Raw genomic sequence first — 144,179 nt, 5'->3', positions numbered from 1 at the left:
CAAAATACACTGTAACAATATAGTTTCTTTAATACTTAATTATTAAATTGTATTTTGCTCCTTGATTGATGGAGCTTTGGTCAATAAAACATTTTATATTTTCCCCTGCAATGTATCCAGAGGCACACTGACCAAAGCTCTGCAACACTAAAACACTAATCTGGGTTCCATCAATTACCAAATATGCTAGATAGTGGCAGAATGGGATGTTTCCAATTTGTGAATGAATCCAGTGCTTAAGAAAGTGAATGAGCCCAGAGTAGCAGGAATGCAAGCAGAATGAGCAGGAGTGCAAGTTTCACACCCAGCTCTTCCAGTTAACCTCAAGGCAATTCCTTCCTCTGCCATCACTGCAGGTGCTGAGAGTTGGACAATGGGCCTGAGAAAGAGGTAGTTCTCTCCACATCAGCACATTAATAGGGAAAACATGATTTGACAAAGGAGTGTCAATCTCCCCGTTTAATTTGCTTTATCCAAACGTATTTGTTACCAAAATACCTATGGTCAAAGCTCTTGACTGTGCCTTGTGCATAGGGTTCATCATTAGTAGATTTGGTTTTGCCTGCCTGCTTTGCAACACAGAACTATATATGAGATCTCTCCACCCACTGGTTCACGTTATGACTACTCTCCCCTACTTCACATAGCTCACCCAGCTTTGCACACCTTCCTTGCTTCTGTCACTCTTCAGGCCATCCTTTTCTTCTACTCCCACCTCCGTGCAGGCCTCTCCCTTGTTTCATCCCACAGTCTTTCCTCCTCTCTCAACTCCTCACCCTCCTGCTTCTTATCTATACAAATAAATACAGCTGAGTGAAAAATTGAACAGATTTTTTTCTAAAAATCCAAAATAATGTTTGTTCTTCAAGTTTTGCATTTTTTTGGTGGAATATTTTGGTGAACATTTTAATCACAAATTTTGACTACAATTTTTTCAGGTTTTCCTTTCTCTTTTCTCCCCCTGTTGTCTTCCTTTTTTCTGGGTTTCCTTTTGTCTTCTCTTTTTCTTTTTTCTGTTTCACCTCCAAAGCAAGGGACGGGGGGAAAGAGGAGAATGAGGAAGAAGAAAAGGGAAAACCGAAAAACATTTTTTCCCTCTTTTGGGGTTTCATTAAAGAACAGAAAGTTTAAAACAAATGAGGTGGAAATTTTCATTTTTGAAAAAAGGCCACATCTTAGCAGAAAAATCTGGTATCTTTTACAAATAATACATTTAGAAACTCTGCGCATTTACCTATATTTACCTGTCTTCCCACAACAGAATTTGTCCAAGTTCACTTGATAAAAGCAGGTGACTAGATCTGAGGCTTTAGTTTCTCTCACTCCTAAAAGTCCTAAGGGCCAGATCCTCAGCTGGTATAATCTGGCACTATACTGATTTACACGAGCTGAGGATATGGCCTGATGATTTTACACTAGGTTTCCTCAGTCATGTTTCATTATATTCTCAAATGGGCATATCATGACGAGAAAGTTGGACAACAAATTGCTTATTAGCACAGATAAGAAAAAAAAAATTTATAATGTGATTTGGCCACAGACATCTTTCAGAGCCATGCTTGACCATCAGATCACTCTAACTGTAATGAAAATGAGATCTATGACCTGAATTAGTGATGCATAGAGTTTTAGGGGCTCTGTTTCTTGAACTGTGAACAAACTGTGCCTAATTCCCTAGGCAAGAATGTAGACTTGTGTCTTTACATTTCATTCCGCCCCCACACACACACACATTGTAAACCATAAGTAAACACTTTGTGACATGAACAGAGTGTTGGAATGAACTGGAATGCATTGGAGACAACTTTTTATTACACAAGGTAGAGAAAGAAAGTAGGGGAGAGGCTATTCTAGATTTGATTCTGACAAACAGGGAGGAACTAGTAAAGAATTTGAAGGCGGAAGGCACCTTGGGTGAAAGTGCTCATGAAATTATACAAAAAGAAAAGGAGTACTTGTGGCACCTTAGAGACTAACCAATTTATTTGAGCATGAGCTTTTGTGAGCTACAGCTCACTTCATCGGATGTAGCATCCGATGAAGTGAGCTGTAGCTCACGAAAGCTCACGCTCAAATAAATTGGTTAGTCTCTAAGGTGCCACAAGTACTCCTTTTCTTTTTGCGAATACAGACTAACACGGCTGTTACTCTGAAACATGACATTATACAGTTCATGATTCAAAGGAATGGTAGAAGGGAAAGCAGCAGATAAATAAAATGGACTTTAAGAAGGCAGACTTTAGCAATCTCAGAGAATTGGTCGGTAAGATGCTTTGGGAAGCAAGTCAAAGGGAAAAAAGAGTTCAGGAGAGTTAGCAGTTTTGTAAAGAGACATTATTAAGGGCTCAAGAGCAAACTGTCCCAGTTGGGGTGCAGGAAGGTGAAGGGGGAGCGGCACTTACCTCGGGCTGCTCCCAAAAGCAACCAGCACATACCTCTAGCAGTGGCTCCTATGTGGGGGGGCCAGGAGGTCTCCATGTGCTGCTCCTGCCCACAGGCACCGTCCCCACAGCTCCCATTGGCCGCAGTTCCTGGCCAATGGGAGCTGCGGAGTTGGCACTTAGGGCGGGAGCAGCGCGTGGAGAACCCCCTATTCCCCTCCTCCCCCCGCCCCGGGGCTGCAGGGACGTGCTGGCCGCTTCCGGAGTGAAGGAGGTGTTGGGAGGGAGGGGGAGGAGTTGATCAGCAGGGCTGGGGGACTCTCTGGAGTACCCTCGGGGACTCCCAGGGGTCTGCGGACCCCAGTTTGAGAAATGCTGACCTAGGGAGTTTGTGGAATCTCTCTCATAGGTGTTTGTCTAATCTATTCATAAAAAACCCCAATCAGGGATGGTCTAGATAATACTTATTCCTGCCTCAGTGCAAGAGACTGGACTAAATGACCTATCAAGGTTTCTTCCAGTCCTACATTTCTATGGTTCTATGATTTCATAACCCCATATATATTTACAAACATGGGTGGGTAGGACTGTGGTTATAAAATCTCTTTTTATGTATTAAAGAACGAAAATCAGAAAACCACGCTAGGAAGTTCATGCCCTGTATGGATGTGTGATGAGAGGCTTTTAGGAGAAGAGGGGTGCAGCTATACTTGCATGTAACAATCACAAAAATGATTCCGGTAATATACTAATATCTTTTAAACATTTAATTTTAGAATTGTAGTATTGTTCCATTCACTTTAAACATTTCCAGGAAGAGATTGTCAGTGTTCTCATCACCTCAATCTCCCAACCCCATCCTGGGGTGTCAAACTACTGCATTCAAATCCTACCTAATCACTTGCTTCCTTTCTGATGTCTTCCAGGAGAGAATGAAACCATATATTAACCATGTGTTGATTTCAATGGAGCTACATTGATTTGCACTAGCTGAGCCATGTATTCTTTCCTCTTGTCTTCCTGATGGATCTTATCTTCTCCGTTTCTGTCTTTCAGATACAAATCTTCAACTCAAATGTTATTTCCATCATAACATACAGATGTGAAAGCTGAAAATCCACCAAAAGTAAAGACAGTCACCTGAATGACTGTGTAAGTAAACACCTTAGAGAATACTAAGTATTAAATGGAATTAATGTATAACAAATGCCAAGATTCATAGATAGTTCATCAAAGTGATCCAGAAAAGAAGATGAAAATTTCTGGGACGTGTATTAAGAATGAAGCCAGAGTGTATTCCATGGCAGGGTGCCACTGGTCAGCTGGAAGAACACGCAAAAGGAACCAATTGAAAGAATCTGTCAAATGCCACTTGGAGAGGGAAAAGGTATTGAACTTAACATAGAGAACATGCAAAGAGTGGCCCAGGATAGACAAGGTTGGAGGCGCCTTGTTGGTGCCCCAAGCAATTTCTGATGGCACAGAAAGGGTTCAGATAATAAGACCACTGGAGCAGGGAATATCTTCATTTGCTTCATCCTATATAGTGCTGAGCATATTGCTGGCACTCAATAAATAATAAATAGCCAATAATAGCAGGTCCGTAGCTATAAAAAGCATGTTTGTAATATTTAAACTCTCAAATGACTTGTATTTAAATGGAATTAATAAAGATCTAGTATTGTCTAAAGTAATTTCACACATTTCACTTCTAAGAAGTCATTTAAACCCTTGCTTCTATGGTGGTTTCTATATATCTGTATGGAGCAGCAGACTGGTTTGAATGAATTACTATCAGTGGTATCATTGATAGCAGAGAGACACTTATACAGGGTAACTGGCATTTATTGTCATGAAAGAATTCAAAGTTAGGTTTTAGCGTAAACCAAACCTGCCATATTTTAAGAAGCGTTATTGTGGAATCGTGATTATATGATGTGAGCTACTACTAGAATTCTTTAGAAGCTATATTTAAAAGATAAAACTCTATATCTGGCCTCAGTATATGGTTTTTATTTGAAAGGCTACAGTTGGCAGTTTGGCATGTATGTCTAATTAGAGCCTACAGAAAATAAATTATAAGGCCTCCTCTTCTGGATTTGCATTTCTCTTCATGTGTGTTTGTGCCATATTTAATCATTCCAGGGATATGAATAGAACAACATCATGGAAGCTGTTTGTAACTTATTTTTCCAATAGAGACAAAAAAAGGAATTGATTCTCTATCCCTTTAAATGAGACATCATAAAACAAGGAAAATCTAGAAAAAATTTTGCTTGAAGCAATAAAATAAATGATCTGACAAATGTAATTGCCTGCAGAATGGAGTAGAATGTCTGGCTCTTTTGAGTAATAGCAAGCAGAAATCTATTCCTCATGACCTCGTACTTTTGTATGAAGCCAGCAGTAATTAAAACAAAGCCTGTATCTTTTAAGTGGTCCAGATTCAATAACAGATGAGAGATGTTGGCCATTTATGTGGATACAGAACTGCTGTTAAATTTTGGTCCTTGACAATAGCATAATTTAATTCAATGTAGGCAATATCATCACACAGAATCACAGCTTTTTGTCAGTCTTGGTGGCTCTAACGAAGCACCTGTTGAAACAGTGGCAAAGCTCCTGTTGACTTTAATGGGTATAGGATCAGGCTTTATATGTGTTAAAAGTCTAATTGACTCTCTTCTCACATGTGCCATACACTCATAATCACACATACCTGGCTGACAGTTACTGACCGCCAGTGACATCTTCTTGAGCAAAATTCAACTCTGGTGAAAACATGATTCCACTGAAGTTAATAGAACTGCACTTGTGATTAAGGAGTATCTGAGAGAGTAAAAATATGCCAGATTGGCTCCAAAGGCAACAAAACCCTCTAACGCTTGAAAAGTCTCTACTCATAAATATAATTCAGCCTCATTTTAAAGGTGCTAAAATGTGCTCTGTGGAGAACAGAAGCAAGGAATGATGCAATGTACCGGAAAACAAAAACAATTGATGCACATTAACTTGGCTGGGGATGAAGTTATGAGCTTGGGAATGACATTATCATTTTTATTGTGTTGCTCGTTGGGAAATACCTCAGGGGTGGTTGGGTCCCAAGATCTCCATTCCCCGAAGGCACAGGGTGGATGTAATGTTTCTGAAATGATGGAACTCCGTTTCTTCATCTTCATGTGACATAGCAAGCCCAAATTCGAGGTGTGCTTTTGCCTTTTTCCCCAGAAAGGTTTTAGACATATCACTTCATAGCGGGACAACAATAGATGTTACCATGAGGAGATATTTAACTAAATACACCAATAGCAATGGTTTATGAACATATACATTGGTGCGGGCATGCTGAATTGTTTACAGGGGCTGCAACAGGTAAAGATGATGCCTGCCCTGTGTGCCCTGGAAAAGATGAGCTGTTGTGCTGCCCGTGAGTGGTGCCTTTTGGACAGCAATGCACATTAGCAACACACACCACCTACAGTGCATGGCTTTGTGTGGGGGCACAGCCAGAAGAAGCTGACCTACCCCTGTTATGCTCCTTCAGGAAAAGCACATTGTGAACAGTCCGGAGGCATATAATGTCATGTGGTTCGAGGCAGTTTTATCTTGAGCGTGCCCCAAGAAACAGCTGGGACTGAGTCCTTAAGGACAGAGCAGCTGTAGTATCTTCCACATTGCATAGGCTGCTGATATGCTGTGTCATCTGCCCTGCACTCTTAGGTGCTAGGTTCAGAGGATGTAGCAGGACTAGGAAAGCCTGGTGGCATGTTCGTGTCTTTAATGACACAGCTGAACGCATTTCACACGTTTTGGATTTTTGAAGGAAACTTGATTTTTTTTGCTGAAAACAAATCTCTTCACAAAGTTCTCCATTTAATCAAAAAGCCATTTTATGTGAAAAAAAAAATGGCTTAGTGGAAATCATCTAGCTCTGCTCCTTACAAAACACTGTGCCTAACAGCCATTAGATCTTATGCCTGTGGTCAGTTTCATACTGTGCCACACACATTCTGTATGACCGCATTGGCAAGTCACTTAGTCTCTTGCTGTGCCTGAGTTCCTCGCCTGTAAAGTGGAATAACAGTACTTTCCCACTGCACAATGGTATTATGAAGATAAATTCTTTAAAAACTGAGAGTCTCTCAGCTACTCCAGCAATAGGGGCTATATAAGTACCTTAGAAAGATAGATAACAGCAACTACAATAATAAAACACAGCAAAATCTGGGGCAACAGAAGAAAAATTCATACCAGGACTAACACAGAACTTCCTTTCTTTTACTCACTTAAAAATTTGCTAATTGTCAGTGACTGGGACAAATTATGCCTCGTGGATGAACCAGGCATCAGGCCTGGTGGTGGGAACAGGTGTCACTAGTCCCAGCCCAGGGTCAGAACTGGAGTCTGAGGCTGGAGCTAAAATCAGAAATCAGAGCTGAGGGTCAGAACTAGGTTACCCAGAGAAACAAAAAGAAAGGGCAGGCCTGGGTCCAAGGCAGGCGCTATTGCAGCCATGGGTGAACGCTTTGAGCAGTCGTTGAAGTGTTGCTGGGCTTAAGAGCTGGTCTGCTGATTTTTCCACCCAATCAGGCAATATACCAATTAAGCAGCCTACTACAGGCCAGCTGTGCTGGTAAATTTGCCTGGAGACTGGCTCTGCAGCAGGCCGTGCTTCCTGACAGTATTTCCCTCCCCAGCCTTGCCCAAAGACACCTAGATTTCTCAGCATGCTTCCTGTGGAATTCTCGCAATAGGTCTGGTGCATGAATGTTTTCTACTGGTTTCCAAGGCCACTTGTCCAGACAGTAGCCTTCCAGTTCACCAGGTACCGGAGCCTTCCCCTAACTTTCTGAGAGTTGAGAATTCAGTGGACCAAGCACTCCTCCTGTCCATGGATTGTTATGGGCAGTGGTGGTGGGTTGGAGCAGTTTGGGTATGGGTTCTCAGGGTAGGTCTTTAAAAGTGAGATGTGAAAATGGATGGATCTTCTAGGAATCAGGCAGCTGTAGCCTGAAGGCCACTGGCTTCACCTGTTATCTTGAAGGGGGCCAGTTATTGGTAGTCTAGTTTGGCAGATGGGTAGCTTGATCTAAGGTTCTGGGCAGTGTGTCACACCTTGTCCTCTATGGCCAGATTGCAGGCAGCCTGACTGTCTTGATCCATGTGGTACTTATAGGCTTCTTTGGAAGGCTGCAAGTGTTCCTTGAGCTTCTGGTGCACCTGGTAGGTGGGAGATTGAATCTGCAGCAACCAATACTAGGGAAATCACAGGTTAGTCTGGGTGGAAGAGGAGGGTGAAAGCCATAGTTTGCAAAGAATGGGCTATCTTGGGTCAAGGCATAGATTGCATTGTTATATGTGAATTCAGCATAACACAGCAGGGGGAACCAGACAGCCTGGTGGTAACTCAGAAAGCAGCGAAGATACGTCTCCAAGATTTGATTGACTTTCTCTGTTTGCCCATTAATCTGCAGATGATAGATGGAGAAAGTAAGGGACTCAATGCCAAGGAGTTTGAGATATTCCCTCTGGAATTAGGAGATGAACTGGGGCCCCCAGTCCAATACAATGCCTGTCAGTAACCCATGGTAGCAGAAGACATTTTCCAGGAAGATCTATGTGGCAGGCACAATACAGCATGCGATGAAGTGTGCCATCTTTGTTAAGAGGTGGACAGCAACCAGGATTACTGAGTGTCCCTGAGTGTGTGGCAGTTCTACAACAAAGTCCACTGAGATAGCAGATCATGGAAGAGGAGGTGTGGTAAGAGGCTGGAGGACACCAAGGGGCTTTGATCATGTATTCTTGATACGGGCACACAGGTTGCAGGACCTTGTGTAATCTTTGATGTAAGCTTATAGGCTGGCCAGCAGAAGCTCCTTAAGACCAGATTCCAGCTCTTAAATTAGCCAGAATGGTCCACAAGCAGTGAATTGTGACATAGTTCAATACCAAAAATGATTAGGGGACTGGAACACATGAATTATGAGGAGAGGCTGAGGGAACTGGGATTGTTTAGTCTGCGAAAGAGAAGAATGAGGGGGGATTTGATAGCTGCTTTCAACTACCTGAAAGGGGGTTCCAAAGAGGATGGATCTAGACTGTTCTCAGTGGTAGCTGATGACAAAACAAGGAGTAATGGTCTCAGGTTGCAGTGGGGGAGGTTTAGGTTGGATATTAGGAAAAACTTTTTCACTAGGAGGGTGCTGAAGCACTGAAATGCATTATCTAGGGAGGTGGTGGAATTTCCTTCCTTAGATATTTTTAAGTTCAGGTTTAACAAAGCCCTGCCTGGGATGATTTACTTGGGGATTGGTCCTGCTTTGAGCAGGGGGTTGGACTAGATGACCTCCTGAGGTCCCTTCCAATCCTGATATTCTATGATTCTATGATTCTATGACCTGGGGCCAGAGTTGACCTTCAAGAAAACGGTGCTCTGGGTGAACTTGTATTTTGGTGACCCCGGCCCCCACTGCTTCCCTGAACTCCCCCCATTATCCTTGGACCCTGCTGTCTGCCCCACCCCATTGGCCATAGCCCTCTGCTGTCTCACTGGGCCCCTGCTGACTCCCCACCCATCCCCCCAGCCCCTGCTGCCTACCTACCCACCCATCCCTCCCTTTGCCCCTGGCCCCTGGTGTCTCCCCCCACCACCATTAGCCATAGTCCCCTGCTGCCTCACTGGGCCCCTGCTGCTCCCCACCCATCCCCACTGCCTCCCCCACATTGCTGCAGAAAGTTGGGGTTGTGGATGGATTGTCTTCATCCTACTCCAGCGTCCGGCCTTCCTTAACTCCCTTCCCACCTCAGATGGTGTCTCTTGTTCTCCTGTGACAGCCCTGCACCCTCACCCTTTGGGAATGCTAGGGAAGGAGCAGGGAGGCAAGTTGAGGAAGGGTGGAAAAGAGTGGGAAAGTGTAGGAGGAAGTGGGAGTTGAGGAAGGTGAGGGGAGAGGTGTTTGGATGGGGGAAGAGGTGGGAGGGAAGAGGAAGATAGTGCTCTGCTACAAGTGCCTGGCCTTTTACGGCCCTCTCTCTTGTGAACGGGGCTCTGGCAAGAGCGTAAAGGCATCAACCCCATGCACCACCCATGCGTGCCATGTGGTTAGCTATTGGAGGGTCTGGGTCTGGGAAAAGCCAGGCCATCCCCCTTCCCGGGACACCCTCAGCTCTGCCCCGGCCATGGCGGTCCTGCTTGGTGTCCTGGCCCTGCCTGTGCTGTGCAGCCTCCAGTGTCATCCAGCTGAAGCACAGCGAGGGACAAGGCTGGGGCAGTGTGGGGGTCAGGCCTATGTCTGGCTTTTGCCTCCTGACCCTGGTGCCCCCCTAATGATGGCACCATGGGAAGTCTACCACATCGCCCTCCCCTAAGGCTGGCCCAGCCTGAAGCCTAAGTTGTCCCTCTGGAATGTAAAGACAACTCTTGCAACAGAGGAGGTGATTCTGTAGTTGGAACTTGGAGTTGAGTCAGTTCCCCGTATTGTTCAGGGTCCAGCAGATCTGGGTCTCAGATGGATCACTGAGGAGCAGGGAGTAGTCGGAGGACAACAGACTACTGACAATCATTCCATTGAGAAAGTTGGATGCCTTGCGCACATTGGCACATTATTCATCTTTGTGGGATAGGGTTACAACAAAATCAAAGTGAGCGAAGAAAAGGGACTAGTCGATCTGACATTAGTAAAGGAGTCTAGCAGTCCATAAGTATTCCAGGGTTTCATGGTCTGTCCGGACTTGGACTGGCAATTGGGCTCCTTCTAGGAGATTGTGCCATTCCTTGAAAGCCATCTTGAGAGCCACTAGCTTCTTTTCCCAAATACTGCAATTTTTCTCTGCTGGGATAGTTTCTGAGAATAAAAAGCACAGAGGTGGAGCGCTTACATGGGCCCACATGTTCAGCTAGTACTACACCCAAAGAGAACCTGTGCTCCCTACGGGAGGTCGATGGGGCAGTCATAGCTGCAGTGAGGCATTAGGGTGTTGGCTTTCTTTTTGTCAAACACATCAGCATAGTGTTGATATTTAACAGGAATTCCAGCAGCCGTTGGGAAATTCATGGAGAATTGAGTAATCCGTAACAGGTTTCTGTTCCCAGGTTGGCTCTAAGGAAACAGGACTGTTGGCAAGGCAGGAAGTCAGAGTGTATCATACCTGACCACCAGTCAGGTCATTGCAATGAGTCAGGGAGTGTCAAGAACAACTGGTAAATGCAGTGCATGAATTAACCCAAACTGAAGAGGTTCCTTGGTGGTCCCAAAGGGTATTTATTTCTAAGGAGCTGTCTGGTGAATGACTAGTCCTGATGGAAGGAATGACTTTATCTATGGACTACACTAATTCAGGGGAGTCCTTGTGCTAGGTAGGGATATTGTGTGCCTGGGAAAACTCCAGATCTATGAAATTGCCTGAGGAAGCTGAGTCCACCAGCCTGTAGGTTGGTATTGGGCAACACAGGGTTCCAGACCTGGACAGGAAGTTGGAGAGGTTTTGAGCACTGATTGGCCATCGCTAAGCTACTGATGGATAAATGTTGGCCTGGGCTTCTGGGGTGGGGGAAGGGTACGAACCCATCTAGAACTTCACTATCAGGGCTGGGGCTTGGCATTTCTCAACCCGGGCACAGATCAGACCTAAGCAAGGCAGCTTGATGCAATGTCCTGGTTACCCGAAGTATAGCCATAGGCACAATGCCAAGCATAGATTCTTCTCCACATTGGACAGATGGAGCCAGACCTGATCGACTTACATCGGTTTGAGTGATGGAGAAGGGACTGGTGAGTGATGTGAGAACACCAGAGCTGGTAGGGCTGGCAGGAGCTGGCAGGACCATCTTTTTTCTTGACAGAATTCAGTCTGGTGGTCATCAGTCTTGATGCATAGGTCAACTACGGCATCCAGGCCAGATGAGGTTTCCACCCATGCTAGTTTATCTTTAGTATCATCATTTAGGCAAAGTCAGAAACTACAACACTGGCAGCCTCATTCCACTTGGTGTCTGTTACAAAGCATTGGAACGCTGTTGCATATTTAGCAACTGGCTGGCATCCCTGCCACAACACCTAAAATTCAGCTTTGCTCTCTATCTGGGTCATTGAAGATCACCCCATAGCTCAAATGAAGTCATCAAATTGTCCCAGAAGTGGACTTGTTTTTTCCAGGAGCACAGATGCTCAAGCCATGGCTTCCCTGGTAAGCAGGCTGATAATCAATCCCCCTTGGGCTTGGTCAGTGGTGTACAACTGTGGGTATAGCAGAAATAGAGAAGACTCTAATTTTGGAACTCATGCAATTGTCACACTGGCTATTAAACTTGTCAAGCAGGGGGAGTTTGAGCTTTCTGGGAGCGGGGGTCAGAGGTGAAAGAGGCACCTCGCAACTTGAGCTTGCAGGACTGCTTTCTATGCCTACAGGGCAACTTGGGCCTGCAAGGTCTGTGGGGCTTCCACTATCCCTGTCAAAGAGGTGTTGGTCTTTGTAGAACATCTCACGGTATCAGTTCTAGCTCTCTTATTGTTTGTGTTGGGGCTGCTCAAACTGTCAGGGACCAGGACACGGGCAGTCATGCCTCGTGCTTATTTATGAAGTTTGAACATCAGTAAGAAGCAGCTGAAACTACATAAAGTCACCATAAAACTGTGACTTAGCATGTAATCTAATCATTTTATTTTTGTCAGGAGGGCTTATTAAGAATGGTCCCCAAGAGCTGAAAAAAGAAAGCTGCCATAATGGTAAATGTTAATTACATGCTGATCACAACTAAGTTTGAGTTAATAATAACTTAGGGTTTTGATTATCAATAAAATATCATTCGTATTAAGGACAAAGAAAACAAAGACTTAAAGCCACAAGGCTTAGGGATCCCCAAATACTCTGGCTTCACTTGTCAATAGTTAACACCAGCTATTGCTGTCTACGGATCAAGATTCTAGGGCGTAGTTCCTGTCTTGCTTCCTGTATTAAGAACTTGAGAAAGCATTCCACTACAGTTAATGAGCTGCTCAGCTTTTAGAGGTAATAGAGTTAATCTCAGACATGTCTTGATCAAAACCTTCTGTTTATGTAGGCAGTCCATGTACAATGCAAGCACTCTCCAAGTCAGATCCACATCAATGCAAATACCCATGTTTCATAACTTGGAGAACATACATGTGTGGTTGGCTCTGTGCTTTACGATAGTGAAGTTACTGTGTAGTCTTGGAGAAAACAGAAGGGATGCCAGTTCTAAGGGAAAAATTAGAAAACTCATAAATATTTCAGTTTTCATTGAAAACTGTAAGTTCAGCATCAGATCGAGGTCAGGACTCCGTTGGCTTTGGTTTTGGAAGAAACAGTAAGTTATTCCTAATTACACATGGCATTTTTGGGTAAGTGATTAGTTGAACTGAAAAAAAAAGAAGAGTTTCTATTTCTCTGTATTAAAAGGGGGGCGGAGAATCTTCTGAAATGAAAAACAAATAAATCAGAGTTTCTTCATATAGAGTCAAACCAAAGACTACAAAGGCAGAGTCTTTCTATTGATTTCACTGGGCCATGGATCAGTCCCATAGGAACTGATCTTGCAACATGCTGAGCACATGCAATTATCAAGCCACCAGTCTTTGTAAAAACTAGCGAAACAAAAACACAGTAATAGTAATGACAAAAACCCCTTCCTGGTGGAAATCTTGTCAGCCTTACATAACGTGATACAGCATGGCCAGAGGTCAGCAGGAGAGTGTAAGAAGGGAGTCTTATTCCCTGTAGAGGGAAGAAAGTTTACTATAAATTAATTAAAGCACCTGAAGCCAATTAGAGCACCTGAAGCCAGTCACATGATAAAACCCCCTGCCTCAATCAGACAAGAGGAGGAGTTGAAGCAGAGAGCAGTTTGGAGAAGTATTGTGGTGGGCTAAGAAGACCAAGACCCTAGGTAAAGGGACACCTGGTTTGTGCAGAGGGAAGGCAGGAAGCCCCACAAGCTGAAGGGCAGGAGAGGGAAATAGCCCAGGGGAAGGAACCACTAGTTCTGGTGGCTTACTGCTCTCCCTAAAGCCCCTGGGCTGGGACCTGGAGTAGAGCGTGGGCCTGGGTCCCTCCCTCTCCACTCCCCTCCTCTAGGACATTAGTGGGGCAGTTAATACCCCAGTTCAGGGGCAAGAAATGGTGCCCTGAACTCCACCCCCAAGAAGAGAAAGTGTGAGACCCATCATAGTAGTGCTGGTAATTTGCCACAATACACAGATGAAGTAATTATGTTTTAATGTGGCCTTAATACTTTATTAATATTCTATGAATCTACTAAAACATTGGCAAGAAAATGATCTAGATGTTCTAACTGGTCTTTTCCATCTCTAACTTCTCTAATTGTATGAAACTGTTCTACTGGGAGTTAAAATAACAGAGAAATAGCAACTGCAGACAGACAAACCTGAAGCAAGCTCTCTTCTCTTCCTCAAGTTGCTGACATATAGGGTCAGATTCAATACCAGCCAGAAGTCAGTGGAAAGCTTGCCCTCGACCTGAATAGACTTTGGATAAAGCAAGGAGAGTACCCTTTTCTCTGGTGGAATTTCAATCCTGGTTGACAAAGTCCTTAGCTCCTATCCTGTAAATGTGTAGGCTGGATTTTCAAATGATCCTGAGGGAGTTAGGCAAATGAGTGCCATTGGAATTCAGCTGGAGTTGAGCACCTAATTTTGTTAGGCTCCTCTGAAAATCTGAGCCATACATAATTTTATGCATAATTTTTATGACTCTGGAGGTGGGACTGGGCCAGCTGGTAGACTTCCTAAAGAGAATTAGGGAAAAGTTTATCAGATGGGCCCCTACTACATATCTGAATAGATGAGATTGGATCTAGAAAGGAATAGCAGGCTGTGAGGCCCCTCACAACACACCTGGCACCAGGCAGGGAAGTTAGTTTAGACAAGTACCTGAATGTTAAGATGCTTATTTAAACTGGATAGGGGCTCTTCATCTTTTGAGATTCACCCATTAATTCTTTCTCTCTCTCTGTATCTATCTCTCTGCCTCTCTCTCTTTTTGACTTCTGTCCACTGAGCAGAGGTGTTTACTGAGCTGACCACAAAGCTGCCAAAAGGCAGATCTTTTTCCTAAGAGGTTACAACTAATTCAGAATCTATCAGTGGGTGTGTCAGTAGTTTAAATTATTGCTTTGCACATGTCTATGCTGATTTTCCTCTATATCCTGCAATAGTCTTTTGCGGTGAAGAAATAATATTTAATTGATTATGCAATATTTCTACATAAAGAATCCAGACTCAATTTGATACAGTTTAAATTGTGTCTTATGTACTACAGAAGTTCTGGCTGTTTCAGATTATTTAATTTTCTGCATTAAGCACCAGATTCCAATGCCCTTACTCACAATACCTTGTTCCACAAGTAATCCCATTGAAATCAAGGATGTAACTGCTACTCAGCAAGAGTATAGGTATCAGAACCTGGCCCTAAATTATAATGCTGTTGTCACTGTAACTTTTTTATTTACAACATATTTAATTCTCTCTCTCACTCACACACACTCACAAAACTTAACTGTGAAACACTTTGGATTGCTACTCATAACGTATCTAACACAAACCCACAAAAGCAAGGAAATCAAAAGTTAAGCCTAACCGCACACAACCTCTACTTCTCTACTCGCAGGCTCACACTTTACCAATACCACAACTGTCATCCAAAATTAATCTTAGAACCCTAATTCCGGAGCCACCACCTAGTGGTATTATTAATATTATGCTTTTATCTTTTTCAGATAGAAAACAAAGGATTTATATAGTATATTACCATGTCTGATTGATGGCTCTGGTAACGTACGAACAGTGCCAGGCACAGTGCACATTACTGTGATGAATCCCACTGAGTTAAAAGGGTAGTGAGTACTACACATGGTAGCCAGGCTTAGCAGGAATGGCTCCATGTGAGTAAAAAGAAAAGGAGTACTTGTGGCACCTTAGAGACTAACCAATTTATTTGAGCATAAGCTTTCATGAGCTACAGCTCACTTCATCGGATGCATACTGTTGAAAGTACAGAAGATCTTTTTATACACACAAAGCATGAAAAAATGAGTGTTTACCACTACAAAAGGTTTTCTCTCCCCCCACCCCACTCTCCTGCTGGTAATAGCTTATCTAAAGTGATCACTCTCCTTACAATGTGTATGATAATCAAGGTGGGCCATTTCCAGCACAAATCCAGGGTTTAACAAGAACGTCTGGGGGGGGGGGGTGTAGGAAAAAACAAGGGGAAATAGGTTACCTTGCATAATGACTTAGCCACTCCCAGTCTTTATTCAAGCCTAAGTTAATTGTATCTAATTTGCAAATGAATTCCAATTCAACAGTCTCTCGCTGGAGTCTGGTTTTGAAGTTTTTTTGTTGTAATATTGCAACTTTCATGTCTGTAATCACGTGACCAGAGAGATTGAAGTGTTCTCCGACTGGTTCATGAATGTTATAATTCTTGACATCTGATTTGTGTCCATTTATTCTTTTACGTAGAGACTGTCCAGTTTGACCAATGTATATGGCAGAGAGGCATTGCTGGCACATGATGGCATATATCACAATGGTGGATGTGCAGGTGAACGAGCCTCTGATAGTGTGGCTGATGTTATTAGGCCCTGTGATGGTGTCCCCTGAATAGATATGTGGGCACAGTTGGCAACAGGCTTTGTTGCAAGGATAGGTTCCTGGGTTAGTGGTTCTGTTGTGTGGTATGTGGTTGCTGGTGAGTATTTGCTTCAGATTGGGGGGCTGTCTGTAGGCAAGGACTGGCCTGTCTCCCAAGATTTGTGAGTGTTTGGTCATCCTTCAGGATAGGTTGTAGATCCTTAATAATGCGTTGGAGTGGTTTTAGTTGGGGGCTGAAGGTGACGGCTTGTGGCGTTCTGTTACTTTCTTTGTTAGGCCTGTCCTGTAGTAAGTGACTTCTGGGAACTCTTCTGGCTCCGTCAATCTGTTTCTTCACTTCCGCAGGTGGGTATTGTAGTTGTAAGAATGCTTGATAGAGATCTTGTAGGTGTTTGTCTCTGTCTGAGGGGTTGGAACAAATGCGGTTGTATCGCAGAGCTTGACTGTAGACGATGGATCGTGTGGTGTGGTCAGGGTGAAAGCTGGAGGCATGTAGGTAGGAATAGCGGTCAGTAGGTTTCCGTTATAGGGTGGTGTTTATGTGACCATCGTTTATTAGCACTGTAGTGTCCAGGAAGTGGATCTCTTGTGTGGACTGGACCAGGCTGAGGTTGATGGTGGGATGGAAATTGTTGAAATCATGGTGGAATTCCTCAAGGGCTTCTTTTCCATGGGTCCAGATGATGAAGATGTCATCAATATAGCGCAAGTAGAGTAGGGGCGTTAGAGGATGAGAGCTGAGGAAGCGTTGTTCTAAGTCAGCCATAAAAATGTTGGCATACTGTGGGGCCATGCGGGTACCCATAGCAGTGCTGCTGATCTGAAGGTATACATTGTCCCCAAATGTAAAATAGTTATGGGTAAGGACAAAGTCACAAAGTTCAGCCACCAGGTTAGCCGTGACATTATCGGGGATAGTGTTCTTGACGGCTTGTAGTCCATCTTTGTGTGGAATATTGGTGTAGAGGGCTTCTACATCCATAGTGGCCAGGATGGTGTTATCAGGAAGATCACCGATGGATTGTAGTTTCCTCAGGAAGTCAGTGGTGTCTCGAAGGTAGCTGAGAGTGCTGGTAGCGTAGGGCCTGAGGAGGGAGTCTACATAGCCAGACAATCCTGCTGTCAGGGTGCCAATGCCCAGGATTTCCAAGTTTATGGATCTTGGGTAGTAGATAGAATATCCCAGGTCGGGGTTCCAGGGGTGTGTCTGTGCGGTTTTGATCTTGTGCTTTTTCAGGGAGTTTCTTGAGCAAATGTAGTTTCTTTTGGTAACCCTCAGTGGGATCAGAGGGTAATGGCTTGTAGAAAGTGGTGCTGGAGAGCTGCCGAGCAGCCTCTTGTTCGTATTCCGACCTATTCATGATGACAACAGCACCTCCTTTGTTAGCCTTTTTGATTATGATGTCAGAGTTGTTTCTGAGGCTGTGGATGGCATTGTGTTCTGCACGGCTGAGGTTGTGGGGCAAGTGATGCTGCTTTTCCACAATTTCAGCCCGTGCACGTCAGCGGAAGCACTTTATGTAGAAGTCCAGTCTGCTGTCTCGACCTTCAGGAGGAGTCCACCTAGAATCCTTCTTTTTGTAGGCTACGGCTACACTAGAGAGCTTACAGAAGGACAGCTGTACCGATGCAACTGTGCTGCTGTAAGATCTCTCGTGCAGCTGCTCTATGCTGACAGAAGAGAGCTCTCCAGTCAACATAATTAAACCATTCCCAATGAGCGATGGTAGCTATGTTGCCGAGAGAAGCTCTCCCACCAACATAGCACTGTGCACGCTACCACTTACGCTGACAAAACTTCTGTGTCTCATGGGTGTTTTTTTCACACCCCTGAGCGATATAAGTTTTGTCCACATGCGTGGTAGTGTAGACATGGTCTTAGATTCATATGGATTCTAAGTGCTACAGCATTTCTTATGATTTTTTGCTGAACTGAATTGAAAATACAACAAGGCTTCTGACACTGAGTAACATGAATTCAGTTCACCATTAAATTTAGTCACAAGATATCTGAAGCTGGCATAAGTACTTCACTCCCATTGATAACATAAAATGGTAATTAATTAGCCGCACTGAGGCTGTCTAATGACACAGCCACTAAAAGCTGAAAATCCCAATTCCCGATTGTTTGATTAGAAAACACTGGGACATTCTCTGTTATCAAAACACATATGTGTATGTAATGGACAATGAGGCTAATCAGTGATTTCCCTACATACCCTCTGTCAAGGTTCCTCCCCCACTCTGAATTCTACGGTACAGATGTGGGGACCTGCATGAAAACCTCCTAAGCTTACTTTTACCAGCTTAGGCTAAAACTTCCGCAAGGTACAAATTAATTTTATCCTTTGTCCTTGGAATAACCACTGCCACCACCAAACTCTAACTGGGTTTACTGGGAAACGTAGTTTGGACATGTCTTTCCCCCCAAAATCCTCCCAACCCTTGCACCCCACTTTCTCACCAATTTGCATAGGTGACCACAGATCCAAACCCTTGGATCTGAGAACAATGAAAAAAGCATTCAGTTTTTTTACAAGAAGACTTTTAATAGAAATAGAAGTAAATAGGAGTAAAGGAATCACCCCTGTAAAATCAGGATGGTAGGTACCTTACAGGGTAATTAGATTCAAAACACAGAGAATCCCTCTAGGCAAAACCTTAAGTTACAAAAAAGACACACAGACAGAAATAGTCATTCTATTCAGCACAATTCTTTTCTCAGCCATTTAAAGAAATCATAATCTAACGCATACCCAGCTAGATTACTTACTAAAAGTTCTAAGACTCCATTCCTGTTCTATCCCCGGCAAAGCAGCATACCAACAGACACAGACACTTTGTTTCTCTCCCTCATCCCAGCTTTTGAAAGTATCTTGTCTCCTCATTGGTCATTTTGGTCAGGTGCCAGTAAGGTTACCTTTAGCTTCTTAACCCTTTACAGGTGAGAGGATTTTTCCGCTGGCCAGGAGGGATTTTAAAGGGGTTTACCCTTCCCTTTACATTTATGACACCCCCTAAGGGGTGTACACCCCCCTTGAATTTCCCAAATCCCGCCCCCCAATTTTATGAACTAGTTACATGCAGTGTTGCCAATTTAGTGATTGTTTGGACATTTGAATTGAAATTGAAACATTAATACACACTTTAAAAGCATATAAAGTGTATAATAAAATGCATGTATCTGAAAAAGTATAATAGATTTGAAAAGTATGAACATAAACTAACTTCCTTATACAGCTGTTTTTTATGACAGTATCAGTGCATTCACTTTGGTAATGTTGGCCAGCCTAATAATTTTAAATTATTATTTGTAAGCAAACTCTAAATGAGCTCTCTCTGACAGCTAGTGATGAGCTTGGGGGAAAGGCTTCAGGACCAGATTGTATTTACATTCACACCTAATCTACCTAGGTATCCAGCAAACAGAGCTGTGTTGCCCCAGTGATAGATTTTGGCTGGATATATTTAACAAATCACTTAAATGTGGGTGTGGTTGGGGGGGTGATAATGAAATGTTGTTGTTCTTACTGTAGGAGTAAAGGGTAGTAGAACTGTACTTAGTCTGTGCTGATTGAGGGGATCAAGAGAGAGGGTGGAGACAGGTATTTTCCTTGATGGTCTTCCTGAGTCACAAGTACTATTTGACCTGCCCCTCTCCACGGTTTAAAGACAGAGCTGATTAGGCTCCATAGATAGTCTTTTGTTCTGTTAAGTGACTGCTGCAGCTGAAATCACTGATAATCAGGTCTAAGTGCTTAGACCTGCTGTGGGACAGTGTGTCTGTGGAAGAAACAGCCCAGTTTGCACTAGCAGCGAGGTTCCCCCATTGAGAGCTCAGCTGAAATCACTGTGAACTGGGTGGAACCTCAAGAGACCAACTTGCAGAGGTCACAGTGGCAGCAGAAGGTGACGGTGCAGGACCACTGGCAACAGAGTGATGGAGTGAACGGTGGCACAACGAACAGTGGCCAGAGCGAACAGTGAGCAGCTGGAGGAATGAGCAAGGTGCCTTCTTGCCCCCCACCTGTGAGGTGAACTTGTGTGAAAGCACCTCTGAACTCTGAGTCTCCACTGACCAAGGACAACACCACTGAGTGCTAATGAGGCTGTTAAGAATGCTGAAGACACAACACAGTTCATGCGAACACACATGGCTGTGGCATCATACTTTCTATTTAAGCAAGAGATACCACACACTACAAACTGGAGGCCAATGTTAAGTGCATTGTCACTTGTTCATCCTGAAGTTGAACAGTGGTTCCAAACAAGACCAGCAAATGCTCACTGTCTTTCTGGAAGAAACTCGACTGACTGGCTAGAAGCATGTGATGCAACAGTGAAAGACTCAACAGTTGAAAAAGTGAAGAACTCTTATAACATTCAAAAAATGTGCACACATGGCTGATGAATGCACCGAGTAAATGGGCATCAAGTATTAAGTCATTGTGTACATTATCTTGATGTCAGTGGTAAGCCAGCAGATGCATTTCTAGATCTTCAAGTTATAGAGGACACGTCGGTTGCATCTGTTGCAACCCACATCTTAGAAGAGTTAAATGCTTGTCAATTGGACCCCAAACAGATGGCTGCTTGTGCATTTGATGGAGCTGCAAACTTCTCTGGAAGACATGGTGGAGTACAAGCTTTGCTCAGAGAAAAGTGTCCTTTATCGTCTGTAGAGAAGCAAAGTGTGTGTTGTAAATCATAGAATATCAGGGTTGGAAGGGACCTCAGGAGGTCATCTAGTCCAACCCCCTGCTCAAAGCAGGACCAATCCCCAATTTTTGCCCCAGATCCCAAATGGCCCCCTCAAGGACTGAACTCACAACCCTGGGTTTAGCAGGCCAATGCTCAAACCACTGAGCTATCCCTCCCCCCAAATGGCTTGTCTAGTTTTAGTAAAGTCCAGCCATGAGGAAGTTTGTGTGGAAGATTGTTTTTTTTATGAGAGTATCCAGTTTTGAGAGCTCATTCTTAATCTTTCCCTGTTTGCTGTAGAGGATGTTGATCAGGTGATTCCGCAGTTTCTTTGAGAGCATGTGGCACAAGCTGTCAGCATAGTCTGTGTAGTATGTAGATTGTAATGGATTTTTTACCTTCAGTCCTTTTAGTATGATGTCCATCTGTTTGCATTTGGAAAGAAAGATGTCTATCTGTATCTGTACGAGTTTTTTCATGAAGTTGATTTCCACTCCATATGGCTAAATGCAGTGCCTTGCATAATGCATCCAATGAAGTGAGCTGTAGCTCACGAAAGCTTATGCTCAAATAAATTGGTTAGTCTCTAAGGTGCCACAAGTACTCCTTTTCTTTTTGCAAATACAGACTAACACGGCTGCTACTCTGAAACCTGTCAGAGAAAAGTGTAACACTAATCTCTCCTATATACACTGTAGAGGCCATCTACTCCAACTAGCTCTAGTACAAGCTGCAGACTCTTCAAAAGACATTAAAAAAGCTATACATTTAGTATCTTCATTATGTTCTTTTTTTCAGCAAGAGTCCAAAAAGACTGAAAGGCTGGGACTGAAGTTCAAAATTAGTCCAATCTGGGAAAACCCTCTGGCTTTCTCATGAGTGATCCTTGACTGTTTTAAAATTACTCCAGCCATTATTACTGGCTTTGGAAAGTACCTACCAAGATGGGATGGATCTAAGTAGTGAGGCTGGTGAATTACTTTTGCTACTACGTTCAGAGAAGACTATTGTCATTTGCTTTCTTGTAAGTCTACTGTTGAAACCACTTGGGTCATTAAACAATGTCATCCAGGCATCTGCTACAATAGTCGTAGATCTTTGTCCAGCAATAGAAGCTATATTTAAATCAGAGCAATCCATTGAAAAAGTGCTGGAAGAAGCAAAGACTTCAGTCCAGAAGTTGACTAATGAAGGCATTTATATTGAATCCTTAAGTGAAGAGGACAAGAAGTGTTTTAAGATAACTAAAAAAGTACACAGACTTGATTCATAAAAATCTACAACAGTGACTTCTAGATTCTACTCAACCGCTACTTAGCTTTTACAGATCCCTGTCCTATAAAACACCGACAGTTGAGCGGAGTGAGGCACTACCAGCAACGGGGCTGCCATGTGCTCAGGACAGAATAGAGAATTTGAACATAGAGTGGAATATCATACGACAAATGAAAGAAGATTTGACTTCAACTTCTTTTTTTATCATCACTGGTGGCTCGACCTGATCTTTGTGCTGTTTCCTGGGATGAAAAGTAGGAATTATTAATCTCTTGCTACTCCCAGTCACAACAGCTACAGTTGAGTATTCTTTTTCATCACTGAATTTTGTGTTCTGAAAGAATTTGCCTCCTGCCTGATCATGTGAATGAACTAATGAGCATATCAATTGAGGGAATGGAAGTATCGGACAACAAGAAGCCACCAAAGATGAACTCATTGCATTCAAGAAGTTCATTAACAGAGTTGTGAAAAATTATAACAAGAAACCAAGAAGGATGTAGATGTAATGCTTCATAGAAGGCTTGAGTAGCCAACTTTAATTTGTGTGATTTTAAAACATGAGTTAAATCTAATAAAATAGTCATGAAACATTTTTTCAGTTTTTACTATGGTGCCATACACCCCATTTTCACCCTCAGTCTCACCCCTCATCGGCCCTGACCCCCCCCCCTGTAAATTTGAAGACTCCCCTCCCCCCTCCCCCACATTTCAATTCCTGGGGAAAACACTGAGGCTAATTATACAAGTATCTTCTCATATCCTGACTAAAACTCATTTAAATGCTAAAATAGGGAAGGAATAGCATTAAGATTCTTAGTACTAGAAATGCTTCAATGTTGCCTTTTAATTAAACGTTCAAATTTGTGAGAGTAGCTGGAAAAGAATGTACCGTAATCTTACACAAGAGCTAGGCTTACAAAACACAGCAGTCACATGAGCTTGTTTCCTGTCACACACTGTTAGCATCAATGACATTGCTTCTGCCAAGTTCACTCGATCTATGCATGAAAGAGATGCTTGCTTTTCAAGAGTAATTTGCCCAGCAATACTGAAAACATCCAGAATTCCTTCAGAGTTAACAAGCTTCCCCAAACAGCCATTATTGATATGTGACCACACAGCTCAAGGAAAAACAAAATATTGAATTGCTGAGCTTGTAGCACTTAGTTTGCTTACAGATTTTGTGTGTATATGTGTGTACACACTTTTTACTGGTTTATCTTCAGTGTAATCCATTAATTCTTCTTTAAGTAATGGTACTTCTGTGTATTCCATACCTGGGTACACATGCACACCAGGCCCCCAAGCCCGGAAATGTTTCACAGCAGTGTCTGTTGACACATGCTCAGTAGCTTCCCTCATGCTCCCAGCTGAGGGTATAAGAGACAGTACGGGTTGATGCCTCTCCAGTTCTTTATCACTGCATGTCCTGAGTCAGAATTGTGTTCTCCTTCACTCCATGCATAACCTGTTAAGTAAAATCTTTGTAAATAGTTTCATATGTTCGCTCAGTAGTTATAGTTAGTATAGTATGTAGTTGGCATAGGATAGTTCCCCCTGTTTCCCTTCCCCTATTCGGTGGAAATCCTCCCCAGTCCTGGGACTATGTCCAGAGTCCCAGGATTCAAGAATTGCTTCTCCTGCCCTCTCCTTTATCAGCGATGAGCATCAACTGTGCCTGAACTGCATGGGTGAGGCACATTTATCTGTGAAGTGCAGTATCTGATACTTCACACTCAAAACTGGAAAGGCTTGAGAGCTTTGACTAAAGTTCCCGATGGAGGAGCCTATGAGGCCCCACTGTGACCTATGAGGCCTGGAGACCCCCCTCTACGTTGGCCTGAACTAACCGGCAGTGCCTTTCCAAGCAAGAGCATTGGAGAGGAACCTTTACTATTGAAGCTCAAGGATTCCTCCTACACGGTTCCCCATAAGAGTAAGGGGCATTATCATAGGCATAAGGATAGATCCCATCAGAGGACTGTCCATAAGAAACATGTTTCCTCCCCAAGTGTGTTCATGTTGGGTGAAATGTCATATATGAGCCCATGGAACCAGCTCCACCAAAGACCCCCAGGCTGGAGAACAAGACAAGCAAAAAAAGGATCTTCTGGTTCCAGCAGTGATTGTGGGACCAAAGAGGAAAGACAGACATTCGCCAGTTATGAGTGCTGGTCTGGACTCACTGTTGGTACCACCTCGTTTATTCAAAGAGCAATTGGCTGCGACAGATGAGCTGGGTCCTTCAGGCATTTCTGGAACTCCCTGGACTCCAGGCTGTATGGTGACATTTGTAACACCAGACGATATGTTCCTCCCCTACCTTCAATCTCCACTCCTTTCAGGCATTGCCTTCTTGAGAGACATCCTTACTCCAGAGGAGAAATTGTTACCGATGTCTCAGGAGCAGTTCCATCTGAACCCATCTGACAGGAGCCCAATTCCATTCCTTTCTGGATGAGCGGTGGGTAGTAAGAAAGATGCATCTCCAGGCTATGGTAGATGCCGTAGGTACAGCATCCAGAAGTTTGGCCATAGGACTGATCATGCAAAGGGACTCATGGCTCCAGTTGTTGGGCTTTCCTAGAGAGGTCCAAAACACAAGACCTCCCCTTCAATTAGTCCAACCTTTGTAATGAAAAGATGGACAAATCCCTGCACTCGTTAAATGACTCGAGATCCACTCTACGATCCTTGGGGATTTATAATCCAGCCCCCAGGAGGAGACACCCGAGACAGCCCTTTCGATCATGACCACCCCCTTTGCAGCATCCACCTGAGCTCCCATATAAATGACAGAGGATTCAAAATCGCATTTCTTAGTTCTCTTTATTGCCACAGCCTCCACTTACTCCCAACCACAGGTCAATGGACATTTTTGACATACAGGTGAAGACCCAGGTACTAATACTGATCGCCTTCTGTCATCTGTAGAGGCTGTCTTACTTTTTCACTCACAGCTGGAACAAGATCACTACCTTCCCAACCCTCCTTTGGGGACCACTCGTACCAATTGATTCTTGAACAGGAGGCAGAATCCGTTTTGCACCAGGAGGCAATAGAATGTGTCCTGCCTCAGTACTAAGGGAGAGGGTTCTACTCCCCATATTTCCTAATTCACAAAGAAGATGGAGGGTGGAGACCCATCCAGGACCTCTGGAAACTCAACATCTTTATTCAAAAGATTAAATTCAGAATGATTATGCTGGCATCTATAATCCACTTCCTTCAGGAGGGAATGTGGTTCATGGCTATGAATATGAAGGATGCATCTTTCTATATAGGTATTCACCCATCTCACAGGAAGTTCCTGTATTTCATGGTTGGCCAAGAGCTCTACCAGTTTTGTACCCTCCCTTTTGGGCTCAACCTGGCACCTGGCAGGATATTCTTGAAAGTTTTCACTGTGGTAGCAGCCCAGATGTGATGCCAGGGATATACAGTGTTTCCATAACTGGACGAATGACTCCTAATAGGCCAATCTCATGAGGAAGTCAGGTCAGCGACAGGCTCCTTTTGGTACCTTACTATGTTCATTGTTTGCATACATGAAGAAAAGTTCTTTGTCACCACAAGGACTAACTTTTATAGGAGCATGGATGGACTCAGTCTCTGTGAGAGCATTTCTGCCCATAGACATGTTTTACATGATGAGCAACCTGATCTTTTGCATCACCCACAAACTGTGAACTACGGTGAGCCGGTGTCTTTCTCTATTAGGCCACATGGCTACATGCACCTACATGATGCCATTCACTAGACTCCTCTCCAGCCTGCAAGCTTGGCTCCACTTGACCTACTGACCACACAGGGAACTCATCAACTCAACACCACTTTTCTCATCAGAGTTCTCACCTCCCTCACTTGGTGGTCCAACTCATACAAAGTTATGGTAGGGGCTCCCTTCAGCATTCCCATACAGCCACCATCCTGACACCTCTTTCAGGGTGGGATGCTCAGCTGGACTACCACCCTGCTCAGGGTACCTCACCTCTTTTGGGTTCTAGGCTACACATAAACTTACTGGAACTGAGAGCAGTCTGCCTTGCATACAAGGCCTTTCTACCTCTCATACACAGACTCCACTTACAGATAATATCAGACAATATCACCACAGTGGTCTTTATAAACAAACAGCAAGAGTAAAATCTCATCCCTTCTTCCTGGAAGCAGTCAGACTTTGGAACTGCTGTATCAGAAACCACATTAGGATACAGGCTGCATACCTCCTGGGAGTTCACAACTTCCTGATGGATAGGTTAAACAGAAGCTTCTCTGCAGACAATGAATGGGAAATTCATGACACAGTTCTAACCGACATATTCACACAAGGGGGCATTCTGCTATGGGACCTCTTTGCATCCCAGATGAACAAAAAACTTCCCATGTATTGCTTCAGTGGAGCCCTAGGCTATGATTCCCAAGGTGATGCTGTCATGCTCTCCTGGATGGATGACCTCAGCCATGCCTTTCCTCCCAACCCCCTACTACCGAAAGTTGTACACAAGGTCCAGAGCAACAAAGCCACCATCATCCTTTTAGCATTCTACTGGCCTAGACAATTCTAGTTGATGGAATTCCTAACAATGTCTGTGTACCCACCTATCAGGATCCACTCATTTCAGGAACTACTAACCCAAGATAGAGGGAAAATCAGTCACTAAGACCCAGGCTCACTCCACCTCATGGCCTGGTATTTGGATGGGCATCAGAAATAGAATGATCATGCTTGTCTCTGTCCAGGAAATCCTTAATCAAAGTAGAAAAGATTCTACTACAACCTGCTACCTGGGTAAATGGTGCAGCTTTTCAGCCTGGGAACATTTCCACCAGCATTTGTTAGTCTAGGATAACTGGGATGCCCACGGTAACAGTCTCCTCTCCTTAAAGACTTCAGATCTGGCCTTTAGTTTGTTGCAGGTTCACCTAGCAGTGATTAGTGCCTTCCTCTCTCTATTGGAGGGACGTTCTGTCTTTACATACCCAGCTACTGTGTGATTTATGAAGGGCTTGATCAGGACCTTCCCACCACTCATTAAACCTATGCCTCAATGGGACCTTACAACACTCAGAGGTCCACCCTTCAAACCTATCACAACATATGCTATAACTCACCTGTGCATGAAGGTGGCATTCTTAGTGGCCCTCACTTTGGCCAGAAGCATCAGTGAGTTAGGAGCCATGATGGCAGACCCTCCTTGTACAGTATTTCACAAAGAGAAGGTCTCCCTTAGTTTACAACTCAAATTCCTCCCTACAATTGTTTCTGAGTTCCACATCAATCAATACACTTACCTGTATTGTTCCCCAAACCCTATGCTTCTTCCAAAGGCAGGAGTCTTCACTCTCTTGACATCAGACATGCCCTGGTGTTCTACCTGAAAAGAACCAACCCATTAGAAAATCTCAGACTCTTTCATGCCATAGCAGCAAGATTGGATTGACAAGCCATATCCTCACAGAGGATTTCAAAGTGGGTTTTGGGATGCATCTTGAAATGTTACAAAATAGCAAAACTTCCCTCTTCTGGAGGTATTACAGCTCTCTGCACACATGCATGAGTGATCTCCACAGCATCCTTATCATACATTCTGCTGCAGGACGTTTGTGTTCTATGTTTATGACACACTTGTCTAAGTCCAGCTGCATCTGCGGATGCAGCCATAGGTATGGTAGTACTATAAGCATCTCTGCTACCAGCTTCCTCACACCCTCCCCTCGTCTGAACACTGCTTGCCAGTCACCCACGTGTGGAATACACATAGTGACTAGCACTCAAATAAGAAGTGGAGGTTACTTACTGTAACTGAACGTTCTTTGAGATGTGTGGTCCCGATCTGTATTCCACTAGCTGCCCACCTTCCTCTCTGCTTCAGATCCTGTTGGACAGTGGTCTGAAGACAGGGGTGAAAGTGGGCTGTGGTATACTGATAGGAAGCTGGTACCAGCCCCTACGCAGCCGATGTTAAAGCGCTGCAACGGCAGCACTTTAATGTCGCTGCCCCTTTTGTCCCCCACCATCGGCGGCCCTGCCAATAGGGACCCTACCAGCAGGGCTGCCGATGGAGCGGGGGCAAAAGGGGCAGCTGCCTCATGGCTGGCAATTTAAAAAGGCCCAGGTCTTCTGGCCACCGCCACTACTGCGGCAGCGTCCAGAGCCCTGGACCCTTTTAAATCACTGCCAGAGCCCTGGGCAGCGTGGGCCAGGCAGCATGGATGGGCTGGCAGGGGGAGGCTGACCCCAACCCCGTCCCTTCCCCCTGAGGCCCTGCCCCTTCCGGGGGGCCCAGAGCTGGACTCCTGTAACGGAGAGTATTTAATATTACTTTCACTCCTGTCTGAAGAGAGTTGAAGAGGCATCAAGCTACATTTCCTCTTACACCCTCAGTTAGGAGCATGAGGGAAGCTACTATGCAGTGTGGGTCAACGGACACTGCTTTGAAGAATTTCTGGACTTGGGCGCATGGTAGGCATGCATACCCCTTCTGGAATACAGATAGGGACCACACATTTCAAAGAACCTCCATTTACAGTAAGTAACCTCCACTTTCTACATCACTGCAATTCCAGTGTTCAGTGCTATTTGAAATAGATGACAGTTACTTCAAAGGCAGAGTTATTTACAGGAAATGCAACAATCCAAAAAAGAAATGCCACAAAGTTGGGATTTATATCATTCCTTCCAGGTAATAAGTAAATATATTTTTCAAAGCTAGGATGTCAGCATTTGCTTAAAATATTAAACACAATGAATCAAATTCATTTGTCTTTTGGTGTAAATCCAAGTAGTTTTATTACATTAAGTGGAGCTACTCTGTATTTACATTTAAATCAGAGAAGAATTTCACCCAATTTTAGCTCAGAACAGCCATATATATATAATATATAAAATCTGCATATTTGGTCCATATCAGAATCAAGTTCCATTATTTATATGTTGATTGGAATCTTTTCTGTAGAAAGAGCATCATAAACAAAGGAAGATGATTAATTCATATCTTTATTATGAATTTTCCAGGTCAATGAAGAATATTATTTAGCCAGTGTGCTTCTGCAGGAGTTGAAACATCTAATCAAAACAAATACAATAATCAGCATAATACACCCAAAGATGCATTGAACAAAGTAGAAGCTCCTTTTAGAAGTGAAGAGGGGGCAATTCTGATGCATTCTTATTTACAATATTTGTTTTTCAACCTACAATTTATCAGACTGATCTTAAAGGTAAATATCAAAGAAATAACTTGGCTTCTATTTTATGTGACAAACACCACCTAAAAACTCTACTGTAAATTGGCAAGATCAGAACATAAAACACTTTATTGGGTTTCTCCAGAAAACTAGGATGCCTGAAAATACTGAGTAGCTGCAGATTCTGTGCCTTGCACCAAAAGCTAGCAGATTTTTTAAAAAAATGTAATCTGGTTTGTACAATGATGGCCCAGTTCTGCTTTTGGAAGGGCAAGTGGAGCTCCAATGGAACTGTCCATTTGAGGGCACAATTTGGGCACAGTACCAGGAAAAAATCGATTGTTGTTTCTGCCATCCAAAATGGTGAGAGGAGATATTAAAAGAACAAGTTAGCTGGGATTTAGGGCCAATTCCTGCAACTATTTCTCATCTGAGTCCTTACATATGGGATTACTCGTGGGCTAGATTGTGAAGATCAAAGAGTCTTTCCCCATCATACAGCCCTTGTAAGGCCTAAAAGTACTGGAAGAAGTTGGCTAGGCTGCAGGGAGTAAGATGTAGCTCTAGAAAGGGCATTGATGTCCACTTGTTCCTCCATGCACTAAGGAACTCCATTGCACCCTCTGGAAGAGCATGGCTTTGCCCTAGAATTAACCTATAGTTAAGGCTACGTTTATGTCACAGAGGGCATGGAATTTAGGAATCGGTGACTTCCAGAGACCTCCCTGACATTGTCTGTGTCAGCACCAGGGACTGCGGGACTCCAGCTGGCAGCCAGTGGGTCCCTGACAGGGTTCCAGTGACAGGCGACAGTGACAGACTCCTGAGGAGGCCCTCCTCAAGGTTTCAGGGATGGACCACAGATTCACCCAGGGAGTAGGGGGATGCCTCTGGTGAGTGGCTGGGGGTGTCCCATTTTCTCTTTGGGAAATATGGTCACTGTGCAGCTCCCAGCTGCCATGGGCAGAGGCGCCGCCCCGCCCCACGGCTTTCAGCTGCCCTGGGCAGAGGGGGAACCCCACAGCTCCCAGCCACCACGGTGGCAGGGGAAATCATGGAGCAGCAAAAGTCACAGACCGGTCATGGCTTCTGTAAATTTTTGTTTGTTGTCCATGACTTTTACTAAAAATAACCACGACAAAATATTTCTAATGAGTAAAAACTTTGTGCTATACCATAGATAAATTAAATGATATGTGAGTCTGATCCAAAGCCCATTAAAGTCAGTGGAAAGACTCCAGTTGATTTCGGGCCCTATATGAAAGCAATATATTGCAAGGAGTTGGACAACACAATATTGTAGATTAAAGAGGGACCTCCACCCAGGACAAACTTGAGATATGTATACAAAAGCATATTCCTTGCTCAAATAAGAATTTATTCCCTATCTGCCCAGTGTCTCCATTACTTGATCCTGAAGATCAGGTCAGAGGGCCTGATTTCAGAGGCACCGAGCATCATCAACTCCAGCTGAAATTATGGTATGTTTCATTAGCCAAGAGAGAAGCTGAATGCATGATAAATTGAACAAGTGAATTTTATTAAACCCTGTAGACTGCTCTGTCCATGTGACTTGAGTTGCTTCAAACCTAATTTCCCATATTCCCTGTGCACCTGGTCTCCCTTCAATAACAGTCCCTCCAGGGAACATGGGCCCTCTGAGTCCAGTTCTACTGATCATGATACATCTTGCCTGGTTTAACAACATTTTAATGTAACCATTGAAAACAAGTAATTGACACCCAGAGTCCGATCCTTCAGCCAGAGGTTGCTGCATATAGCCAAGTTGGAGTCTCATCTTTACCACAGACTCTGCTGGTTACATAGTCTTTGAGATAATTTGGTCTCCTCAACAGGCAATCACACCAAGAGTGACCAGTCTTTGTCTCCCTATCACCTGTTTCTGAGTCTAGTAAATTATCTCTTTGAGGAGTCTCCTCCCTTCCTGTGGGATTGGCCTCTGATGGTTCCATGTCTTTATGTTCTGTGATGATCTCTATTGCTTTGGTAGTCTCTCACAGGGTGGTGTTTCTGCTGGCTGTCCATCTTGCATTGTCACCTCATATGACCTGTGTGCCATATGACTCCATTAGTCCACTCCTTTTAGTGTCTCACTGATGCCTGGATTATCACAGGAATGCCTGTCTCCATGGACAGTGGGTCCTTGGTTGACCTGTCAGTCTAGTGCCTGCTTTCGCTGATTGCTGGCCATCTGCTCTTGGTGGTTTCTACATCCTTCTGCGTGCAACAGATCTCCCCTCATTAGCAGAAGGGTTTTGGTTCCTTGTCCCATCAGTGTCTGCAATGGACTGTTTTGGCACTCCATGTTGAAATATTCCTCTGTGCCAAAAATGCTAACAAGGGTCTGAACCAGAAGAAACAGCTTTGTGTAACACTCTCCTCACAATCTGATGCCATCCTGCACACATCACTCATCTTTAATTTTATGCTATGGTTCTGCTTCTACTGGTACTTGACTTTTGTCTTTTGTCCACCCTGCTAGTATCAGTCCCTTGACTGCCTGTAGTTGGATGTCCTTTTGCATAGGCACTTTAATTTCCATCAGCTCCACTGCTGAAACTGGGAGAGAGTTCATCATGTTAAGCATTCAGTGTTCTGATCCTTTTTCCACAATTCACTGATGCTGGGTATAGATGCCCTGTAATAGCATCAGCTAACACCAGTAAACATCCTGGACAATATCTGATCTCTACCCAGTAGCACTGAGGGCACAACAACATACACTGGAAGCACTAAGAAGAGTCTTTGGCATGATTGCGGTCTGATTGCACTATTAATGGGTGGCCTTAGGTGTACTGATGGAATTGCTCCACTCCAAATAGTACAGTCAGAAGCTTTTAATTTTTTGTTCTGTCTCTGCTGGCATAACTGACTGGCTACTCCTGCAAAAGAGCTACATGAAGTCTTTTTCTCTGATGCGTCACACTGGAGTGTCAGTGGCTCTCCTGGCTGGCAGTACTTCAGGACAGGGGTTCCATTATTAATTGTTTTAGTGTGTAAAATACTTGCTGTTGGGACTTGCCCTGGCCATTCAACATCCTGCCTTGTGGGCTGACATATGGGTTCCACTACGGCAACCTGATATGAACAGAACATGGAAAAAATGTATCATTCCTATGAAGTGCTGTACACTCCCTTTCACATTTACTGGAGCTGGATGTCACTGACTGCATTGATCTTGTTGGGATCTGCTTTCAGTCCCTCTGCTGTGAGCAGATGTCCATTGTATGTCACCTCACACTATTTGAGTCATATTTTTTCTGGATTGAGTTTTATGTTCTTGTCCCAAAATCACTGTGGAAAAGTGTGTAGTTTTCTGTAATGGTCTCATTCAGCTTCTGCATCATTGTTCCCTTCACCTACAATGAGGATATCATCTGCAATTATTTTCACCCCAGGCAATTTTTCCAGTGCTTGGGTGAATCTTTGGAACACCTCTGGTGTTGGGCTTATGCCCATTGGCATGCCTGGCCATCTGTAGCAACTAAATGGGGTTGCAAAGGTTATCAAGTATACTGGCCTCTTTATCCAGGTTCATGTGCTGAAACCTGTTCCTCACATCAAAGACCATAAAGATTCTGGCTTTGCAAAGTTCTGGCAAGACCTCATCAAATCTGGGCAGTGGTTAGTGGTATTTTTTCAGCACCCAGTTCAGTGGCCGTGGTTCTATGAAGACGCATAATTTGCCTCATGGCCTCTTACCACCATGCTGCTTACCCTGGCTGTACTGGCCTCTGAAGGTGCTATGATTCTCCTTTTGAGCTCCTTCTGTACAGGATTATGTCATGCCAATGGAATTTTCCTTCATGGTAAGCACATGTTCCAGGGTAGGGTCTACTTTCAGTCACAGCTTTCTTTGAGGCACCCATGACCTTTAAAACATCCCCATATGCATTTTAAAAAATGCATATCTGCATTGTCCATGGGACTTCCTCTTTTACTTCTTGCATTGCAACTATAAAATTCTGACCAGATTAATAGTTTGTATGTCTGTATTCCCCAAGAGGGATTGTTGTGCTTACTATCCACCACCACAAGCTTCAGGTGGTACTATCTTTGGGTAAAAAGAAAAGGAGTACTAGTGGCACCTTAGAGACTAGTCTCTAAGGTGCCACTAGTACTCCTTTTCTTTTTGCGAGTACAGACTAACACAGCTGCTACTCTGAAACCTATCTTTGGGTAGTTACTGTGAGGTCACATTTTCCTATGGGCTGGATTATGCTCTAATTATTAGATTGTGCCTGCTCTTAGTAATCTCGGTGTTCAAGTCCATTTCTCCCCAAGGAATTGCATTGCAGGAGGCTCTACTTTCCAGTGGAAATTCCACAGGACATTTCCCTATTAACATTTTTATATGCACAGAGGTTGGTCTGGTCCTTATTTGCTTTCCTGTGCCCACAGCCAGAACCTGATATGCTCTTGGACTCATGGAGAGAGTCATGATATCATCACCACTGTCTGATGCGCCCCTCCCCCTCTTATCTAAGTCTGACTGAATCTTTGAGACCTTCTGGTCTTGCACACACTGCTACAATTGTTCTACCACCTGTGTCATGTTGACTTTAAATGGAACTTAGACTCCTAAGTCACTTTTGACAAAGGAACTTAGTGTACATCTACACAGTCTGCGGCAGGCAGCCTCCCAGCCTCGGTCAACAAATGCCTGCTCTCCTTCCTGGGTTTCAGAGCCCACGCTCCAGCCCTAACTGTAACTTCAAAGCACTGTGTACACAGCTATTTTTAAAGCACTAGAGTGATCTCTGCAAATCCAAATCTGCCGACCTTGGCTGGGAGGCTTGTTGCCATGGGCTGTGTAGACATACACATAAGCACTTTTGAATATTTTACCCACAGTCTCATGCTTAAGCAGATATTCTTTTTCCAGGTCAAGTAATATTTTCGAGTTCAGACTCCTAGAGGGGTGTCAGTTTTCTCAGTGGTGACTCTTACTCCCATGCTTATAAGATTTCATTGCCATTGATTTAAGGAGCCTGGCACCATTGCTCCATTTGACAGCACCAGGCTTCTTTGTCTTCATCAGATTAAAATGTTTGGTTGCTTACAATTAAATTCTTGGTTGATCAAGCACTTAAAAGGTTGTTTGAAATTAATTTGTCTCTCCTAATGCACAAATGTTTAGCTCAGGAATCATTATTCTTTTTTCTGTCAGTAAGGATTTTCCTGTGAGACTAGTTGTTACACTGGTTGATCCTGAAGCCTAATTTTGCAACCACTAAGCAAATTGGCTGTGGCATTGATTTGTATTGCAAATATGCCTTGGAAGCATTAAAATCAGTTATAGTGAGAAACTTGCTAGAAGTTTGGATTCTAATGGCAAGTCCAGCAATCCTATTGCAGAGGAATGTACTACTACATAAGGAAACTGTTTGGGGTTCTTTGCTCATATCCTCTTATGATCTGGGTGAAGCCTTGTTATGGGTTGAGTTAAAGTCCCATTGAGATGGATAGGTATGAACACACCCTCAGTTAATGTAACTGCATGCACAAGCCCCCTCCTAAGACAAGAGGTGTATATGAACCCACCCAGAAGCTTTTGGCTAAATATTGCTTTGGGTAGGTATGTGGGAAGAGAGAGCACACAGGAGCTGAGAACAGACAAGAACAGAAAGAAGCAGAGGCAAGAAAGCCAAGCAGCAGTCTGAAAGCACAATGAACCCTGGAAGAGGCTAGAAAGAGCTTTGGGTCTGCAGTTTGCTCAAGAGGATTACAGTCTGTAAATGAAAGGACATGTCTACATATACAATGCTGCAGCAGTACAGTTGAACCAATGCAGCTGCACCATGCAGCATGTCTGGTGAAGATGCTCTATGCCAACAGGAGAGAGCTCTCCCTTTGGCACAATAAAAGCACCTCCACAAACTGCAGAAGCTATGTTGGTGGAAGAAGCTCTCCTGCCAACATAGCGTTGTCCACACCAGCCCATGTCGGTGTAACTTATGTTGCTCAGGGCGGTGGTTTATTCAGACCCCTGAGTGGCATAAATTATACTGACAAACTATAGTGTAGATATGACAAAGTAGGGTTTTATTCATCTTGTTATGTCGCATGTGAGTCTTACTGTCCTATACGAATACTGTGCGTACCTTAGTTACCCTGTGTACTGCACCAATACTTAGGTGGTGGGAATTGGGTGTGTGATCTTGCTGAGGCCCTCCGGGCAGGTAAGACAGCCCAGCTATTTGCAGCTATGTAACCTGAGACCCAGGAAGGGATGCAACCAGGTGACACCTTTGGCCTGGGAAGTGAGACAAAGAAAAGGAGGAGAGGTGTGTGTGTGTGGGGGGGGGGGGGGGGCGGTGTCGGTCAGGTGGCTGGAGGCTGGCAGTCTGCTTGGGGAAACTGGACGAGGGGGAATCCAGGGCATCTGGCCCAGGATTCCCAAGATGGACTTGGCTGAAAGTCACTGTCTGTAATAGCAAGCTCTGTTCTACGCTGTATTCCTGTCTATGAATAAACCCTCTGTTTTACGCTGGCTGAGAGTCATATCTGACTGTGGAGTTGGGGTGCAGAGCCCTCTGGCTTCCCCAGGAGCCCTGCTGGTGCGGGCTCACTGTAGGAAGCACATGGTGTGAAAAGAGGATGCTGAATGCTCTAAGGTCAGACGCAGGAAGGTCAAAGCTGGGTAAGCTTCTTTCCCTGGAGACAGTATGCTCAGAGAGAGGAGGCATGCTACACCAGAGTCCTGACTGGCTTCGTATGGAGTAGTTCCAGAGCATCACCCAGTGACTCCATGACAGTATACATAGCCTAAGAAACTGCTCCTTTGTACTTGGTCCTTTCAGAATTCAGAGAGACAGGACTTTGTACATTCCTTGAAAATAAGATTGCATCAAAGAAAATACCAGACTCCATCAATTTCTACTTCCAGCTGGAACTTCCCCAGGGCCCCGAACATTGACTAACTGCTCAGGTCAAAAAGGGGAAACACCTCTGTCCTTGAGCTGGCAGGGACTGAAATTACCAGAGAAGCAGAATGCATAAGGTAAGGGACACCAGAACACTATTCTGAAATTACTCCTCCACACAGCCAGCTAGAACACAGAATGGAGTTTTGGGCACCATATGGAGCTCTATATTGTCTGCAGAGAAATAGTCATAATGATCCAAGCCTTTGAGTAAATGGGACTGAAGTAAATGGATGGAGTAGGAGAATTCAGGAAGAAATATCCCTTTTCCCTTTAAAAATATATAGAAATTCTTGTGTACAGTACCAGTTATCAGATTTCTTTGAATTCTCCTATTCTCGTAGAGTTCTTCACCCAAGTGCAGTGGTACAGCATAAAGTTGTTAGGTTCCTGTGATGAGATGTGCCAGGTAGTCCCTAATGGAGATGTCACTACGCTGAGCCTGGCCTGAGGGAAAAGGACCACCTGGGAAAGAGGGACAATGAATTTACACTTCCAAGAACTGCCTAGAGAAGCCACTCAAGCTCTGGTACCAGTGGAACCAACAAAGGCTTGGTCCTACAGTGGCTAGAAGAGCCATGAGGTGGCAGTAGCCAGTGGTGAGCTGGAGCCGGTTCGCTGGAACTGGTTGTTAAATTTAGCCCTTTTTAGAACCGGTTGTCCCGCCCCAGCTCACCTCCGCCTTCCTGTGTCTGAGCGCAAAGCCACCCCCTGCTTCTCAGCCCTCCCAGGCTTCCCACACAAACAGCTGATTCGCAGGAAGCCGGGGGCCGGGGGGGGAGGGACAGAGAAGTAGAGCAGGGCGGTATGTTCAAGGGAAGAAGGAGGGGTGGAGGTGAGCTGGGGCCGGGCGCAGGGCAGGGAGCTCTGCACCCACCAAATTTTCCCCGTGAGTGCTCCAGCCCCAGAGCACCTACGGAGTCAGTGCCTAAGGTGCCACTTTTTGATATGACCAGTGGGGGGAGCGGCTGTTACGCTGCCCCGCCCCTAGGAGCCAGAGGGACCTGCTGGATGCTTCCTGGGAGCTGCCCCAGGTAAGCACCTCCGGGACTCCCCACCTTGCCCCCGGGCAGGTCCCTCTGGCTCTTAGGTGTGGGGTGGGCACCCACAATGGTGGCCCATGAGACCCTCCTGCCCAGTTCTGGGGCAATCGGGGAGCGGGGTGGATGGGGCAGGGGTCCCGGGGGGGGGGGGATGGGCAACAACCCCCTCGTGGGGTGAGGAGGGAACCGGTTGTTAAGATTTTGGCAGCTCATCACTGGCAGGAGCTGATTAGGACCCACCACGTGAGAAGAAGGCTTGCCTGTATTTTCTACAGGGGAATGTTGAATGAAGCCAGGACAGGGGAGGTGCTCCTTGTTTTAACCTAAAACCCCAAACCTAGGTCAAGGCCTGACAATTGGACTGAATATTTAGTTCAACCACGCAACAAAATGTTTGTTTTTTGTGGTATTTAAAAGCCCAGGTGGCTATTTTTGAGTGGAATTTCAGTCAGCTGTTACAGGACTAGCAAAGGGACTTGCTGCACGAGACACCTTGCTCCTGGTGAGCTTTGATTGTCCCCAAAGGGCTTAAATGGGACTTTTGTTGGGCACTGGAGTGAATTTCATCTACTGAACACCAAACATGAAAACAGTGGTTTATGTCATGCTACTGTGCTCCTGACAGAATTCATGTATCTTCTCCAAGAATGGGAGTGTACAGAGATATTAAAGAATCCCTAAACCTGTAACTAAACTTTCAAAATCAGATCAAAGTACATAAGGCAAAATTCATGGCATAAGTGGGCATAAATCCTTTGGGACCATAAAGATGTGCACATTACTAACCTATGTAATTTCACAATCTTATTATTGTTACACTTGTTCTCTCTCCCCTCTTCCCTCCTATTGCTTCTTACATTCATTAGCTGCATCTCATTTCCAGATGCATCATAAGCTCCCCTGGGTAGTGGTTGTGGGTAAGAGTAAACCCCTTTGAAATCCCTCCTGGCCAGGGGAAAGCTCCTCTCACCTGTAAAGGGTTAAGAAGCTAAAGGTAACCTCGCTGGCACCTGACCAAAATGACCAATGAGGAGACAAGATACTTTCAAAAGCTGGGAGGAGGGAGAGAAACAAAGGGTCTGTGTGTCTGTCTTATGCGGTTTTCTGCCAGGGATAGACCAGGAATGGAGTCTTAGAACTTTTAGTAAGTAATCTAGCTAGGTATGTGTTAAATTATGATTTCTTTAAATGGCTGAGAAAAGAATTGTGCTGAATAGAATAACTATTTCTGTCTGTGTATCTTTTTTGTAACTTAAGGTTTTGCCTAGAGGGGTTCTCTATGTTTTTGAATCTAATTACCCTGTAAGATATCTACCATCCTGATTTTACAGGGGGGATTTCTTTATTTCTATTTACTTCTATTTTTATTAAAAGTCTTCTTGTAAGAAACTGAATGCTTTTTCATTGTTCTCAGATCCAAGGGTTTGGGTCTGTGGTCACCTATGCAAATTGGTGAGGCTTTTTATCCAACATTTCCCAGGAAAGGGGGGGTGCAAGTGTTGGGAGGATTGTTCATTGTTCTTAAGGTCCAAGGGTCTGGGTCTGTAGTCACCTAGGCAAATTGGTGAGGCATTTTACCAACCATTGTCCAGGAAGTGGGGTGCAAGGTTTTGGGAAGTATTTTTTGGGGAAAGATGCGTCCAAACAGCTCTTCCCCAGTAACCAGTATTAGTTTGGTGGTGGTAGCGGCCAATCCAAGGACGGCGGGTGGACTATTTTGTACCTTGGGGAAGTTTTGACCTAAGCTGGTAAAGATAAGCTTAGGAGGTTTTTCATGCAGGTCCCCACATCTGTACCCTAGAGTTCAGAGTGGGGGAGGAACCTTGACAGTACATAAGGCAAAATTCATGGCATAAGTGGGCATAAATCCTTTGTGACCATAAAGATGTGCACATTACTAACCTATGTAATTTCACAATCTTATTATTGTTACACTTGTTCTCTCTCCCCTCTTCCCTCCTATTGCTTCTTACATTCATTAGCTGCATCTCATTTCCAGATGCATCATAAGCTCCCCTGGGTAGTGGTTGTGGGTATCTATGAAGTGCAAAACCAAAGAGGGCAGAAATGCCAAACAGCAAGTTACCAAAGCAGTATAAAGCTGCAAATATGTGAAATAAGGATGGAGGGTTTGTATCAGAAGTTGTGTGTCTGGGCCTCTACTCTTTTTCCTCATGGAAGTACCCCCAGTACGTGACATTCCACAGCCACAATTTATCCTAGTTACTGTCAAAAGTAGCATCATGACATCCATTGAGTCTTCCCCTGGATGAGTTTAGGGACTACTATTTATACTAATTTCTTACTATTTTAAAAATTACTTTAAGAAATATTTTAATTAAATTCATAGACTCTTAGAAATCGAGGGCTGGAAGGGACTTCAAGAAGTCATAAAGTTCATCCCTCTGCTCTGGGTGAGGACCAAGTAAACCTAGACCATCCCTGGGAGGTGTTTGTCTAACCTATTCTTAAAAACCTACAGTGATGAGGATTCCACCACCTCTCTTGGGAATCTGTTCTAGAACTTAAATATCCTCATGGTTAGAAAGTTTTTCCTAATATCTAACCTAAATCTCCCTTGCTGCAGATTAAGACCTACCTCCAGTGGACATGCAGAACCATTGATCATCCTTTTTATAATAGCCCTTACCATACTTGAAAAATATTATCAGGTCCTCCTTGTCTTGTTCCATGACAAAACATGCCCAGTTTTTTTAACCTTTCCTCTAAGGTCAGCGTTTCTAAACCTTATCATTTTTGTTGCTCTCCTCTGGACTATCTCCAGTTGAGCCACATATTTCCTAAAGTGTGGTACCCAGCACTGGACGTAGTACTCCAGTTGAGGCTTCACTAGTGCCAAGTAGAGCAGAACAATTACCTGCCATGACTTAGATACAACACTCCTGTTATTACCTCCTTTTGGACCTCAGAAGAAATGTGTATATATATTACTGATGTGTAATACACCTCTTCCCTTTTTTTCCTGCCTGTCCTTTCTGAACAAGCTATGCCCCTCTGTACCAATATTCCAGTCATGAGATGTGTCCCACCAAGTCTCTGTAATGCCAACTAAGTCAGAATTTAGCTTATGTACTAATACTTCCAGTTCTTCCTGTTTTCCCCCCATATTCTTTGCATTTGTGTATAGACATCTAAGATGTTGAGCAGATTCCCCCACTTATTTCTCTGTTGTTGCTCCTCTGACCCTATTGTAAATGTCCATCCCCTCTGTTAAAGTCATCTTTTTTTATGCTTACCTGTGGGTTTTTATTATCTGCTAACTATGAATCTAGTTTAAAGGCCTCCTCATTAGGTTGGTAAGTCAGTGCACGAAGATGGTCTTCCCTTTCTAAGTCAGGTGGTCCCCATCTCTTCTCAGTGGATCTTCTTCCTGGAACAGCATCCGTTGAGGAAGCCGAAACCATCTCATCAGCACCATCTGCATAGCCATGCCTTTGTCTCCAGGATGCATGTGTCCCTGCCTATGCCCTTACTCTCAACTTGGAGGATGGACAAGAATACTACCCATGCCCCAGACTCCTTTACTCTAACTCACAAGATCTTGTAGTCACTACTGACCTGCTCAGGGTATCATTAGTACCAGTGTGGATGAGCAGCATGGGGTAGTGGCCGGAGGGATGGATGAGCCTTGGCAACCTTTCCATAACATCTTGGATGCAGGCTTCAGGCAGGCAGCACCCCTCCTGGAACATCATGTCAGGTCAACAGATGGATGCCTCCACCCCCCTAGGAAGGGAGTCCTTGACCACCAGCACCCTATGTTTCTCCCTCTTGGGTGTGGTGACTGTTAGCCTCCTAGCCTTGAGGGCAGGTGGGTCATCCTCCTTAGTCACTGGGGTCCCTCACCAGGCTCAAGAACTTTGAGAGTTTTTAAGGAACACTACCCATGAGTTTGCTTACTATGCGGGATTTCCCAAACTCTGCTGGTTCTAATTAAAATCACACAGCCTATTAAGCTCATGATCATCATGAGTGTTAAATTAACTTCTTGAGAGCCATTAAGGGGAAACAACAATTTTTAAAAAAAGTGGCAGAAGAATATCAAATACTCAGTGCCTAAGCTTGAAGACATTAAATTGTAAAGTTACTGTGAAGTGGGGCTTTTAAAAAACCTTTTTGTTGGATAAAAACGCTCAGAATTGATTAACTCAGCAGCTGAGAACACATTTAATCTTGATTGCTTCTTTCTAGCATTACTTAATTTATTTTTTTATCTTCGGCCTTGGCTTTGAAGTCTTACTTGTTCACTCCAAGCCAATGTGATTGATAGTCATATTATTCTCATGTGAATTAGCAGTGAAGGTGAAGTTTCTTCTCTTTGAAAGCAATGCCGTAAAGGAAATGGAAAACCATACTTTTAAAAGAAGAAAGATGTTTGACTTGGACAAAAATACCAACCTTGGGAGAAAAAAAATTGATCATAAGAGTAGCCTCATTTACTCATAGTGTGCATTTAATTTACATTTTATATCAACATCTAAGTGCCAACTTTAATTCCAAAGAAGCTGTTACCAGACGAGCTATTTTGGAGTTTTGATCAAATGGCATACGCTCTGACACCACATCAGTACCATTATAGAAAGCAATCTTAAACACAACATTTCTGAGAGTGACTTGAATCCCTATCTCCATTTAGAAACTGCGGTGTATGTTAGAGACAAATCCATGTGTGCTTTGTGTAGACTGACAAGGTATTTTATGTACGCTATGCCAAAGGTTAACTTTGAAAAAAAATTCTCATGTCATTGTAATTCAAATGTGATCTTCTGTGTATTTATTTGTCCTAGCATTTGAATCTTTTTAACTTCTAACTCGACTGAAATTCAAACCAAATTTTACCACAGATGTATTGGTAGCAGAACATGGCTGCACCTGAGGTGAAAACCAGAGGACCCATACTCAAAGACCCCAATTCAGGCAGGTACTTAAACACATGAGGAATCCCATCTACTGACTGCAGTAGGACTACTCATGTATTTAAAATCAGGAATATGCTTAAGTACCTTGCTCATTCAAGGCCTTAAGCCTTTAGGCCAAAATCTTAAAATATGAGTTTCTAAAATTAGGCTCTGAAATGCTGCACTATTTCAGCAGTGTCAAGTAATCCCTGTTCCCACTGAAGTCAATGGGAGCTGCAGGTAACATGCACCACTGAAAATTAGGTCATGTGTATTTATTATTTGTATTACAGTAGCATCTAAAGGTCCCAATGAAGATTAGAGTTCCATGGTGCTAGATTGAATCCACACACATAGTATGAGACAGTTCCAAAGAACTTACCATTTAAACGGATGAGACAAAGGATGGGAGAAAGGAAATACTGTTATTCCCATTTTACAGACGGGGAACTAAGGCACAAAGGCCCAGATCCTCAAAGGTGTTTATGCTCCTAACTTCCACTGATTTCAATGTAAGTAAGAAGCCTAAAAAACATTGACAATCTGGGCCAGAGAGACTGGGTGCATCTACACTTGGAGCTGGAGGTGTAATTTTCCACCCAAGGAGATATACCTGTTCTAGTTTTGATCGAACTAGCATGCTAAAAATATAAGTTTAGCCATGGCAGCATCAGCTGCAAGAGGGGCTAACTGCCTCAAGTCCATATGTGTCCGAGATGCTATGTATGTACTTTGCTGTACGTACTAGCCCTTCATGCCACTGCAGCTACACTTCTATTTTTAGCATCCAAGCCCGATCCGAGCTGGCACAAGTATGTCTCCTTGAGCAGATAGTTACACCTCCAGCTCCCATGTAGACACACCCTACGTGATTTGCCTATAGTCACACAGGAAGTCTGTGGCAGAGCCAGGTACTGGACTTCGATCTCTTGAGGCCCAGTCCAGTACCTTAACCATAAAACCACGTAGAAAGGGCCCCATTGCCTCCTGAGCACCCCTTGCAAATGAGTATGGCTCTAGAAGGGGCTAAACAGCCCTAGGTCTGCTGCGTTTAGGAGTTTCTTCTTTACCGGGCTGGGGTAGGTAGCAGAACCCAGGCCCACCCAGTCCACTGGATTCCAACTCAGAACTGTGGTTTCGGACAGCTAACCACAGTCCTTAACAGTCCCTTGCTGTTCTCTGAGCTATTTCCTATCTCTGAAGTCTTCCCCAAACTCCTGCTCTTTCTCCCTCTGTCTGGCAGCTTCTCACCAGTCTGCTGGAGGGCTGCTCTCTCTGCAAAACCTCTCTAACAGTGGCAGGTCGGAGCCACCTATCTCCTCAGAAATATTTCTCTCTAACTGAGGTCCTTGACCTTTTATCATGCCCAGGTGCTTCCCTCACTAACTGCCTCCCAGTTACTCAGAGTTAACTACTCCCAGGTGAACCTGAGCTGCCTCATTCTCTCTTCTGGAGCAAGTCAGAGGTAGGCTCTGACAGACCATTTCTCTTCTTTAGTTAGGGATCTAACTATGTAATTAACTCTGGGGAAAATAAGTTTGAAAATATTGGCCTTAATGTGGGTCTGACATGGGAGTTAGATGGTGTTTAGAACGTTGTGTTCTTTATTTCTGTCTATTAGTTGATTTTCTATGATATCGAAGGGCTATATGGATATTACCAGTTAAAGTATGTTGTTTGACAATATTGCTGCCATATAATTATAATTCAGATATTATTTCTGAAAAAAAAACATTAAAATTACTCTTCTGAAGTATTGAAACTATTATTTCAGGAATAAAAACAAAGTAAAAATGAGATGCACGAACTAAGTTATGTTACACGTTGCTGTGAAAGATGTACAGGTTAGCCGAAACTCATTGCTATCCTCATTGCTATCCTCAATCAAATATCTGCTTCCTGGCTTCAGGTACTGGCACTTGTGGATGCTAATTTTGATTAATGACATCTATTGTGTGGGCACCTGTTACTCAGATTCTGACCTTAAACAACAAACATGAGTTGCTTTAGCAGCCATGCATTGTAATTTCCAATCATGTCGTCTTCTGCTCTTATTTTTTAATCAGATCTCACAAGATAGTTAGGGTTGACTCCGTTCAGATATTTGAAGGGCCTGTTGCTGCACCAAGGGGTCTCGGTGGACCAATAAGGGTCATATCTGAGCCAATGCCCATGATACATTCGGGTAAGGAAATGGAATAGGAGAGGTAGACTGGTTTCAGAGTAACAGCCGTGTTGGTCTGTATTCGCAAAAAGAAAAGGAGTACTTGTGGCACCTTAGAGACTAACCAATTTATTTGAACATAAGCTTTCGTGAGCTTTCATGAGCTACAGCTCACTTCATAAGTGAGCTGTAGCTCACGAAAGCTTATGTTCAAATAAATTGGTTAGTCTCTAAGGTGCCACAAGTACTCCTTTTCTTTTTGAGAGGTATACTGAAGCCCCCTCCACGTTTCATTTAAAGATACAATTAGGGCTGTTGATTAATCACAGTTAACTCATGCAATTAACTAAGAAATTAATCACGATTAAAAAAATTAATTGCGATTAATTGCACTGTTAAACAATAGAATACCAATTGAATTCTATTAAATATTTTTGGATGTTTTTCTACATTTTCTACAAATATATTGATTTAAATTACAACACAGAATACAAAATGTGCAGTGCTCACTTTATATTATTTTTATTACAAATATTTGCACTGTAAAAGTGATAAAATAGTATTTTTCAATTCACTTCATGCAAGTACTGTAGTGCAATCTCTTTATTGTGAAAGTGTAATTTACAAATGTAGATTTTTTTTTTTGGTACATAACGGCACTCAAAAACAAAACAATGTAAAACTTTAGAGCCTATAAGTCCACTCAGTCCTACTTCAGCCAATTGCTAAGACAAACACTTTTGTTTACATTTATGGGAGATACTGCTGCCTGCTTCTTCTTTATGTCACTTGAAAGTGAGAACAGGCGTCCCATGGCACTTTGTAGCAAGCATTGCAAGGTATTTAGGTGCCAGATATGCTAAACATTCATATGCCCCTTCATGCTTCAGCCACCATTCCAGAAAGCATGCTTCCATGCTGATGATGCTCTTTAAAAAATATAATGCATTAATTAAATTTGTGACTGAACTCCTTGGGGGAGAATTGTATGTCTCCTGTTCTGTTTTACCTGCATTCTGCCATATATTTCATGTTATAGCAGTCTCGGATGATGACCCAGTACTTGTTCATTTTAAGAACACTTTCACAATATATTTGACAAAACGCAAAGAAGGTACCAGTGTGAGGTTTCTAAAAATAGCTACAGTACTCAACCCAAGATTTAAGAATCTGAAGTGCCATCCAAAATCTGAGAGAGACGAGATATGGAGCATGCTTTCAGAAGTCTTAAAAGAGCAACACTCAGATGAGGAAACTACAGAACCTGAACCACGAAAAAAGAAAATCAACCTTCTGTTGGTGGCATCTGACTCAGATGATGAAAATGAACATGCATCAGCCTGCTCTGCTTTGTATCATGATCGAGCAGAATCCATCATAAGCGTGGATGCATGTCCTCTGGATTGGTGGTTGAAGCATCAAAGGACATATGAATCTTTAGCGCATCTGGCACGTAAATATCTTGTGATGCCAGCTACAACAGTGCCACACGAACACCTGTTCTCACTTTCAGGTGACATTGTAAACAAGAAGTGAGCAGCATTATCTCCTGCAAATTGTAACCAGACTTGTTTGTCTGAGCAATTGGCTGAAGTAGGACTGACTGCACTTGTAGGTGCTAAAGTTTTACATTGTTTTATTTTTGAATGCAGTTATTTTTTTGTACCTAGTTTTACATTTGTAAGTTCAACTTTCATGATAAAGAGATTTCACTACAGTACTTGTGTTCAGTGAATTGAAAAATACTATTTCTTTTTTACAGTGCAAATATGTGTATCAAAAATAAAGTGAGTACTGTACATTTTGTATTCTGTGTTGTAATTGAAATCAACATATTTGAAAATGTAGAAAATATCCACAGATTTAAATAAATGGTATTCTATTGGTTAACAATGTGATTAATCACAATTTTTTTAATTGCTTGACAGCCCTAGATACAATTATACATTTCTCAGAGGTAGGTGTGTTAACTTGTGCTGTGCAAAACTTACTAGTTTGAATTCACTGAAACTAGTTTGTGTTCACACACTGTATTTGGTTCATGGCCATTGAGGTTCCCTTGGGCTTCAAAGCCTTCTTGCGACCCATGCACCCCATCTTAACTCTGACCAGCAAGTCTCTTGCTGCACTCTTCCCCACACCCAAAATCCACTATAAAAATCATATTGAGAGTAGGCAGCCTATTTGTCCCTGGACCTATCCTTTTAGACCCTCCATTGATCAGCAGTGGTACCAAGTCCATTCTGCTTTTACTGATTAAAAGGTTTTAAACATTATTATGGAGCCTGATATACCCCAGAAAAAACTGTACAGTTACAGGAAAGTTTAGTTCAACCAAAGATCTTTCAGGTGGATTGGGAAGAGGGTGCTGTGCCTTCTCCTCAAAGGATCCAGAGAAGGACCAAACCATCTGATTACTTCTGCAAATATTAGAAGGGGAACACATACTGCAGACCACTACAAGTCAACTTAAGGTGTGTTCTGTGCTTGTGTCAGTGTATCTGTGTACAGGATAAGATCCTAGGTTGTTTACACATAACTGTACTGAGAGGCAGAGGCAAAATATCTAAAATAGATTAGAATAATCATTTTGAAGATTGACTTATATTTATGGTCCTATCATCCACTTCTTTGACGGTCCCAGAATATGATGGCACTCAGGATGGTTAGGTAATAGGTGGGATGACCCTGAGGCATGTTGGGGGAAAGCAATGTGTGTTGGGAGGGATTTGACCAAGTGCTCAATGAGTCTTCTGGATCTTGGCTGGAAGTTATTAGGAACCACAGAAAGTTTAGAGTTTCAGTAAAAAATGTTAGATAACACTAGTGTTAACTCCAGTTTCTTGGCTAAATTTTTTATAATAAAGCAAAACACTCTGAAGGCAAGCTAAGATTTTGGTAAGAAAAATATGCTGGGGAAGGGAGGTGAAGCAGTGGTGCTTTCCAATCCCAATATGAATTTTGTTCTTATTTTGAAATAAAAATACAGGATACATGGAATGAAATATCCCCATTGTTGCTGTGTTTAACCAAAAAACAACACAACATTCTGCTAGGGAAAGAGAAAGCGAAACTGCCTAGCCGCTGGGGCATCAGAGCCTTCCCAAAAGTGGGCGGGCCAGGGGTCCCTGCCCCCATGTGGCCCTGCCCCTCCTCTTCTGCCCGAGGGCTCTCCTCTTCTTCTGAGGACCTGCCCCTCCTCTTCCCCTGGATGCTCTGCCCCCAGCCAAGCCAGAAGCCAGAGTGGGAAAGCAGCCCCTGCTCATGTCCCTGCCCCCGGGCCTCCCGCTCAGGGCAGGTGGAGGCACCCAGCCTCCCCACAGTTACCCATGTGGCTCTCTCTGATCTGGCTCCGGCCAGGGGATGGGGCCTCGAAGCCACAGCTTGGCCATGGTAAGAGAAGCCCAGGCAAATGTGGGGAGCTGGCGCAAACCCTCCACCTCCATCTGCCCTGGGCTGGGAGCCTGGGAGGTGGGGACACAGAGGAAAGAGGAGGGGAAGGGGTCTGCTGTGGTGCAAAGTGGACAGGCCATGGCCTCCTGTCGTCCGTCCTGCCATCCCCCCACCCCGTTCTGGTGCCATTGCTAGCAGCTGACTAGAAACTAAAGTGCACACAACCAATCTCTTTATTTTCAGTGACCATCATTACTCTGGAGCCTGATTCTCTCCTCTGAGGTTAACCACAACTGGCTGATATAATTTTAAACATAAAAGTTCTTGTCTGCACCAAGTGCTAAATCATGCTTAATATTATGTTAGTCAGCAGGCTTTAGAACACAATCATTTCCTCATGTAGATAAATCTTTTTGCTAATTTAAATCTTAATCAGGAATAACTCTCCAGAAGTCAGTGGAGTTACACTGATGTAAATGGCAATGTACGTGAGAGGAGACTTGGATCGGTGGCTTAAACACCTATAATATGTTTATAAAGATGAGTATAAACTCGTCTGTCCAATTAAATTATCTAGTAGTATTTCTTTCTCTTTTTAATGTAACCATCCATTCCACTTTTCATCATTATCTTCACATAAGTACATTGCTCCTGTTTAAAAATATCTATCTATATATATGTTTGCAAAGACACTTTGACCAAAAATCTTATGAGAGAGCTGTTTTGCCAATTATTTTCTGAAAAACTGTTATAGTTTTCAGATGTGAAGATAAACTTACATTACCTCAGCTGACCGGACCCGTGGCAGACTCTCTAATGGAATGTATGTGTTACTCTTTGCCAATTTAGAGGTTATTTAATATGGTATGTCTGGAACCAGCCTTTCTGCTGAAATTGTTTTGGCTAACAAACTATTCAGATGAGTCTACTGCAAAACTATGTGCTTTGACTGGAATTTTCAAAAGCAGCCTGGAATGGCTCTATTCAGATCTGGGCAATGCTGGAGATTACTTCTTTTGGACAATAATCATGAAACCAAGAACATTTTTATATGGGTCCAGTAAAGCTTATATAATGTTAAGAGTTGCATATGGAAAAACTGCATTTCTCCCTAAATTATTTAGTCACTGTTTACCTGAAAAACTTATTTTCCTTTTAGGCACAAAAGTTCAGTAAGGAGAGGGGCGGCGAAGGTGGGGTGGAATTTAACAGACTAATTCATTCATGTGGCTGGGAGCTATCATTTTGCCCTACCCTGTTTAGCAATGCATCATGTTACCCAGAAATGATTAGTGACTATGTCAATGGGAATAGCTGATGCACCTCAGTGAGCACAGGTATTTTTTGTCTGGGGTGGTTTTCTACTCATACCAAAAGCATTTTTTTTTAAATTGTCTGCACTATTTAATTCATAGTTGTGTTTATTTAGTACCTTGGAACAAGGCGTGGTTTCAGGTATACCAATATAAATCTGGAATAAGACCTCTGTGATCAGCAATTTTAGGCCTTGATTCAGCAAATGATTTAAACACATCCCTAAATTTAAGCAAGAGTCAACCCACTGACTTCACATATTTAAAATTAGGGAAGCACTTATGTCTCTTGCTGAATCTGGACCTTAATTTTAGATTTATGGTGGTGTAAATGAGATCAGAATTTGACCTTATATCATAAATATTTTACCATCTATAGCTTGCTAGGAGACTGCATCCCATCCTCTGAGATTATGTTTGGGCCTCAGTAATGCATGCTTCTGTTAATTCCCAAATGGAGTACCACAATGCAGTCTACTTGGCACCGAAACCATGACCCCCTCGGGAAACTAGAATTCATACAAACTGCAGCAGTGCACCTCCTCAGTACCGTGGGTTTTTGCATGCACATCATACCTGTCCTCTGCTCACTACCCTGGCTTTCCATACAAAACCATGCCAAATTCACCATCTCAGTTCTGATCTGCAAGGAACTTAATGATCCAGGCCCAGGGTACCTAAAAGGTAACCTAAAGCTCTGGAAAGATGACCATGCTCAACAACACTGCACATCTGGCACTATGAAGCTGACCACCATGCAGGCAAAGCTTTCTCAAGACTGTAGCACAAACCCCAGATCTATGAACACCAAAATTTCATCACCTTCCATTTCAAGTGAAAAACCCTCTCCTTCAATCTTGCCTTTACTAATAACAATACACAGTACTGCATACATAAAAAAATAAATCCACATGCAACTTCTCCCTTGGGAAGAGGAAAAGGGAAAGAACCACACATGACAGATATGTCACGCAATGCTAAGTCATCCAATGCACTGTTGAAAGGCACTTATGTACTATGATGTTGATAGATGCAGCATAAGAACCTCAACACAACAAAATGGAACACAGTCAGGAAAGAGAACTTTACATCTCAGAAAGGCTTATGCATTTTGAAAAGCCAGACACTGATAGCAAATGATGTTTTTTAATATTTCTAATATTCTGTAATCTATTCCCCTTTCCATACTATGAAGCTAAATTCCCTGCTGGTATTAATGGGCACTGTTCCATTGACTTCAATGGAGTTCCACCCATTTACACATGCACAATATTTGTACCATGGGATTTTACCTTCTTAGAATGATGTACTCATCCAAGACAAGAAGAGGCAACCTTAGTTTGGTGGCTGATATAAAAGACTGTCTCTTTGGGATTCTACCCTGAGTTGTTTGCTGTACTGGAAGTGGATGTGAGTCCAAGGAACATAATCTTTGGACTGGCTTGAGGTGAGAGTATCTTCAGTTATCATGCTCTAGAACAACGAGGACAATGTGAGGCTCTGTTTATGCTCTCTAGCTGTACTTGCCCACATTATGTGTGGTACATACTGCTTCTCCGTACATTTCAACTGTCTGGTAAATTGAATATATACAACAAATGTAAAGCACAGGTCCTGCCTATATCTCTGCTGTTCCTTTCTTAGGGCTCAGCCCTCTTCTTCAGTATGTGGGCCCCTTTGTGACCATGCACAATATCTTGTACAATAACTTCACATGATATGCTATAATGTGTGCTCACAAGAGGTCAGTGACCACCCCAAAGCCAGCTTGTTTGTCTCTGTCACACACATGCATATACTTGGAGTATGGAATCTTGGTACAGCGACCCAATCTGAAAATGATGGCCTACATTTTCAAAAGTGCCCATGTGATTTAGGGACCCAAGAGTTTAGAAGACTACACTACGAAATTAGGTCAATTTTATAGAAGTCGATTTTTAGAAATCGATTTTATACAGTCGATTATGTATGTCCCCACTAAGCTCATTAAGTCAGCGGAGTGCGTCCTCACTACTGTGGTTAGCATCGACTGACGGAGTGGTACACTGTGGGTAGCTATCCCACAGTTCCTGCAGTCTCTGCTGCCCATTGGAATTCTGGGCTAAGCTCCCAATGCCTGATGGGGCAAAAACATTGTCGTGGGTGGCTTTGGGTACATGTTGTCAGTCTCCCCTCCCTCCATGAAAGCAAATGCAGACAATAATTTCACACCTTTTTTCCTGGGTTACTCATGCAGACGCCATAGCATGGCAAGCAGGGAGCCCACTCAGCTCACTGCTGCTGTTGTGAGCATTATAAACACCTCGCGCATTATACTGCAGAACCTGGCGAAGAGACGGCAGCACGAGGACAATTGTGAGGAGGACATGGACACAGACGTTCCTGAAAGCATGGGATGTGGCAATTGGGACATCATGGCAGCCGTGGTGCTGGCTGATACAGTGGAATGCTGATTCTGGGCCCAGCAAACAAGCACAGCCTCGTGGGACCGCATAGTCTTGCAGGTATGGGATGATTCCCAGTGGCTGCGAAATTTTCGCATGAGTAAGGTCACTTTCCTGGAACTCTGTGAGTTGCTTTCTCCCACCCTGAAGTGCAGGAATACCAAGATGAGAGTTGCCCTGACAGTTGAGAAGCGAGTGGCAATAGCCCTGTGGAAGCTTGCATCACCTGACTGCTACCAGTCAGTCGGGAATCCATTTGGAGAGGGCAAATCTACTGTGGGGACTGCTGTGATTCAAGTAGCCAATGCAATCACTGACGTTCTGCTATCAAGGGTAGTGACTCTGGGAAATGTGTAGGTCATAGTGGATGGCTTTGCTGCAATGTGTTTCCCTGTGGGGCGATAGACAGAATGCATATCCCTATCTTAGCACTGGACCACCTTGCCAACCAGTACATAAACCACAAGGGGTACTTCTCAATGGTGCTGCAAGCACTGGTGGATCACAAAGGACGTTTCACTGACATCAACGTGGGATGGCCGAGAAAGGTGCATGATGCTTGCATCTTTAGGAACTCTGGGCTGTTTGAGCAGCTGCAAGAAGGGACTTACTTCCCAGACCAGAAAATTACTGTTGGGGATGTTGAAATGCCAATAGTTATCCTTGGAGACCCAGCCTACCCCTTGCTCCCATGGCTCATGAAGCCATACACAGGCAGCCTGGACAGTAGTAAGGAGCAGTTCAACTGTAGGCTGAGCAAGTGCAGAATGGTGATAGAATATGCCTTGGACATTTAAAAGCTTGCTGGCGCTGTTTGCTGACTAGGTTAGACCTCAGAGCAACCAATATTCCCATTGTTATTACTGCTTGCTGTGCGCCCCACAATATCTGTGAGAGTAAGGGGGAGACATTTATGGTGGGGTGGGAGGTTAAGGCAAATTGCCTGGCTGCCAATTTTGAACAGTTAGACACCAACACGATTAGAAGAGCATAGGTAGATGCACTGCACATCAGAGAGCCTTTGAAAACCAGTTTCATGACTGGCCAGACTACGGTGTGACAGTTGTATGTATTTCTCCTTGATGCAAACCCACCCCCTTTGTTGATTTTAATTCCCTGTAAGCCAACCACCCTCCCCCATTAAGTGACAGCTGGGAAAGGAAATAAAGTCACTATTGTTTTGAAACCATGCATTCTTTCTTTATTATTTTTTTAAAAAGGGAGATAACTGATAAGGTAGCCCAGGTAAGGTAGGGTGGGGTGGGGGAGGAGGGAAGGACAAGGGCACATTTCTTATTGTAGCCACACTACAAATCAAAACTGTTTGAATGACAGCCTTCTGTTGCTTGGGCCATCCTCTGGAGTGGAGTGGCTGGGTGCCTGGAGCCTCCCCTCCCCCGGCATTCTTGGGCATCTGGGTGAGGAGGATATGGAACTTGGGGAGGAGAGTGGGTGGTTGTACAGTGGATGCAGCGGCCGTCTGTGTTCTTGTTGGCTTTCCTGCAGCTCCACCAGATGCCTGAACATGTCCGTTTGCTCCCCTATTAGCTTCAGCATTGCATCCTGCCTCTTCTCATTGCACTCACTTAGTGCTTCCCTGGACTCTGCCACTGAATGCCTCCATGCATTCAGCTGTGCCCTATCAGTGCGGGAGGACTGCAAGAGCTCAGAAAACATGTCATTGCGAGTGCTTTAGGTACAAGGTCGCATTTTGCCTTTTATATTGAGTGCCTGCCGGTATGGTGACACATCACAAACGGCTGGGCAACAGAATTCAGTTTCCAGGCAGCCATGGTAAGCCATGGTACGCGGGTTTGGCTTCTAACACCTTCATAACATGTGAGAATGTTTTCAAACTGCAGTGTCCTCCTTTCCCATAGCAAGCAATGCCAATTGGGTTTGCCATTTAAAAGAGGGGCTGCAGTTTTCGGGTGCATGTGCAGCACACATCTCCCCCCACCCCTCCGCGTGGCTATTTGGGATGATCCCTTCACCCCTCCCCGCACTGCATGGCTATTGGATGATCCCTTCTAGCCAAGCATAAACAGCCCAGCATGAATGGGGTCCTATTACTGTTCCCTTACAAAAATTCCCCTATTTCAACCAGGTGACCACAAATGATATCACTCTCCTGAGGCTAACACAGAAAGATAAAGACTGAATGTTGCTTGAATGTGACCAAAACCTAGGACCATTCACTGCCATGCTTCGTGCTGCAGTGATTCCAGACTACTTGCTACTGGCTTGGTGTGGTAAAGTGTCCTACCGTGGAGGATGAAATAAGGCAGCGCTCCCCAGAAACCTTCTGCACAGGCTTTCAGAGTACCTCCAGGAGAGCTTCATGGAAATGTCCCTGGAGGATTCCCACTCCATTCCCAGCCACATTAACAGACTTTTCCAGTAGCTGTAGTGGCTGTGAATGCATCCCAAGTCTTCAGGGCAAATCAAGCATTAAACATTATTGCTTTTAAACCCTGTACTGTAGTTACAAATGTGCACTCACCTGAGGTGCCTTCTCTGCCTTCAGGGTCGGGGATACCGCCTAGGGGAGGGTATTGGCTCCAGGGTGCCAGGGAGAAAAGGTCCTGGCGACTGGGGAGAACGGATTCACTGCTTGACCGCTGTGCATTCTCCTCCTCGTCATCCACAAAATCCTCCTCCATGTTATATGAGACTCCCCCCTTACAGGTGTCCACAGATGGTGGCAGGGTAGTGGTAGGGTCCCCCACTAGAATGCCATGCAGCTGATCATAGCAGCAGCATGTATGGGGCTCTGACCCAGAGTGACCATTTGCCTTCTTTGTCTTTTGGTAGGCTTGCCTGAGCTCCTTGACTTTCTCACAGCACTGCTGTGTGTCCCTGCTGTAGCCTCTCTCCTGCCCTGTGCAATTTTGGTATATATATTAGCATTTCTTCTTTTTGATTGCAGTTCTGCCTGCACAGATTCTTCTCCCCATACAGCAATCAGATCCAGAGTCTCCCATTCGCTCCACGCTGGAGCTCGTTTGTGATTCTGGGGGGACTGCATGGTCACCTGTGCTGCTGAGCTCGCCACGCAGACCAAACAGGAAATGAAATTCAAAAGTTCCCAAGGCTTTTCCTGTGTACCTGGCTAGTGCATCGGAGTTGAAAGTGCTGTCCAGAGCAGTCACATTGGAACACTCTGGGATAGCTTCCTGAGGCCAATAACGTTAATTTGCGTCCACGCTACCCCAAATTCAACTCAGCAAGGTCTATTTTAGCGCTATTCCCCACACTGGGAGGAGTACAGAAATCGATTTTAGGTCGATGGAACTGGGTTGCTTGTATAGATGCATTCATTATAAATTCGACCTAACGTGGCTAAATTTGACCTAACCCTGTAGTGTAGACCAGGGCTAAGTCCCATTGACTTTCAGTGAGACTTAGTCTCCTAAGTGATTGCGTGACTTTTGAAAATGGGACTTAGGCGTCTAAGTCAGGTAGGTGTTTTTGAAAATGTTTTCCCTCTATCTCATGAGATCTTCTGGGTCTTGTGCTGGCAAAAGTCTGAATGGTTTTGCCAGTTTTGCAAAATGGATTGGGCTTTATAGTGGAATGGTCAGTCCATTGGTCATTTAGAGCTGGGAGAGCATGTCATCATTGTGGGGTTGCGTTCCACCAGAGTAGCACTTTATAGCACAAAAAACAATGGTTATAAACTGGCCACAGGTAAAAACTTAGGCTGGAAATTAGAAGAAGGTTTCTAACCTTCAGAGGAATGAAGTTCCACAACAGCTTTTCAATAGGAAGAATGGAGACCATCCACCTACCTATTTTTAAGCTAGAGTTTGATAAAATGATGAACAGGATTATATGATGGGGTTGCCTTTGTTAGTGGAGGACTGGACTCAGTAACCCAGGAGGTCCCTTCCCGTGCATATCACTTATATTTTCTAAAGGACTCTGAATGCAAAATAAGAAAAAATGAAGACTTTTTAGTCAAGGGGAGAGTCACTTTACACGCTGTAATAGTACAACACAAACACTAGTAAGCATAAACAAAGTCATGACATTCCAGCTTCAGTAATCATAAAACCAGCTTCTTTCTTGCATTCCCGTGGTTGTATGATATGGTTCTTATCTGCAAACAAGTTCATACCCTATTGATAAATCTCTTATATCTACAGGTTTCAGAGTAACAGCCGTGTTAGTCTGTATTCGCAAAAAGAAAAGGAGTACTTGTGGCACCTTAGAGATAAATAAATTGGTTAGTCTCTAAGGTGCCACAAGTACTCCTTCTTTTATATCTAGTTACTCAAGTCTGAGTGATTAGCTATGACCCAACTCCTATGAACCTATCTGCAGTCAATGGGGCTTTATCTAGGAGCAGGAAGCTGCCCAAGCAACGCTAATTCCAGGATTGAGGTCTACGTATCTTGAAAACTCTTACGCATGTTGTTGAATCCCATTGAATTCAGTGGAATAATTAAAATCAGTACTGGTATTTGCATGTTGAGTTCCTTATTTTCTAAAAAGGAAAAAAAACTAGGGCTGTCGATTAATCACAGTTAACTCACGTGATTAACTCAAAAATTAATTGTGATTAATCACACTGTTAAACAATAGAATACCAGTTGTAATTAATTAATTTTTAAAAATATTTTATACATTTTAAAATATATTGATTTCCATTACAACACAGAATACAAAATATACAGTGCTCACTTTATATTATTATATTAGATTACAAATATTTGTACTGTAAAAAGGCTAAACAAAATAAATAGTGTTTTTCAATTCACCGTAAAAGTATGGTAGTGCAATCCCATTATCATGAATGTATAACTTACAAATGTAGATTTTTTTGTTACATAACTTCACTCAAAACTAAAACAATGTAAAACTTTAGAGCCTACAAGTCCACTCAGTCCTACTTCTTGTTCAGTCAATCGCTAAGAGAAACAAGTTTGTTTACATTTGCAGGAGATAATGCTGCACGCTTCTTGTTTACAATGTCACCTGAAAGTGAGAACAGACATTCACATGGCATTTTTGAAGCCAGCAGTGCAAGGTATTTAAATGCCAGATATGCTAAACATTCGTATACTCCTTCAAGCTTCAGCTACCATTCCAAAGGACATGCTTCCATGCTGAAGATGCTTGTTAAAAAAATAATGCATTAATTAAATTTGTGACAGAAATCCTTAGGGGAGAATTGTATGACTCCTGTTCTGTTTTTCCTGTATTTTCTGTTATATATTTCATGTTATAACAGCCTTGGATAATGTTCGTTTTAAGAACACTTTCACAGCAGATTTGACAAAACGCAAAGAAGGTACCAATGTGAGATTTCTAAAAATAGCTACAGCACTTGACCCAAGGTTTAATAATCTGAAGTGCCTTCCAAAATCTGAGAGAGATGAGATGTGGAGCATGCTTTCAGAAGTCTTAAAAGAGCAACTTTCACATATGGAAGCTACAGACCTGAACCACGAAAAAAGAAAATCAACCTTCTGTTGGTGGCATCTGACTCAGATGATGAAAATGAACATGGGTCGGTCTGTTCTGCTTTGGATCATTATTGAGCAGAACCCGTCATCAACATGGATGCATGTCCTCTGGAATGGTGGTTGAAGCATAAAGGGACATATGAATCTTTAGCACATTTGGTATGTAAATATCTTGTGGCCCCTGCTACAACAGTGCCATGTGAATGCCTGTTCTTACTTTCAGGTGACATTGAAAACAAGAAGTGGGCAGCATTATCTCCTGCAAATTGTAACTAACCTTGTTTGTCTGAGCGATTGGCTGAAGTAGGACTGACTGCACTTGTAGGCTCCAAAGTTTTACATTGTTTTATTTTTGAGTGCAATTATTTGTTTGTACATAATTCTACATTTGTAAGTTCAATTCTCATGATAAAGAGACTGCACTACAATACTTGTATTAGGTGAATTGAAAAATACCATTTCTTTTGTTTTTACAATGCAAATATTTGTAATCAAAAATAAATATAAGGTGAGCACTGCATGCTTTGTATTCTGTGTTGTAATTGAAATCAACATATTTGAAAATGTAGAAAACATCCAAAAAATTTAAATAAATGGTGTTCTTTTATTGTTTAACAGTGTGATTAATCACGCAATTAATCAAGATTTTTTTTAATTGCGTGATTAATCACAATTAATTTTTTTAATCGCTTCACAGCCCTTAAAAACATTAAAAAATCAACTTATTTTGTTCAGTCTTGAGCATGTTTTTGATTAGAGCTGAGTGACTAATTCACAATGCATAATGTTTCTGACAAATGTAGCTTCTTTTTCTGCCAATGGAATGTCCATCAACAGATTGCAGTTTCCTTGAATTTATTTGCCTGAAATTACTCAATGAATTTTTTGTGCAGGTTTTATTAACTCCATGGATTGATAATGGCAATTTCTCTGAACTGTGCTGATTGGCCAAAGAGGTGACATGGCAGTGTTTTTAAGCACATTCTGGGTGTGGAAACATTGATTATTATGTGTGTTATGGTAGGATCTAAATCTCTGATTGGTACCTCCATTGTACAAGGCACAATGCAGATGTATAAAGAAAAAACAGGCCTTGTCCCCAAAATATTACAATCTAACTTTGTGGAGACAAAGAAGGATATGAGAAACAAACGGGTGGAGCACAAAGTAATAATGAGACAGTATGATTAGCTCTTTGACACATTTTCACTACAAATACTCACATATTAATTTAATATGTGGTTTCTGCAAATACTTGCACATGTGACTCTTCAGTTCACTTTCTGTGAGCATTCAGCTATTTTTGGTAGTTTTGTTTTTTGCAATATTCACCCAGCTTTACTTGTTAGATTTTAGTTATTTGTTACTAATTAGCCAGTTGGTCATGTTGTGACATTCTATTCCTTGGGGGAGTGTACTGTAACCACCATATTTCTCATTTTCATATAATCATGATCTTACATATAAAGCATGCCTTGTAAGGTATCAGCGGAAAAGTTATGATCTTCTGAAAGTCATTTCTCTAGCCATATATGTGTATCATTAATGCATATGAAGTTATGAGGATTGTGTTGTATGGTGGTCACTAAAACATGCTGTAAAGTTGGGGAATCAGCAAGATATTAGCTCCACAGAGGCAACAGCAAAGGAAGTAACCAACACCCAGGCGGGGTGTCAAACAACCCATCAACAGGCATTGTCCAGCAAGGGAGCTACAATGCAATGACTCACCTGCATGAGGCCACACGAGGGGCAATTACTCCACCTTGCTTGGAAAGACTCAGCAATGCCCCCCTGACATGCCTGGACTTGTGTTTCCCAAGCACATGGACTGAGGATATAAAACAGACAGAGTGGACACATACTGGGCCCTTCTCCTGCCCCCACCTTTGCTGCAAGCAACTAAGACACTGAGAAGACAAGATTCCAACAGAGGAGATTGGCCCAGGTTTAAGGAACAAACCTGTATATTAAGGACTGCAATATCCAGTGGGGTAAAAAAAACTACTTAATGTAGAATTAAGAGTTTAGACTGTGTGCTTATATTTTATTTTATTTTGGTAACCACTCTGACTTTTTGCCTGTCACTTAATATCACTTAAAATCTATCTTTGTAGTTAATAAATTTGTTTGTTTATTCTACCTGAAGCAGTGCATTTGGTTTGAAGCATGTCAGAGACTCCCCTTGGGATAACAAGCCTGGTACATATCAATTTCTTTGTTAAATTAATGAACTCATATAAGCTTGCAGTGTCCAGCAGGCATAACTGGACACTGCAAGACTGAGGTTCCTAGGGTTGTGTCTTGGACCAGAGATAGTGTCAGTCGGTGGTACAATCCAAGGAGCAGCTTACATGCCAGAGCTGTGTGTGAACAGCCCAGGAGTGGATGTTCTCACAGTGGAGCAAGGTAAGGCTGGCTCCCAGAGTCAAGGATTGGAGTGACCCAGCAGATCACTGGTCTGGATAACACAAGGGGAACGTCACACATGGCACAGGTAACTTCTCACTCTACAATGTGAATTATCTGGGTGGATTTAAACATTTTTTGTAGTGGCATGTAATTCTGTCTGATGTTAAATTATATTTTTGCTCTCCCTGGAGGTCTAATTCAGCCCCACAGCTGGATCAACAAAATAACACTGAGTGATTCATTTGCTCTCATCCCTATAAGCTTGTAGTAACTCCACAATGAGTCAGGTCTAGAACAAATGCCAAGCTTCAGATATGACCACATCTAAGCCCTTTCTTTAAGTGTGAATATGAGAGGTTTCTAATTCTCATTTATTTTCTTATTCTCTGCCAACAAATTTGAAAAATGAAATGAGAAAGAACCGATGCTACATTGGAACCATGTGGACTTCAAATACAGAAATGATGATGATAAGCAAGGTATATATTACATGCTGTTTTGCCTGTATGCTGCTGAGTACCACCCGAGAGATGCTGAATGCCTTTCAGTCTCACTGACTTCAGTAGATGTGGAAAGTGGTACCACAGGAGAAAATGATCCCTTTGCAAATGGGACTGATAAATATGAATGAACCTTCTGTCTAGATTAGAAATCTGTTGTACTGTCCATGAGATATGGGCATACCCACTGACTTTTCATCTGTATTTTAAGTCACTTACACCCACTAAACTCTGTATAGAAAGAGATGTGCCAAGATTTTTTAAAGCAGGTGGCTAAAGCCCACATAGATACCTGAATAAACTACCTGATTTGAAAAAGAGCTAAGCATCCATTCACTTCAGTGGGAACCGCTGAGTGCTTAGCATTTTCATCCCATTGATTGTTTAGGTGCCTAAACATGGATGGGCATCGGAGCTTTGGACCCACTTCTGAAGATATTTGCTGAGGTTTTTATTTCTACTTTTTTATAAAGCTAGTAGTAGTGACATACTGGCTCTGTTCAGTTGCACTGGGATAGTAAGGACACAATGTGCTATGGCTGCAGACCCTGCTGGTGCCTGAAAGGGGACAGGGAAGAGTGGGATCATTTGGCATTTCAATATCAGTCCTACTGATAAAGACGGTTATATGCTACCATGGACAAAGGCAAGTGTGATTGCTTATTACTGGGGAGACTACCTAAATCAATAACCTGTCTTCAAAAATGTGTACCAACCCTGCTCCCTAGTAAGAGGACTGACTTCCCCTCCATCCTTCCAGATCAGCAAGTACAGTACACCAACAATGGAGAGGGAATCACAGATACAAAGAGCTCCAATCCAGCTCCCACTTAAATCCCTGCGAAAACTACTGACTTCCTTGTGAGAAGGAGCAAGTCCAAGAGTGATCGTAGTCAGTGTCACATGTGAACTATATCCCTGAGTTCCTGAGGACACTGGAAAACTGACTGAGGCAAAACCTACCCCTAAGGATCCATGTATGGATCTAAACCTTTTTTCCAGAAATACATTCTTAATTCCAGAGAGGAGTCAAATCTATTCCCAAGGGAATAGGGGAACGGGGGGGAATACCGATGAGGAAAATCATGTAGAGCCAGGATATTTATCTTCAGAACAATGTAAAACCATGGATTTGTCTTAGGAAATACTGACCTTGACAATGGTCCTAATTCTCCAGAGACTGGAGCACATGCTTCACCTTACACACAGTGAGTAGCCCCATTCATTTCAGTAAGACTATTTGCAGTGTGTAAAGTTCATCTTTGCAGTATTGGAGTCAATTTGTGGAATGTAAAAACCGAGAGAGGCAGATTCTTAACAACTTATTAGATAGGGGTGAAATATTTGTAACAGCTATTTTTAGCCAAAATTACCTTCTCCAGTTTGTGTAACCTCTGTAAAGTAGAAACAATTTTATGCTATGTTTTCTAATGAAATGTTCAGTAAATACTATCTTTATATTAAGATGACTGAAAACACTCTGGCAAATGTTTCCATTACTTCTTTGGAACTTTGAATTGACTCAGTGAGTTGTGAATCGTCACAAATCACATGTTGTTGCTTCTGGTTCGCTGATTGGCTGAACCTACTTCATGTGATCAGGCGGGTTAACAGAGGCCCTTTTGACCTCTATTCCTAGAGATAGTGGCTACATTGTGTATGGTAGCTTTGAACTATTCGGAGAGCGAACCTGTCTGCAGCGGCTGTTGTAAGTAGCAATGTTGGGAAGAGCTACTGGTCACCATCCTCTTGTGGCCATTGATGATATTTGGGAACCATGGCCAGTCTTGGTGGCTCCTGGAACACATAGGAAAGGAGAGCACTTTTTCTTCTCCAAAGATGTGAAAAGAGAGGAATCAGGAAGACAACATTAGATAAGGTCTCAGGGGGAGGGAGGGCAATATGGTTTGTTGAGTTCTCCATATGGTTGGTTTGGACATTTCTGATTTATATGTATTTTGGCAATGTGGGAAGAGGCTTGCTTTTCTATTTAGGCTAGTTTTGGTATTTTTTTCTGCATGGGTTAGGTATGGTGGAGCTGTTTTACAACATGAGCTTACATATGCTAGTACTAGATTTGCATGGCTCTTCATTTGATTCCCCTGATTTTTCGCTGCCTTATGCGAGTGTTATGCCAATAAGACTCCACTGGCTTAACAATGACATAAAGCTGATGTAAGGCTGTGGAGAGTTAGGCCCATAGCATGCAGAATATAAGAATCAGGAAGGCTTAAGCATATGAGTTAGTCCCATTGCTGAATCAAGGCCATAATGCCTATTCATTCCTTCCACTCAAGGTCCCTATACTCTACCTGACCCCAGGACTGGGGAGTACAGAATCAGGGAGCTATAACTGGGTCTCTGACAGCTGCCTTTTCCTTCTATAGGGGAAATAGGGTTTGGGAGAACTGAGACCATTATTGCATAAACCCTCATCCTATATATATAAAATCATAAATATTTCCCTAAATCCTTGCTTTCAATTGTTAGACTTTGCCTGTACCTTGTCCCTTTTTTTCCAGGCTCTCTTTTACTCAGCTTTATTTTTTTCTCCTGCTTACACGTCAACAGCAGGCTGTGAAAGACTGTAATGTATTTTTTCTTCTGGAAAATGAGGTATTCTGTAGATAAGATTGAGCTGAAATTAATCTCTAGGACACTCCACTTGTTATCTCGCTTCTTCCACCTCAGTAGCCACAGAAGCCCTTTTTAGGGCCCAGCTCTTCTCTATTGAAAGCCATGGGAGCAGAGTGAGGCCTATAGATGAACACCTGATAAATAAAAATTGTCCTGATCCTTCATGGAGCTGAGTATCCCCTGCAAGGTGAGTGCCCTCAGCTCATACCAACTTCAGTAGATGAGTGTACTCAAGCTCAACTATGAAACATGTTAACATCTAATGCCTCAAATTGTCAACTACTGTGAAAACCTGACCTGAAGAACCAAAAATGACTACATTGTCTGTCCACCAAACCAGTATATTTCAGAGTATCCAGCTTTGATACTCCAAGGTTATGTAATTTATCAAATTCCTATTGTACCATCTACATGACTGATCCTACTCCCAAAAAAGTCAATTGACTTCAATGAAGCATAAAATAATAGCACTGTAGAGGATGTTTCTTTCAGCTTTGCAAAATCTATGTTTTGTGGTGGAGGGAAAACCCCTGTCTTTATGTTGGGAGTTGGTAGGTGGAGTTTTGAACAGACAAAACATGAAGAACTATTCAACATATTAATATGTAAATTAACATAGTATATTAAGTACTTTACTATAGATTCCTCTATAGCCTGCTGTAAGAGTTTCTATGTTGCAGTAAGCCATGTACAGTATATGCTTTGAATAGTTTTCCTTTGGGACTTCAGAAGAGATGGAAAGCACAGCTTTCAACAGTTGTGTCAAAAGGCTACCTCACAATACATTGCCACAAAGATAGAACACTTAATGAAATGTGTTTAAGCTAATTGGGCACAAAAAAGTTTAAAATGTTCTAATCAATAATATGCACAAGGTTAGGTCAATGGTAGGATCTCAAAGAATGATCCTTTAAGCTTTCTAATCCTAGCTTTTCAAGACACCATCAATATGAGCATTACAGTCCAAAAGTTTTGGCAACATAATCTTCAGCTGAAACTAGAGAAAAAACCCTTCATGAGTTCAATGTTCTCAACAGTTTAAAAGTTTAAGAAATGAAGTATCTTTCATGAAACACTTGAGAGCTGCTTAAACAACATTTAAAAAAAATTCTAAAGAAAGAAAATTGTAGTGTGTGGTGGAAAAATATTTCAGAGAAAGATACCTGCTGGGTAAGGTGGGTTATTTTAAAACATTTCTAAATGTGGCAGCTGTTTCTCTGTTTTCTGTTTTTAAATTTTAAATCAAAAGCAGTTGTACTCTTGTGTCAAGGTTCCTTCTCCACTCTGAACTCTAGGGTACAGATGTGGGGACCTGCATGAAAGACCCCCTAAGCTTATTCTTACCAGCTTAGGTTAAAAACTTCCCCGAGGTACAAACTTTGCTTTGTCCTTGAACAGTATGCTGCCACCACCAAGCGTTTTAAACAAAGAACAGGGAAAGAGACCACTTGGAGACGTCTTTCCCAAAAATATCCCCCCAAGTCCTACATACTCCTTCCTGGGGAAGGCTTGATAATAATCCTCACCAATTGGTACAGGTAAACACAGACCCAAACCCTTGGATCTTAAGAACAATGAAAAATCAATCAGATTCTTAAAAGAATAATTTTAATTAAAGAAAAGGTAAAAGAATCACCTCTGTAAAATCAGAATTGAAAATACCTTACAGGGTAATCAGATTCAAAACATAGAGAATCCCTTGAGGCAAAACCTTAATTACAAAAAGACACAAAAACAGGAATTATACATTCCCTCCAGCACAGCTTATTTTACCAGCCATTAAACAAAAGAAAATCTAAACATTTTCCAGCTAGATCACTTACTAATTTAACAGGAGTTGGAAGGCTTGCATTTCTGATCTGTTCCTGGCAAAAGCATCACACAGACAGACAGAACCCTTTGTCCCCCGCCCACCCCTCCAGATTTGAAAGTATCTTGTCCCCTCATTGATCATTTTGGGTCAGGTGCCAGCGAGGTTACCTTATCTTCTTAACCCTTTAGAGGTGAAAGGGTTTTGCCTCTGGCCAGGAGGGATTTTATAGTACTGTATACAGAAAGGTGGTTACCCTTCCCTTTATATTTATGTCAACTTTTTTTCTATTTTCCTTTCCATTTCATTTTTTTTCCTTTTCAGTTGTATGGAGTTCTAGGGTTTGGGTTTTTTCTTTTAAAATCCACTTACTTGTATTTTACTTTCTGTGTTTCCATTAGTTCTAATTAACCATCTAGTTTAATTTTGCTCCATGCCAGGAATCTTGTTTTATGTCTGGATGATTCAGTTAAATTAAATGTCAGGGGAAAATGGGGAAAGGACAAACCTGTGTGATAATAGAGGAAGAAACTTCCAGGCTTAGGTCCTGATTCAGAATGTATACTTAAGCACATATGTAAGCAGGGGAATGGTCCCGCTATTGTGGGGAATACATTGTCCTACACACTACCCCAGTGGAATTGGCTAGCGAAAGGATCTGAGTCATCACTCCCACTCCCTTTACGCAGAGGCCTGACTGACCTCGAGGACTCCCCTTCCACTCTTCTGTGTGGAAGAGTCCTTGCAACCCCAACAAGACTGGGCGCGGTTCGTGACCCCCAATCTTGTCATAGTCACTTAGGACAGGATCTAGAGAGTGGCCGTTCCAGGACAATGGGGCTGCGGGAAGCAACGGCCAGCACATCCCTTGGCCCATGCTGCTTCCCGCAGCCCCCATTGGCCTGGAGCGGCGAACCACGGCCTGTGGGAGCTGCGATCGGCTGAACCCGTGGACTTTGCAGGTAAACAAACAGTCCCGGCCTGTCAGCGGATTTCCCTGACGGGCCGCGTGCCAAAGGTTGCTGATCCCTGGTTTAAGTCTACTATATCCACTGGATCACCCTTGTCCACATGTTTGTTGACCCCCCTCAAAGAATTCTTATAGATTGGTGAGGCATGATTTCCATTTAGAAAAGTCATGTTGACTCTTCCCCAACAAATCATGTTCATTTATGTCTGATAATTCTGTTCTTTACTATAGTTTCAAGCAATTTGCCTTGTACTGAAGTTGGGCTTACCAGCCTGTAATTGCCAGGATCACCTCTGAAGCCTTTTTTAAAAAATGGCGTCACATTAGATATCCTCCAGTCATCTGGTACAGAAGCTGATTTAAGGTTACATACCACAGTTAGTGGTAATGCACTCTTGTTCTCTTTTAAAAATTTGTCTCCATCCATGGTGTTTCTAGTCTTCACATGCCTGTAGATGGCAGTTACAGCAGCTTTCCTTAGTAACTGATCATCACTGTTGAGTCTGTCAGAAAAGCTCTGTTTCTGATCTCAGTTGCACAAGCATAAAACACAGTCACACCACTGAAGCTGGCAGAGCTACTTCAGATTTGCACCCATGTAAGTGAGATCAGAATGCGGCCCAAAGGAAGAGTCAGTGGAAGCTTTGTTTGTACCATGACTGCCTGAGTGGATTCTTTAAAAATGCAAAATGGTGCACGTAGGGAAGGGGATCATGCTGTGGATTCTTGTTTACTGAGAACTTGACTGATGCCATCACCTTGTTTTGCATGCACATTTAATTATCTGTATTAATTTTAAAGAGAAAAACTAAAAGTTGTTGCCTACACTGACCTACACATGAAGGGTCTGTCCACTTTCTTTATTTCTAATTATTATTGTTAGTTTTATAACAAAATTCAGGTCGAGCAATGGTACATGCATATATACATGTCTTGGTTGGCTGAGGACACTTCAGTGCACCCCAGGTATGCATGATGTTGGTTGCATGGTAGCAGTATTGTGATATAATTTTTAAAAAATAATTAAAGCTATAATCTACCAATGTGGCTCCTCTTACCATAGTAACTGAACAACTGAACACACATTTAAATGTATTAACCTTCACAGCACTCCTGTGAGATAGGGAAGTGCTATTATCCCCATTTTACAAGTGGGGAACTGAGACATAGAGAAAGACTAAATAACTTACACAATGTCACACAGGAAGTTGATGGTGGAGCAGACATTGAACCCAAGTCTCCTGAATGCCAGGCTAGTGCCCTAACCACTACACCATCCTTCCTTTCCAGAGAGAGAGAAAATTGTAATCCTAAATTAAGTAATATTTTCTTTAATGTAAACAAAATAATTTTAAGAGGCATAGGCCATGGAGCCGGGGGAGGGGCACCCAGGCCACTGCCAAACCATTTTAAAAGCAGGTATGTGGATCGGCCGGGCCATTTTTTAACCAGCCTGGCCATTTTTTTCTACTTGCTGGCTCCAATGAACTGCGGTTTTTCAACTCCCCCAGCACTTTGCTCCCATAAATTGTGCAAACGTACTGTGGTGCTGACAGACACACTGATTGCACAAAGGTCACATGGCCACTGAGAGCACTGCTGGCATGGCACCCAGGTCCCCTCAATGTGCCAACATGGCCGCTGAGGCTCCTGTCCCTCTTGGCGTGGGGGAACCAGGAAGTGGGACAGAGAGTCCTGAAGCTCACCAGGAGGGAGGTGAAAGGAGCTGAAACCAGCATAGGAGAGGCAAGGGCTCTTGAAGCAGGACAGTAAGAGGGTTCCCTCAAGGGCTGAGGGAGGCTCCTGGGGGTGGGTGGGTGTAGGGGCTCATGAGTCAGAGGGTCAGGCTGCTATGGGTGCCTGAGAGGGGGATAAGAGGGTCTGGTGGGAGATGGGCAACTCTGTGCTCCCCACATGCTTTAAATGGCGCTAAATGACCCCTGAGAGGACATTTTAAGTATTAATGAATCATAGGACTGGAAGGGACCTTGAGAGGTCATCTAGTCCAGTCCCCTGCACTCATGACAGGACTAAGTATTATCTAGACTAGTGCTATTCAAAGTGGTGGTCCGCGGACCGACCCATCGGCTGCTGGTCTGCGCGCACATTGGAAAAAAAAATTGCCGGTCCCCCACATCAGATAGCTTGAGAAGCACTGATCTAGACCATCCCTGACAGGTGTTTGAGCTAGTCAGAGAGTTTCTCAGTCTTAGAGTGACAAAGTAGATAATCTTATGAAGCTTGAGGCCAAATATTTTATGCCAATGAGAGAACCAGATTATTGCTGAGGGGAGCTAAATTTATTTTACAAGTCTGTTACTAGACTTTATGTTTATAGTTTCAATTAGACTATATTTTAATTTTGCTACTAAAAGATACAGAAAGGAAAGACAGAGGAAGAAAAGTGATACCTATATTTCTGGGTAATATTTTTTGCAAAACAAATCTTATACTATAGTAAAGGGTGAGAAAAGTAATTGTATTTGTAGGTTTTATTCTCTCTAATATCTTGCTACACCAGTAATGAAAGCAAGGACCCACTAAGTTTGGTGGAGCTGGAGGGAGACTTTCTTTTGATGAAGTTTTCAGAGGTGGTTGAGGATATATAGCTTGCTTGGAAAGGAGTAAGCAGAGCCGGTTTTTATTAGCTATAAAAGATAGCATCATAGGACTTGATCTTCCAAGGAGTGGTTCCTATGACTTGTTGAGCACCCTTAGCCCACATTGTTTTCAGTGGGATTTTAGTGCACTTGGCAGACAGCACTACTTACTGCATAATGGGTAATAACCACATGCCTTTGCTGGTCAAAGGTGCTTTTTCGTCACCTCATACCTCTCTTTACAGCCTAAGTGAATGTTATTATTGCACAATAACCACAAACCCTGCTGTGCCCTACTGTCTAACCACAGCATTCACTACTCACTTTTGGATAAAACTCAACAATTTATTTTTTAGTTTCTTTAAAAAAAAAAGTGTATGGACATAAGCAATGGGCCAGAGTCTGATCTCAGTTCCAGTGGTGTAAATCCAGAGTAACTACACCGCAGTGGACTCCGATTTAGAACAATTTAAATGAGAAAAGAAAATTTTCAGTGACTTCATGGGAGGGGTTAAGATTTAACCAAGTGATTGTAACAAGAGATCTTCTGATGACAAATTATGCTCTGATTAGGGAAAGGTATTAAATCATGTGTGTAACATTATGCATGTAAATAGTCCTATTGGGGCCACACTTCCTACCGTAAATAAGGTGTCACAGGATGGTAATTATTTTCCAGAATATTTTTTTACTGCTGATAAGGGTCTATTAGCAAAATTAGTATGTTATTCTGTACCAGTAGGGAGAATTATTCCCTCCTTGGACGTTGCTTAGTGGGGAGATTCAGAATGGTTTGAAAAATTACAAGCCAACCCCAAGCATTCATCCACAAAGGATGTGAAGGTGTGAAAGAGTTCAGTTAACCTGAAAACATGATTTTCCTATAATAATTTGAGCAAAAAAGGTCAAGGAAGTGAAAAGATTAGAAGTATGAATGATAAATGGTGCTGAATGACAAGCTGAGATTAGGCAGATACCAAAGTTTGCCTTGATGACTAATGGAGGACCAACAGGTTATCACATCGCCTTTTGTCTGGTTCTTCTATACCAAGGTTGGTCCTATCTATTGCAGTCATCATTTAAACTAATTCCTCTCCCTTGCATTTAGCATTTGAGAAGGCTTTTATAGCAGTCTTTTATAGCAGTTGTTATCAGATCTGAACGAAGAGCAAAGAGTTAACAAAATCTTCTCTCCACTTCAAGTGCTGCACACCAAGTAGTTTTCACTGCTCCAGTTTGTAAGAATAGACTGATTTAATTTATGTCCATTTCACTTTTAAAACTTCCTGGCTTTTCATTCACAAATCAGAAGTTTGTCTTCCCCCGGAAAAGCTTTGCTTTTGTTTGTGACCTCTATTTGTAGGACTCCTAATTAGCAAGCAGCACTGGTATTTGCTGTCCTGCAAGGGACGTGCTGCTTTGGGATCCAAAAGCAAAATAGCAACCATTTTGGCAGCTGCTTTGTGGAAGTTCTTTTAGTGAACCATGTACTCCAGACCCATTAGCTTACACAAATGCCCTGCTCCAGTACCCACTGAAGATAATTGGAGCAAGGCAGAGTGCACAGGTAAGATAAACATTGAGATTTCTACATATTAACAGTTAATACTTTTGAAATCAGGCAATTTTCAGCTTTTTTCCAAATTCTTCCCTGCTTCTCTAGCATTGATGATCATTTCCCCAGTTTTCAATGTTATTGCTGCCATTTCTTCATAGCCTATGCATGTCCATTCTGGGTCAGGACAAAATTACAGCACGTCCCATTGAAATAGAACCACACTCAACAGTGATAACTCACTTCTCGGTAAGTCAGAACTTCCATAGAAGTTGTGCTTGAATAAGAGCTGCCACATTTGACTCCCCCTAGAAAAAAAAGCTTGTTGCACTCTGTGGTGATCTGATATAACTCTTACCCTGAAGTACATCTCCAATATTAAAGCCTTGTCATAGTAAGACCATCTTACCAGCTTAGTGCTAGTGTTACTGTCCTACCATGTCTGCCCTGTACACTGCAGTGTTAGCAGCAGGGTGTGTTGTAATGGCTGAGTTTTGCACCACCGTAGGGTGACCAGATGTCCTGATTTTATAGGGACAATCCCGATGTTGGGGTCTTTTTCTCACATAAACACCTATTACCCCCCACCTCCTGTCCCGATTTTTGACACTTGCTATCTTGTCAGCCTACACCACTCAGAAATCAACAAATGTATCCCTCAACATGCCTGTGAGCGAGAAAAGTATTATCCCCATTTTACCAGTGGGACCCAGGCATAGGACTTGACTTTCACAAAATCATAAAGGAAGTTTGTAGCAAAGCTGGGACTTGAAGCCTGATTTTTGGAGTCCCAGACCAGCACCTGAACCGTAGACTCATCTTCTTATCAAACCAGCTGGAAACACTCCCCTTTGTCAAGAATGTCAAACCCATAAACTGCTCCTACTCACTTTCCCGCACATGGGCCAGCCCCTCTTTGGCCTTCTAGCTTATCATAGGTTCTGTGTGATGAGGGACACCTCTCACAACACTGACTGTGTACTAGGAGGAAGACATCCCCACTTCCTTTCCCTTGTTTAAAAAAAGTCCATTTTTATAGCAGCGTTGGGGGAATTACATGCCCCACATTCAAATAGAGATTTTGTTATTAACCATGACATTCCAATGGGGCTTATCATGTGCCTCACCACCTCTGCGGAATAGTATGCAGGCCAGGTAGGACTGTGATTTTAGCTGTTAGTGTCTGTAGCAACTTCCCAAAATATGAGTCTCATACTATAGCAGGATGAATTGTCTAATTAAAATCTTGTATGTCAGCCATGTGAATAACAGTGTGAAGCATATTTTGTTATATTAGAAAACATCCTAGATCTCTCCTTTTTTTAAAACCTAGAAGTGGTGAATTGTTCAGTATATCTAAAATTAAAATGTGTTCACATTTTACACATGTACTTCACACATCTAACAGTGATAGGGCACATGGTAAAATTACCTTGACAGCAGTAGCATAGGTGTATTAAACTGTGCACTATCATTTTTTAAAAGTAGATACACAGCAATCTTCATGATTACAGCATGTAATTTGGTAAAGCATAGAGCAACTATCTCTAAGCACTTTACCTACTATATCCAGTTTGTAATTACATGACTCAAAATGCACATTAAAAATGGTGATCTAACTCTGGTTGTGACAGTGTGTGCCTAATGTATATTTATTATATCTATGTTTATCAATTATTTTAACATTTGGATTTTCATCACCACTATTTTTAAACATAAACCAATCTGCACCTGAAGGTTTCTTTTGAGGAAAAGAGCCTTGATGTTGACAGAACATTAATCTATCATTGCAGGGTGGAGAATGAAGGGTTATTTGGATCAAATTAAAGGAATATACTTGCAGTGTTGCCAACTTTTGCATTTTGATCATGCGTCTCTTGATATTTGGTTTCTTAAAGCCTTATGTATTGGATTGTGTTATTATGTGAAGATTTCTGCTTCCATTAAAAAAAAAAAGTGAATTTCTAGCATGTGCAATAGAGCCGTTCAGAACATTTTAGACAAAATGTCAGTTTCAGTGACATTTTTTGATACATTATCTGCATGCACATGTGTTCTATAGACTGGTGGTTAGGGCCCTGGGTTGTGAGAGACTTATGTTTCTACTGTGTCTGATTCAGATAGATTGATGGAAAACCTATGCTCTGAATCAGGTAGAGCAGCAGCTTGAACTGGAGTCTCGCAGGCCTACACATGCATGTGGTTTTGATCTGAAAATGGACAATTCTATTTTTTGGAAAAAAACATTCAAGGAGTTTTGTTTTCATTCCAATGTGGAAAAGATACAAATTTTGAAACTGGAAAATGGAATTATCATCTGTCAGCTTCTGCTCTTAAACATGAGCCCCACTTGGAAAGGCAACTCCCATCCTTTCATGTGCTGTGTATTTATACCAGCCTACTGTATTTTCCACTCCATGCACCTGATGAAGTGGGTTTTAGCCTACAAAAGCTTATGCCCAAATAAATTTGTTAGTTTCTAAGGTGCCACAAGGACTCCTCATTGTTTTTTGCTGATATAGGCTAACACGGCTACCACTCTGAAACCTGTCCCCATGCAAGGCATAGTATAGCTGTTTACTTTTTGGAGAATCAAAGTAGATGCCTATGTGTACTGGCTGTATGGAAATGAAAACATATAAAAGATATGTTAAATCCTTAAAAATACCTTACCAGAAATTTGAGGTCTATAATTAACACTGTAGGACACCCAAGATCTTTCAGTTCTATAGCCTTGATACTTACTGCAGAGAAGGCACAGGAATTATTGCTGGTGAACATATGAATGATCATTTTTCCATGCCATCATGTTAATCAGGCTGTGTTTATGCTCTTATCACTGGGGGCTAGATCTTCAGCTGGCATAAATTGGCAGTGCTCCATTGACTTCAGTTGAGCTACACTGAGTTACACCAGCTCAGGATCTGACCCATAGTTTTCAACATTTGCATTGGAAATCTGTTTGTTTTTGGACTCCTTTGAGTTCAAGTGCAGCTTTCTGTTTCTACAGCACAGTTGGCTTTGCTCTTGGATGAAGAGGTATGACCTGCCTAACAAAGAAAGCTTTGATTGGTGCTTGGCTAGCAGAAACCAAAATTAACATTCCCAACAATAATCCTTTGTTTCTCTAAATCTTTTAGATGGTAACAGGCTAAAACATGTCCTGGGCAAAGCTGTGTTAAATTACTTCATGCTACAATTTATAGATTCTACTTTATTTATGGGAGGGGAGGAGAGAGAAAATGTTCAACTGTTTTTTGCTAGCAAAGTTTTCACTAAGTTTCTTCAAGTTCAGAGCAAATCCTCTGGGTCCTTTCTAGGTTCCTGCTCCAACTAGTCTGTTGACTCTCTCTGACTGTGATGGTCTATCTATCTAAGGTACTTACTTATATGGCCCCATTGGTATAGTGTCACAATCTTTAATTTATTCTCACAACGCCATTGTGAAAAAGGGAAGTGCTATTATCCCCATTTTACAGATCAGGAACTGAGGGACAGGGAGACTAGACCTAGATGCACAGAAGGAGTTAGGCGCCTACATCCCTGTTTTAGGTGCTTAAGTCCCAGTTTTGGGACCACTGAAATGCACAAAACTCCCACTGAGCCCTGTAGACTCCTAAACTCACTTGGCACCTAAGTTTTTTGCTGTAAAACTAGGAACTAATGTTTATGCCTCTGAGCATGTGCAATGCTGCCTCCCTCTAGCATCCAGACACCTATCTCCCAGCTAAGCCCCAGAGCAATTCACAAACTGGGGAAGATAGGTGTTCAGCTACCTAGGTCATGGGCAGGGCCTAGTCCAGTAGGCCCTCTGAGCACACTTCCTAGATTGGGTCCCTTAGACAAGTTCACAGAAAACAGCTGGGGGTTGGGGTAGGAGGTAGCATTCCCTCATAACTTTTAGCCTACTGGTTAGAATACTCACCAGGGATGCAGGAGACCCCGCAGTTCAACTCCTCCACTCTACCTCAGGGGAAGAAAAGAGTTGAACAGGGATCTGTCATCTTTCAGGTGCATGCCCTAATCTCTGAGCTATGGCATATTCTGATTTGTGTGCGCGTGTTGGGCGGGTCCCTCAATCTCTCCTGTTGAAGCTGTTGCACTCTGGATAAATAATTAGAGTCATTAGAGCAGGGGGACTGGATCCTGGGTTTTCCCCATGAGAGGCTACAGAGTCATTCTCATGTTTGTGTGTGCTCTCTCTCTCCTCCTTTTCTCTGAGTCATTTGGGCTTCTAGCTAAACAGATCAGGTGCCTAACTCCAGGAGAAGGTTCATAGCTGAAAATCACTAGCAGAGATAGGAATCTCCCTGTAGCCTGGACTTGGGCTCCTATCTCTGTGAGAGAATTAGGGCTCAGCACACTTATCTCCCTTTGGCTAGTTTAGGAAACTCCCTGCCTAGCATGCTGGCTTTTGTGAATCAGTCTAAACTCTCTCCCCATTCATTGTGTAGGCAGCCTAACTTGGGCTTTGTGAATCACAGTGATTTTCTAGGCCCTGTGAGGCTCACTGTCAAAATACCTTATTCCTTTTGTGCATCCAGACCTAAGTGATTTGCCCAAGGTCACACAGGAAGTTTGTGGCAGAGCAGGGAGTTGATCCCAAATCTCCACAAACCCCAGTAGGCGCTCTAACCACTAGACCATCAATCCTCTAGCAGAGGCACTCATACTGAGCTGCTCCTAGCTGACTTCACACATCCCTATACATCTGTGCTGCTCCAAGGCAGGTTTTGATTCGACTTGAGGTAAAAATTTCAGAAGCACCTAAATGACTTTGGCTGCTAAGTCCCATTTTCAAAAGTCATTTTAGGAATTCAGATCTCACTGACTTTCAAGTGAATTCTAAGTGCCTAAGATACTTTTGAAAATGGGACTTAGGCTCCTAAGTCACTGAGGGTAAAATTTTTAAAAGTCTTGTACTGAGTGCTAGAGGCTTATAATAGGGACAGTGAAGGTCTAACTAATGACCAAAGATGCTGTGACAGTGCCATGAGATCAGAGCAGCCAAAGAGATGGAAAGCAACCAATCAGGAGCCCATTAGGAAAGGTGCCCAGACAGATATTTTAAGGATCACTGCAGGGGATCCAGCCCTAATCATAAACATAACTTGCTGAAACAAACCCATTTATTTTCTAATCAAGAAAAATTATACAGTGACTTAAACTGCCAGTGTCAACAGTGTCAACTGAAAGGTATGTAGGTTGGACCTGAGTCTTTACTGGGCTACTACACTTTTATACTAATAACTCCATTTATTTCCATGGACTTACCCCAGTGTAAAATGGAGATAATTAGGTCCATTGTGCATATATATATATATATATATATATATATTTAAATGCTCTCTCATGGGTCTGTAACTTTTCATCATATGTTTCCTGGGTTCTCTTCAGTATAATTTGACTTTTAGTGAAGCCTGAAGTATGAAGCACAGTGAATAATTTTAAATAGTAAAAGTGATAGTTGAGTGTTCTCTCATTTCTTGTTCAATTAAAAATGACTAAAATCTGTGGCTCCTTAATTCAGTACAAGGCATACTGGCAAAGACTGGGTACCTATATTTTGTAACTTCAGAGAGGCTTTGAGTGTTTTCTGGATTTCTTTCTCAGAAAGTTGCGAAATACAAAAGCTTCAATTCTCCGCTTGTTTAGAGGGCTCTTCAGTGCACTCTCCTTTCATTTCCCTTTTTCCTTCCACCAATCTACTATTTCCATTTTATTACATTTTGTTCTCAGAAGTGTGATTCTTTTTTTAACCCTAGTCCTTGACATAATTTTTTTTTTCGTTCTTGTTGCATCAGATACATAACTTAATTGCAGTTGTAGGTTGGGGGAGGGTGACACTCTGCAGCTCTTTGTCTTTGTTTGCTTTACCTCTTGGTTCACCATATTTCCTCTTTGTCGTTTTCTAAAGGAGTCTATTCTGGAAATGATCTCATATTTTCTGAGATACAATTCAGTGTTTTGCCAACTAGTGCTGGTTGAGGAATCAAATGATTCACAAATATTTTCTTGAATAGAAGTAGCAGGTTCAGTTTGCAATTATTTGTGTGGTTGTATTATTGTCTGCAAGTATTCTAGGAGCTGATAGGTATTGAAGAATATGTTCACAAGTTCCAATAGTTTCATTAACTTTAGCATAAATCAGTACTCTGAAAATTCATACCAAAGTGTGCTGGTTTCTATTTTTCTTTTCTTTTCTTTTTTTTTTACTTTAAGAGATTTCAGTCACGCGGTTAGAAAACTGACAGTATCACGTGACAGGTACCAATCACACTCACCAGAGAGAGGATAGTTGAGATAAACAGTTCAGCAGCAACCCATTGGCTGAAATTTGTTTGTATTAATGGCAAACACTAATGAACAAATTAACAGAACTTATGATTGGTTTGCAAATGATTCTTGAACAGAAAAATGGGCCAAATTTGTAATAAGTATTATTCACAATGAATAATTCAACCAGCTACGATTTCAGGTTTATTAGAAGCCTCTATTCTCTGATCCAAAGAATTTTACGATTCCATGTCTGGCATGACTGCTGTTCCTGTTTTATCTAACACAATGGTAGATTTCTGATTGTCTACATCAGGCTTTTTCATTCAATTACCAAACACTCCTAAACCGATATTTATCCTGATTTGTACCAGGTTTTTTAGTACTGAACAGGAAGCCCCAAATAGCCTAGTCACTGCAATAAATCCTAAATGGCCAAATTAGACTGTGAGCAAATAAGTGCTTGGTGGAATTGTGCATCTTCAGTAAATCAAGTGAACCAAATCCTACCCTCTACTGGTGCAAATCCTGAGTGCCTCCATTGACTTCGTGTTTGCTCTTGGTTTGCACTAGTTTAACAGAGATCAGAACTTGGCCCACGGTTTCTAACTAACACTCTCGAGAATGTGTAAGAATGGAATAGCTAGTATCTCTTTACTATGACTTAATAGTATTAATTTTTTTGTAGTAGCTTCTATATCAATAGTATATTCCAGTTTTACAACAAGTAAGATCTATGAGGGAATATTGAAAAAACTGGGTTTGTTTAGTCTGGAGAAGAAAAGACTTAGAGGGGACATGAGAACAGTTTTCAAGTACATAAAAGGTTGTTGCAAGGAGGAGGGAGAAAAAATATTTTTCTTAACCTCTGAGGACAGGACAAGAAGCAATGGCCTTAAAGTTGCAGCAAGGAAGGTTTAGGTTGGACATTAGGAAGAACTTCCTAACTGTCAGGGTAGTTAAGCACTGGAAATTGTCTAGGGAGGTTGTGGAATCTCCATCATTGGAGATTTTTAAGAGCAGGTTAGACAAACACCTGACAGGGATGGTCTAGATAATACTTAGTCCTGCCATGAGTTCAGGGGACTGGACTAGATGACCTCTTGAGGTCCTGTCCAGTCCTACGATTCTATGATCAATGGGGATAGTTGATAGTTTCCAGTAAACCCTTAAAATCACCGAGATTCTAGGCATGGAGTTGTTCTCTTTGAGCCTTCTCAGAAATTTTGCCTCTTAGATCATACTGGAATTGGAGAAGATAAGTTTCATGGTCATTTTTCTTGTGGACATTTTCTGTTTTTAAGTTATTTTAGTGCATAAATCATCCAACAGACTTGTACAAGATACTATTGTATGAGGCAAGCCTATCTACTCTATTTTGCGATAGATTTAATGTAATAATTATAATTGTACAGTCTTCAGGGAAGAGACTGAGATTTGTACGGTGCCTATTGCAATGGCACCACATACTTTGGTAGGCTCTCTCAACAGGCCTTTCCCTCAGGGCAGGGTTTATTAATTCCAAGCACAAAAGCTCACAAAATCACAAAACAGAACTTTTTCCCCAGAGCAAAACAGTCTGCAGGACTCTAGAGAGCCCCCCCTCCCTCTCCCCCTCCCCGGCCCCTTCTTGGAAAAGAGACCCACCACTTCCTTTCTAGCTCAGCTGAATCTTATGACAGACTCTAACCCGCTCCTGGCTGTTGTAGCCTGTCACAGATTCCATTCTGATTGGGGTCTCTGGGCATTACTGTAACAATGATAATCACCCATTTTTTCATGGTTTGTGTGTATAAAAACGTCTTCTGTATTTTCCACAGTATGCATCCGATGAAGTGAGCTGTAGCTCACGAAAGCTTATGCTCAAATAAATTGGTTAGTCTCTAAGGTGCCACAAGTACTCCTTTTCTTTTTATAAATACTCTCTAACACTTCTACAGGGGACTGATACTGCTGGTCTCATGGGACATCTATGGAACGGTGGGGGAGCATAGGGTTTGGGGCAGACACCATGGCCTATTTGACAGGGTGGGGAGAGGGGGGATGGAGGCAAACCCAGTTACCCAGGTACAGCAATTCAGGAGAAACTTCTGCAAGGAGTAACAATCAGCCTTTTGTTTGCTTCAGTGTTTGTATTTTAAGCATTTGCAATGGAAACCAGTAAACCAGCACATTTCTGTGCTTGGTTTTTTCTATATTGTATTTTTTTATTGGAAATCCACTCATGTTAAGATGATGATATGTGATCCATACAGGCTTAAATAATCATTATTACAAAATGACACCTATCACATTTACTAAAGGCAATATTTTCCTTTTGTTGTTAATGCTCTCTGTTTTACTTATGATTGGAATTGGAATTCTACATTATTTGGCTGTGAATGTTCCTGAAACTGTGCACCAAGTTGATTTTAAAACAGCTCTGGCATCCAGACTCTTTCTATTTTTTGGTGGGGGAAAGGGTATACTGTATTCATTACACTGAAATCTGAAGTAGCAACAATTTAGTAGCACAGTGGAATTTTGTTTTGTTCCTAAGACAACATAAGAGTTAATATAGTCAGTATTGCAAGTATGATGAATTCCCTAAATACAATACAAGGAACTGTGGTATTTACAAGTTGTTGGGTAATTTAGAGAATTACTGCTATACACTGCCAGCTCCAGGCACTCCTCTTCCTCTGTAGTTTAATGACTTGAAAATAAGGTACACGGAGTTGTTACGTCTCTGTATCTTTACACTAAAAAGCCAAACAAAAGGAAATGAATGAATAACTAATGTTTTGCCACCTCCAGGCCTTTAACAGGGTTCAGATGGATTATGCTGTTTCACCATTGACTCCACCCTAGCTTCAATTGCAGAGTAGAAACTCATAATGCAAATTGATGAGAGAGTCTTTAAACTTTGTCCATCATGCTGCTTAGTGTGTCTGTGAGAAAGTAATGCTTGTGAAAGGGGTCATGCTGAAGACCATGGAGCCTGAATTCTCTCCAGCCTCAGTGTTCACTTTGCCTCTTTAATTCTGCACTTTGCAAAGTGTGCACTCAATAATGCAGAGCTCCTACAGAGCCTTTGTCTCAGTTCCTGTGAAACCCATTCTAATGTTGGAATGGGACAGAAATGCTGAGGCATCTTTGAACAAAAACTGAGTAGTTTAGTGTGGAATATTAACATTCTTTTAATGTATGTTTTGAGTGGAATTTAATTTATATTTCATAGAGATGGAACACGTTAAGCAAATACTAATTAATTACTAAAATCTTGGGGCTAGATGCTGCTTCTATCAAAATCAAGGGCAAAAATATCCCTTTGACTGCAGTGGAGCAGAATCACGCCCCTCCAACAGGTAGAACTGAATCCTGCAAGGTGCTGCTGAGTGCTTTTGTCAAGTGGAAGGTGGAGGAAAAGGGAGAAAGGAGCTTCCTCCATTTTGCGTAACCGTAACCTGCATAACCTGGGAAGAATTACAGCCCTCAGGGCAGGGCAGCCCAAAGGGTGCAGGGAGGAGTGGAGCTGTATCCCCTCATGTCTACATGTCAGTGTCAGGATGGTTGTATGCACAGGGAAGTTCCAGGAGAAAAGTTTGCCTCTGAGGCGCCATGGCTCCCCATAGGCCAGTATGGATCTGCACCACTCCAATGGCAAAGCAGTTTCTTCAAGACCCAGACTAGGCCTTGGTAATGAGGTAGCCCTGAATTTCAAAGATGTTTTAATGATCAATTGCTTTTCATTTGTCATACAAAGCTACTGTGCTAATACTTATCAAAAGATGATACAGACATGTGAGCTATACACTTATAATCCACTCAATAGTGTTGATTTTTGATAATCAAAAACTGTTTGTTTAACATATACTGATATGTGCAATCAAAATTAAATGCTTACTTGAGCTAATTTAAGACACGAAAAAAATATTGCTGGAGCAATTTATGACAGAAGAAAGACATCTATGATATTCCTATCTGCAGCCTATTCTGCTGTATCCCGTCTTGACCTTCCTTAGCCCTTGTCTCTGTCTGAATGTGCTTATAGCGTCTTATAGATCCTTCTTCCTGCCCTTACTGTATTTTAGTTACATAACATAGTTTGTGTTTTGAAATTCTTGTACAATGTATGAAGAGAAGCAAATCAGTAGATTAAGAATATGACTGAAGCATTTGCAGAGATCTCATTTTTTGTTCTTATGTTTTAAGAATAATTTTAAAGTGCTGATTTTTATCATTTGAAATCTCTTGGCTAAAGTTTCATTAACATGCACTGAAGTCACATAGGTGAAAACCTGCAGAACTCTCCTCTATCATGCAAGGATTTTTTTTAAATGCTTTGATCTTTGGGATTTGTGCTAGCATTTTAAGTTACTGGATAACTAAAATTAATTTACATTGCACCTTTGAACTTACAGAGCCCCAAAGAACGTTACAATCCATGGAGCAAATTCCGGGCTTCTTCACATTGCCTGCCTTCAAAAAAGGGTGCAAACTGAAGATACAGAAACAGTTTTGTGTCTGAATTATTAACAGATAGGAAGAGTATGCAGTACCCCTGCACATTATTTGTGTCAGAAGCACAAATAATCCCATCAGAGGAGGGTACATCAAAAATCGGAGGAGTGCATTGGAATGTTAAATACAATAATGACTCAGCATAACCATGTTACTGGAGAGGAAAAGGAGAATGGCGAAGATACAGGGCAGATAACATAGGAATGGGGAGCTGTTCTTGCCACATACCACATCCTATTGCATTTAAACCCTTGCAGACACTGTTTTAGATGTGAAATGAGTGCAATTTTTCATGTATTTTTATTAGTAGATGTGTTGAAACCTGAGGATGAAATCCTGGCTCCACTGAAGACAGTGGGAATTTTACTATGGACTTCAGTGAGGCCTGAATTTCACCCTGAGAGTGTTGGGTTCTGCAGACCCTTAATTTATTGGTTCCTTATTTTAAAATGGTTATAGATCTAGCAAACAATCACAGGAACATATTAAGCTGTTTTTTTAAGTATTTCTTTTTATTGTAGGGTTGGGGAGGGCAGGGAAAAGATGGGGTCTCTTTTCAAGATGTCATAATCCTTTTAAGGGAAACGGCTTGAAGAGAAGCTATGCACTACTACAGAAATCCTAGGGAACACTTAGGAGTTAAATGTTCAGTCAAATACGCTAATTTTCAAGCAAAATTGTGCCCAAAGTTTTGTGGAAAGAGGTCTAAATATTGGTGTTCATTGGCACAAATAGTTTGCTCTTCTGCTTTGGATTAAACTTGTCATAGTAGGGGCTGTTCAAAAACTCTAATTTGGCCATTAAATTTTTGCCACCTTTGCCCTTTACTAATGATTGTGACAAAATGCTGTCTGCAATCAGCAAGGCTCAATCGTTGTGGGAATAATTTGAATAAATAATCAAGTCTGCAGCTCATCCATCACCTTGACTGATTTCTCTATTCCCTGTTCACCTCTTCATGACATTTGGCAGGTCACTTGATATAAAATATGCAAATAGCAATCTGAAATAGGCCAAATCTGCTGAAATAAGCTGGCTGAACCAGTCTTCTTAAAGCAGCTATGAATCTTTTGTATGGTGAGCAGAAATATTTGCTTAAGAATTTCCTCTCATAAGCTTAACGTTGTTTTAGACTTGACTCTTTTCCTATTTTTTCCAGATCTGAATAACATTCATAGAGCTTGCTGCATGCAAACCAACATTGACTGAACCATAATATATAAAACATTACCGCTTAAATCTCCCACTTCCTGGGAAGAAAGCTGCCAATGAGAAAATGGGCAAGGGACTGAGAGAGATGGGGGAAGGGAAAATTGGGAAAATGAAAGAGTTAAAGAGAAAAGAGAAATAGGGGGAAATCAAGTACAAATGAAAGAGAGGTAAAAAAAGGAAAAAAATAGAGAAGATCCTAATTAGAGATGGGAAAGACCTATTATCATTGAGTCCTTTTTGTCGAAAAGGCAATGTATAGACTAATGATAGACAATGTATCCAATACTGAAAGGATTTTACCTTACTAAAAACAGCACTGGGATGAACTTTGGGCTTGTCTACACACAGTCACTGAGTTAAATAAATTGGTTTAGAAACTGATTTACTTAAATCGGTGAACCTCTGATTGTAGACACCCTTAAATTAATTTAAGAAGGTCCAAAGTCAGGTTAGATAAAATATTATAAACTGATTTAAACTAAACTACTATACAACATTCTTAGACTGACTTAAGAGCATCCATACATGGTTGTAGTGATTTAACATCACACCTTCAGTTAAACTAGTGCAGCTGCACGTGGACCAGGCCTTTGCTCTTCAACCTTCCTCTTGCTCTCTCATCTTCTTACCATTCCACTGTCTTTTCTTTCCTCTTTCCATCTTTCACCTCACCTTCTCCCATTTCAGTCTTCAGCATTAATCACCTTTATTTGTGAAAGAGAAATGTGATTTTACTATGGTGTTGGAAGTCTTGGATTCTAAACAAATCACTTATAGCAACTAGATCACCTGGATATTAGGACTAATTATTTACTGTTTGCAAAATATCTTGAAGATTAAAAGTGCAAAGTATAATTACTTTGCTTACCACAAAGTCCTGGTCCTATTTCCATTGAAGTCACCCAGATCAGGCTTCCAAACATGTAACCAGATTGGGCCTTAAGCAGATGTAGCCAGTGTGAAGACTTTGGCAGGCCCAACAAATAATTTAATAGGAACAGTATTTATTTATCTGGCTTTTGTTATGATGGATAACAAATTCATACAAACTCCCACTATATCAAAAAGATACTAAAACATAAAACAGTGGCATTAATTAGTAATTTTATACAATCAGGTAGAATTCAACATAACATGATTTAAAGGAAACATGCTTTCTAGCCCCCAGAGGCCTCTTCTCCAGGTGTTTCACTATGCATTGTAATAAAATAATAATAATACAAAAGAAATAAAATTCTACTTCTTTGGGAAAAGATATGTTCATAAAAGCAAGCTAATAAGCTAGTGAGGTATGATATATGTCATGAAACAACTGATACTCACAGGTGGAAATCTCCATAAAAATGACATACATTTTTGCTTGACAAATGTTTTATTTTAAGTCTCTCGGCTATTAAATAATTCCCAGATTAATTTTCCTGGTATCCTAAACAGCTAATAAGAAAGACTGCATTCCCTAGTCTCTTATATTTTCATGTTGACTCTCAAACAAAACTTTCAGTCACCTTTTCAGTAATGTTTCCTCTTCTACTTCAGGTACAGAGCAAAGTAACTTTTTACTCAAAGGGCCATTTTTAGGGAATCTGGAGCCAAGTTATGCTTTCAGCTATGCAGGTAGACACATATTACTGCATACCACATAAATTTAGCTTCTGAGCCAAATTAAGCAGTGAGTCTGAAACCAGGGGAGTCTAAAGAAGTTTAATATGGTGCAACTAACAGCTCTTTCAAGTCCCATGTATCTTGTACTAAGCTGGACTCACTCAGCTAAATCCTGGTCTTATCAAAGCCAATGGAAAAACTCCTATTGACTTGAGTGGGACCAGAATTTAGTCCATTTATACTTACTTAGTCACACCTACTTTACTGATGCGTAACTTACAACCTTTTACACATCACATATGAATTTGTCTGAAGCAGAGAAGGGGGTCCACAATGTGGCTGAAGTACACTTCAGGAAGATTTCAGAGTAGCAGCCGTGTTAGTCTGTATTCGCAAAGAAGAAAAGGAGTACTTGTGGCACTTTAGAGACTAACAAATTTATTTGAGCATAAGCTTTTGTGAGCTACAGCTCACAAGAGTGTAACTTGTAAGGTCCATTCACTGGTGTCTGGGGCATAAGTTAGCCTGGGTGCAAACTTGAGCAAATCCAAGACATGATGAGGAGTGCTAAATTTCTCATGCTGAGTGATATTATTATGCTACCTCCAGTGAGTAATCCTCAGTGTATTAACAGAGTTGAAAGGTAGGTGACTGAGTAAAAAGTAGATAGAAGGGAAGTTGCAGAGACCAAATGCTTGATCCAATGACTGAAATTCATGGGAGGATTTCCATTGACTTCAAGGGGTGTGGGATTGGTCCCCAGATAAATAAACACTTTGGAATAGACCTTGCATGAGAGCTTTGTCCAAAGTGAATTCCAAACAACAGGAAAACCTGTGTTTGGATCAGATAGCCAGGGTCAGCCTGAGGAGATGGGTACCTAAACCTGTGTGGCCTTGCTAAGACAGGGCTATTAGATTTTTGTCTCTGGACAATGCTATACATAACTCAACCTAGAAGTACAGGATGGCAGCAATGAGTCAGCTACCTGGTACTGAAGCAAACTGGTAGGCAGATGTGAAAGGTGGGCTGGCTATATTTGTTCTGCTGACAGCACAGTTATAGTTGCTATTAGGAGGAGCCATCGAGTATTAGAGGATCCTAAACATTCCCCAAAAGGTCTGCAATTACATGGGTGAGCTAGGGCACACCCTGATGGTTCCAACGTATTCTATTCTTTCATAAATAAATAAAACTTGCAGTGTCTTTTGCCGTTCAGTCTTGCCATAATTAGTTGGCTGATTTCTTGTAGACTTCATAGCAGAAGTGAGGATTTGAAGGAATAGCAGGTATGGTTCAGCCAAAGAGTTTTCCAGACAGAGGGCACAGTGTGGGAGAAGCAGACAAACTGGGATTCAAGCCTGTCATCTTGGCAGAGTGGAAGATGTAAACAGTGACTTAAGAGACAAGAGCAGCTAAGCAGGGAATAATATCAATTGCAATTAATTTGTCTGAAGACTTTCAACCTAAAAATGTAGCTATAATCAGTCCCAACTTCAAAGTACTATCAGCTTGTTTTGTGTCAGATCAAAGATATCAAATATTTGCTTCCTCACCTTCAGCCCCCAAACTAAAACCTCTCCAACACATCATCAAGGATCTACAACCTATCCTGAAGGACGACCCATCACTCTCACAGATCTTGGGAGACAGGCCAGTCCTTGCTTACAGACAGCCCCCCAACCTGAAGCAAATACTCACCAGCAACCACACACCACACAACAGAACCACTAACCCAGGAACCTATCCTTGCAACAAAGCCGGTTACCAACTGTGTCCACATATCTATTCAGGGGACACCATCATAGGGTCTAATCACATCTAATCACACTATCAGAGGCTTATTCACCTGCACATCTACCAATATGATATATGCCATCATGTGCTAGCAATGCCCCTCTGCCAAGTACATTGGCCAAACTGGACAGTCTCTACGTAAAAGAATAAATGGACACAAATCAGACATCAAGAACTATAACTTTCAAAAACCAGTCAGAGAACACTTCAATCTCTTTGGTCACTTGATTACAGACCTAAAAGTGGCAATTCTTCAACAAAAAAACTTCAGAAACAGACTCCAACGAGAGACTGCTGAATTGGAATTAATTTGCAAGCTGGATACAATTAACTTAGGCTTGAATAAAGACTGGGAGTGGATGGGTCACTACACAAAGTAAAACTATTTCCCCATGTTTTTTCCTCCCTCCCCTGCTGTTCCTCAGACATTCTTGTCAACTGCTGGAAATGGCCTACCTTGATTATCACTACAAAAGTCAGTCCCGTCCCCCCCTCCGCTCTCCTGCTGGTAATAGCTCACCTTAAGTGATCACTCTGGTTACAGTGTGTATGGTAACACCCATTGTTTCATGTTCTCTAAGTATATGAATCTCCCCACTGTATTTTCCACTGAATGCATTTGATGAAGTGAGCTGTAGGTCACAAAAGCTTATGCTCAAATAAATTGGTTAGTCTCTAAGGTGCCACAAGTCCTCCCTTTCTTTTTGCGGATACAGACTAACACGGCTGCTACTCTGAAACCATAATGTGTGTGTCGTGGCAGAGGTGAAGCTGAGAGGAATAGTAAAATACAGTATTTAAAAAGATGATAATTACTCAGCATTTATCTAGCACAGTGGTTCTCAACCTCAGGTCACTTGCAGCCCAGTCAGCACACAGCTGTGGCCCATGTGACATCCGCAGAGCCACACAGGGAGTATAGATATTGTGTGGATGCAGCCAACATAACACATAGAGAGCTGCATATGAGGTCCACAATGGTAAATAGGTTGAGAACCACTGATCTAGCACTTAAATTTTGTACAAACAGTCATTATTAACAAGATTTTCCATTGTCAGAGCATTTGTTAACTATTCTAACGATCTCAAGTATTTAAAAAAATGAGTAACCACTATAGCCACAATTTTTCAGGTGGAAAAACCGAGGCCCAAGGAAGTTAAGCGACTTGTCCAAAGTAACACCTGAGTCGGTATCACAGCCAAATTTTAAAGTGCGGTGTTCCAAGTTTGCCAAGTATTGCTTAGTTTACTAGACAACATAGACACTTTGGTAGGTTACTATTAGAGCAGGGCGGGAATTTTACAACAAAATCAGTTTTTGTCAGAAGATGCTGATTTGTCAAAACAAATGTTTTGCAAAAAATATCTTGGTTTCAACAATCCCTGCACGACTTCCTGCCTGCTTGTCTGGCAGGCTGCTGTGGAGCCTGGGGTTCTGGAATCCACAGCTTCAGGGCACCTCCACCAAGCAGACTGCCGTATGGTCAGGGATGCTAGGGCTTCAGGGGGCCATGGCTCTCCTGCCATGCAGACTGCCCCAGCGCTGGGCACCCAAGGACTTCCAGGCTTCCTGCCACAGGGTTGGGTGCCTGGAAGTCCTGGTAGCCTTTGCTGGGGCTCTCAGGTCTTCCAGGCTCCCTGCCACAGAGCCAAGAACCTGGAAACCATGGAGGCTCCCAGAAGTTAGATTTCCTGCTATGGAGTTTGGAGTCTGAAAGCCCTAGCTGAGGCTGGGAGTTTGAGCTCAACTTAGTTCTGACATTTTCAAAATGAAACATTTTGCTTAGTTCAAAACAAGCTTCTTTTTTGTATTTTCCCTTCCATGGGAAATCTTGAACATTCTGAAACAGATCCATTTTTTTTTCCAGAATTTTGGAATTTATAGTGGAATGGAAACTCTGACTTCTTCTGACCAGCTCTAGGTACAAAACAATATGATGCCTTGTTTAGTCTCAATTACCCATAGCAAGATATGGTGTTCCTGAGTCATGCTGTAAAGATCTTTCAGCTATGTTTCCAGCAGACAGGTATACAAAAGTATGGAGTTGAAGGATGCTTCAAACACCTAATAAAATAGACAGCTGTCGTCTTGAATTTGTACACCATACTATTCACTGATACTAAGGTAAAGTGTATCTACTTAGCATTTTTGCACGCAGGTTTTTAAAGGTGTTCAGGTTGGTTTCTGCAAAGCATGCACATTTTAAAGCAATATGAGCTATAAATTCCCTTTTGTTGGGGAGTTATGAAATTTAAATGCAGAGCCCTTCCTAAAGAACCAGAAATAGCAGGAAACTGGTGCATTATTATGTTCACGAAGGTCAAGTTACCTTTTTCATATCCAACAGCTGTCCTGGCATCTTGCTCAAATCCTAGGTACAAAATACAAAACAGTCTGTTTTCCTCTTGATGGAATCTGATGCTGCTGGCTCCAGATAGCTGAAGGGGAGGATCGGTACAGTGCCCATCTAAAGAAAAGAAAAGAAAGCTTTTTTGGCTGTGATATGTAATTTCAAGTGTGCTGGAAATAACTTGTTAATCAGACTCATTTCTTGTACAAAGAGGATGAAGCCATAAATAAACCATCACAGATGTTGGAGATTTTTCTGGCAGCTCTGAACTCTAAAGCTTATCATCCTTGGTACCGTTTGACAATTAGAGCCACAGATAGAAGGCAAGCGGCTCAGAATCAAAGGGGATGCACCTATTATATTGTCCAGACTGAAAGAAAGAAGTGTTCTGATGGCACTCCTCTGTCTTGATTGCTCTATTATATTTACAGATACATTCTTTATTCCAGTTCCATCATAATTTCACTAGAATGATTGACCATTTGTTTGGTTCTAGTTGCCCTTCAAATGCCTAAGGGCAAGGACATTGGGAAAAGTGACTATTTTAAATGTCCGTGTGCCTATCCCACAAACAGCTTTTGCAAAGCTTCCTTTTCGACCCCTGTCACTGGTTACAATCTCTCTGCAATTTGTCTTGTTGCAAACACATTGCATCTTGGCACTAATGATGATCAATATTTTCTCAAAATAATTTGGAGGACAGTTCAGTTGTCCTATGGCAGTTGGGCCTCCTCCAGTTAAAGCGGAATGAGCCTGCAAAATTCTGGAAGGGTGGTTATTCATCTATTCTGGATGGGTGCCCTGACACATTTATCATGAGAGTTGACTTACTTCTCATAAACAAGGCTAAAAAATAATAATAATAAAAATTCTAGAAAATAATGTGGATCGTGCTGGTTAAGTACTAGTACTATATACTGTCGGCTGTGTTGCAGGTTACATGACATATTCTAATTGCTGGCAAAAGTTCAGTGAGGTTTCTGCTACTTCATATTAACTGCTCATTAAAAGCTACTGCTGATGAAATTTCAGCAGGAGGAAATTATTTTTGTCTCTATCCAGAGATCAAATGATTACAGATGGAAAGTATTGTAACCTTGAAGATAAAGAGAGAAATTTTGTCACTGTATTCAGAAGCATATCATGACAAAGTTGGTTTCAAAGAAAACATTTTTGACAGAGTTCCATATGTGAAGTTAATGACAATGTCTAAGGTGTAGGAGTCATGGGATAAGTAGAAAGTTGTTGCTGATCATTAAAAATAAAGGGCATGAAGAAGAGAAAGATTAGTGCTTGTCAGAAATGGACTGTACTGTGTGAGAGGGGCTGTAAGTACTGATGAACAATGTAACTCTCTCTCTACACTCAGATTTCAGTCACTTAAAGACAAATAATGGGATTGTACAGACTGAGATAGCTAAAAAGATGTTAGGAAATATAACTTAAAAATTTTACTCAAGGAGTCAAAAAGAAAATGTATATATTTAGCCTGGATATTTGAATATCTAGAGGATTAGTAACAGACAGCAAAACAATGCAGAGCTTATTAATCCTATTGGATGATATAACATTGGGGCCAAAGTTTCCCATCAGCTGCTATTAACTTTAGAGGGAGCCACACCCTTGCATCTGAGAGCAGACTGTTGCCCTAATTAAAGTTTAGATTTTTGTACATTGTCATCAAACTGTAATTGACCAACCAACTATCTCATGTATCAGGTGCCTTTAGAAACTAGATTTTTATTTCATTTTATGTAAAAAACTCTTATTTCCTTCCATTAAGATATTTGCTACATGACAACTACAATGCAATGTAAAGATACTAGCATGCAGTTGTACTTTAACAAGTTGTAACTATGCATTACTTAAACGTATAATCCTAGCAACAATATAATCTATATTTTACTTTAAATAGTGAAATTACATTTCTACATGCTGCTACAGTATTACTGTGTTATGAACACTTTGTGAGTCTCCCACAAAAAATCATACACAACACCTCTTCTCCAGTTACGTATCTCTAATGCTCCATTAATGTTAATGAGAATTGCATATGTATGTGTCCAGAAGAGAACATACATTCTCTGCCCTATCTATGACCTCTCTACATAATCTTGCCACTGTTAGTGTGAGACCCTTCTCCTCTGCAGCTCTTGTCATGTGGAGCAAGCTTTATATATCTCTCTGCTTCATTTCAGCTTTCAGGCACATTTCAGGTTTATCCTCCTTTGCTTATAGCTTTTAATTTCTTTCTCCATTGTTTTTATTTTAAACTTTGGATCTATACTTCTCCATTTTACTTCAATGGGACAAACTGCCCAAATAAAAATTTTCAGGATCAGGTCCAAGAATAGTAAAGGTCAACTGATGTCAATGAGATTACCTTTTTGAATAGGATTTGTAGGGTCAGGATCCAATTCTCAAGTGTTTGGGTACCAATTTTTATGAAAAATGCTATAGTAAATAAAGTAGAATTGTATTATAACTGAGCTCTTTCATTGTGGTTCCTGAGGTCCTGTACATCTCAGAATTTCCACAAAAGAATGGACAAAATATCAGTGTTCCCGTTCAGCAGCTCTGAAAAATGTTATGTTATGAGAGATTGTGAAACATAACCCTGAACAAATCAATGCAACTGTGTTATTTATGTGTGACATTAAGAATAGCACAGGGGGGAGGTGATTTTTTATTTTTTTATTTTTCTCCCTAAGATGTGTGCATCTCTTTGGATTTGTAAAAAGAAAAGGAGTACTTGTGGCACCTTAGAGACTAACCAATTTATTAGAGCATAAGCTTTTGTGAGCTACAGCTCACTTCATCAGATGCATATCGTGGAAACTGCAGCAGACTTTATATATACACAGAGAATATGAAACAATACCTCCTCCCACCCCACTGTCCTGCTGGTAATAGCTTATCTAAAGTGATCATCAGGTGGGCCATTTCCAGCACAAATCCAGGTTTTCTCACCCTCCACCCCCCCCACACAAATTCACTCTCCTGCTGGTGATAGCCCATCCAAAGTGACAACTCTTTACACAATGTGCATGACAATCAAGTTGGGCTATTTCCTGCACAAATCCAGGTTTTCTCACATCCCCTCCCCCCACCCCCATACACACACAAATTCACTCTCCTGCTGGTAATAGCTCATCCAAACTGACCACTCTTCAAGTTTAAATCCAAGTTAACCAGAACATCTGGGGGTGGGGGATAGGAAAAAACAAGAGGAAACAGGCTACCTTGCATAATGACTTAGCCACTCCAAGTCTCTATTTAAGATTTGTGTGGCTTTTCAACAGCTGTAGGAATCTGAAAGAGATTGTAAGGTTTATTTAACTTTTAAATTCCCATTAAAATCACATAGTTTTTGGTGTAAGGTGTAATCACAGGCACGCAAACTCTAACTTACAGCTTGCAGCAGTGAGAATCACAACTTTTATGTCATTCAGTCTCAGTTCCATATTGCACAACTTTTCTCTTTTTTTGATCTTTGCAGTCAATTTTATGATTCTCTAGAGGAGCTATACACATCTCAGTTAAACACTTTAAACACAATCATATTTCCAAAAATAATGTTCGGTAGAAATGTTCAGTTTTTGATAATGACCCAATTTTAGTTGTATTCCACAATGCCAATATGATAGGAACTATATTATCATAATGGAGTAACTGACACGTCAATGTAGGACTAAGGAGAGAACATCCCTTATTCCTATATGACACTGCTCTGCACCCATGCAACATTCTCTGAATGGGAAAGCTCTACAACTCCTATAAATTGGGGCCCATGAAATGGCTCATGGAGAACTTTGCCCCCATAACCTCCCTATGAAAAAAAACCTTAGCCTTCTGTTTACATCTATGTACTTAAAAACCCACAAATAGCACCAACCCATTCTCCTGTCCTCCTTCCCGTGGCAGTTCACCTGTAAGGAAAAACTATGATGGATTTTAAAAAAACTGTCTTCACCATAAAAACTTCTATTATTTCATCTGGTTGTAACACTGTATAAATCAACCTTTAAAATAAATGTTATTAAAAATACTTAACAGGAAGGTTATCTTTTCTGTCTGCTGACAATAAGCCATGTTCTGCTCTGGATTGTGTCATGTTCTGAAACCACTGAGGGCTGATCTGTGTTACAAAATTGTGAAGAATCATGTTTTGATGATATGTGATCATTATATTGACCACCGTTCTTGTCAACGTAGGCCCAGGCAAATCTTGCTCAACATGATTACGATTATGATTAATCTAATTGTGATTTACGATTATGATTAATCTAATTGTGATTTAATTATTATTATTGAATGTTTTGTCTGACACAATACTGACCAATCAGGGCGTAGATCAAGCTGATTGACCTTAGTCTACATTGTCAGTATGTTGAGGTCAGAATCATGTTAGCTACTGAGATTCTTCAAGATTGCATTCCAAGATACAATTCTCTCATTTTATCAGGCCCTGAGTAATCAAGAGGACTAGGGAACTAAATATTTGACAAAACTATTGTTTATTGTCATTCAGTTGAATGAAAAATGACTCATAGCTGTTTTAAAGGATGTTTTATTATTTATTAAATTTATCTGAGAGCTTAACGTTACTTTAAATAGTTATGTATTTAACCATATTTATAATATGAAAACTCTTGTAAAAATAATAAGGTATCTACTTCTTCTTCTTCTTTTTTTTTTAAGGAGATCACCAAGATTTATTGACCTAAGAGGTAAATATTGACCAAGGCAAACTTGAGGTCAGTATTTATCTTGAGGGACAATAAATCTCTATGTTCATTGAAACATAGTCAATTAAATGAAAACATTTTAATTAATGTTATGTGAATATTGCCAATATAAACAGCCAAAAGTTGAGCTATTTTCAAACTTTTTGCATTTAATTTCCTCGTTTTGTTTTTTTTAAAGAAAAGAAGAAAACGCAGGGGAAGATGAAAATGCCCTCACGGGCATTAATGGGTTTCCATAATTGTTTTGTATAGCTCTGTACAGTTGGGTTTAAACTGATATTCTCTGTAGACGGTAAAATATCTAGCTACAATTCTACACTGTTATGCACTTTGATTGCAGACAAAGCCCTGGCTGTGTAGATCTAAGCAAGACTTGGTTAAGTAAGTTGGATCTTTCTTAGTTTATCCTTCACCAGGCAGATATTCTGTGCATTCTATGCAGCAAGTGCCAACAGAAGATTGAGGATGAGTTGTATCTGTGTTATTTTCACAGTTGTAGGTTGTGACACAGTTTGATTGAAATATGATCATTTATATCATTAATATTGCCTCTTTTAGACAATTGCAACAAATCTTATACAAAGTAGGTCATGTAGGGTATCAATGGAAAAGTTACAATCTATCAAATATGATTATCCTGTTTATATGCATGTATCCTCTTTCTATCTAAAGTTATGAATACTGATTGTGTACTAGTAGTTCAAATGTGTTTGCTCCTGTGGTAACACCCACAAGATAATTTACATCCAATCTGGCCAGCACATTGTGAATGAACTAATTGAGTGGATAGCCCATTAAGAAACACTTAACTCTTACAAAGAATCATAGAAGAGACTCGTCTCCACCACGTGATCCTTCCTGTGGACGCTTTTGCCAGAACATCAGTAATGGCCACTCCTGTGATTCATCAAAGCATGCAAAGGCACGTGTCTAGCTCATGTGACCCCGGACTCCATCTTGTGCCTGTAATTTTCCACAAACTAAGACTGAGAGCATCCCCTCCACATGGGTGAAAACATAAAAGATCCTGGAAGCATCTCCATTTTACCTCTTTCCTGCTCTGATCTCTGGACTAGGGATTTATATTAAAAGGAACATTCCAATCTATGGATTGAGGACCTTCCAAACTTTTGGAAGTTACTAGGGACTTTACAAGCCAGCAATTTATTCCATCACTGCTACAAACTTGATCCAAGAACTTTGCAATGATTGTACGTGTATGATCCTTTTGACCATTTTAACTCTCTCCTTAATCTGTTCTCTTATAAATAAACCTTTGGATATTAGATACTAAAGGATTGGCATCAGCGGGATTATTGGGTAAAATCTGAGGTAAATATTGACTTGGCTGTGTGACTGATCACTTGAGATTAGAAGAACCCTTTGTTTGATTAAATTGGTTTTAAATAACCACACAACATAAAGTCTAGTGTCTGGGTGGTGAAACAAGACTAAGGAGACTGCATTTCTGACTTCTTGTTAGCCAGTGTGGTGAGACAAAAGTTTACTTTTGTTACTGGCTTGGTATATTTTATGGAAGAATAACCACCAGTTTGGGATGGGTCCGCTCCATTTCTCGGCAGTTTGTCCTGAATCTGGTATTTTCAGCTGTGACCCACTGAGGCCTGTTGACATAGGTATATCTTTCCAAAAGCTGATTCAGTTCAATGTGTTTGCCTTTTATGCGTGTCCTGAGATGGGGTGATGATAGTAGTGAGTACGGTGTTCAGATTACCCTTTTACGCTTCAGAACTCCAACCTGAGCCAATGGTTGTTGTCTGACTTTACTACTGGATTCATCCAGGCTTATTGTAATGGTCTCTGTGATTACATAGTGGGGAATGATAGCTCAGTGGTTTGAACAATGGCCTGCTAAACCCAGGGTTGTGAGTTCAATCCCTGAGGGGGCCATTTAGAGATCTGGGGCAAAAATTGGGGATTGGTCCTGCTTTGAGCAGGGGTTGACTAGATGATCTCCTGAGGTCCCTTCCAACCCTGATATTCTATACCATGTTCCTATTACAAGTGGGTTTAGGCTTTACATATATAGTCATATACATCCTGGATCCTGTGACCCTGGTGACTGAAAGGGTAAGACTGACATCTTTGTAATGGCCAGACCATTACTTCCAACAGTTTGCAGTCAAGGCTCACCTATGCTTCTGTGTGGTTAGAAACTGGTCTGACTGCTGAGCCTAATGGAGAAAATACATTTTTATGTTTCTCTTGAGTGAATACTGTGCTGCCAGTGGCCTGGTATGACCTTATAATCTTCTGTCCTTGGAGATACAGTGGCTCTTTAGTGTTCTCTCATCATAGTCCTCTTTGACAGGCACACTAGCAGATGAATAGCCAGGAAAAGATAAAGCTCACGATAAAGAGGATAGGGCACCATTATTGTAAGTCATGCTGAATTGAATCGATTGCCACATAGTGCAGTGATTGGGTCGCAAAATGTCAGGCACTGAGTTGCGCCGGTTCTGGTCAGCACCGCCGACTGGGCCATTAAAAGTCCCATCGGTGGTGCTGCCCAGCTAAGGCAGGTGAGTTCCTACCTGTTCTGACACTGTGCTGCACCCCAGAAGCAGCCAGCAGCAGGTCCGGCTCCTCCTGAGCACCAGGGGCGAGAGCCAAGCGGAGCTGCTTTCGTGCCTCTGCCTAAGAGCCAGACCTGCTGCTGGCCACTTCCGGGGTGCAGTCCACAGTACCAGGACAGGCAGGAAGCCTGCCTCTGCACTCCTGCTGTGCCACGGCCCAGGAACCGCCCGAGGTAAACCCTTGCCCCAATTCCCTGCCCCAGCCCTGAGCCCAACCCAAAGACAGAGCCCCCTCCCACACCCTGAACCCTTCATTCCTGGCCCCACCCCGCAGCCCACACCCCCGCACCCCAATTATCTGCCCCAGCCCTGAGCCCCTCCCACACCACAAACCCCTCATCCCCAGCTCCATTTGGTTGCGGGCACCAAAACTTTCCTCAACTGGGTTGCCAGGAAAGAAGTTGGAAAACCACTGACATAGTGGACCAGATGGTGACTTTAAGAAAGCTGAAGAAGCTGTATTATAGCAATGTCCCAGGACAAATTCTAGCTGACTTGGCCAGAGAAAAAACGAGGAGTCCTTGTGGCACCCTAGAGACTAACCAATTTATTTGGCCATAAGCTTTCCTGGGCTAAAACCCACTTCATCAGATGCACGGAGTGAAAAATACAGTAAACAATATATATATTACAGCACGTGAAAAGATGGGAGTTGCCTTACAAGTGTGGGATCAGTGCTAATGAGGCCAATTCAATCAAAGTGGACATCGCCCATTCCCAACAGTTGACAAGAAAGTATGAGTATCAACAGAGGGAAAATTACTTTTTGTAGTGAGTTTCTCCTGAGGAATCCAGGGAAAGTGCTGCTGGAACAGCAGCTCCACAATCTTTGAAATGTTCAACCTGGGTCCTTTCTTGCTGCAGGTCTCTGGGTATGTCTACACAACGAAATTAGGTCGAATTTATAGAAATCGTTTTTTTAGAAATGGTTTTTATATAGTCGATTGTGTGTGTCCCCACACAAAATGCTCTAAGTGCATTAAGTGCATTAACTCGGTGGAGTGCTTCCACAGTACTGAGGCTAGCATCGACTTCCGCAGTGTTGCACTGTGGATAGCTATCCCACAGTTCCCAAAGTCTCCACCACACATTGGAATTCTGGGTTGAGATCCCCATGCCTAATGGGGCAAAAACATTGACGCGGGTGGTTCTGGGTACATGTCATCAGGCCCTCTCGCCCTCCCTCCGTGAAAGCAACAGCAGACAATCGTTCCTCGCCTTTTTTCTGTGCAGACGCCATACCACGGCAAGCATGGAGCCTGCTCAGATCACTTTGGCAATTAGGAGCACATTAAACACCACACAAATTATCCAGCAGTATATGCAGAACCAGAACCTGCCAAAGCGAAACTGGGTGAGTAGGCGACATCATCACGGTGACGAGAGTGATGAGGACATGGACACAGACTTCTCTCAAAGCATGGGCCCTAGCAATGTGGGCATCATGGTGCTAATGGGGCAGGTTCATGCCGTGGAACGCCGATTCTGGGCCCAGGAAACAAGCACAGACTGGTGGGACCGCATAGTGTTGCAGGTCTGGGACGATTCCCAGTGGCTGCAAAACTTTTGCATGAGTAAGGGCACTTTCATGGAACTTTTTGACTTGCTTTCTCCTGCCCTGAAGCACAAGAATACCAAGATGAGAGCATAGCCCTCACAGTTGACAAGTGAGTGGTGAGAGCCCTCTGGAAGCTTGCAACTCCAGACAGCTACTGGTCAGTCAGGAATCAATTTGGAGTGGGCAAATCTACTGTGGGGGCTGCTATGATCCAAGTAGCCAACACAATCACTGAGCTGCTGCTATCAAGAGTACTGACTCTGGGAAATGTGCAGGTCATAGTGGATGGCTTTGCTGCAGTGGGATTCCCTAACTGTGATGGGGCAATAGACGGAACGCATATCCCTATCTTGGGACCGGATCACCTTGCTTACCAGTACATAAACCAAAAGGGGTACTTTTCAATAGTGCTGCAAGCACTGGTGAATCACAAGGGACCTTTCACCAACATCAGCGTGGGATGGCTGGGAAAGGTACATGACGCTCGCATCTTCAGGAACTCTGGTATGTTTCAAAAGCTGCAGGAAGGGACTTTCTTCCCAGACCAGAAAATAATCATTGGGGATGTTGAAATGCCTATAGTTATCTTTAGGGACCCAGCCTACCCCTTAATGCCATGGCTCATGAAGCCGTACACAGGCAGCCTGGACAGTAGTCAGGAGCTTTTCAACTACAGGCTGAGCAAGTGCAGAATGGTGGTAGAATGTGCATTTGGAAATTTAAAAGTGTGCTTCTGCAGTTTACTGACTCGATTAAACCTCAGCAAAACCAATATTCCCACTGTTATTGCTGCTTGCTGTGCACTCCACAATATCTGTGAGAGTAAGGGGGAGACGTTTATGGCAGGGTGGGAGGTTGAGGCAAATCGCCTGGCTGCTGGTTACGCACAGCCAGACACCAGGGCGGTTAGAAGAGCACAGCAGAGCGCCCTGCGCATCAGAGAAGCTTTGAAAACCAGTTTCATGACTGGCCAGGCTACGGTGTGAAAGTTCTGTTTGTTTCTCCTTGATGAACCCCGCTCCCCCTTGGTTCACTCTACTTCCCTGTAAGCTAACCACCCTCCCCTCTCCCACACCACTTGCAGAGGCAATAAAGTCATTGTTGTTTCACATTCATGCATTATTTATTAATTCATCACACAAATAGGGGGATAACTGCCAAGGTAGCCCTGGAGGGGTGGTGGAGGAGGGAAGCACCGGGTGGGGTGGTGGAGGACAGAAGGACAAGGCCACCCAGCACTTTAAAACTTATTGAATACCAGCCTTCTGTTTTTTGGGCAATCCTCTGGGGTAGAGTGGCTGGCTGGCCGGAGGCCCCCCCACTGCATTCTTGGGCGTCTCGGAGAGGAGGCTATGGAAGTTGGGGAGGAGGGCGGTTGGTTACACAGGGGCTGTAGCGGCGGTCTGTGCTCCTACTGCCTTTCCTGCAGCTCAGCCATATGCTGGAGCATATTAGTTTGATCCTCCAGCAGCCTCAGCATTGAATCCTGCCTCCTCTCATCACGCTGCTGCCACCTCTCATCTTCAACCCACCACTTATTCTCTTCAGCCCGCCACCTTTCCTCGTGTTCATTTTGTGCTTTCCTGCACTCTGACATTGTCTGCCTCCACACATTCATCTGTGCTCTGTCAGTGTGGGAGGACAGCATGATGTCAGAGAACATTTCATCGCGAGTGCGTTTTTTTCGCCTTTTAATCTTCGCTAGCTTCTGGGAAGGAGAAGATACTGTGATCCTTGAAACACATGCAGCTGGTGGAGAAAAGACAGTGGTATTTAAAAAGACACATTTTATAAAACAATGGATACACTCGTTCACAGTAAACCTTGTTGTTAACATTACATACATAGCACATGTGCTTTCGTTACAAGGTCAAATTTTGCCTCCCCCCACCGCGTGGCTAACCCCTCCCCCCTTTTCCTCCCCCCACCGCGTGGCTAACAGCAGGAAACATTTCTGTTCAGCCACAGGCAAACAGCCCAGCAGGAATGGGCACCTCTGAATGTCCCCTTAAGAAAAGCACCCTATTTCAACCAGGTGACCATGAATGATATCACTCTCCTGAGGCTAACACAGAGAGATAAAGAATGGATATTGTATGAATGCCAGCAAACATACACTGCAATGCTTTGTTCTGCAATGATTCCTGACTACGTGCTACTGGCCTGGCATGGTAAAGTGTCCTACCATGGTGGACGGAATAAGGCTGCCCTCCCCAGAAACCTTTTGCAAAGGCTTTGGGAGTACATCCAGGAGAGCTTTATGGAGATGTCCCTGGAGGATTTCTGTTCCATCCCCAGACACGTTAACAGACTTTTCCAGTAGCTGTACTGGCCGCAAATGCCAGGGCAAATTAATCATTAAACATGCTTGCTTTTAAACCATGTATACTATTTAAAAAGGTACACTCACCAGAGGTCCCTTCTCCACCTTGTGGGTCCGGGAGGCAGCCGTGGGTAGGTTTGGGGGTACTGGCTCCAGGTCCAGGGTAAGAAACAGTTCCTGGTTGTTGGGAAAACTGGTTTCTCCACTTGTTTGCTGTGAGCTATCTACAACGTCCTCCTCCTCATCTTCCTCGTCCCCAAAACCTGCTTCCGTGTTGCCTCCCTCTCCATTGATGGAGTCAAAGCACACGGTTGGGGGAGTGGTGGCTGAACCCCCTAAAATGGCATGCAGCTCATCATAGAAGCGGCATGTCTGGGGCTCTGACCCGCCATTTGCCTCTCTGGTTTTCTGGTAGGCTTGCCTCAGCTCCTTAAGTTTCACCCGGCACTGCTTCGGGTCCCTGTTATGGCCTCTGTCCTTCATGCCCTGGGAGATTTTGACAAAGGTTTTGGCATTTCGAAAACTGGAACGGAGTTCTGATAGCACGGATTCCTCTCACCATACAGCAATCAGATCCAGTACCTCGATCCATGCTGGAGCTCTTTTGCGATTCTGGGACTCCGTCATGGTCACCTCTGCTGATGAGCTCTGCACTCACCTGCAGCTTGCCATGCTGGCCAAACAGGAAATGAGATTCAAAAGTTCGCGGGGCTTTTCCTGTTTACCTGACCAGTGAATCTGAATTGAGAGTGCTGTCCAGAGCGATCACAATGGAGCACTCTGGGATAGCTCCCGGAGGCCAATACCATCGAATTGCGTCCACACTACCCCAAATTTGACCCGGCAAGGCCGATTTCAGCACTAATTCCCTTGTCGGGGGTGGAGTAAAGAAATCGATTTTAAGAACCCTTTAAGTCGAAAAAAAGGGCTTTGTCGTGTGGACGGGTGCAGGGTTAAATTGATTTAACGCTGCTAAATTCGACCTCAACTCCTAGTGTCGACCAGGGCTTAGTGTATTTAGAGGAAGAAAGGCCACTTTTGAGGTTAACACTATCAGCACTGCTAAGTGGGAACAGTGTCTCTGTTTCTCATCCTGACTGCAAAGTGTCACTTACAGGGACTCTCAAAGGGGGCTAGATTCCTCATGCAGTTCCCCTCCCCTTTGTAAATCCATACAAAGCCCGGCAAATCTAGCCTGGCTTTGGTATAGTGAAAAAAGTTTTTTCCTCCTCCACTACACCACCTGAAAATATTCCATTAAAGTCCTGATCCTGTGAGGTGCTGATCCTATGAGGTGGGAGCACCTCCATTGTAGCATATTGCAATATCAGATTCTAGACAATTAAAACCAACCACTGCTGTTTTTTCTTCACTTCGTGTCAGATCCTATTTCTAAATCAAGCTTTCTAGGTGTTTGGTATTTAGTAAAGTAAACTGTGTAACAAGAAAACTTTAATTATCCAAATTCTCTGAGAGAAATGTGTGGCAGGCACAAGACATCTATTGACTCTCAAAATGTCTGGCTTGATTAGTATTCATGAAGCAATGAGGAATTTTACAGTGAAACAAAAGCATCACCTTAGGTGGGGGGTGTTAAAGTGCATTGCAAAAAGACTGACATTCCTGTTAGATTTGCATTGTGATCAATTAACAGGCTGAAGATAGCAACTGTACTCCAAAGAACTTAACAGTAAGATTACTTTGAAAATGCAAAAAGAAAAGGAGTACTTGTGGCACCTTAGAGACTAACCAATTTATTTGAGCATGAGCTTTCGTGAGCAAAGCTCATGCTCAAATAAATTGGTTAGTCTCTATGTGCCACAAGTACTCATTTTCTTTTTGCGAATACAGACTAACACGGCTGTTACTCTGAAACCTTTGAAAATGCAGCTTTCCAATTCCATTCAGCTAACAAGAAAGCCTAAAATTTGTATCCATCGCAATTATAATGGTTTGTGGCAATATATGCTTAGAGTGTATAAATCACCATGCATTGTGGGCCAGATTTTCAACCAGATGAATGCACTTTTGCATACATTCATCATAGGCCTGGTCTACACTGGGGGGCAGGAATCCATCTAAGTTATGCAACTTCAGTTGCATGAACGTACTTAGATCTACTCACCACAGTCTCTTCACTGCGGTGTCTTCACTGCTAACACTCCCCTGCGACTCTGCCTGCACCTCTCGCCCTGGTGGAGTACTGGAGTTGACGGAGAGCTCTCAGGGGTCGATTTATCACATCTAGACTAGATGCGACAAGTCGACCCCTGCTGGATAGATCGCTGCCTGCCGATCTGGTGGGTAGTATAGACATACCGTAAGGTATTTCAATTCCGGCAAAGTGAATGCCCAAAATAGGGTTGTGTGCACACACAGAGACTACCACAACTTGTGTGTACTTTTTGAGGGATCTTTGCACCTGAATTAGAAATGTGCACATAAATACAGAGCGATTCAAAAATGAGGGTCCACTTACATTCTGTGTTGGCAGACAAACACTCAAATAGAAGTAGGATTGCAATTTTAACAATAAAATTTAAAAGAATGTTAACATAAATACTTAAGATATTAATATCTTAAATTATTTTTGCTTTCACTTATACTGACACAGGAGCACACAGTTCTTTAGTATAACGTAAGAAGAGAGTAGCCTTATCTCTGCTGGGACTTGATTTCAGATGTTCAACTAGTCTACAAGTTTTATAATACAAAAGAGATGCAGAAAATGTTTGCAGCTGTATTGTTCCTTGGGGAAAAGTGGGTCAGGAAAAGGTTCAGGATGTAATGTAATAGTTTTTATTGGACTAGTAAGTAAATTGTAATACAAAAGCTTTCCAGGTCTGCCAAATTGAAGAAGGGATCTTACTGATGCAAAAATCTGCAGTGTTATAACTTGCTTGTTAGTCTGATAGAATATTAGGCAGTGTATCCTCTTCATAAAGATATACCATCTATTAATTGGACTTTTGAAAAGCTATTAAAAGATAGTAGTAGTCGGACACTGAAAACGTCCACAGAACATAATTTTCATAAGTACCGTTTACCTGAGAGAGCTGAATGGTTCCTCTGGTGATTAATGGTTTCTTTTAGAGCAAACGATTTATTTTAAAGCAAAAGCTCCAGAGTTTTTTATGTTTCAATCTTCTAGGAGTATTAAAACCTAGAAATCCCAAATCCAACATTATGCAAAATAGATCATGCAAATTCCTCTTTGTAGCTAACTCTTATTTCCTTACTCAACAGGACCATCAGTGGTGTATTAGCCACTGGGTCAATTGGAGGGCCTCAGAAAAATGACTGCTCCTGAGCCCTGACCTCACTCCCTAGCAGGAGCACTGGGTGGGCGAGGGAAGTTCCCGCACCCGCAGCGCTGGGAGGGTGGAGCAGGGCAAGCCCCCACAGCCCTATCCCATTTCCCCGGCAGGAGCGCCAGGGGAGGTGCATGGGGCGGGGGGGGGGGGGCAGAGGGGGAAGACTTCAGGCAGAAGGGATAGAGAGGAGGCCCCACTTGCTCTGGCCCAGGGCCCTACAAAACGGTAATCTGCCTCTGGGGACCCTAGATCCTGGAACTAGGGGTGCTGGGGTGCTGCCTTATCCCCTGGCTTGAAGTGGTTTCCATCATATACAGGGTTTACAGTCTGGTTCAATGGCTCTCAGCACCCCAACTATAAAAATTATTCCAGCATCTCTGCATGGGACTACTTGCAGAAGTGAGGTGAACAGGGTTAAGTCCTGTGTATGGGGGTGATTCTGGAAGTCACAGAGCAACTTCTGAGCCTTAAAAGGCAATAGGAATTGAGGGCACTTACCCTTTTTTGGAGATACTCTGCTCACACAGTCAGGCCAACTGGATCAAATGTTTTTAGGCTGTGACACATGGTTGTCAGAGACTGTTTCCTAACACTAGTTATATCCAGGACAACCATTGGTCTGCACACCTGCCATTTTATATTTCTATTAGATGTGATTATTTTAATATGGATTGTTGAAATCTTATATTTCTCTTTTTAATCAAATGCTGCTGCTTCTGCTTTTGGACCAAGATGAGAGAAGTGGTTTTAATGAGCAGACCTGGGACATGAATTTCAGTGCATTTAAGGAAAATACAAGTGAGAAAGGGGCTTTCAGATCCACACATGTTTCATAAAGTTTCCAACCAACATATGTCTGTCTGTATCTGCAGCTTTTCTAGTAGAGTCTAGTTTTAGCTGCTTCTTCTCGATATTACATTTTTCTTTTATGCTGCCCCAGAGTGTGCTAGGGTTTTTACAGAACCAAACAAAACCAGACCCTGGCTGAGCCCCAAAGAGCTTACGTCAAGTATTAGGCAGATGGAAAAAGCAGGTATAACAAACAAAAAGAAGAGAGAACAAGGAAAATAGTGATGAGATTGTGAGCTTACTCAAAAATCAAGCTTGACATCTTTAATAAATCTATATGCCTAATGTATATTTAATTCATGTGACAGAATGGTGGCCAGCACAGCTATACCAGCACTCTGACCACTGGATCACCCATTCAATTGCCCGGGAGTAAACCTGAGGGGCAAAGCTGTGGCTAATTGATAGATTGAGAATGGCCAGGAGAGAGCTAAAAGCCTAGAAAGTAGAAAAGACACAGGAAGGAAGTGCTCAGAGGGGAAAAGAGAGACTGGCAGGCTTTTCAGAGCTGGAGCCAGGAGAGTTCTCACTTTTCTTTACCCCCCTCCTTGACTGAGTGAGCAAAGGAGTGAATGCTACTGTAAATACAGAGCTGCACAAGTTTGTAAGGGTCGGGGGGAGAATACTGTAACCACAAGAAGGTCTCTGAGTGGTTTGTGGCTAGAAAAGAGACAGAAGTGGGATGACGCCCTGTCAGAACTCAGTATTTTCACAAAGGGCGCACTGAAGTTTCTCCCTCAGAACTCTGTGGGATTTTGAATGAGAAACAGATGAATAATCCATCGGATTTAGGTTTTCACATAGATATCAGGCTGAAAGGAATTAAGTGAGACACAAAATTAATGTGGACAGAAGGCCAGAATAGGTCCCATAGATTTTAATCTAGATGGTTCTTTTTGAGTTGCTAGTGTTAGAGTTTCTGAATGCATATCACCCAAAATATCTCCTCTTTCCAGCTGTTTGATTTCATGCTCGTTCTTCCAGGTGTGTGTGAATTAGCAGGAACATACAATCCTGGATCCAGTTCTATTCAGCATCTTCATAAGGGATTTGGATAATGGCATAGAGAGTACACTTAGAGAGCTTGCGGATGATATCAAGCTGGGAGAGGATGCAAGCACTTTGGAGGACAGAATTACAATTCAAAATGCTCTTGACAAACTGGAGAAATGGTCTGAAATAAACAAGATGAAATCCAATAAGGACAAATGCAAAGTATCACACTTAGGAAGGAATAATCAATGGCTCAGATAAAAAATAGGAAATGACTGCCTAGGAAGGAGTATTGCAGGAAAGGATCTGGGGATCGTAGTAGATCACAAACTAAAGATGAGTCAACAATGTAATACCATTGCAAAAAAAGCAACCATTCTGGGCTATGTTAGCAGGAATGTTGTAAGCAAGACACGAGAAATAATTCTTCCACTCTACTCAGCATTGATAAAGCCTCAGCTGGAGTACTGTGTCCAATTCTGGGCATCACATTTCAGGAAGAGTGTGGACAAATTAGAGAAAGTCCAGAGAGAGCAACAAAAAAGATTAAAGGTCTAGAAAGCATGACTTATGACTAGGGCTACAATTTTGTCATGGAGGTCACAGAAGTCACAGATTCCATGACTTCCAGAGACCTCCGTGACTTGAGCCCCCAGCACCTGGGAGCTGTAGGATCTCCCGCACCCTTTGCGGCTGGGAACTGCAGGGGCTGAGCTTCTAGCTGCGGCGGGGAGCAGGGGTGCCCCGGAGCTCCCTGGCAGTGGGGAGACCCCAAGCTCCTGGCCACCACGGGTGCTCCACAGCTCCCAGCTGACACATAGCTCCCGGACGCCGGGGTGCCCTGAGCTCTGAGCCGCCGCCGGTGGCGTAGGGAGCCTGCAGCTCCAAGCCAGGCCCTCCTGGGTGATGTGTGAAAGTCACAGATAGGTCATGGGCTTCCATGAATTTTTCTTTATTGGCCGTGAACTTTCTGTGACTTTTACTAAAAATATGCATGACAAAATCTTAGCCTTACTTATGAGGAAAGATTGAAAAAACTGGATTTGTTTAGTCTGGAGAAGAGAAGCCTGAGGGTGGACATGATAACAGTGTTGAAGTATGTAAAAGATTGTTATAAAGAGGAGCATGATAAATAGTTCACCTTATCCATTGTGGACAGGACAAGAAGTAATGGGCTTAAATTGTAGCCTGGAGATTTAGGTGAGACATTAAAAAAACTTCCTAACTTTAAGGGTAGTTCAGCATTGGAACAAATTACACAGGGAGGCTGTGGAATCTCCGTCACTGGGGGTTTTTAAGAGCAGGTTCAACAAACACCTGTCAGGGATGGTCTATAATACTTAGTCCCGCTTCAATGCAGGGGATTGGACTAGATGATCTATCAAGGTCCCTTCCAGTCCTACATTTCTATGTTTCTATGTGGCCATACAGGTCGGTCTTAGGGAGTGCCACATGGTGAATGTAGATTGCAGTGATTCTGCATTAATTAGAAGGAATTGCTTAATTTCCATAAAAATCTTGGGAGATAATTATTAAGTTACCACTTTTTTACACAAAACCTAGTAAATGATATTCAGTAGGAATTTTGCCAGTGACTTCAGTAAGATCAGGATTCAGCCTTTAGACACAAATCCTGCCCCTTCATACATGATTGTGGAGGGTTCTCTGGCTGCAAAACAACTATGCACACAAGTACCAGGATTTAAGTAGGTGCTGCAGGTGGTTTACTCTCCCGAAATAATGGATGCAGAGCTCAGCTTGGTCTGGACTCCCTGCACTGCTGTGCCTGGGGATAGGCTGGGAAGACATGAGGCTGACAATGCACTGCTATTAGAGTTGGTCGGGAATTTTTCGACAAAACATTTTTAGTCAGAAAATGTCATTTAATCAAAACCAATTTTTTGGTTTTGACTAAACTTTTCTTGGGAGAGTTCCTCAGGTGCAGGATGGAATTTCTGATCAATCAGACACCCCCACCCCCACTACCCCTACCCCATAATAGCCTAGCAGTTAGGGCACTCATGTGGCATAGGGGAGACCTTGCTTCCAGTCACAAGCCTCCAGTTGCTCAGGCTGAATGGTGAGGAGCTGATTGGTCTGATATCTCGTAAAAAAACATGGAAATCTTTGTTTATATCAAATGACATTTTTATGCACGTTTTCTACAGATGTTAAATTATCATTATCACTAGATCTATTCAATAACCAAATAACAAATATTTGTTAAAAATGAAGATAGTTACCCACAATCACTGTAATGAACCCATCCCTATGTGCTTGTTGATTTTTTTAATATAATCCTGTTATAACTCCTTTTTTGTTTTGGCAAAGATCAGCTGTTCACTAATTTAATTTTCTAAGCCCTTATTCATGCTTGTTACTTACCTTCAGTAGTCAGAGACATCTTTGGGATCCATAGTTGGGACCTTAGCTCTAAAAATACCTACTTCCATTTGCCGAACTAATCATTATTTATCATTGTATTAAGTTAGTTCCTATGAACCCCAGTAATGGATCAGGACTCCATTGCAGTAGGCACTTTACAAACACATGCCGTGAAGAGTTTATGTAACTCCATTAGCTTAACCTGGAGATGGTTAAACACAACAAACTTGGCATACATAACCCAGTAAAGGTCAACGGTACACACACACTAGTGAATATTTTATGTACTCTCCCAGTTAAGACAGGGATTTTTTCCCCTTGAGCACAATGTAGGCCAACTAAAATTCACATGCGTTCAAATCGACAATCAGGCTGTAAAACTTTGGTAGGACAGTGGGATAAGGGTTGAGCAAAGGCTAAGAGAGGTCAAAGACTTTTCAGAGACAGAATAGGGATGATCAGGATATCACTTCCTTGTTGCATACACAACAGGAAGGTAAACTTAAATTGATTTCTTCTGAGATCTCTGTTAAGAAAATTAACATAAAGTAGTCAAGAACCTCTAGTATTTAGAACTTGTGTGCTGAATCCTGAGGCCCATGCAAAGAATGAGTTTCCTGTAGCATGGAAAAAAGACAGTCTGACTTCATCTGTCTGACTTCAGTGACTCCTCCCATTACTATCCTATACTGATAGAAGAGAATCACTTTTATATAGTTAGCAGGTGTACAAGGTGTCACTCTACCCTTGTGGAACTGATGACATTGCATTGACAACAGGAGGCATTGCATGTCCTGTAGCCAGCTTGAAATAAAATAAACGATTGCATAACAGTTCAGATTTACTTACAAACACCTTGGTGAAAATGATGGGGACAAAGTAGGCGTGTATTATATTTATTTGTTTAGAGTTACAGGGGGGCAGGGGAGCATTTATCCTGGACACTTATTGTTATTAGCACTTAGTGACACTTACCATTTTAAAAATACGACTCAAGGAGAAGGAATATTTATTACTGAATTATTGAAATGTTGGAAAGTACAAAACGTTACTGGGATCAATAGCCCAAAAAGCAAGGTCTTCCCTCTAGTTTCTGGAGCTAGGGTCTTGTAAATCCAACACAAGGATTTATCGGAAGAAACTGAGAGGCAGGCTTCTATGAAGCCTAGGTTAACTTTAGTGCTGCATAATGTATGCAAAGCACAAATTTCATAGTATATTTATAGCAAGATAGAATGTCCAATGACTTTCATTAAATGAAGACATCTCACTCTTTTTGTGAACGGAAGAACCAACTCTTTCTACAAGATACCTGCCTTGCATGTGGGAGCAAAGAAACTAGCCTTCAGAATTGCTACAGAACTGTGGAGTGGGAGTGCTTTGAATGTTCCTGTCACTAAAAAAAAAAAAAGGGTATTTCATAAAAGTAAACAATGGATCAATAATGGAAATAGACCTATTTTTCCTGCACTGATCAAATCACTGGATAAAAAGCTACAGCTATGTTAACATAAGATAACTATTTTACCACCCACACTTCACTGAAACAAACTTGTTAAGGCCTATTTTTATTGCAATGGTCACTGTAAGAAAAATCATGTATCCAAACAAGCTTCTCTGTTTAGTTTGGAAATATGATTTATGGATACTGGATGTAAATTTCCTCTAAGCTTTTAGCTTGGGGAACCATTATATGTGAATGTTTGCTACAACTTGGTATAAACAGTAATCCCTATACTCAAAATGGGAAATACTTCAAATACTGCAGTAAATTTTCTGGTGGGTGGTAAATATCCAGATTTTAATGGCACCCACTGCAGCCAGTCCTTGACCCATTTGACTTTACAGACTTCTAATATCCCATAGAAAAGAATTATAATGGCTGCTCTGGTAGTGCAAGCTATTCTTAGCTAGTCAGCACTATCTGCAGAAACAAACTGATTCACTTTGATTGCCACTCAGCAGGACTGAAGGTGGAAGTCATATGTAAATAGATGGGCTGGAAATGGATGCCTGTATTCATTAATCTTTCATTAGACTCAATCTCAAAATTACCCAAAGGTTTTACAAGGACTTTTCAAACTCTAATTTGGCCCCTGGCCTTTAAACAAAATGAAAGCTATTGATTGATGTTCTGGCCAGGATGCAAATGAGCCCATAAGCTCCTGAATCAGGTTTTATTGGTTTAGATGCACTTTCTTAGGTCTGCTCAAGAGACCTACTAAAAATGAAAGTTACTATAAAGCTTCATTGTAAGGTTAATTCTGTGTTAAGTTTAACTAACAATGAAAGAATATTAAAACCAGACTTTTTAAAATTAATTTCCAGAAACTTCCTGAACATTTATCTCAAAATTCTTCAAAACTGAAAAGCAAGGTAGAATATAATAAACAGGTCTTCAAAGAGCTAAATGAGATACATATTTAAATCCACCGATTTAATAAAACATACTAAAAGATTTAGACTCCTGGTCTCAGAATTTTGCTTAGTGACATGTTAGTTACTTAGAGTTGCTTCTGAAAAAATAAGCATTAATAATATGTACTGTAATATCACTATTGAAGGAACAAAAATAGGATCTTGATTTTGATCTTAGTTACCCTGTCTAAATTCAGAATAGCTTTACTGAATATAGTGGCTGTCTCCATATTATTTCTGTGAATTCACACCAGAGTAACTGAGATCAGATGCTGTCAATAACTTTTTTAAGCACTCAGCAGATGGCTTTTTGAAGGAATTTATTTTTTTGTGCAAGGAGGGGAAGGAGGGTTGATGTGCATGGTTCATTCATCAAAATAAAGGTTTGAAATGTGGTTCTACTTTGAAAAGTAACGGTTTCAAAAATACTGTATCACAGAGTTCCACACTCTGTTTTTTCACTGATTTCATGTCAAATTTCGACAGCTGAAAAATAAAAATGTCTGTTCTGCAAACTCAACCTGGAATCTGAAAATAAAGGTTCCTGAGTTTTTGGCACCTGTACCATCCCTAGTAATAAAGAATCTGCAGTACTCAGTTACATCTGTGCGACCCTACAGTCCTCTTCAAATTATTCCCTCTGCTACACCTGTACCACTCTACTGAAAGTGGTATGATGGCACAGGCATAGGCTTGTGGCTGTGTGCATAATCTGCAGATAGTAGGGCTTCCCAGTGGCCTGTAGTTGGAACTATGTTAATAATTATTAATGATGTGTGAGCTGGAACAGAATTTAGTTCAGCTGAGATGGCTCTGCTGTGCTAACAGAAGTAAAAAGCAGCTCAATCTTACTTTTGTCACTAAAGTACATGTCTGTAGCTCCAAATACAGAGGTGGGGGAGGGAGGTCTGTTAGGTAAGTGTGACGTAGCGGGACTGTTCTTAATGTTTCCTCCGAATATTGTGGGGGTGCCTCAGTTTCCCCTATGCAGTTCTTAAGTATCTAGGTGGTGGGATAAGGGTGTATGATCATTACAGAGCCCTAGAGGGCAGGTGTGTGCAGGGGTCTGGACACAGAGAATGGCCGACACCCTGTTTCCTGGCAACTGATGGCCTGGCCCTTCCCCCCTGCAAGGTGAGAGCTAAAGGGTTGGAGAACAAAGGAATCAGGTGACCGCCTGGCCCGGGAAAGGGACAAAGCCCAGAGGAGGAGGGGCTGGAGAGAGTTTCAGTTTGGGGCTGGCTGGGGACATGGAGTGAAGTGCAGATGTGGTTGTCTGGCTCACTGCCCCCCAAAATTGACCCAGCTGAGGGGTCCTGTTCTCTGCACCTACAAGCTCTGTTTTAGACCGTGTTCCTGTCGCCTAATAAACCTTCTGTTTTACTGGCTGGCTGGGAGTCAATGTCTGACTGCGGAGTTGGGGTGCAGGACCCTCTGGCTTCCCCAGGAGCCCGTGTGGACGGACTCGCTGTAGGAAGCGCACGGAGGGGCAGAGGATGCTGAATGCTCCGAGGTCAGACCCAGGAAGGTGGAAGTTCTGTGAGCTGTGTACCCTGAAGACACTCTGCTCACAGAAAGGAGACTTCCCCAGAGTCCTGCCTGGCTTCATAGGGAGCAGTTCCAGAGCATCGCCCGGGGACTCTGTGACAGTAAGAAAACCCATTTTTGCAAAGTCACTTTTCAAAGTAGAACCACACTTTAAATCAGGCTAGTTGTCACAGGTTCACAGATCTGGATTAAAAAATACAGAGACCACAAAGCTGTGTCTGAAATGGGTCATTCATTTGCAAGAAGCTTTATAAATGTATGAAAATAAGCTTGTTATGAACAAATGAATTTCCATCATTGGGAAATGACATATCTGGTATTAGCACCACTTTAAGCTCTGACCAACACTGTGCCATTATAATACTTAGCTATCTCACAGGAGTGTCATGAAGACTACTAGTTCAGTCGGTTAACAGTGGGAGACCTGGCAAGAACTGGCACCAGACATCTGTCAAATGGACAGTGAGCATGAGCAAAAGCTAACAGCAGTGAGGAGGAAACACTCCATTTGTACCACAAATGGGTGATCTGTTCCTCATAACTGGAGTTTGTTGGGTCTTATTTAATGAAGAAGCAGCAGTCATTAGACTATGAGTCTGGCATCAGTCAACAGAGCCAAATTAGGTTTGAGAGGATCCAGGATGGACTTTCTCTTCTTACTGGGTCAATGCTGAGCACTTAACTTTTGTAGGGGGTTGCAAACAGGGGCAAGTGTTCAGCATTAAGGGAATAAAAGGGAGTAGGAAATCAAGGGATGGGAGAAGAAAGGAAAAAAATGTGCAAGCCATTGATTCTCAGCTTTGAACAATAAATAGAAAGTGTGGAATGTGCTCTTGAATAATTATAGCACAGCTTGGTGTATTGACTGCTGCAAGGCCACAGGCAGTAGCATCCGTCTCCCAGGAGTATTGGTGATATGCAATAACATATAACTTGGAGCATCTAATTGGGAGCTGGGGGGAGGGGAGGATGAATTACACTTTTGAAAGTGGTGCACTTAAATAAAACAAAGCAAAATAAACTCTTTTATAATAGATTTTTTTTTCTTTGAAAACCTTAGTCCCAAATGGCTATGCTGATCTGTTAGCAGATTTTTAATTTCCATCTTTAAAGAATAAATATCCTGAAAGTTCTCAGTTGTTTTTAAAAAAAGGATGTATCCTTGTCCCTGAGGAAATGTCCCTGAGGGTGGTGAAACACTGGAATGCGTTACCTAGGGAGGTGGTAGAATCTCCTTCCTTAGAGGTTTTTAAGGTCAGGCTTGACAAAGCCCTGGCTGGGATGATTTAACTGGAAATTGGTCCTGCTTTGAGCAGGGGGTTGGACTAGATGACCTTCTGGGGTCCCTTCCAACCCTGATATTCTATGATTCTATGATTCTATGAAATGGTATAGTGCAGGCCTTTTAGATTAGCAGCAGTAAGAAGTTGGGGTATGACTGCAAACAGTAGCCATTTGAGTCAAATTATTTTGACCGCTGTCACATGACTGACTTTTTGTAACCCATAGGACTGAGACAAGGAACTAAAGCTGTTCACTGCGCTGTTCATGTGTCTAGTTCAAGGACTCTGACACCCCTCTCCTTTATTATGGTGAGAACATACATATGTCCCTTGGGAGCGCAGCATATCAAACTTGGGCAATTGTTCATTTCTCAACAGTGGCTAAGAAACTGGGAATGTTCTGAGTTTTCTAGCTTCCATAGCTTTTGAGTTATGCAACCATAAATGTTAAAATTGGAACATTTGGAGAAAGTGTGTTGTTTTGTTTTTTCTTAATATGCACATATATTCTCACACACTTGAATAATACAAGAACAGCTCAGTAAGTTCAGCCAGCCTTTCTAGAAACAAAATCAGTTATGAATGTTTCAGAGTTATGAACAACCTCCATTCCTGAGGTGTTTGTATCTCTTAGGTTCTACTGTATGTATCTACAATGTGGTTCTTAGTGTTAGGATAGTTAGTAAGTTTTAGTTCTATTTTAAAAAATTATTTGGACTTGTTGTTTCCCCGTTTTTTTTTTCTGTTCTTGGTACCAAGGTATGCTCCAGTCACACGATTTCAAGCCGTGTGCTTCTTGCTCCAGGCCTATGCCAGTGAGCAACCCACACAACAATTGCCTTAAGTTCTTGGAAGAGGCACACACGAACAACCAGTGCCAGATTTGCAGGGAGTTCAAACCTAGGATGAAGGATAGGGAGGCTAGTCTGAAATTCCTGCAGATGGAAGCCACCGTCAGAGACATCCCAGTCTGATTCAACGTACCTCCAACATTAGTGGAATCCCAGCGTCATTCTCCGTCACCTGTACTGAGGAAGAAATACAAATCTTCCAGAGATGCAACAGCCAGGGGAAGGACTCCACTCTCTACATTTGGTAAGAAAGTCAAGACAGAATGGAGTAGAAGTACATCTGAAACCTAAACACTCGTCCTCCAAATCTGTGCTTAAGACAGCACAGTTGACTATAATGCTGCAAGGGGTAACATCAAGCCTGGTGATGAAAGCAGCATAGTCAACTTCTTTGGCACCTTAACAAGAGACCATCGTGGTGCTGACTACTCTGGAAGCCTACTAAGATGGTGTCACTCCACCCAGCATCTGGGTCCCGACACTGATCCCCGGCATTGACTGGATCACCTCCGCCATGGTCAGAGGAAAGGGAATCCTCCTCATTGGACTTGGAGGTGGGATCATATGTATCTCAACCTTGAAGCAGGACTCAGGAGTCTCCACATAGATCCTGTCTTCCTACCAATCACTGTGATCTTAAATTGAACCTCCCATTGGAATGTGGCCAGGACAATGGGGCTCTTCTCTGTATCAGTGGCTGTTTCGGAGCCCTTGGGGATTTGCCCCAACTTCCAGATCTCCTGCCTATCATGCATACTCAAAGCCCTCTTCTAGAAGGGCTGAGTCTATGCACCAAGTGGCTCTGTCCCCAAAGTCTGGAACTGGGCCCGGTACTGAGCATCAGGGGCAGGTTCCAGAGACAGAGCAACAGCTGGTAGAGGAGATTCTATCCCTTCCAGTTGGGTAATCCACTTCATCCACGCCAGACAAGACTGTTTAACCCAGCACAATTTCACTTCCTCCTGATGATTTTAAATTTTATCAAGAGTTGCTAAAGAGAGTGGCCGCAGACTTAAGGATACAGGTTAAAGAGGTCAGGGAGTCTTCATATCACCTGGCTGACATTTTATCATTGGTTGGTCTCTCTTCAGACTAGCTCAGCCAATTAACAAGGCGATACTAGAGCCTGTAAAGGCTCTATGGCAGACTCCATCTTTACTACCTCCCACCTCAAACAGGGCAGAAAGAATTATGTACCCTTGCAAGATTTTGAGTACCTTTATATTCATCCATCACCAGGGCTCATTACTCATAACAGAGGCTAAAGAGAAAAAGCATTAAAGGCAGCAGCAGGCTACCATCCCCAAATCAAAGGACACTAGAAGGCTGGACTTATTTGGTAGAAAGATTTATTTAATAGGAAGTTTGCAGCTGCATATCGCTAACAGGCTCTGCTAGGGTAATATGATTTTATTTGTGGGTCTCCATGCAAAAGTTCAGAGAGCTGCTCCTGAAGAAGACTAGACAGGAGTGCTCTTTCCCAGTCAGGGAGGGAAGACTAGTCAGAATAACATTGCTGCAGGTGGTGCTGCAGCAGCAGACCCAACAGCTAGAAGAAAGGGCCCACTTAGACCATCCTGACTGCAGGCTTCTGCTCTTCCCTGTGAAGTACAGAGCACTATCCAGGACATGCCATTTGAGGGTCCTTCTCTATTCTTGGAACAGGTAGACAGCAAATTCCATAGTCTTAAGGACACTAAAGTCACCCTGAAGTCTTTAGGTCTGTACACTCCTGCCCCAGTCAGGAAGCTCTATCAGCCACAGCAGATGCACCAATTTTCCATCCCACCTCCTCGGCAGGACCTATTAAAAAAGAGGTCCCAGGGATATAGATGTAGGTTCCCACTCCTGCTGCTTCGGCTATGGCTCCGGGCCCCTCAAGACACTGGGAACGGCAAAGCAGTCATTGTGATGGGCCAGTCAAAGTTGACGAACCAGTCTCCGTATCTCCTGAAGAACCCCCCCACCCCCACACACCTTCTCAAACAATCTGTCTCACATCCACAGTGCTTGCTTCGGACCAGTGAGTCTTGAGCACTGTAGAAGTGGGAAAGTAGGCTTTCCAGTTTGCTTCTACCCCTCCCTCCCCATACCTCTTCAGGGACCACTCCTTACCGAGTAAGTTCAATCGCTGCTTTTCTTGGGAGCCATAAAGGAAGTTCTGCATGGGTCTCAGAGGGAAGGATTTTATTCCTGATATTTCCTAATTCCAAAAGCAAAGGGGAGGGGGGTCTTAGACCAATTTTAGACCTGTATCAACTCAACATATTCTTAAAAAGGACAACGTTTTGCATAGTAACCCTAGCTTCTATTATCTCTTTCCTGAATCCTGGGGACTGGTACGCTGCCCTCAACTTAAAATATGCTTACTTCCACATGGCAATCAAACAAGCTCACAGGAAGTATCTTCCAATTTCTGGTAACTCAAAATCATTACCTGTTCCCTGTACTGCCTTTTGGCCTGTCAACAGCTCCCAGGGTCTTTACAAAGCTCATGGTGTAGTAGCTGTAACAATCTTGGGGTTCATTAAACAATAAATCAGTGAATGAGAAAGGAATACAACTTTAATAAATGGTTGGTTTCAGAGTAACAGCCGTGTTAGTCTGTATTCGCAAAAAGAAAAGGAGTACTTGTGGCACCTTAGAGACTAACCAATTTATTTGAGCATGAGCTTTCGTGAGCTACATGAAGTGAACTGTAGCTCACGAAAGCTCATGCTCAAATAAATTGGTTAGTCTCTAAGGTGCCACAAGTACTCCTTAACTTTAATAAAACAAACTGGAGCGCTTGTGTAGTGAGCTGCTGCAAACAGCCATGTGGTGTTCCTGACCTCTTCCTCCAGGGCAAATCTCCAAATTCCCAACACTCTCCCTTATGAGGAAGCATCTCCAAATCACAGTCTTTCATAAACATATCTCTATATCTTCCCCCTTAAAGAAAAACAAATTAACTGTGTATATATACTGTCAACAACTATCTAATAACACATACATTAAATTCTCAACCCATGTAGTACATTTCCATATATCCAATGTGTCAACTACCTAGAGAGGAGAGATTACCAGCACAACACTCTTGAGTGAGTCTGTACCATTCACTTTCCTCAAATCCCCATTCTCCAGGCAGGCTAGCAAGTCTCTATGAGTCTTTCAGGACATCTAATCTCTTGCTCTGATCGTCTCAGTATCAGCCTTTCATTAGAGTCTGAGTTGTTTTCTTGTTGCTGAACAGTTTCTCCTTTGTGCATTGATGATAAAGGATCGGTCAGATGGGAAATGCCAGTGGCCACCTCAGCTGTCAGTGGGTTGGAACTTTCTGGGGTTACTCATAGATCCCTTCAGTTACATCTAAATGTACCCTGCTGGTCTGTCCGGGCTACATAAGATCTTGCATGCAGCTGTTCTTTAAAGGTACCCCTTTGGCCCCAAATATTAGAGGTGCGATTCCACAGGCACACTCTGTCACTTGGGTTAAGAGATGGGACATCACAGGCCCTTTTGTCAAAATAATATTTCTGCTTCCATTTCTGATTTTCTTTCATGTTCCATATGGTTGCATTGTGACGAGATTTCAGCAAGTTATCAGTAATTGGTAAATTAGATCTCATCCTTCTTCCCATTAACAGCTGAGCTGGAGAAAAGCCATTCTCTAGAGGTGTACTTCAATAAACCAATAAAGGTTTATACAAATCACCCCCACTGTCAAAAGTTTTTTTCATAAGGTTATTTATGGTTTGTATAGACCTTTCCACAAGTCCATTTGATTGGGGATTAATTTGGACTTGATGTTTTATGATCAAAATCCCAATCTATGGCAAATTCCCTAAAATTTGCACTGGAAAATTGCAGCCCATTATCACTAACACTTCATGTGGAATTCCATGTCTAGAGAAGATTCCCTTCATACTGGCTATCACAGACTTACTATTAGTACTATGCAGTGTGCAAATTTCTGGATATAGAGAATAATAATCTGTGACTATTAAATAATCCTTTGATTGCCAGGTAATTAAGTCAGTGCTGATCTTCTCATTAGGTCTTTGTGGAACTGGATGAGGTCTCAGTGGCTCTGCCTTTTGGCATGGCTTGTATTTCAAGCATGAAAAGCAATTTCCTACCACATTAGTGATATCATGATTGATCCACGGCCAATACAGCACCTCTTGTGTTTGTTGTTTGCACTTCTCAATTCCTAAATGACCCTCGTGGATCTTCTGTAGCATTTCTTTTCGGAGGCTCATTGGAATTACAACTTTACTGCCCTTGAAAATCACCCCATCCATTACAGTCAGTTTGTGTCTGCATTTCCAATAGTGTCTTATACTTGGACAGCAACTGCTTATTTCTTCAGGCCACCCTTTAATTATCACTTCTTTAAGTGATTCAATGATTCATCTTTTTCCATTCCCCCACTTATTTGTTGCAGTTTCCTGTTAGCTAAGGGAATTTAATTTACAATCAGATCTACATAGGCTTGCACCTCTGTCTCTAAAGTCTTCTCTGGTTTTGTGGTAGCTACTGCTCTGGAAAGTGCATCTAAAGTGAACATAAATTTACCAGCCATGTAGGTCACAACCAAATCATACTTTTGAAGCTTTATCATCATTCTTTGAATTCTTAAGGTACAGTCATTTAGTGGTTTGCTAAATAATGTTATCAGGAGCTTGTGGTCCATTTCAACTTCCACTGTCTATCCATAAATGTACTGATTGAATCTCTCACAGGCAAACAGTATTCCTAAAAGCTCCTTTTCGATCTGTGCGTATCTGGTTTCTGCCTCAGTCAGTGATTTGGATACATATGCCACTAGTTGCCAACAGACCTCATGCTTCTGTAAAATCACTGCACCTAACCCAGACTGTGAAGCATCTGCTGAAATTTTATTTGGCCTTCCTGGTGCATAGAACTTCAACACTGGTTCTTGTATCAGTTGTTTTAAACCTTCCCATGATTCCTCCTGTTCTGCACCCCAATACCATCAGTTTTTTTTTCTGTAGGAGTTTTCTCGAAGCTGCTGCTTTAGTAGATAAATTACATATGAATTTTCCAAGATAATTAACCATTTCCAGGAAGCACTGAACATCTTTCTGTGACTGGGGACATGGCATCTTTTCAATCACAGGCCTTGACTTTCAGCTTTCCTCAGGGGTGCTCCACCCCCACTCAGCCCCGAGGTCCCACCCCCACTCTGCCCCTTCCCCCAAAGCCCCACCCTGGCTCCGCCTCTTTCTGTCCCCACTCCTCTCTCTCCCCCCAGCACCTCCCATCCACTGCCAAACAGCTGATTGGCAGCAGGCAGGAGGCACTGGGGGGTAAGGGAAGGAGCTGATCTGTGAGGTCCACCAAACAGCTGATCAGAGGGTGGCTGCTGGTGAGTGCTGAGCACCCACTATTTTTTTCTGTGGGTGCTCCAGCCCCGGAGTACCCATGGAGTCAACCCTATGTTTTCAATTGCTGAAGTCTTCCTTTTATCAGGTTTTACGCCTTCATTGGAAATAATGTCCTCAACAAAGGTCAGTTCTGTAACCCCTAAAACACATTTCTCCCTATTTAGTTTGAGGTTTGCAGCTCTAGTTGCAGCCAGGACTGCTTGAAGCCTTCAGTCATTCTCCTCTTTTGTTGAGCCCAATAATGATGTCATCCTTTGAGGTGTCAACACCATTAATATGTTCATAGATCATATGCATGGTTGCAGCACACTTCTGGTACTGAAGCTATGCTGAAGAGTAAATATAAAGTATTAAATGTGCATAGTTTTGAGCTTTCTTCAGTTAACTTTACCTGCCAAAATCCTGAGGGTGCATCCAATTTACAGAAATATTGAGCATTTGCAGTTTGAGTCATAGTCTCTTCTCTGCTTGTTACTTTGAAGTGTTCTCATTTTACAGCCTTGATGAGGTCTCTGGATCTAAGCATATGTTATTTTTCTCCATGATGACTAGGATGCTCATGCATTCTGTTGGCTCCTCAATTTTTTGAGTTACTTGCATTGCTTCCATTCTTGCAAGTTCAGCCTTGGGTTTATTACAGAGTGCAAAAGGCACGTTTCTACATTAGTGGATAACTGGAGGGACCTGCTTGTTTATCTGGATTGTATGTTTACCCTGCAAGCAATCCAGCCCTTGAAACAGGTCATGATATTCCCAAAAGGGTGCCTTGTAGCCAAGTTTGAGATGATCTAGTTTTACCAAATTGCGTTTCTCCCGTGCATCTAGGCCTAAAATTGGTGTCACCTCCTTTGGCACTACAATGAAAAGGAGTTTTTATGGTTGATATTAGCAATGCACCTCCCCTTCACTGGTATATTGCTCCAGAATAACCGGTTATTTTTATTTTTGTTGATCCCAGTTTTGGTCTTATTTTCAGTCTCTCCTAATCTTGTTCAGACAGAATATTAACTTGAGCTCCTGTGTCTAGTTTCAGTGAAATAATTTTTCCATTCACCATCACAGGTAGTGTACAAATCCCTCTTATTAGGCTTGGTAGATCCCAGTACGTCTATGAAAATTGCCTCAATCAGATTGTCTTTAACTGAATGTACTTGACTTTTCTTCATTTGGGATCTGGAGCATTTTGCAAAATGATTATTTTTCCCACATTTATGACAAAGTTTCCCAAAGGCAACACATTGTTTGGGGGCATGCTGTGATCCACACCTTCCACATATAACTGTCTGTACCTAGACTTCTCCCTAGCAGTGGTTTTCATAGAGAGTGGTTACACTTTCTGATTTGACCTATTCTGGCTATATTCTTTAGTACTTAGTACATGGATAACCCCTTTTGGTGAATTCAGCCCTTTGGCTTGTGCTTTCAGAATTTCTGCTGCCCTGTGTATTTGGAGAGCTTTTTCTAAAGTTAAATCTCCTTTATGGAGCAGTCTCTCTCTTAACACATTGTCTGATCAGAGACTCTGTCAACTCACCAGTCACAGGTCTAACTGAATTTCTTTAATTCTGTGGTATACTGATGTATGGTGTCATCAATTTTTTTGCATGCATGTAAAAAATGTGTGTGTCTCAAAGGTCTCATTCCTTTTTGGCATGCAGTGTTTCTCATATTTAGTCATTATTTTACTTAGGTTTATGCTTTCATGTTCTTATAAATTATAAGTTATTATAAATATCCAATGGTGATTTCACTTTATCATTTTTCTCCTCTGCCCCTATGGCTGCTAAATACAATTTAAATCTCTGTCAGAATTTTTTCCAGTTCTCTGCAACATTGCCTGACAACTGCAAGCTGGAAGGAGGTTGCAACAGATCCATTTTGATTCCCCCACCTCTTCTTAAGCTGGTCAAGCTACTATTGGGCTCACTAAATACATGCAAAAGCCTCTGTGCCTGGTGCTCCATGTGCTTCTCTAGTGCCTCCCTTTGTCTCTGCTTCCCATTGCAAACACAGGGATTAACTTCAAAATCACCACAGTTTCCTTCTCATTTGGCACGATTGACACCATGTAATGATCTTGGGGTTCATTAAATAACAAATCAGTAAATGAGAAAGAAATAAAACTTTAATAAAACAAACTGGAGAGCTTCTGGAGTGAGCTGCTGCACACAGTCATGTGGTGTTCCCAACCCATGCCTTCAGGGCACATCTCCAAATTCCCACAGTCACAACACTGTCTCTTATGATGTCAATGTCTCCAAATCCCAATATTTCATAGACATATCTCTACAGTAGCTGCATTCCTCCAAAGATCAGGAGTGCAGGTTTACCCCTACCTAGATGACCAACTTGTCAAGGGACAGTTCAAACGGCAAGCGCAGAGCAGTGCTGCCCTGATCCAGGCAATAGCCAATGCTCTGGGACTGTTCAATCAACACAGAAAAATCTGACCTCTCCTCAGTGCAAAATATAGAGTTAGTTGGGGCTGCTCGAGATTCATTTCAAGCCAGGGCCTTTCTTCTGGATTCCAAGTTCCAGGCAATTTGATCAATTGCCATTGGTTTGAAGGCTTGCCTGGTCACAACAGCATGCAACTTTTGAAGCTTCTGGGTCATATGGCTTTTTGCACCTATGTGGCTCAATACAGCAGATTGTGATTCAGTACTCTGAAGGTCTGACTGGTATCAGTCTACTCAGCAAGCTGCTATCAGCTGGACTCCATGGTAAGACTGCTCTCTCATGTCCTCCCTTCCCTAGACTGGTGGACAGATCCAGCCAATGTATAGGTAGATATTCTGTTTGCCTTCCCACAACCGAATCTCACACTAGTGATGGATGCTTCAGCCCTGGTATGGTGATCCCACCTCGGTTCACTACAGACGCAATGTCTATGGTCTGTCAGAAAACGTAGCTTTACACATCAGTGTCAGGGAACTGAAAGCTGTCAGACTGGCATCCCATTTCTACCACGGATCAGGGAAAGCAGCCTGTTAGTTCTCACAGACAACCCTGTGGTAATATTTTACCTCAACGAGGAGGGGAGCCTGCTCTTCTCTACTCTGTGAGGAAGTGACTGTACTCTGGGAGCTCTGTATTGCCAACTCAATAAATCAAGAAGCATCTTATCTGCCGGACATGTGGAATAACCTACCGGACAACCTGAGCAGATCATTTATAAGTCACCACAAGTGGTTTCTTTGCCAAGATGTGGCCAGTTACATCTTCCAGTGATGGGGTTTTCCCCAAGTAGGCCTATTTTGGACAAAGTCCAACAGAAAGTTTAAACAGTTCTGCTCCCTATGGGACCACTGCCTGGGTTCCATGACAGATGCCTTTTCACTGACATGGTCAAGCATGCTGCTCTATGCTTTTCCACCAATTCCATTCATTAACAGGGTATTGCTAAAAATAAGACAGGACCAGGCCAGAATCAGATATATAGCCCCAGCATGGGCACTGGTTTTCCACTCCTGGTGCTGTCAGTGAAACCTCCAATTTCACTTCCACTGGACTGGGACCTAATCTCCCAGGACCACAGTTGTCTTCTTCACATGAGCCTACAATCCCTTCGCTTAATTGCAGGGATACTCCACAGCCAGAAACTAGAAAGCAGTCTTGCTTGAAAAGAGTTCAAAAGATCCTGCTAAATAATAGAAAGCCTTCTACAAGACTACTTACCTTGCTAAATGGAGGCATTTCTTCATCTGATCTCATGACTATGGGATATCACTGATGAGGTCTTCATATTCTGGGCTACTTATTATACCTGAAACGTCAAGTTTTGGTGGGTTAGTTCCATCAAAGTACATCAGGTTGCTTTTTCAGCATTCCATCCTAAAGTGGACAAGCACTCTGTTTTCTCCAATGACATGCCCATAAGGTTTTAAAAGGCTTAGTCAAATTATACCCTCAAGTGCAAGGCTCCATTCCCCATGGGATCGAACCTTAGTATTGTCAAGACTTATGGGTCCCCCATTTGAACCGTTGCCCACCAGGTTTCTGCTGCTGCTATCCGTGAAAGTGACATTTCTGGTGGCCATTATCTCATCCAGAAGAATAGGGGAGCTGTAGGCATTAACATCAAGGACCTCCATATACAATCTTTTTTAAGGACAAGGTTTGTCTGCACCCTCATCCAAAGGTGGTTTCCTTTTTCCACATCAACCAGCCAATTTATTTGTCTGTTTTCTGCCCAAAACCACTTATGAACAGGAAGGGTGTTTGCATATCTTGGATAGCAGAAGAGCCTTTGCTTTTTACTGAGATAGAACCAAGAGACTCTAGTAAATCTTCTTAGCTGTTCATAGCAGTGGCTGACAGAGTAAGAGGTCAATCAGTCTCCACCCAGAGAATTTCTTCCAGGATTGCATACTGTATACGCATGTGCTATGATCTGGCTAATGTCGCTCCACCTGACAGAGACACAGCTCATTCAGTGAGGTCACAGTCAGCCTCGATGGCCTTTATGGCACAAGTTTCAGTTGTGGACATTTGTGATGTGGCAACCTGGTGTTTGGTCCACATGTTTACCTCCCACTGTGCTTTGGCTCAAGACTCCAGAGACAACACCAGAGTGGATCAAGTTGTTCTCCAAACTTTATTGATATAGATTCTATTCCAGCCTCCTGTTCTATGGCTTGTGAGTCACCAAGGGTGGAATGTACATGTACAATCACTCGATGAAGAAAAATAAGTTACTAATCTGCCCCCTAACTGTTGTTTTTTGAGATGTGTTGGAAATGTCTATCGCTTTATTATCAGAGTTATGATATGAAGGAACTGAAGGGACCTAAGCGTGGCTCTGCCCTTTATAGCTGCATGCAGTGATGCACAGCAGCAAGGGGAGCTCAAGCCACCCAGAGGGTACCACTGAGGGGAAAAGTTTCTGACGCCCATGCACTGGGTGTGCAGACTTCAAGAGTGGAATGAACATGTGTAGCACATCTCAATGGTTATGGAACAGGTTAGTAAGCGTTTTTTAGTCTGGCATGATCTAACGTTGGTAAACCCATGTTCCATTAAATCTCTTTTACGAATTACCTCTATGAATTTAATTATTCTTTCCTTCACAATTTGCCTTAAAACCTGTGTAACTTTATCACCTGCATGGCCAAGATGGAAGTCTGCTTTGCAGGCACCTCTGGCCAAGAGAAGGTGCACGCACGGACGCAGCAGGGAAAGTCCCTTCCACCCCAGGGGCACCTGTTCCAAACCCCCTGAGTGAACACACACACACATACCAAAAGAGTACAATGAATATAGGAAAGGGAAACATTTGTTTACAGAAGGATGAAAGGAAAAAAACAACAACAGGAGGGAAGATAGGGGTAGCGGTAAAACAGGGTTGCATTCAACACGAGGCCCCACAGGCCCAGTGGTACCACAGTCTGAAAGGGCTGACACCAAGCAATGTATCTTCGTACAGAGTTCAGGAGTCCTGGGCAAAGTTTCAGTCCAGTGGTGAGTCTTGGGTGCTCCTGGTCGTCTTCAGCACCAGTAAACTTTCAACAACAAACCCTTCCAGTGCCCTCTTTTGCTGCTCTCTGCAAACACACAGAGCCTCCCTCCTTATTCTCAATGCAATGTCACCAGTACTCACGGCCCCAGACAGCTCCTGGCAGCAGTGACACTGGGTCCAGCTCCAGTTTGCCCTTCTCGGGCAATTCCTTCCTGGCACAGTGCTCCTCCTGTTTCCTGTCCTGGGGCGGCCCCAATGAGCCACTCTGTCCCTCCCAGGATTTGGGCAGGATCTCAGCGGCTTTACTCTGTGAGGGCCTGATTGCTTGCTGCAGCCCTTCTGTATGGAGCTCCAGAGACACACACCCTCCCCCCATACCCACCCCCGTCTCTCTCTCTGCTCCCCCTCCCCCAATAGGAACAATCAGCACATCCCCACTCAGGAAAAAGATTTAATTACATGTTGCATACTACTGAGGTCAGAAAGGCAGGGGTTACATGTTGCATACTACTGAGGTCAGAAAGGCAGGTCTGTAATTGCCCAGATCACCTTTTTTCCCTTTCTTAAACAGAGGTATGATGTTAGCCATTCTCCAGTCATATGGTACTACTACTAAATAGATAGATTTAGTAAAAATCCTTGCTACTGGACCACCAATCTCATGCGCCAGTTCTTTCAGTATTCCAGGATGGAAATTACATGATCCCCCAGATTTGAGTGCATTAAGATCTTTTAAGTTTTTCTTCCACCTCAGATGTGGTAATATCTGTTTCAAGACATTCATTTCCATCAGCTCTACTGCCTTCATGTACATGTCCCATATTATCATCAACACGGAAAACTGAGGCAATGTATTCATTTAGTTTTTGGTCTATACCTAGATTATCTTTAATCTCCTTCCCTTTCAGAGTGCATAGCGGCCCAACCTCATCATTCCTTATTTTCTTTCAATTTATATAACTAAAAAATGCTTATTACTTATTTTAATTTCCTCAGTAAGAGCTAATTGATCTTGACTTTTACCAATTCTTATTTATTCTTACATTCTCTAACCTCCACAATGTAGCTTCTTTGCTGATCAGTACCTTTTTCCATTCCCTATAGGATCTCTGCTTCCTCCTAGTAAGATTTCTAAGGTGGTTATTTATCCAGCTGGGTCTGCTGATTTGAAGAAATTCCAAGCCACCTCCATATTTAAGTCTTTGAGCTTTTCAGTCCATGTGACTTTTTTAGCTAATTCCCTCAATTTTCCAAAGACTGCCCTTTTTGAAATTAAAAATCATAGTTGCCAACCTGGTTTTGATTATCCCTCCATTTAATTTAAACTGAATTAACTCACAATCATCGATCCAAGGTTATTTTCTATGATCAGCTCTTCCACAATGTCCTTGATACTTCATAAAACCAGATCTAAAATTTCATCACATCTTATTGGTTCAGTGACGATTTGATGAAGAAAACTGTCATCTATCATATCCAGGAAAAACAGGTTTCTACCAGTATTAGTAGCATTTATTCTCCAATCTATATCCGGGAAGTTAGTCTCCCATTATGACATAATTCTGCAAAGTGCTCATCTATCTAATAATATTGAAGAGGTCACTATCCCTACCCGAGTCTAATCTTGGCAGTCTATAGCAGACTCTTAATACTATCCCAATAGAATCTCTTTTACAATCCCCTCCCAAAGTGATTTTGACCCAGACTGTGTTGTCCATATTACCACTTTGTATCTCTTTGCTGCTTCACTGATGTACAATGCTACCACGCCACCTTTACCTTTATTCTGATCTCTCCTAAACAGCACAAACCTTTCAATACCTGTATTCCCATCATGAGTGCTAAACGAGGCAAATCTCTGAGTGGGCATTTATTCTGCTATAAGAGTTCAATTTATTTAATTTATTTATTTATTAGTATACGTCAATTGGGAACACATTTAAATTAAACCAAAATAAACTAAGGGTGTCTACACAAAAGTTTTCACTGGTGTAACTAAACTTCTCGTCTTTTTTCTTGCCACTTCTCTATTTGGTATTGGAGACTTTTACTGGCTTCTTTCACAACTCATGATCATACACCAGGCTGTCCTGCAGATTCGTCTCTCTGTAGTCCACTGATATTCAATCTGTATACCGAGTCTTTGGTCTCTCCTTTGGTCATCTTCTGTTCACAATCATTGCAAGAGCTGTCCTACTGATATAGCTCTCCAGTGTCTGCTGGATATGCCCATATGGACGCAGTCTAGCCTGAAACAACTTGTCTTCAGTTGGAGTGACCCACATTAGGCTCGTTACAACTTCATTTTTGTTTCCTATGAGAGGGTGTCCAACCATATGACCATCTCAACATCTTCATTTCCATGGTGGAGAGCATACTGATTTCCTGTCCTGTGGCTGGCCAAGTCTTTGTTCCAAACAGTAAGATGGGTTGAATTACAGTTTTATACACTCTGCCTATTAACTTTATTGGCACCTTTTTGTCACAGACAACTGGGGTCAGCTCCTGCCATTTGCACCTAGCAACTTAATTCCACTCAAGAAGGCACCATTATCAGCAACCACTGATCCTAGGTATTTAAATTATTTCACTGTTCTAAGCTCTCTTGTGATATTCTTAATGGTGAATCCTCCTCCAGCAGTTATCATAGGCTCAGTTTTATCAACATTTACTCTAAGTCCAGCCTTCTCCAAACTATGTTGTCACTGTTCAAAGTTGGTTTGCGGAGTATCACAATCTTCCTCACATATCACTAGGTCATCAGCAAACAGCATGTTCCAAGGCAGTTCCCTTCATATATTCTCACTTATCACATCCATGACAACTGCCAACCCCTGATGCAGGCTAACATTTACTGGAAATTATAAATTGTAGCCCCATTTGGTTTTGACAGTCACTCCATCATACAAATCCTGAATAAAATGGACTTACCCTTCTAGCACACCTCCCCATTTCAGACTAGTTCTCTTGGTACACTGTTATATGTCTTTTCCATGTCCACAAAGACTGTATGTACCCAGTAGCCAACTCTCTTCCCAGAACTTCTCCATGAGCACATCAGTTGTGCTTCCTCCCAGCAAGAATTCATATGATGCTTCCAAATTTCAAGCACTCTACTCAGATGCTTACTTGAGTGATTAGCACACAGTGTAATAATCTAAACTGATTTAATTAAACAGTGAAAGTTTGTATTTAAGAAAGACCCTGATAGCCACAGCGCTTCCTCCAGATATTTTCTCCTGTAGACAGCAGCAGCATCACGTCTGTCTTACTTGGGATGACCCTAAGCCATTTTTCTTTAATCCATATTAAAGCTTCTGTACATTCTATTAAAGTACAGAACCTGTAGTTGTGTTCAGTGAGAGGGAGATGTAAATCTGAATGAATCATCCCCACACTGATGACTAGAATTGAACAAATAATTGAATTTTGACTTTTCTGATTATAAAATGTTCATAAGCAGATAGTGAGAAACTAATTTATTTGAAATTATTGGGAATTTCTTTGAGAATTTCTTTTCCTCATAAAATAGTTCACTAACACTTCTGTGAATATTGAAATATCAACATTTGCATTGTATTTATTAGTTACACAAGTCTTGTGGTACTGTCTGTTCTCTGATTGACTGATTTATATATCTAACCATCAAATTTAAAAGATTATAATTGAATATAAATGCTAACTATGCATTCTGTGAATATCTGAGCTTTAAAATCCATTTTTTTGCAACTGTTCACTCTTATAAAGTTTGATCCCTTGAATAGTCTTGACAAACAAATACTAAAAGGGTGTAAACACAGTAGAAGTGAAATGTTTCTAGTTCAACACGCACATAAGGGTTTTCCATTATTCACGTAGCTCTGTTGATGACTCTACTGGCCAAAACATTTCACTATTTCACCTAATGGTGTATATGTCCATTTCAGAGTAGGGGTGACGATTGAAACTGAGGTGAAATTCCTTTACACTGACTGAAAGGGTCATAATGGCATAAACGAGCCTTTAAAAGCCACAGTTTCAGACCAGGGAGAATTCATTCCTTTGGTGTAGGCACAGAAGAAGATAGCCTTACAGCTGTCTTTTGAGGACTCCCTCATGAATCCTGGTTTAGGTGCCATGCCAGGGCAGAGCTAGGGTGGGATTTGCATGTCAACAGCTGTGCCACAGCACTATAGGGATTCTGAGCAGCATTGCAGCCCATAGGGCAGGCTTGAAAGGCTGACATAACTTAGACAGGTCCCTTAGGCTACCTAGATGATGCTGGGGATGTTTCCATCCTCTGGAGCAGCTAAGCAAAAGTGGCTTAATGCTGCCCTAACTCTTGCCTCCCTCTGAGTTCTGTGCTGCACCTCTGAAAGGTGCAACACAGAAACTGTTCAACATTTTCTCTCCCCACTCCAAACTTTACAACTTTGATTTTTTTATCCCCATTGCACTATGTTTTGAAAACTGTTATAATGCTTACACAGAACCTCTTGCAAAGGAGTGTGGTTGCTATAATGGTATAGCACAAAGCACTGATTGATTAAATTCTGTAGCTGAATCTAATTTGCAGCTCTGTCTATATCATCACTGAAAATATCTGTTGTTTGTCTCAATTTGTACTCTGGATGTGTGATTACATGGGTTGCCTGTGCTTCTGACAACTACTGTACAAGTGTCAGAGCTGCTTCATTTCCTACTAGGCAGTAAGACTGGGATCTACCGACACAAAATATAAAAACCTTAGTGTCACTACAGACTAAGAATCTTGGGAATGAAAACTCTGCATTCTTCACTCTTTGTAAAAGAGATTATGTATGTTTTTCCTTGAAGGATATTTTGGGCTTTTCAAAAGTTAGTAGGGCCTAACAGACTAAATACAGCATGTTCTCTTGTAGTGAAGCATTACCACATGCTGCCTGCTTCCATGAATTTAAATCTCAACTGGACATTCAAGGCTACAAAGAATACACTGAGATCTCACTTGTTTTTGCTTGGACTAATGTTCTTCTATGCTGATGAAGACGTTTGTTATGATCCTCTTGACAACTGTTTAGGGATAAAACTTATTTTATTGTAGCTAGGCCAAGCAGATGCAGACAAATGGAAACAATAGGGCTGAGGAGTTCTGAAATACAGAAGATATAAAAAGAAAATGATACTGCTGCCTAAATAAGGAAACATGTATTTGCCTCTTTCATTAGTTTTCTATCATGATTTTTGGAACTGGTTACTTAGTAACAGACTGCATTTAGCTCTATTGATCACATTTTGGAGGAATAGATGCAATTAAGTCTTTCATTGCTATATATAATGCAAAGACATTTAAGCAATAACATTATGATGTGGGCATTGTTTTTGACAATATATGAAAAATGGAACATTAGTGGCTTGAAATGAAGCTAAATGGGGCTAACAGACCAAGCTCTGTTGTTACAGATAATGGCATCACTCACTTTAGAGGGATTTTATTGCAATTTTAAATTAAAAAACTTGAAAATATCATTTTTAGAGGGTTTGAGTTCACACTAAGAAGTATATAGACCCCAAATTTCCTTTTAATACTTTCACTGTTCTAGAAAAGTCATCTGTATTAATCTAAAATGTTGAACTTGACCATCTTAATTAATGGCCAGGTTTTTCAGTTTTAACGTCGCAGGCACAAGTATTGAATTTTGGGCATCCATTTTTAAGCTGATTAAAAAGCAAAGGTAGTATGAGTCTGTGCCCAAAGATAAGCCTGCCACTTGAACAATTACTCTGCTCTATCTATGTACTAAGTGCAAAAGCTAGAATTTCAAAATGTTGCTTCTATTTGTTAACATACAACTTTGCATGCACAGTCACTGATATGTACATTTTTGTACACTCTAATGTGTATGCCTAAGTGATAGGTTTCATGCATAACAGCTTTTCAGCATGAAATTATAATATAATAATGCATATTATAAATTTGTTTGCCTGAGGAATAGCACATGAAAATTGAACACACAAATTATTTCTTGCTCTGTTTATAATATATCTGTCACAGAATCTCAGGGTTAGAAGGGGTCCTCAGGAGATCATCTAGTCCAACCCCCTGCTCAAAGCAGGACCAATCCCCAATTTTTGCCCCAGATCCCTAAATGGCCCCCTCAAGGATTGAACTCACAATGCTGGGTTTAGCAGGCTAATGCTCAAACCACTGAGCCATCCCTACCCAGTTTCTAATTACATGAGTAAAGTTGCATGTGCATGAAGATATGCTAGGTTGAGACCACTTTGAGAAAAGTAGTCCTGTAGATTAATAATTATTTAATCTTTATAGATTCATAAATTTACTAGTGTTTCTTAATATCTCAGAAGGGAATCACAGCACAGAAGTCCACAGACATTGATAGTACTCAGAATTCTCTCTTTAGCTGAAATTTCTTGTAGACTCATAGGTCAGAAGGAACCATCGTGATCATCTAGTCTGACCTCCTACACATTGCAGGCCACAGAACCTCACCCGCCCACTCCTGTAATAGACTCTGGCTGAGTTATTAAAGTCCTCAAATCATGGTTTAAAGACTTCAAGCTACAGAAAATCCCCATTTACACTAATTAAAACTCGCAAGTGCCCCATGCCCCATGCTGCAGAGGAAGGTGAAACCCCCCCCCCCCCGGGTCTCTGCCAATCTGATCCATCTAGGTAGTTTGAGTAGAGAACAACCACTCTTTCCACCTGGCCTTCCACTTCCTGCCTCCCTGCCACAAATCCCCAGCTGCCCAAGGGGGTCCCACGGGATCCAGGGCAGGGTGGGAATGTCCAAGGTGATCGCTGTTTCTCCCCTCCATGTAGGAAAGCCTCTGCATAGTGCAGACAAGTAACAAACTTTCCACATTATTATTGTCCAGATGATCTTGCCTCAAAATATCTACTTTGTTTAAATGATCAGCTGCAGTGAGAATAGAGAAACTTCCATGACTGACAATAACTTTAGACATGGCTCTGGAAAAGAAGACATTTAAGATGACTCTTTGAGAAAATAGGGTTAATTTCTTCTGGCAGAATGGAGCAGGACTATTCTCTGTCATATGACTGACATTGTCTTCAGAATACAAGGAGATAAAGATGGCTGGAGTAAATTTTGTATGGGAGGATGACTAGATTCTGTGCCTCATCAAATTTGGAAAGATCGAACAATAAGCCATGCTGATTCTGTGGTGGGGGGAAAAAAGCACAGTCACGGTACTTTTCCTAACTTAATTACTCAGGGGGAAAAATGGCCCTCTAAATTATTTAGAACTATTGATTCACATTTCAAAGCAGTATATTTTCTCTGCTTGCCAAATTTCAAAAGAATTAAAGGAGTTAGAAATGAAGTTCCTTTTCCTGATGGGCAGCTCAAAGCAATTGGTGCATGAAAATTTGGCCATGTTTGTTATTGCAATTGTACAGCAGACTGCAATGCTGTGTGGGTACTTCAGTCATCACAATCTTGTGGATATGTGATGCTCAGCGGCTTTGCCCAGGAAAAAGACTCACACGCAGGAGTCATAAAGTAGAAAGAATCTTTTCTCTTGGGGTTGCACCAAACTTGCAAAATAAAATCGGTTCAGTTTGAATACATAATTTTGTTGCTTTGCTGAAAATTTGTGTGTGAATGCTTTTATTTCAGATGAAGAAAGACGGATTTAGATTTACCTTAAATTGTTGTTGTTTTTTAAATCGGTATAAAAGCAGGCCAAACATTTTTTTTTAAAATCGTCTCAGGCCTTTTTTATACAAATTAAATAAGAAAAAAAAATGACACAAGCCCAATTTGGGAAAAAATATAAGAAACCTTGGCAGGTCACTTTTTATGCCAAACTGCCTTTGGTGTCATTTATTTTAGTGGTAGCTGTCGCTGCTTGTGTTTTGAGCAAAAATGTGCTAATAGCATTCATGGGATTTCGTCTTAATACTTTTTTTAAAGGTAAAGCAAACAAAATATCTTTGTGTCATTGATTGATAAATATTGCCTTATCGTTGTTGTCCCCCAACCCCACCCCTAGGAAAAAGCTTTACTACTTTCTAGATTTTTCCATTTGAGGGAAGATTTCATGTGCCATCACCGATCAGGTCCTCCAAAGATCTCGCCAGTGACCACCAGCAAAGAGAGGGAAGCAAAGACTTGATATTTCTCATTTATAAAATATAATAAGCTTTCTGAGGGACACTTTTAACATGCATTATGAAGGAGTAGCTAAGGGCACTAACAAAATGTTTACATCTAGGGTTGCCAACTTTCCAGTTTTTCAAAACCAGACACTACAGGACCCCCAGCTTCCCCCTCTTCCCCATCACTCACTCCTCCTTCCCCAGGACTCACTTGCTGCCTGCAGAGCCAGTCTGGGAGAAGGTGACATGGAGTCTGCCTGCTCAACCAGGGCATGATGGAGGGTGGTCCCCAGAGCAAGGGTCCAGGGGCAACTGGGGCATGGCAGGGCAGGGGGATGTCAGTTCCCAGGGTCAGAGGCATGGCAGGGCAGGGGGATGTCAGTTCCCAGGGTCAGAGGCACAGCAGGGCAGTGCGAGTGTGTCGGTTCTCAGAGTAAGGGGCCAGAAAGCCAGGGCCCTAGGAGGCTGAAAAGGCAGTACCTACCTCCTTCTGTCAGAGCCAGGAGTCAGTTCCTAAGCTTCTCTCCAGTTCATCAGCTGAGCTCCTCCAGCAGCAGCTGCTCTTCCCGCCCTCTTAGCAGCGGAGGCCAATTACTGCAGTAATTGGATTTTTGTGTCGGTCAGCAGTACTGACCGGCCACTGCACTGGTCCCCTTTCGACCGGTTGAAAACTGGACACCTGGCAACCCTACTCAATGTCACCTTTAAATAGCATCTTTTTGCTAAGGCGAAGAGTAACTAAGCAGAGATAAAGCAAAATCAGTAATAAAGGTCAGAATATTTGGGTTGGCCTAATGTCAAGTTATTCAGATCACAGAAATGTGGGGCCAAATGAACAAACATACTGTATACTAAGAAGTATATAGATCCCAAATTTCCTTTTAATACTTTGACTGTTCTAGAAAAGTCAGCTGTATTCATCTAAAATGTTTAACTTGACCATCTTAATTAATGCCCAGCTTTTTCAGTTTTAACATCGCAGGTACAAGTATTGAATAGGTCAGTCGGCTGGCTATATTCAGACCTCTATTCTTTCTTTTTAAAATGTCTTATTTGGATTTTGTTTCAGTCTCTTTACAATAATGCTACTCTAACAGAAAAGCAAGAGAAATATATGGAATTTATTATGTCCCACTTAGACAAAGTTAACTGAGCAGGCTGTATTTTTAAATAAGGATTTCTATGCCAGAAGAATGCCATGTGATTTAATTTACCTTTTAAATATTTTTTGTTGGTCTCGGTACAGACCACAGTTAGCTTTAGGGCAGAATTATGGATTATTTAAAGTAAATCTAGTCTTTGAGAAAAACCATAAATTATTATTAGAAAAAAAAACCTGGTTTTATATAAAACCAGTAATCCTATCAAAATATATTATTGATTTTTTTTTTTTTTTTTTTGGATTCTGACACTTTGGAAAAAAAACCACACCTAAAATGATGGGAATTCATCTTTTTTTTTTTATTGTTTTGCTGATCAAGCAGTGTGACCTGACTTAGCTATTGCTGTCTCTTTTCCTGCTTATGTGCTGCCACTGTCTATACGAAGCTTTTCTGGTAAGAAGGGAGTTGCTTCTCATGAAGGAAGCTGTGTGAGGTAATACTGCAGCCATTCAAAAACCTTGACCCTGGAATCTTTCTAAATATTCTGGGTTCTTCAGCATAATTGTACCTAAAATAGTGTAACTGATGTGTTCCATGTGACATTGGCTGGGAACTAATTGATTTTTTAAAGGTCTACAATTATTGTATGGATTGGCAGGGTTTTTTTACATTAAAAACATGGATTAACTGGTAATTTTTCCTGGTTTTAAATTTTGATTTATCAGACTGAGTCATTGAACATTTTGCTTAGGCCTTTCATAAGTACCTGATTTTTAGTCTGGGATTTACCTTGAAAACCTTTAATACAGGTAAAAGAGCTGGAGAGCATCCCTATGCACTGAATCTGAAATAACAATAATACTTATAAGTGAGTGAGTCCGAGGCACATGTCAGGCTCCCTGCACCAAGCTTAATTAAGCAAAGGCACTAATGGGACATAAACTTTCCACAACAGCTTACCTGAAAGTGGCACAACTCTTTTAGGGGGGAAAATAAGCAATCAAATGGCACAAATAACTGAAGAAAGTAAGCTGTCTTAAAATGAGGCTTTTATGCATGAGACAGAGGACCTTACCACAGATCAAACAAGAAAAACATGAAAATTAAAAACAAATATGGTGGGGCAATCATACTTTCTCTACTGCAGAATGAATGTTTTACGGTAGGAAGAGAAAAAAGAATCTGGATTAAACGACTTGTGTAAATTTAAGATCTTAAATGTAATGAAAATCAACACAGCTTTGAGATAGTAGTATTCAAATCACCTCGTTAAAGCAAGGTAATGCACTAATTTAGTGTTCATGTTCTGTACAGCAAAACAACCCTAAATTACTAAAATGTACAGATGAAGGTTCAGAGATGAAAATATTAAATTCTGCAGGCCTATGGGTTATTTATACTTACCTATTGCCAAAGACAGGTGTCCGGCCTGGGGCACATCTGAACACAGTGTAGCTGCAAGTGTGCACCTGAACAAATTGTTTAGCACTATTGAAACAATGGTAGCTTCTGCAGCTCCACTGGTGGCAGCACTTGTGTGGACAAGCTACCGGAAGCCAATGGCGTTTTAACCATTGTATAATCTAGAGCTGCTCCATTACAGCATTTCCTTATCAGAGCCACCCCGGCAATGTTGTGTGTCACAGCCGCTGCTCAGCCTCAGCGTCCCAGTGGGCCTTCTACTGCTCCACCAACCTTCCACTGTTTGATGGGTTGCAAAGACTTAGTCTTTCTGCTCGGTCACTTAGAGGTCTACCCTTCTGAGGTATTCACGGCATGCCTATGCTACGGACATTATACCGGCATAGCACTGACATAGTCCCATAGTGCAGATGTGGCCTACACTGGCGGAAGGAGATTCTCTGTTGGTGTAGGAATGCCAGCTTCCCAAACAACATTAGCTAGGTTGATATCAGTATTTTTCTTGGGCCCAGAAGTGGCACTCCACTGTCTGCAGCTTCTCCATGAATGTTACCAACAACCTTGAATTGTTTTTGACTATATCCATCAGCAAAGTGTCCTCGAAGATACTTCCTGTATTTACAATTTGTCCTATATTTGCAACTACCTACTTGTGGTGCAGCACACTTTACATTGATGAAGGCAGCCAAGTATGCATGCACCTAAGTGATATACCAATTGTGGTGGCTATACACCAACGTAACTTGCGTCGACCATGGTTGGTAGTATGGACATGGCCTGAGCAGGGCTCTTCTTTTTAAGCCCTTCCCTGGAAGCCATTATCTTTCCAGGTACTGAAGTTAAACGGACTAGCCTGTAATCCCCAGGGTTGTCCTTATTCCCCTTTTTATAGATTAGCACTATGTTTACCCTCTTCCAGTCTTCTAGTATCTCTCCCAGCTTCCATGAGTTTTCAAAGAGAATCACTAATGTCTCAGACATGAGTGGTGAGTAGCATAGGGAGAGGAGGGCTGTGCCTCCCCAAACAGCACTGTGTGGCCCCGCCCACTCTCCACCCTGAGGCCCCCTTCTGCTTGCTGCTAATTTAAGATCTCCTGGTTAAATCAGGGTAGTCTCTTGCTCTACTTTCTATCTTTCCTATACAGTGGGATAGTGTGCTCTTGTGCCCTTAATAATATTTCTTTGAAAAACTGCCAACTCACTTGAATTGTTTTTTACCTTAGACTTCCTTCCCATGGGGTTTTACCTACCAATTCCCTGAGTTTGCTAAAGTCTGCCTTCTTGAAATCCATTAACTTTATTCTACTGTTTTCCCTCGTACCATTCCTTATAATCATTTATCTTTATCATTTCATGATCATTTTCCTGCAAACTGCCTTCCACTTTCAGATTTTCAGCCAGTTCCTCCCTATTTTTCAAAATCAAATCTAGAACAGGCTCTCCCCTAGCTTTCTCTACCTTCTAAAATGAAAGAAATGTCTCCAGTGCGTTCAAAGAACTTGTTGGATGTCTGTGCCCTGTTGTATTATTTTTCCAACTGATGTCTGGGTAGTTGAAGTCACCCATCACCACCAAGTCCTGTGCTTTGGGTGATTTTTCTAGTTGTTTAAAAATGATAAAGCTTTTATTATTCTTTATAGCTACCTCTTTCTCTGTAGGCCAACCACAAGAAAGTGACAAAATCACAAATAGTTGAGAAGGTCTGACATTCTGTCCAGGAGTCTGCTGTGGAACATATGTGCCCTTAAATTTCCCAACATTGCTAACACTAATACAATGGAAAATTTGGGGTGTAAACAGAGCCATACACAATACCCAGTACATTACAGGTCTTTTCACCTTGCTGCAATAACACAGGAATCACTGCAGTTTTCCTGATTTGTTTTTTTTTTATTGACTATTTACAAGAGTGCTACAACACAGCAACCTGGCTAAATTAACTCTGAACAAGTTTTATCAACACTTCCACTCGTACAAATATCGGTACAGGAAATTTCCTGGTGGTGGACTTGATGCAGAAATTATGGTGTGAAACTCTATGGTCTGTAACATGCAGGAGGTCAGACTAGAAGATCATAATAGTACCTTCTGCCCTTAAAATTTGTGACTGTGATTTTTTTTCTCCTCCATTTTCCACCACACTGATTTTAAACCCATTCAGTTTCATTGTTATTCCATCTCTGTTTTTCTCAATCTGCATGATGATTTTTGGAAGACATTTATTAAAATAGTACTTGACTGTTACAACTGTCACCCTTTGTACCGTAATATAAACCCCAACAGAATGAATTTCTTAACGTCTGCGTGTTGCAGGAAACATGAATTTCTTAATGAATCTAATGATACAAGTATAAACAGATGACAATACTTTCCAGTCTGCCATGGAAACAATATGTTTTAATTAAGAGTACAGTTTTAATACATTTCTCACTCCTTGTACAAAAATTAATGGTGATTAACAGACTACCAACAAGCCAACTCTAATAATTTCTGTTTAAATGTTTTTGTTTAGTGTTTTCAGTCACTCTCTACAGGGAATTAATTACTGGAAACGAAAGGGCGGGCGTGGGAGGGGGGGAGAGTTCATGCCAGTTAATGTACGTGAGAAAGTGGAAGGTAATCAACTGTATAAATTACAGTGGTACATGCAGCCTTGACTGTGGTCAGAATATGCACAAGAGGCCATGGTTATTTTTGAAATTGTTTACATTGCAAGGGAGAAAACATATCTATCTTAAACTCCCCTGCACTATGATTAAAACTAGCCAGTGGTAATCTGTCATCAGAATAGCAGCAAACCAATCTGATTTTTTTCATTATTTTATCATAGTTCTGGCTGAATTTAGTTATTACAGTGGCCAGTGGAATAGTGCATGCTTGATCAGTCACTTAAAATAAACCCTTTATGCTGCAAATTGCTTTTCAAATAAATAAAATATTCAACTAAAGCCTTTTCTACATAGGGAAATTTGTTGGCATAATTATAGCACTGTAATTATGCCATTATAACTCCCCATGTGGAAACACTTAGGCTTGGCCTACATTTAACATAGCTATTGTTGAAATAGCTGTTGCACTCAGAGATGTGAAATTCACACCCCTGAGCATTGTCGTTAAGCTGACCTAACTCCTTTTGTGGACACAATGCTTCCTTTGAGCTAGCTACCATAGCTTAGGAAGATGAAGTCCCTACAGTGATGGGAAAGCCCCTTCTGTTGCAGAAGGAAGCATCTACATTACTTGGGCATAGCTATGGCAGTGTCGCTGTTCCGCTGTAGTGTCTCTAGTGTAGACATGCCTTATTCTGAAATAAGGCTATGTCTACATTATAGCAGCAATAGCAGTACTGTATACTGTATATACTGTATAGCAGTACTGTATACAGCCACTGTAGTGTAGATGCTTCCTACATTAACAGAAGGGGGTTTTCCATTAATGCAGACAACCCTCTCTGAGAGGTAGCTAAGGGCTTAAAACACTACAGTTTTTACACCACTGCAGCTGTGCCGCTGTAGCACTTCAGTGTATACAATGCCCATGCTGACGGGAGAGACTGTTATGCTGGCATAGATAGTATACTGCCACGAGAGGCAGTAGCTAGGTCAATGTAAGAATTTTTCTGTTGACCTAGTGCTGTCTACGTGGGGACTTAGGTCAGCTTAACTGTGTTGCTAAGGAGCATGGATTTTTCATACCTGTAACCAACATAGTTAAACTGATCTAATTTTCTAGCGTAGACCAGGCATACGTTGACAGAAGAATAAAGTCATTGACCTACTGGTATCTACAGTATGGGTTAGGTTGACCTACCTACGTCGACAGGGCATGACATTTTTCACAGCCTTGAGTGATGTAGCTAAGTCGACCTAAGTTTTAAGTGTCGACTAGGCCTTAGTGTCTTTTCAAAGTAAAATTATACTGGTTTACTTTTCTCATGTAGGCAAGCCCTAACTCAGTTTTGCAGAAAACTCTGACAAATAATAGGAACAGCAAAAGTGGAAATTACTATATATACTCCTTTCACCTCAAAGAGGTGTTAACTTCAAAGGTAAGATGGGAAACTTTAAAAGGCAATACTCTGAAGGAAGGCAACTGAGAAAAAAACATTCATCTGAAGTCTGTCTGGTTATGTCTAGAGTTTTTGTTCCTGTTTTACAGTTAATTAATTGCCAGCTAATTTTTTATCTAATAGCTTTATGAGCAGTATCTAGACACATCACAACCAATTGAACATAACCATTGGTCATTTATTCTAGGAATATGTCTACACTACAGACCCAATACTGGCACAGCAATGCCAGCATAGCTCCCTGGTCTAGAAGCAACCTATGCCAAAAGAAGGAGTTTTTCTGTCAGCATAGGAACATCACCTACCCAAGCAACATTAGTTACATTGACAGAAGCACTCTTCCATCAACAGAGCTGTGTAGGGTTTTTTGTCAGCATAGCTATTTTGTTCAGTAGAGTGATTTTTCACACACCATCTGATGTAGCTATGCCAAGATAACTTTTAAGTGTAGACGAAGCCTAGGTCTCTGCCAATTGGCAGTCAATTAGTCATAGTCATAGAATATCAGGGTTGGAAGGGACCTCAGGAGGTCATTTAGTCCAACCTCCTGCTCAAAGCAGGACCAATCCCCAATTTTTGCCCCAGATCCCTAAATGGCCCCCTCAAGGATTGAACTCACAACCCTGGGTTTAGCAGGCCAATGCTCAAACCACTGAGCATTAATTTGAGTTCCAACAGAAAGAAACACCCGAGGGCTGGTCTACACTTAAAAATTTAGGCCGGCATAGCTATGGTGCTCAGATGTGTCCATGCAGTATTGAAGCAGAATGAGAACTTATCAGAGCTTCCCTCAGGCTCACCAGAGCTGGACTGCTGGGAATGGCTAGACTGCTCAGGAGTCAAAAGGAGGTCCTGGCTTGCCACATCACCAGATCTCCCTCTCACCAGTCCTTCATCCTCATCCTCCTCTTCCTTGTCCAGCACGTCATCCTCAGGGTTCACTATGGTAGCCAGTGACTTCAGTCTCCCTCTCACTCCCCGAAGTACCCATGGGGCTCTTAGTGGTGGAAGTGAGGTTGCCACCAAGGATGGCATGCAACTCCTTGTAGAAGTGGCACGTGGGCAGCTTCGCACCAAAGTGACTATTTGCCTCCCTTGCTTTCTGCTGCGTCCCTGTTTTAGCCCTTCTCCTCCATGCCCCAACTGATCTGGCCGAAGATGTCAAAGCTCCTGTGGCTGAATGGAGCAGAGCTATGCTTGCACAGCCTCCTCTCCCCACAGACCCAAGAGATCCACCACCTCTGGAGTACTTCAATCAGGAGCGCGTTTGCTGTGTGGCACCACCATGGTCAGCTGGGCAGTCGCTATTTTAGCTTTCCATACCTAGTAAACAGGAAGAGCAATTTCACAAGTTCCTGGGGCTTTAAAAGGAGAGGGGCCTATACCTGTGTACCTGGCTGCAGGGCAGTGTAGTTCAAAATGGTGACCAGTGTGGTCACGGTGGACTTTGTGGGACACCTCTTGGAGGCCATTAAGGTTGCCATAAGCAGTGCAGTGTCTACACTGACACTGCATCGTCCTAACAATGTCGACCTAAGCATTATATCTCTCACCGAGGTGGTTTTATTAGGTTGCCGTAGTAGGTGAGTTAAACTGCCAGGAGGAGCATTGTAGTGTAGACCCCTCCATAGTTAGGTTGACGTAAGCTGCTTTACGTCAATCTAACTCTGTAGTGTAGACTAGGGCTAAGGTGCTTTGCAATACATCTGGAGAAAGATGCTATATACATGTAAGTTGGTTGTCATTGTAAAAAAACATAAATCACTTTTAAAAATTGTTATTAAATAACATAAATGTAAACTTGAAAAACATGAAACCAAATCTACCATGTTTTCTGAGCGGACTCCTGCTCCCACTGAAATCAGTAGATGCTTTGTCATTTATGTTAATCAGAAGCAGGATAGTGCCCTTAGTCTGTGACAAAGGAAATACAGCTGAGGAGATGAATGGAGGGCCAGATTATGAATCCTTAGCTCAGACTGGTGAGCAGTTACTTACTCAAGGAGTCCTACTGAAGTCAATAAGTCCAGTGAGAGAAACGGGTTCCCAAACTGCGCTGCAATTTATATGGTAAGTTTTATTATGTTAGAATATTTAAAAAGTTACGTTATATTCAAACACAATAATTCAGTCATTTTTTATAGAGATTACTGCTCTGGAATTTTTAAAGAAAACAGAAGGGCTCCCCTTTCTCTATAGAACTCCAGCATTACAATAGGGGGTTTTCATTACAATTTCAGCCTTTCTTATTCATTTTTCAGCTGAACAGCACTTCTTTTGTCACAAACCAAGGGATAATCCTGCAGTCATTACTCAGGCAAAACTCCCTTTGAAGTCAGTGGGAGTTTTGCCTAAGAACTGCAGAATCAGGCCCTATGTCAGCACAAGCACTTTGACCAGCAATTGTCATGAAAATAATCACACTCGTTTAGAGACATTCAAATGGTTCCCAACAATTGAAATAGTAAGTCAGTGAAATGTGTTTCTTTAAAGTGGTCTTGACATTCAGCTTTTTATTTAGATGATCCTAGTTAATAAATGTATAATGAACCTACTCTGAGGACTAATTGCTGCAGTTTTCCTTTATTTATTTTTTTAATGGCGGCAGTTACTGTAAAAGGTGCTCAGTAGAGGATATTGTGTGTGGGGGAGAGGGAGCTATATTTCCTGGAGACTCAGTGACACAGGAACCTGGGAAATCACAGGCCTTCAGAAAAGAACCTTAAATGCAAATTTGATCTTGAATCTCCTGCTTTTCTGTATAATGATGTTACATCATTGTAACATTTCTTCTGCCTACACAGCTGGAAAAGTGACATTATTTATTAGCAGTTCTACAATGTTTCATACATTCTCTCATTTGAAAGTGTACCTGTGAGATTGATTAAGAAGTAGGGCATCCTTTCAAACTTGTGATAATATGAATGATTTAGGGCCTGACTTTGGGGAGGTGCTGAGCAACCCAACTCTCATATCAGGTGGGGTCCTCAGTACCTGCCAAGATAGTGCTCAGCATCTCTGATGAAAAAACCCACCTAGAATAAGATAAATGAGGAATGAAAAATCTCAGTAGAATCTGCCAACATTCTTGGGAAATTCTTTTGTCATGGAAGTGGAAAACTAGTGTAACCCTTCTTCAAGGTAGTGTCGGCAGCAACAAGTGCCGGGTTCACTATCCAGGGATTCCGCTTAACAATGCAAAACAGAACCAGCTCAAGCCTCCACGCAGTAATCTGGAAAATTAAACATCATCCTTGGGCACCTCTAAGAGGCAATACTTCCCCACTCGCAAGCACTGTGCCTGTGTATAACAAAAGAAAAATGATATTAAAAGGGGAAAGGAGTCTGGCATTACCTTGCAAAAACACCACACCCACCACTCAAAAGCATGTAACCATAAGCAAACACCCATCCCACAGTACGTTGGGCAGTGTCTTTTGCCTCAGTTTCTCACCTTGCTGTGTGAAAGTCCAGTGACTGACTGTCCCTTTAACATGCCACTGCACCCCACTCACAGTTGGTTATCCTTGGTCAGCAAAGACGCAGAGTTCAGAGGCATGTTCACATGGGTTCATCTACCACCCTTGAAAGGGATGGGGGGAGAGTAATACCTCTGCTGCTACTGCAGACACCTCTGCAATTGGCTCACTGCAGCTGCTATCTCTGCCACTGCTTCCTGCAGCTGGCTGCTTGCTGCTGCTGCTGCTGTCTTTGCCACCGCTTGCTGCCCCCGCCATTTCTGCCGCCACTCAGCTCTACCACTGTTATAATTGCTGCTGCTCACGGCCACCTCTACAATGCAGCACTCTGAGGTTTCGCCACTTAACCAAGTTGCTAGTGATTTCAGCTCTTCGTGATTTCACTTTGTAGTGGGGAACCCCACTGGTAGTGCAGTCTCTGCCTTGTCTACCACTGCAGCACTGTTCCCACATCAGGGTCTATGCCTTAACCTCTAGTTCTGCTCCTCAGTGAGGGTACCAGTTCAAGTACTCAAACAGTTTGTACAATGGTGCACAAAAATGGGCAAAACCCCCTTCAGTTTTTTAGAAGCATTTTCTGTAATTTATCCCTGCCTCTACTCACAGATTGAAAATAACTGCTGTTATGAATCATTTAGAGTAAACCAAGAAGTGTACTCAGCCACCACACACTGGGTTTTGCTTATGGCTTAATCTCAAATTGAAGGTTTAACAGTGACTCACCTTAAAAAAAAGAAGTGCAAGATAAGAACATGTCCCACTAATTCCCCTATTGCTATGCTATAAGCAGCTTTTTAAATAATGGTTTATGTAGTCAATTAGCAGAGTATTAGCTATAATAGATAGAATTCTTATTAAGTCCATACTTATGAAGCTTAATCACAGTTTATCTGATGCCAATATTGAATTTATATTATTACATAGGCATTATACCTCTGTAGGCCAACTTTGATACAGTAGACCTTCAGAGTTACGAACACCTTGGGAATGGAGGTTGTTCGTAACTCCAAACTTTTCGGAATGCTGAACAAAATGTTATAGTTGTTCTTTCAAAAGTTTAAAACTGAACATTGATTTAATACAGCTTTGAAACTTTACTATGTAAAAGAAAAGTACTTCTTTTCCTTTTTTTTAGTAGTTTATATTTAACGCAGTACTCTACTGTATTTGTCTTTTTTGTTTGTTTGTTTGTTTCTGCTGCTGCCTGATTGTGTACTTCCAGTTCTAAATGAGTGGTGCGGTTGACTGGTCAGTTTGTAACTCTGGTTTTCATCTTCTGAGGATCTACTGTAATTTTTTTACAATGTGTTTTAAGAAAATGTGAATTCCAAAATCTGAGATATAAAGTATGCAATAGTTTTAACAAATACCTGGAAGTCACTTAAATTTCTTTGGACATTCAGATGCAACCATGCCAGATTGCAATACAATAAATAAATAAATAACAACAATGGATCCAAAAGCATTGCATTAATTCTGCATTCAGTTAATATGGAGGGACTGGTAGCTAAGAAAAGTTATGCACAAATCATCCTTTGGCTCTATTATTGCTCCTCATTCCATCCGTGCAGCACCCTTGTAATCCTAGTTCTAGAGCTTTCCTGGGCCACTTACCTTACCCAAAGCAAAACCCATGGGCCATATGCAATAAGGTGATGCCTTATGCTCACCTTTCCCCTGGATCATATGGCTCTACCAGTTTTAAACCAAGTCTGTCTTGAAATTAATTAAGAGTTCTGCCTAAAAACAGATGGCAAGTGTAGTTCCTTGTAACTTCAGCACGTGCACAAATCTGCTGATCTATAGAAACCATGCAGGCCTTGTCTACATTAGGAAAACTGAGCCAATAATTTGCTAGCAGAGTAGATTTGTCAGAGTGTTTTGTCTAATGTAGACAAGACTCAGGCATTTTTACCTCCATGTTGTCTAAACCTGCTTTGTTTCTGCCACTGTTAGAGTTGCAACCAATGGAGAATATAGGTTCCAGCTTCCTTCACCTCAGTGCCATCTGCCTATGAACGTGCCCATCAGCAAAGGGACTTAAGTGCCTAACTGCAACTTTAGGCGCTTCAGTCCAACATTTAGGCATAATGCAGTCTCAACGCCGCACTCAGCTGCTGCCTAACCCTGTAGGTACCTAAATTCCCTAAGCACTATGTTTCTGTGGGTGGGTGTGCACAAGAACACATAAGTCCTGTTGCTGACAAGCTGCTCAGCGTCCTCACTAAACCTCAGTAGGATTCTCACAGTAGCTGTTTCCCCACACCTCTGTCTCCTGTGGGGGCCACTCCAGCAGGCAGTCTCAAGAGCACCAGTTCAGGCCCCACACAAGCCAGATCAGATCAGCTGACTGGCAGTGTGTATTCCAGCATGCCAGGGACTAGAGTACATAGCTGGGATGTGGGAGGTCTGTTTTCAAATCCCTGCTTGGCCTGATTTGGAGCAGGGACTTGAATGCAGGCCTCCTACATTCTACAGGAAAGACTGAAGGAGCCTTGCCTGTTGAAGCTTTTTACTTTGTGTAAGTACTTAAATATTCATTGGGCCACACACCATACATCCTGGCAGAGGAAGGATTTGAAAACAGGTCTCCTACATCCCAGGTGACTGTCCTACCCACTGGGTTATTGGCTATAATGCAGTGAGTGCTCACTCACTCTTTCCCACTGGTTTTTCACGAGAAAGGGATGGCCTGGTTTCGGTGCCTTACTCCATGAGAGGGTCCATTCTTGTGAATCCCAAGTGGAAATAATCCTCCCTCCTTTGCCCCCCCCCCCCCCGCCTGGAATTAGGTGCCCTTCTGTCTTTGAAGGCAGGGCCTAAGACCTTCTTCTCTTCTGAGTATATCCTACTTGCTAGTTTAGGCAATTCCGCACTCAGCTTTTTGGGTTCTATGATACCCTTTCTTAAGCATCTAATCCTCCCCAGGCATTGTATCAGGAATCTGGATGCCTAACTTGAGGCTGAGGAGTCCGCTGGGCAACAGGGCAACTAAAAGTTGGGTGTGGGAATGCTGAGCATTGCCATGGCTATGTCCATTTGTGGCTATAGCCTGAGTGCTTTCTGTGTAAAATCAGGAAGACTAGTGAATGTTCTAGTTGGACCTCTCAGTCTCTGGAATTGGGCATTTTTGGGGGGTACAAACTGTTTGGGTATCTTTTTTGTTTTTTTCTGCTT

This window comes from Lepidochelys kempii, chromosome 1 (assembly GCF_965140285.1).
Source record: "Lepidochelys kempii isolate rLepKem1 chromosome 1, rLepKem1.hap1, whole genome shotgun sequence".
NCBI classification, from domain to species: Eukaryota; Metazoa; Chordata; order Testudines; family Cheloniidae; genus Lepidochelys; species Lepidochelys kempii.
This window is presented reverse-complemented; position numbering follows the sequence as displayed.